The 143551-nt window shown below is 42.7% G+C and overlaps 4 protein-coding genes across 10 annotated transcripts in view; 2 read left to right on the top strand and 2 right to left on the bottom strand.

The window, feature by feature from the left end:
* CLEC17A (C-type lectin domain containing 17A) overlaps window positions 1–12416 on the top strand; it is a 13876-nt gene extending 1460 nt beyond the window's left edge. The window contains exons 3-12 of one of the 2 annotated variants that reach the window (XM_036302771.1): window positions 2695–2727; window positions 2810–2860; window positions 2943–2981; window positions 3150–3191; window positions 3817–3957; window positions 4043–4105; window positions 6075–6170; window positions 6275–6426; window positions 8637–8746; window positions 11115–12416. In XM_036302771.1, coding sequence (XP_036158664.1) covers window positions 2695–2727; window positions 2810–2860; window positions 2943–2981; window positions 3150–3191; window positions 3817–3957; window positions 4043–4105; window positions 6075–6170; window positions 6275–6426; window positions 8637–8746; window positions 11115–11247 — 860 coding nt within the window. In that variant the 3' untranslated portion in view covers window positions 11248–12416. Of the gene's footprint in view, window positions 1–2694; window positions 2728–2809; window positions 2861–2942; window positions 2982–3149; window positions 3192–3747; window positions 3958–4042; window positions 4106–6074; window positions 6171–6274; window positions 6427–8636; window positions 8747–11114 lie in introns of both variants that reach the window. The other variant, XM_036302770.1, reaches the window with a different exon arrangement.
* Window positions 12417–27638: 15222 nt separating this feature from the next.
* On the bottom strand, window positions 27639–78521 carry ADGRE3 (adhesion G protein-coupled receptor E3). 4 transcript variants are annotated; one of them, XM_036302757.1, is made up of 16 exons: window positions 78411–78521; window positions 75424–75474; window positions 70326–70448; window positions 63832–63987; window positions 60738–60775; window positions 56236–56419; window positions 53423–53542; window positions 45229–45413; window positions 42265–42432; window positions 37732–37929; window positions 37235–37470; window positions 36691–36757; window positions 36382–36473; window positions 34562–34730; window positions 29040–29135; window positions 27639–28400 (listed from the first exon to the last, which is right to left on the bottom strand). In XM_036302757.1, the coding sequence occupies exons 1-16, from the start codon at window positions 78433–78435 to the stop codon at window positions 28392–28394; spliced, it is 1917 nt and encodes a 638-aa protein (XP_036158650.1). In that variant the 5' UTR covers window positions 78436–78521; the 3' UTR covers window positions 27639–28391. The 4 variants fall into 4 exon arrangements, with proteins under 4 accessions (XP_036158650.1, XP_036158653.1, XP_036158651.1 ...); XM_036302760.1 differs by lacking the exon at window positions 53423–53542; XM_036302758.1 differs by lacking the exon at window positions 75424–75474 and having other exon boundaries at window positions 78411–78508.
* A 4197-nt stretch (window positions 78522–82718) lies between these two features.
* ZNF333 (zinc finger protein 333) lies at window positions 82719–99883 on the top strand. 3 transcript variants are annotated; one of them, XM_036302761.1, is made up of 10 exons: window positions 84035–84075; window positions 84311–84354; window positions 87368–87450; window positions 89783–89899; window positions 90947–91031; window positions 94578–94666; window positions 95296–95422; window positions 96033–96128; window positions 96667–96743; window positions 97236–99883. In XM_036302761.1, the coding sequence occupies exons 3-10, from the start codon at window positions 87406–87408 to the stop codon at window positions 98316–98318; spliced, it is 1719 nt and encodes a 572-aa protein (XP_036158654.1). In that variant the 5' UTR covers window positions 84035–84075; window positions 84311–84354; window positions 87368–87405; the 3' UTR covers window positions 98319–99883. The 3 variants fall into 3 exon arrangements, with proteins under 3 accessions (XP_036158655.1, XP_036158654.1, XP_036158656.1); XM_036302763.1 differs by lacking the exon at window positions 84311–84354 and adding an exon at window positions 87675–88216 and having other exon boundaries at window positions 84057–84075; XM_036302762.1 differs by lacking the exons at window positions 84035–84075; window positions 84311–84354 and adding an exon at window positions 82719–82822.
* Window positions 99884–105630: 5747 nt separating this feature from the next.
* LOC118652684 (adhesion G protein-coupled receptor E2-like) lies at window positions 105631–140129 on the bottom strand. Its single transcript, XM_036302737.1, has 20 exons — window positions 140053–140129; window positions 136597–136650; window positions 136164–136286; window positions 134499–134648; window positions 132452–132511; window positions 131955–132089; window positions 131104–131220; window positions 130568–130869; window positions 130362–130436; window positions 129789–129969; window positions 119635–119742; window positions 119227–119447; window positions 118864–119043; window positions 115880–116077; window positions 115372–115607; window positions 112933–112999; window positions 112448–112539; window positions 110499–110667; window positions 110305–110415; window positions 105631–106621 (listed from the first exon to the last, which is right to left on the bottom strand). The coding sequence occupies exons 1-20, from the start codon at window positions 140081–140083 to the stop codon at window positions 106601–106603; spliced, it is 2631 nt and encodes an 876-aa protein (XP_036158630.1). The 5' UTR covers window positions 140084–140129; the 3' UTR covers window positions 105631–106600.
* Between the last annotated feature and the right edge of the window lie 3422 nt (window positions 140130–143551).

The raw sequence follows: 143551 nt of genomic DNA, 5'->3' as shown, positions 1-143551 counted from the left end.
TTGACCGGAATCGAACCTGGGAACTTTCAGTCTGCAGGCTGACGCTCTATCCACTGAGCCAAACCGGTTTCAGCCAAATCAGCAAACTTTTGGTGCACAGGACAATGTCCAGTCAACTGAGTCACACCAGCCAGACTTCACTCTGCTGTTTGACTGCTTATCTCCAACTCCAACCAGGTCCCAACATGATTCTCAAACCCAATCCCAAGGCTAATCCCATCTCCATCTTCAGGGCCATCCCTCCCCCCAATTTAGCCCCCTCCCCATCTCCAAGTGCAGCTATATCTCCATCCCCATCTCCATTTCTTTTTCTTTTTTTAAAATATATTTTATTGATTTTTCACAGAGAGGAAGGGAGAGGGATAGAGAGTTAGAAACATCGATGAGAGAGAAACATCGATCAGCTGCCTCCTGCACATCTCCTACTGGGGATATGCCTGCAACCCAGGTACATGCCCTTGACCGGAATCGAACCTGGGACCTTTCAGTCCGCAGGCCGACGCTCTATCCACTGAGCCAAACCGGTTTCGGCCCATTCTTCATCTTAATCACATCCTGAATCACAGCCCTACTCCAATGCCCATCAGTATCCCTGACCCATCTTCAACCCAATCCTCATCTCAATCCAAATCCTCATGCCAACCCTAACCTTAACTTCATCCCCATCCCTAAACTTAACTGTGTCTTTAACTTAGGGTGACCAACTGTCCCAGTTTGCCCAGGGATGAAAGATTTCCTGGGATGTGGGACTTTCAGTTTTAAAACTTGGAAAATCCTGGGTAATCTAGGATGGTTGGTCATTGTATCTTAATCCTGTCCTTATCTCTAACCTCAATTTTTTTTTTTTAAAGATATGAGGTTTATACTTTTCACCACTTAGAGAAAGCCCACCTCCCAAGAGAAAAGCAGCTCTGGCCAGAGCTCTCTGGAGTAATAATCCCCAGAAATGGTACTAGAGGGAGCAGCTAAAGTGCCTGAGAGTCTGGCTTCTTGAGCCATGGTCTAGTAGACGGTGTTCGAGGACTTCCTGTTCCTAAAATCATCCTTGGGATATGTCCAGTGAGTGAGTCTTGAGGTCCTAGGCTGAAGCATCAGATCAGCTCCATTCCCAATGGAAACTTGCAGAAGACAGGCCTTAGTATTCCAGACAGGCATTCGCCGTCTCTACCTTGTGGCTCTTACTGACCCCAGCTCAGTGCCGGGGTCCGGCCCCAGCAGGTCCAGGGGTCCCCAAAGGTGTGGACGGAGTCGGCGAAGAAGGAATGACGCGGAGACAGCGTCCAGTTGATCAGCAGCCTAGCCAGGATCTCCAGCCAGGATCTCCAGCCAAGTTCTGTTCTGGATCTCCAGAGAGGTTCTGCTTAGGATCTCCAGCCAGGTTCTGTGTCCATGTTCTCTTGCTAGGTTCTCCAGCCAGGTTCTGTAGCCATGTTCCCTCGCTAGGTTCTCCAGCCAGGTTCAGTCATCAGGTTCTAGTTAGGTTCTCTTGCCAATTTCTGTAGTCAGGTTCAGTCCAGGATCTTTTGCCATGTTCTCTCGCTAGGTTCTGTCTCTAGGTTCTGAGGCCAGTTCCTGTCCAGGATCTTTTGCCATGTTTTCTCCAGCGAAGTTCTTCTGTCTCTAGAGAATGTTCTGTGTAGGTTCTGTGCCTCCTGGTTCTGTCTTCTTAGTTCTGTGTTCTAAGTTCTGTGTTCTTACATCTGTATTTATACCAGTTGATTCCAATCCTATCAATCTCTATTACAAAGGTTAGGGCATTTCTTATCTCCATTCCAGGGAGTAAAGATTATGTAGCTTAAGCATGATTGTTCATAGTTAAAGTGATTAATTACCCGCCTGGCACTTAGTTAAGAGGTTTTATTCCCTCCCTAACTTCAGGGGAAAATCCCTACCTGGGGAAACAACCTTTCTCAGAGACCTTGGTTAAAACACATAGTGCCAAGAAGGTGAGCAAACATATTAAGAACAGTATGCCATATATGCCAGGTCCCTTGAAACAGCAAGCATGGACCGGCTCCCGGCAGCTCAGCACTGCACTGAGGGCCGCTGCTGCCTTTCTCACACTCACTCAAGGCAGACGCAGCCACGCGGCTCTTCGAGGCCACATCCACGATGTGCATGAAGTCAGCAGGGTGCCACAACCGCAGAATGAAATGAGGGAAGTGGGACCAAGACGCAAACTTCCTGTCCTCACTACAGAAGTGGCTTCAGCTTGAGCATCAGGGTCACAGAGCTGATTATTTATGTGCGGCAGAGCTGCCCAATGACACAGAAACTCGTCTTCTTGTAGTTATTGCTGGCGAGAGAGCATTTTATCCTGAGTCCGTGGGTTTAAACGGTGCTAGTGTTTGGCTTATGTGGTCGGTGACAGGAGACAATGTATTTTACTGATTTTCCACAGACAGGAAGGGAGAGGGTTAGAGAGTTAGAAACATTGATCAGCTGCCTCCAGCACACCCTGCACTGGGGATGTGCCTGCAACCAAGGTACATGCCCTTGACCGGAATCGAACCTGGTACCCTTCAGTCTGCAGGCCGACACTCCATCCACTGAGCCAAATCGGCTAGGGCTCTAACCCCAATTTTATTCTCAAGCCCAACCCCATCCATTACAGTCTCAATCTTGTTTTCACCACTGCCTGTGATTTCATTTTCATCCACAGGTCAACTCTAACCCTGAGCTTCTCTTTTTCAGCTTCAGCGGCTCCACCAAGGCCTCCAAGGGCAGGTGAGCTGGGGCTTGGGGTACAGGAGACCCAGTGCTGTCTTTACACTGTTCTGGCCTTGAGCAACATTTCCTTCCTCCTCAGGAATACAAGCAGAAACTCCTCCACTTTCCAGAAAGCCCCTGAAAACCACAGGTGAGAATCTAGGGCTGCACCTTTGTGTTCACCTGGCTGACGTTCTGCTCTACATGATCATTATCTTTCTGATTCCCTCCAGGCCTGGACCTCACCCCTGTCACCCGCACATCTCAACTGGGTGAGCCATGGGAAGACCCTTCAAGAAGTCTGAGAGGGGACATGTGGAAGTCCTTCCTCCAGTCCCCCAATTCTGACAGGAAAGCAAATCAGAGGGAGTAAAGGCTTGTTGATCTTGGAAGACAGAGTCAGCAACTTCTGAATAAAACTCTCTTCCCCCTTTTCCCAGGAATTGCTCTCGAGGTTCCTCCATTCCAGCCATCCCAAGCCAGTAAGTCAGTTCTCCTATTTTTCCTCTCACATGGCCAAAGTATTTGAGTCAGACCTATAGTTCTGGAGTGAGACTGTAGGGCACAGAAATGTTTTCTCTCAGAGGATACTTCTCCTTGAGTCTATACTAGACCTCCAGGGGCTCAGGGTGTCTGCTGGGTACTCTTTGGGGTCCACCTCCTGCTTGCATACAAGGTACAGGAAACATTCTCTGCCCCAGATGCAAGGTCCACAGGCTTCCCTGAATGGAGAGCAGCTTGGGAAGGAGCTGCTGGAGAGCAGAAGACAATGCATTATAGGGGTTAAGGGCAGAGTGGGGCCCAAGTCATGCATGACCTCTCAGTCTACCATGTACAAAATGGGAATAATATATCTATGTCATACGGGTGAGGATCCAGTAAGGTAATAAGGCCGTAACAGGATGCTTGGCATACAATAAGTGTTCCATAAATGCTCTGCGTTTCCTCAGGGTTTGCTCTCCCTAACACTCTCTTGCTGGCCCCATCTGGTGATATAGTCATAACCATAGATCTCTGTCCCCTTGCTTTTGGAGAAAGGTTCAAGGATCCTTTCCTCACACTCTCAAGCACCAGTATTGGTCTCTCAGTCCTCATTCTCACCCCCAGCAACCCCAGTGCCCTGGATCAGTCAGAAATCTGGGGGTCCTGGGTGCTTCCAGGAGGAGAGATGGCTGGTTTTCCTGTGTCTTCTGGTGGTGGTGTCACTCTTCTTGGGCTGCACTGGTCTGGCTGTAACCCTGATTAAGTGTGAGTAGGGTGAGAAAGGGGCATGTGGAGAGATTGGGGATGGGGTACAGGTGGACTTGGGCTCAAGCTGGAGTTCTTCTCATAGACCAGGAGGTGGTGGAAGAACTGAAGATGTTAACCATTCAGCAGATGGCGTGGCAAGCAAATGGTGAGTGTTTTCAATCATCCCTTCATGCCATGCATATTGAACATCAACATGATCCTCAACTCCAGCTCCACAACCAATCCCCAGCCCCATCTTTGCCAGGGACTTCCCCAGGTACCAGGGTAGGGGTTGGGTGGGTAGGGTGGTGAACTCATTAGACATAGTCCCCATCCCTGTCCCGGTGGAGTGTGTGTGTGTGTGTCTAGACCTCTACTGCCCAACATGGTGGTCCTGGGTGGCTGTGACTGCTGAGCACTTGAAATGTGCTCATTCTGAACTACGATGTGCTGTAAGTCTAAAACACACACCAATTTCAAAGCCTTGCTACAAAAAAGTAACATATCTTAATAATAATAACCTTTAATATTGATTACACATTGAAATGATAATATTTTGGATAGATTGGGATAAATAAGAATAGCATTGAAAATAATTTTATCTGTTTCTTTTGAGTTTAAAAACGTGGCTCTTAGAAAATTTAAAATTACCCATGTGGCTCACATTTTGTTTCTGTTGTATAGTACAAGCATAAACAGCCATTTACCAAATTATCATCTACATGAGCATAACATTTCAAATTTTGATGCATAGTCTAAAGGAAGAGGAAGTTGATTCTATGAAAAAATCTAACAAGGAGTCTTGACCTTATCTTTGGGAGGATCATACAAAGCTTCCCTAGGGATTGGTATTGCAGCTGAGTGAAAGAGGAGAGGGAATTAACCAGGTGCGGGGTTGAGAGTCTCAGGCATGTGCAAAAGCTCTGTGGTAGAAGGTAACACTGTTTAAGTACAAGGGAGGAGGATGGTGTATTTGGAAGGTGAGAGTTGATAATGGCTCGGATGAAGGTTATGGCTGTGGGGATGGAGAGAACTGTGTGAAGTAGAAAGGTTTTGGAGATAAAATTCACCAAATCTGGGGACGGATTGATTTGGAATGATAATGAGAGAGAGGAAAGGGTGTCAAGGATAATATGTGTCATATATCTCTATCCCTATCTCTATCTCTTTATCTTTCTATAGCTATATATATCTTATATTTCTGGCTTGTCTAACTGAAGGACCATCTACTGATGAACCTGGGGAGTGTTGGAAGAGGGCAAGTTTGTGTGGGAGCAGTGGAAATACGCACACTAGTTGTAGAAGAATTTTCTGGGCTGGCATGGTCTTCGCTATGATTGCTGAAGTCTGCAAATTGCTGCATTCCACACTCCGTCATCCCACACCTCAGAGCAAGCCACTCTTCCGCTCAAAAACCATCAATGGCTTCTTTTTTTTTTTTAAATTTTTTAAAAAATATATTTTATTGATTTTTTACAGAGAGGAAGGGAGAGAGATAGAGAGTCAGAAACATCGATGGGAGAGAAACATCGATCAGCTGCCTCCTGCACACCCCCCACTGGGGATGTGCCCACAACCAAAGCACATGCCCTTGACCAGAATCGAACCTGGGACCCCTCAGTCCGCAGGCCGACGCTCTATCCACTGAGCCAAACCGGTTTCGGCAATCAATGGCTTCTTACTGCCCAGAATCCAATATGAAACCCTTGACTTGACATTCAGTGGACAGGACATTGGCCTTCATCCTACTGTGAGCTCAAGCTCCTATGAGTTTCCCTTGAGTCCTACTGCATCCGCCTTCCCCGACCTACTTGCCTCTCTATCTTTGCTTCCAAGGTGCCTGCTGTGCCCACCCCCTCACTGAATTAGTGTCTTCCTTCAAAACTCACCTCTTCCAGGAAACCCACCATCCCCATCTTCCCCGAGCTCCAGAAATTAACCCCTCCTCTGAGCCACTCTAGGGACTCCTCCTAGGCACTGAGCATGCTGGTTTTGAATCGTACAACCACCCACAAGAATGTGGGTGCAGTGGGGAGCACAGCTTGTGTGCTCTCTGCCGTGTCTGCAGTCAGGGGTGGGTGAGTGGGTAGATGGGGGTTTGGGTCTCTAACATTCCAGTCCCTCCCTGCTGACAGTGACTGGCGTGGCGGGGCTTGCTGGCCTGAAGAAGGACATTGACCGAGTAAGAGCTGACACCAACCAGTCTGTGATGGAACTTCGGGGCTTATTAGGTGAGTGGGACTTGGGGAACTGTTCTGAGATGGGGGCATGGAAGAGCCGGTGTATTGCACCAATCCATGGGAACGATTCTCATTGCAGTCTATCCTGTTTCCAGACTGTGCCAGGGTCACCTGCCCTGAGGGCTGGCTCCCTTTTAAAGGCAAGTGTTACTACTTCTCCCCCAACACCAAGTCATGGGATGAAGCCCGAAAGTTCTGCCAAGAGAATTACTCTCACTTGGTCATCATCAGTAGCATGGATGAGCAGGTGAGCTACCCCTCCAAGCCCCCGGGAACCAGCAGGGCCAGCCTGCTCCTCTCCCAGACTTACACATCCTTCCCTGGTCTGGATGGAAAGAAATTGGAATTGCTTTTGAGCCACTGAAACTTTTATTTATGTATTTTAAAAAAATCTTTATTGTTGAAAGTATCACATATGTCCCCCTTTTGAAACTTTTAATAGCAAGCTTTTACTGACATGATATCATGCAGCGGTTAAGAGGGTATGCTCTGCCTGAGTTCATATCCTGGCTGTGTTTACTTATTCTCGAAAGTCTCAGTTTCCTAGCTCTTAGGCAACAACACGTCCTATTCTCCAGACTGTATCCCAAACACAATTGATGCCAAAAGAAAAATCTATGGTGAAGGTATTTTATTTTATTTTTAAAAAGATTTTTAAATTGATTTTTAGAGAAAGAGGAAGGGAGAGGGAGAGAGAAACACTGATCGCTGCCTCCTGCACGGCCCCTCCTGGGAATCAAGTCCACAACCTGGGCTTGTGCTCTGACCAGCAATTGAACAAATGACCTCCTGTGCTTGGGGTGACGCTCAACCAACTGAGCCAGACTGGCCAGGGCGGCACTGTTCTAGTCTGATAGGCCAAGCAACCCTTTTGTCCTTCTGGTTTCCTGACACCTTTCTGGGGCTTTACCTAGGGAAAGGGGTCCAGGTGCCCTCCACTTTTTAGAGTCTCCAAACCCAAGTTTTGGCCATTACTGCAGACTCACTGGGGATGGATGTAGAGTCCCTCTCTCCGGCACCCACCATCTCTATATATTTACAACTATTTTCCCTTTGCATTCTCTCCTCTCCAACTTTTAGGGAACCTTAGCACTGTAATAAGATTGGGTGAGTGAGTATGGGTTGCATATAGTAAAACACACAGATCCTAAATGTACATTCTGTTTTGACATATGCATACACCCATGTAACTGTCCACCCAGTCAGGATTTAGAACATTTTCACCGCCTCAGTGAGTTCCCTCAGTGAGTTTCCACTCATTTCCCCACTCCCACCCAGACAACTACTGATCTGGTTTCTCTCACTATAGATCAGTTTGCCATGAGAGGAGGTTTTTGTTTTTTTTTTAAAAGCCTCACAAGAGGATATTTTCCCATTGATTTTTAAAGAGAGTGGAAGGGAGGGGGAGAGACAGAGAGAGAGAGAGAGAGAGAGAGAGAGAGAGAGAGAGAGAGAGAGAGAGAGAGAGATATTAATGTGAACAATGATTGGTTGCCTCAAGTATGCACCCCAATTGAGCCTGCAACCAAGGTACATGCCTTAGACCGGAATCGAACCCAGGACCCTTCCGTCCTCGGGCCAATGCTCTCTCCACTAAGTCAAACTGGCTAGGCTGAGAGAAGTTGTTTTTGATCATGATATTTTCTTCCTAATCTTTTGTCTTTGGCCCAAATCCTTTCTTTTCTCCCAGAGGCTTGGGCTTTTGAAATACAGTGGGGCCTTGACTTACGAGTTTAATTCGTTAACTCAAATTACTCTATCAACTCAATGCAAAAAATCGGGGTAGAGACAGCTGGTATCTCAAAAAACTCGTTAGTCGGGACACTTGTAAGTCAAAGCCCCACTGTACAAGAAGGCAGGAAACCCCATTCCTCTCCTTTCTTTCCCCCTTCAAGTTCTTTTTATTATTATTATTATCTATAATAATAAAGGCATAATGTGCTAATTAGACCGGACGTCCTTACGGATGACCTTCTGGACGAAAGCCGGGGCTGCGAGGGAAGTCCGGAGGGACTTCCGTGACAGAGGGAAGCCCGTGCTGGCAGCTGGGAGAAGGAAGGCCTACTCTTGCACGAATTTCGTGCATCGGGCCTCTAGTATGTTATAATACTAAATGTGAAGATGTCACAGTACTGACTGTGTGTCAGACACAGTTTTGAGCACTTTATGCTATTAACTCATTTAATTCCCACAATCCTATGAAGCAGTAGCTACTATTATTCCATTTTACAGATGAGGAAACAGACTCAGAGCGGCTCACTGGTCGTGTGAGAAAGTAACATAATTATTCCCACCCCTCATGCTCAAGTAGGAGGAAGGTGTTGATCCTGCTCTGGATCCACAGGGTCTGGGAGGGGCTTTGGGGTGGCATTTAAAAGCCCTAAAGGAGGGAGGGAAGACCCTTATCCTGAGGGTCATGTAGAAGAATTGATGGCTGAATGGAGTTTGTACTCGCAGAACTTTGTGGTCAAGGCTCACGGCTCTCCACGGGTGCACTGGCTGGGACTGAGTGACAGGGAACAAGAAGGGGACTGGAAGTGGCTGGATGGGTCGCCTGTCACTTTGAGGCAAGTATCTAGGGTTCTTGGGCTCTCTGCTCATTGTGGGCCCTTGTGCAGTCCAAGCCAGCAGATTCTCTAGAATCCCAGGCTGGACTAGACGGGGAGGCACAGGGTGCTTTTATTCTGATAGGCGCTCTGGTCCTTGTACCTCTTTAATATTCCTCCATTGCAATAATCTCCACCTTTTAACACAACTGCTCAAATATATCCAGTCCCCGGGCTGATGGGTGGGTGGGTGGGTGGTGGGGGAGGGGAAGAAAGATGGAGTGGCTATAGGACAAGAGGAAAAGGATTAGCAGGATCTCATTCTTTTTACACTCTGCAGAGACTAACCCATTTATTTAATCTTTGTAAGGAAAGTCGTATCACCATCTTCATTTTAAAGATGAGGAAACTGAGGCACAGAAAGGCTAAGCAACATGCCCAAGGTTAGACAGCGGGCAGGTGGCAGTGCCAACCAACCTGGCTCCAAAGCCTATACTCTTAGCCACTGGACTTTACTTTCTAAAGAGCGTATGTATTTGTATTTTAAATAAATATTAACAAATTGTCCCCCATACTGATTATACCAATTTATTCTCTCAGCAGTTTGACTATAGTTTTTTGACCCACATGTTCATCAAACTTTTGAAATTTTGTTGGTTTTATTACAGGTGAAATATGGAATCCTAATGTAGTATTAGTTTGCATTTCTCTTATAATGACAGAACACATATGTTCAATAGTCACATGTATTAACATTTCTGTGAATGATCCATTCATATCTTTTGTGCGTTTTTTTAATGTTGGGATTTTTTCCATTTTCCTATTGATTTCTAGGAGCTCTTTAAATATTATATATATTAGTGTTTTGTCTGTGGATTTCATTTTTTAAAATAAGTTTTTATTGACTTTTAGAGAGAGAGGAAGGGAGAGGGAGATAGAAACATCGACTGTTTGCCTCCTGCATGCCTCCTACTGGGGACTGAGTCTGAAACTTGGGCTTGTGCCCTGACCTATTGATGCATGGGTCGACGCTCAATCACTGAGCTATGCCGGCTGGGCTGGGAGTCTTATTTTTTATTAAAGATTCTTGGAAGGAGGCACAGCTCTGTAAACAGAGATGGCATGGCATGAGATGGCAATGTGGGTACCCAGCTTAGATTCCTGTATGCCATCAGGGGGCATTGGTAGCTAAAGCATCACAGTTATGCTTCCTCCGGATAGTTGTCCTCAGCTGAATGGAAGCCTGCTCACCTATTCCCACTGGGGTCAGTCCATAGCCAATGACTGGCTAAGAGAAGGCTGGACTCATTGTCTCAAGTTGGGTTAACTCTGTGATGCTATTCACTTTCCAGAGCTCCCTGTGGGACCAGACTGAGGCTAGATTTCCCTGAACTCACATCCTTGCTCACCTCTCTCCCCCACCCCATCCTGCTTCTCTCACTCCCTCTCTCCTGAGTGTCCTTTAACAAGTCATGTGCACCTGAATCACCAAATAAAGATCTGCTGTGACCTAAGACATTACAATACCTGGAAGGTTGGGAGAATTAGGGTGGAAAGGAAGTGTTCTTTGGAAAAGGAGGCAGATACTGACCAGATGCAGGAAACAGATTCAAGAGGGAAGAGATTGGCCTGGTGAACAGGGAGGTGGGGCTGAGCTAGGACAAGCAAGTTGGGGTGAAGGGGATGATGCAGCATCTTTAGGTAATTCTGAGAGGCTGAAGAAGTGATTTTCAGATAGAATAAAGAACCTTGTACCATGAAGGTCTTTCTCCCCAATATATTTTTAAAAATCAATAGATTTAATTATTTTTCCTTTTCTTTAAAAAAAAAAATGCTCACCGAGGATATTTCTTCCATTTATTTATAGAGAGAGAGAGTGGAAAGGAGGGAGGAGGGGGAGAGAGAAACATTGAAGTGAGAAAGACGCAGCAATTGGTTGCCTCCCACACGTGCCCCTACGGGGCTGGGGAACCTGCAACCGAGGTATGTGCCCTTGCCTGTGAATTGAATCTGGGTCCCTTTGGTCCGAGGGCTGACACTCTAATCATTGAGCAAAACTGGCCAGGGCTTAATTATTTTTTAATTTACAGAAAAATTGGGCTGACGGTACAGAAATTTGCTGTATATATTTACTCTCCCACACACACAGTTTCTACTATTATTAACACCTTGCTTTAGTGTTGTACATTTGTTAAAATTGATGAACCAATATGGACACATTATTATTAACTAAAATCCATACTTTACAATTGGGTTCACTTCAAGTGTTGTATGGGTTTTGACAAATGCATAATGTCAATATCATGTAGACTAGTAGTGCCACTGTCCTGAAAAATACCCTGTGCTCCACCTATTCATCCCTCCCACACCCAATTTTTCTTTTCTCCAGCTTCTGGGAGCCAGAGGAACCTAACAACCTGAATGATGAGGACTGTGTCAGCATGACCAAACAAGGCACTTGGAATGACCTCTCTTGCAACAAAGCTACGTATTGGATTTGTGAGCGGAAATGCTCCTGTTGAACCCCAGGGATGAGACTGGGTGGGGGTCCATATCCAAGCGCCCCTTGACTCTTGGAGATGAGACATTTCTGCCCTTCCTGCCTCTCTAGGAACTGATTTGGATGCGCCCAAGACAGAACCAGCAGCTTGGATATACAAGTTCCCTGGGGTCTAAGTCAGACAATTTCTAGGGTGAGGATTTGGGGGCTTGATCAATTGGATGGAGTCTGAGTGTGTTCAGGCTACTATAACAGAATACCATAGACTAGATGGCTTACAAACAACAGAAATTTATTTTTCAAAATGCTGGAAGCTTGGAAGCCCAAGATCAAGGTGCAGGGAGATTCAGTGTTTGGTGAAGGAAGGCCTGTTTCCTGGTTCATAGATGCCACCTTCTTGCTCTAGAATGGACAAGGGAATTCTCTGGGGTTTCTTTTATAAGAGCATTAATCACATTCAGGAGGGCTCTACCTTCATGACCTAAGCACCTCCCAAAGGCCCAACTCTGAATGCCATAAATTTGGGATTGGGTTTCAACATATGATTTTTTTTGGGTCACACACATTCAGTTCACAGCTGATGGTGAGCTGGAGTGATGGTCTCCCAGTTCTTGGGTCTGGAGGAAACTCACTAAGTCCTTGATCATGGCACTTAGGAAGTGATGCTTGCCCTTGGGGCTCTGGGCCTGACATTGATTGACTAGAGTTGAAAATACCTTTGGTCCTCTGAACCATGATGCACTGGGGTTGGGCTTCCATACTGCCTACAAGATGTGGATAAGCTACTGGCAAGCAGATGGGGCAAGATTCTTCTTGACAAGGAACTTTCTCAATGTCCCAGGTGAGGTTTGACCAAGTTAGGTGGTGGACTCAGACCTCTGCTAAGATTTGGCCCATGGAACTGCTGACTAGCTGAAAGGCAAGACTCCTCACTCAGTGTGGCCAAGCCAGGCCATGACTTGGTCAGATCCTCAGGACAGCAATGGAGATACCTACCCACATGTGCCTTTGAACTATTTGTAGTTTGTAAAGGTCTTTGATGAAATATTTCACTTTACTGCCAAGTGGACATTCTGGGTCTATTAGCTCTTGCAATGTTAGAGCTTCTCAAAATGCCAGTTCATTGTGTGGCATTTTGTGTTAATTGTCTATTGTGTTAATTTTCTGGGGCTGCCACAATAAAGTACCACAGGATTTAAACAACAAAAATATATTGTCTCATAGTTCTGGAGAATGGAAGTGCAAAATCAAGATGTTGGTGTGGTTGGTTTTTGGTAAGACTTGTTTCCTTGGCTTATAGATGGCTGTCTTCTCTCTGTGTGTTCACATAGTCTTCCCTTTGTGTATGTCTGTGTCCTAATCTCTTTTAATAAGGATACCAGTCATATCGGATTAGGGCTCACCTTAATGACTTCATTTTCCCTTAATCACCTCTTTAAAGACCATATCTCCAAATACAGTGACATTCTGAGGTACTGGGGGTTAGGACTTCAACATATGAACTTTTTTGGGTGCAGAATTAAGCCTTTAACACTAAATTCCAGAGTTAACTCCCCCAGTCATTGTGACAATCAAAAAAATCCCCTAGAAATCTGGTACTATCCCCAACTAAGCACAACTCAACATGGCAATTCATTTGGACAATCCCTGAATTGTATCCAGGGGTGAGTAGATATTCTCCAAATCAATTAATTTATTGATTTACAAATGCCCATGACTAATAGAATTGTTCCTATTTTGACTGAGATCCGGTGATTTTGGAAAGGAGGCTCTGAGCAGGGTGGGTGAGCAGTGGGGGAGGTTGGCATTCACTTCATTTTCTGTTCCTTCTATACTTGTTTTCCTTCCCCACCTTTACACCTGTCCCCACCTCACCAGTACTGAAACCAGCCCCCATACAGCCCAGAGATTGCAGAGTGGAACATCTTGGTCCAAGCCCTTCACCGAAGGGACCATTGGTCTAATCGACTGTTCATCTGGGGTCAGAGGAAATTCTCGAATCTCAGAAGAGGAAACTTCAGTTTCCCCCAATATGTGGGTTGAGAAATGGAGAAGCAGGGCTCTGTGGTTATGTCTCCAAGTCATGCTAGGGGGTTCAAGATGGAGTTGGCCAAAACCTATTTCACTTCCCCATCTCTCATGATGGTCTAATTTCAGACACAGAGATGAATCTGAAAGAAGTTCCCTTTATTACATGGGTTATCAAGCATGTATTGTTTGCTAGATAGATGCAGAGCTTTTATTTAATCTTTATGATGACTCTGTGAGGTTGCAATAATGACCAACCCCATTTTTTTAAATATATTTTTTATTGATTAAGATATTACATATGTGTCCTTGTCCCCACGTTACCCTCTACCCCCCCCCCCCACCCACCCCCGCTCATGCCCTCTCCCCCCCGTTGTCCATGTCCATTGATTAGGCCTATATGCTTGCATATAAGTCCTTTGGTTGATCTTTCCCCCTTACCCCCACCCTCCCCTACCTTCCCTCCAAGTCCCGACAGTCCAATCAATGCCTCTCCATCTCTGGATCAGTCCTTGTTCATCAGCTTATGTTGTTCATTATATTCCACAAATGAGTGAGATCATGTGGTATTTATCCGCTCTCCAGTTCCATCCATGCTGTGGCAAATGGTAAGAGTTCCTTTTTCTTCTTCCTCTTCTTAAAGAATACCTTTCAGCATTTCATATAATGCTGGTTTGGTGGTGATGAACTCCTTTAGCTTTTTCTTATCCGTGAAGCTCTTTATCTGACCTTCTATTCTGAATGATAGCTTTGCTGGATAAAGTAATCTTGGTTGCAGGTTCTTGCTATTCATCACTTTGAATATTTCTTGCCACTCTCTTCTGGCCTGCATGGTTTCTGTTGAGAAATCAGCTGACAGTCGTATGGGTACTCCCTTGTAGGTAACTGACTGTCTTTCTCTTGCTGCTTTTAAGATTCTCTCTTTATCTTTTGCTCTTGGCATTTTTTTTTTATTATTAGTTAAGGTATTACAAATGTGTCCTCATCCCCCCCATTAACCCCCAACCTCCCCCCCCCACACACTCATGCTCCCATCCCCCTGTTGTCCATGTCCATTGGTATGGCTTATATACATGTATACAAGTCCTTCGGTTGATCTCTTCCCCTTACCCCCGCCCTCCCCTACTTTCCTTCTGGGGATTGATAGCCTGATTGCTGTTTCTCAGTCTTTGAGTCTGTCCCTTTTCATCAGTCTATGTTGTTCTCTATAATCCACAAATGAGTGAGATCATGTGGTATTTATCTTTCTCTGACTGGCTTATTTCACTTAGCATAATGCTCTCCAGTTCCATCCATGCTGTTGCAAAAGGCAAGAGTTCCTTTTTTTTTTACCGCAGCATAGTATTCCATTGTGTATATGTACCACAGTTTTCTAATCCACTCATCTACTGATGGGCACTTAGGCTGTTTCCAAATCTTAGCTATGGTGAATTGTGCTGCTATGAACAGAGGGGTGCATATATCCTTTCTGATTGGCGTTTCTGGTTTCTTGGGATATATTCCTAGTAGTGGGATCACTGGGTCAAATGGGAGTTCCATTTTTAGTCTTCTGAGGTAGCTCCATACTGTTCTCCACAGTGGTTGCACCAGTCTGCATTCCCACCAGCAGTGCAGAAGGGTTCCTTTTTCTCCACATCCTCTCCAACACTTGTTGTTTGTTGATTTGTTGATGATAGCCATTCTGACAGGTGTGAGATGATAACGCATTGTCGTTTTGATTTGCATCTCTCGTATAATTAGTGACTTTGAGCAGGTTTTCATATGTCTTTCGGCCTTCTGTATGTCCTCTTTCGAAAAGTGTCTATCTAGGTCCGTTGCCCATTTTTTTTATTGGATTGTTTATCTTCCTTTTGTTAAGTTTCATGAGATCCCTGTAAATGTTGGAAATTAAACCCTTATCGGTGATATCATTGGCAAATATGTTCTCCCATGTAGTGGGTCTTCTTGTTGTTTTGTTGATGGTTTCCTTTGCTGTGCAAAAGCTTTTTATTTTGATGTAGTCCCATTTGTTTATTTTCTCTTTAGTTTCCATTGCCCTAGGAGCATTATCAGAGAAGAAATTTCTTCGGCATATGTTTGTGATTTCGCTGCCTGTGGATTCCTCTAGTATTTTTATGGTTTCCCGTCTTACGTTTAAGTCTTTTATCCATTTTGAGTTTATTTTTGTGTATGGTGTGAGTTGGTGATCTAGTTTCATCCTTTTGCATGTATCTGTCCAATTTTCCCAACACCATTTATTGAAAAGACTGTCTTGACTCCATTGTATGTTCTTGCCTCCTTTGTCGAATATTAATTGGGCATAGTGGTTTGGGTTGATTTCTGGGGTCTCTATTCTATTCCATTGATCTATATGTCTGTTCTTGTGCCAGTACCAAGCTGTTTTAAGAACAGTGGCTTTGTAATACAGTTTGATATCTGGTATTGAGATCCCACCTACTTTGTTCTTTCTGAGGATTGTTGCAGCTATTCGGGGTCTTTTTTTATTCCAGATGAATTTTTGGAACGTTCGTTCTAGATCTGTGAAATATGCTGTTGGTAATTTAATGGGGATTGCATTGAATCTATAAATTGCTTTGGGTAGTATGGACATTTTGATGATGTTGATTCTACCAATCCATGAACACGGTATATTCTTCCATCTGTTTATGTCTTCCTCTATCTCTTTTTTCAGTGTCCTGTAGTTTTCAGCATATAAGTCTTTTACCTCCTTAGTTAAGTTTATTCCTAGTATTTTAATTTTTTTGGTGCAATGGTAAATGGGATTGCTTCTGTAGTTTCACTTTCTGTAAGTTCACTATTGGTGTAAAGAAATGCCATGGATTTCTTAGCATTAATTTTGTATCCTGCTACATTGCCGAATTCATTTATTAAGTCTAATAATTTTTTGATGGAGTCTTTAGGGTTCTGTATGTACAGTATCATGTCATCTGCAAATAAGGACAGTTTTACTTCTTCTTTTCCAATCTGGATGCCTTTTATTTCTTCTTCGTGTCTGATCGCAATGGCTAGTACTTCCAGTACTATGTTGAACAGGAGTGGTGAGAGGGGGCATCCCTGTCTTGTTCCTGTATTTAGGGGGAATGGTTTTAGTTTTTGCCCATTGATTATGATGTTGGCTGTGGGTTTGTCATATATGGCTTTTATTATGTTGAGGTATGATCCCTCAATTCCTATCTTGCTGAGAGTTTTTATCAAGAAAGGGTGTTGGATTTTGTCAAATGCTTTTTCTGCATCAATTGATATGACTATGTGGTTTTTCTCTCTCAATTTGTTTATGTGATGTATCACATTTATTGATTTGCGGATATTGTACCATCCTTGCATCCCTGGGATAAATCCTACTTGGTCATGGTGTATGATCTTTTTGATGTACTGCTGGATCCGATTTGCTAAGATTTTGTTGAGGATTTTGGCATCTATGTTCATGAGGGATATTGGCCTGTAATTCTCTTTCATTGTATTGTCTTTATCTGGTTTTGGGATTAGGGTGATGTTGGCTTCATAGAATGAGCTGGGAAGTGCTCCTTCCTCTTGGATCTTTTGACATAGTCTGAGGAGGATAAGTTTTAGGTCTTCCTTGAATGTTTGGTAAAACTCCCCTGTGAAGCCATCTGGCCCCGGGCTTTTGTTTGCTGGAAGCTTTTTGATTACTGCTTCGATTTCCTCCATAGTTATTGGCCTATTGAGATTTTTAGATTCTTCCTGGTTAAGTTTTGGAAGGTTGTATTTATCTAGGAATATGTCCATTTCCTCCTGGTTGTCTAGTGTGTTGGAGTAGAGTTGTTCATAGTATTTTCTAACAATCCTTTGTATTTCTATGGGGTCTGTTGTTATTTCTCCTCTTTCATTTCTGATTTTGTTTATTTGGGTCCTCTCTCTTTGTTTCTTGGTGAGCCTGGCTAGAGGTGTATCAATCTTGTTTATCCTTTCAAAGAACCAGCTCTTGGTTTTGTTGATCTTTTGTATTGTTTTTTTGGTCTCTATGTCGTTTATCTCCGCTCTGATCTTTGTTATTTCCTTCCTTCTGCTTACAGTGGGCTTTTTTTGTTGCTCTCTTTCTAATTCTTCGAGTTGTAGAGTTAGGTCATTTATTCTCATTGTTTCTTGTTTCTTGCAGTAGGCTTGTAGAGCTATGAACTTCCCTCTCAAGACTGCTTTTGCTGTGTCCCATAGGTTTTGGATTGTTGTGTTTTCATTGTCATTTGTTGCCATGATGTTTTTTATTTCTTCTTTGATCTCACTGGTGACCCAGTCGTTGTTTAATAGCATGCTATTTAGTCTCCATGTGTTTGATTTTTTTGGATTTTTTTTGTTGTAGCGATTTCCAGTTTTATGCCTTTGTGATCTGAGAAGATACTTGATATGATTTCAATTTTCTTGAATTTGAAGAGACTTTGTCTGTGACCCAATATATGGTCTATCTTTGAAGATGACAAATGTGCACCCGAGGAGAATGTATATTCTGTGACTTTGGGGTGAAATGTTCTGAAGATGTCAATTAATTCCATCTGATCTAGTGAGTCATTTAGGATTGATGTTTCTTTGCTGAGTTTCTGTTTAGAGGATTTGTCCAGTGGAGATAATGGGGTGTTAAGATCCCCTACTATGATTGTATTGCTGTCAATCTCTCCCTTGATCTTCTCCAGAAGATTTCTTACGTATTTGGGTGCTCCTATATTGGGTGCATATATATTTACCAGAGTTATTTCTTCTTGTTGGACTGCTCCCTTTAGTATTATGAAGTGGCCTTCTTGATCTCTTTTTATGTCCTTCACTTTGAGATCTAATTTGTCAGATATAAGTATTGCTACCCCGGCTTTTTTTTCACTTCCATTGGCCTGAAAAACCTTTTTCCATCCCTTCACCATCAGTCTGTGTGCGTCTTTTTTTGTGAGGTGGGTTTCCTGTAGACAGCAGATATATGGGTCATGTTTTCTCATCCACTCATTTACCCTATGCCTTTTGACTGGGGAATTTAATCCATTTACATTTAAAGTTATTATTGATAGAAACTTGTTAGTCGCCATTTTTGTTCTTTACCGCTGCGTTCCTTCTTTGTTTCCTGTTTTTTCTATTTACAGCAGACCCTGTAGCATTTCTTGCATTGCTGGTTTGGTTGTAATAAACTCCCGTAGACCGTTTTTGTCTGTGAAGCTCCTGATTTGACCCTCAATTTTGATTGATAGCCTCGCTGGGTATAGTATTCTTGGATTCAGACCCTTCCTTTGCATGACTTTGTATATTTCATTCCATTCCCTTCTTGCCTGATGTGTTTCTGTTGAGAAATCGGTCGCTAGTCTGATGGGGGATCCTTTGTAGGTAACTTTCTGTCTCTCTCTGGCTGCTTTTAAGATTCTTGCTTTGTCGTTGGTGTTTGCCAATTTAATTATTATGTGCCTTGGTGTCGGTCTTTTCGGGTTCATTTTGTTTGGGACTCTGTGAGCTTCTTGGATTTGTGTGAGTTTTTTCCTCCCTATATCAGGGAAATTTTCTGTTACTATTTTTTCAAACAGGTTTTCTATTCCTTGCTCAGTTTCCTCTCCTTCTGGCACCCCTATTATTCGGATGTTGTTTCGTTTAGCATTGTCCCAGAGTTCTCTTAGGCTCTCCTCCTGCTTTTTAATTTTTTTTTCTAGAAGCTGTTCTGTTTGGGTATTTTTTTCTACCTTGTCTTCTAGCTCGCTGATGCGGTCCTCTGCTTCTTCTAGTCTACTGTTGATGCTTTCTATTGAGTTCTTTATGGCAGTGATGTCGTTTTTCATTTCTTCTTGGTTTCTCTTCATTTCCTCTTGGTTCTTCTTCATTTCCTCTTGGTTCCTACACATATTGTTGAATTGGTCTTCCATTTTTTTCATCCACCTTATGACCATTACTCTGAATTCTTTCTCTGACAGGTTGCTTGCCTCCATTGCCTCCATTTCGTTTACTTCCTTTTCTGATGATGCCTGTTTTTCTCTCATATTTGGGTTGGTTCTTTGTTTCACCATGATTTCTCTTCTCAAGGTGTTTGGTTATGTAGTTCTCTCTCTGCTGCGCTGATTCAAAGGCACAAAATACAACACAACAAGGCACAACGTACAAGGCAACAAACTAAATGCATTCACGATATTAATAACCCCAAATAAAGGTGACCCCCCGAGCAAAGAGACTTAGGGGATATAGAAGAAAAAAGAGAAAAAGATTAAAGAGAAAAATAAAAAACAAAAAGGAGTGCCGAAATGAGATTGGGAAAAGGGAGAGAAGAAAAAAAACAAAAATACAAAAAAAAAAGTAAGGGAATGAAATAGAGGTGGGGAAGAGGCTATTTGTATGGGGAGAGCGAGGGATTAGAAATTAGATATATAAGTAGGGTGAAATTTAGACAGTGGTTAGAAAGAAGGAATAGGTAAAATCCAAAGCAGGAATAGGGTAAGAGAAACAGGACAACAAAAGGGGAAAAGTGAGGAAGAGAGTTTTGGCTTAAGGGTAAATGTGAGCTAGAGAGAAATGATGCTAAAGGAACGATGAAAATAGTGTGTATAACACTAATCCCAAAATAAAATAAAGAAAAATTAAAAAAATAATAAAAAATAAAATGACACTTGAAAAAATGGTAAAAGGATAGCAATAATACTGGTTAAAACAATGTAGTAATTAAAAAGGTAAAATCAAGTGATGAAAAAAATAAAAATAAAATAAAATAAAATAAAATAAAATAGGTTCTTAATGAAATGGTGAAAAAATAATTAAAAAAAAAAAATATATATATATAAAATATTCGGAAGTGAAGGTGCTTCAGATCTTCCACTCTTCTTTTTGGCACGCCTCAGTCCTGCCAGGCATTCAGGGGAGTGTTGAACTTCCCTGCGATACACTGTCCCTCCGTGCGGTAAACCACAGACCTGATTTTAAGGCAGCTTGTATTTGTTTACCAGACTGCCTTTATTTGTGATCATAGAAGAGACAGTTCGTGGCTCTGCCTCTGGGTGGCAGTGTGTCTGGATTGACCTCCGAGGCTATAAGTCCTCTCTATCAGTAGGGTTTTTTTTTTTTTTTCCTCTATGGTATTGGGAACTGATTCAGGAAAGACCACTGCCCAGAGCTGGTTCCTTGCCACTGCCCGCTGTTTCCCAGGCTCCCCAAAAAGAACTTTCCCCTACAGGCTCTGTGAATGACCCCAACTGGGGAATCCCATGCACTGGGTTTAATAATCAAATGCATGGATCTAAGGGGAACTGTAACAAGAGCCTGATAGTTGTGCGAATTCACAAGCCTCCACCTTCCAGGTCTGCGCACAGTCTCCGCGCGCAGTCTCCGCGCGCTCACTCGCCCCTGGCACCAAGCAGCCAGCAGATTGGCAAAGTCCAAGGCTGCTCCCTTACATCCAGTCCAGCTATGGGCTCATTTTTCGCGTTCCCTTCTGCCAGCAGCCCTGTGGGGCCCCTTCCCCACTCGCGGGTCACGCTGGTCCCAACGGCTGCAGACCCTGTGGGGCGCAGATTCCGCCCCGCGTGCGTGCGCGCGCGAGCTCGGTCCTCCCTCCAACCCGAACTTCAAACCGCACCTTTAGGGGATGTCCAACCTTTCCGTGAGAAGAAGCAGTGCTCGTCTGAGTTCAGGCAGTGATGCTGCTTGAGATCCCTTGTTTCCAGGGTAGTAGCTGGTCTCTGGATGCCGGCAACAACCACCCAAGATGGCGCAGTCTCCACTGCTTAGCTGGCGCACCACGAGAGGCTTCAGCCGCAGTCTCCAACCGTCCTTTTTTTCCTGGGGGTTCTCGGTCTTTCCTAGCTGCAGACAGTCTCTCAGCTGAAAATCCTCTGCCTATTCGGGCTGCATGTTACCCGTTTCAGCTGCTCACCCTTATCTGCTCCAGGACAAGGCACAGGACACGTCCGTTTATACCGCCGCCATTTTTCCTCCTCCTGCTCTTGGCATTTTAATTATGATGTGTCTTGGTGTGGTCCTCTTTGGATTCCTTTTGTTTGGGGTTCTCTGCGCTTCCTGGACTTGTAAGTCCATTTCTTTCACCAGGTAGGGGAAGTTTTCTGTCATTATTTCTTCAAAAAGGTTTTCAATATCTTGCCCTCTCTCTCCTTCTGGTACCCCTATAATTCTGATGTTGGTACGCTTGAAGTTGTCCCAGAGGTTCCTTACACTATCTTCATATTTTTGGAATCTCTTTTCTTTTTTCTTTTTCGGTTGGGTATTTTTTGTTTCTTTGTATTTCAAATCTTTGACTTGATTCTTGGGATCCTCTTGTCTGCTGCTGGATCTCTGTAAATTATTCTTTATTTCAGTCAGTGTATGCTTAATTTCTAGTTGGTCCTTTTTCATGTCCTCCATGGTCTCCCTATACTTATTGAGGGATTCATTAAATTTATCGGCGGTTTCCATAAAATTCTTGAAAAACCTTATAAACGTGGCCTTGAACTCTATATCCAATCGTTTGCTTTCCTCCATTTCTGCCATTTGTGACCTGTTTCTTTGTCTCCGCATTTTGGCAGCTTCCCTGTGTTGATAGAGTGGCCCTGCGCGCCAGGTGTCCTGTAGGGCCCAGTAGCTCAGCCTCCCCAGTTACCTGGGGTGGACACTCTTGGTGCACTCTTGGTGCCTTGGTTGTTGTAGAATCACTGGGAGGAATTGACCTCCAGGCCAATTGGCTGTGAGAATCAGCTGTGCCTAAAGTGGGAGAACTTCTGTGCTGAAGACACCCTTCTGGGGCAAGACTTGCTTCAGTGGGGCTTTGGTGCTCACTGAGTCTGCTCCCTGAGTGTGTCCCTTATGGATCTGAGGAGTTGCAGTCTGGATGGACCCCCTCTGACCACTGGGTACAGTGGCTCCTGGATCTAAGGAGGTGCTAATTCAGCCTCTGCCTGAGGCCACACAGCAGGAGCCACGAAGAGGCTCAGCTGTGAAGCAATGCAAGCTGCTGCGGGGCCTTGGGCCTTCTCTTGGAAGTTCAGGGTCTGCCTGGCTGGGCTGCAGTTAGGTACATTCACATGCAAAAGCCTCTGCCGCAGCCTGGGTGGGGCGGGGTCTCAGGGAATCAAAGGGCGGATCAGGGAGCTATGGCTGATTCTCCGCCCGGAGTCGCCGGTCTCAGTGACCCGCTAATTGCTGCAAGCACCTCTGAGGGAAAGCCGCCTTCAAGTTCGCCCGCTGCCGGACAGACCAGCTTCTCCCCGTATGAGACCTGGGTCCCCAGAGACTTCCCGGAACCGGAGTTCAGAGCAGTCGGGAGTTTGTGATTCAAAAAGACAGCCGCGTCCTCAGGTGCCACCCTCTTTCTTCGCGCGTGCGAGCCGCCGTACCTCTGCACTTCACCTCCGCAGCTCCTCTGGCTCTCAGCGTGCTTTTCTTTCCTTCTAGTTGTAGAATTTACACTCAGCCAGCCTTTCTGTTGATCTGGATGATGTTTGCTCAGTCCTTTGCGGTAATTTTCAATTGTTGTGGGAGGCGACAATTTCCCGGTGTTTACCTATGCCGCCATCTTAGTTTCTCCTCCTGTTTTCATCCACCAACCCCATTTTATAGCTAGAAATACTGAGCACAGAGGGGTGTCATGGCTTGTCCATTGACGTTTAGTGGGTAAGTGGCAGACTGGTATTTAGACTCAGTCTTTGCCTCCAGTGGTTCATCTTTTTCTGTAGCACCTCTGATGCTTCCTGAGGGACTGTCTATAAACTTGAGTTATTTCTGAGGACCCTGACCTTGTAGCTCTTGTTTCAGCTGGCAGTTATGGGAAAGGAACATCCTGGTTTGGAGGAACAGACATCCTGGGCTAAGATAAGAGACCAAGAGCTGACTTCTAGGTCTGATGAAAATAACCTGTGGCTCTCCTGGGGCTATTACCAGAATGCAGGTGATAGATGATGGGGACCAAAGAGCTAATTTTGAAGGTAGGAAGGATTCTAGTTTTATTTTGAAGCTATAGCTAATTTGTTTGATGGATTGAATATGGGGTGTGAGAGAAAGAGAAGAGTAAAGGATGACCCTCAGGTTTTCAGTTTACGCAGTAGAAAAGATGGAGTTATCATTACTTAGAGATAGAGAAGGAAAAAAAAGCTTATGAACATAACACATTGAAATTTAGATGATTCATGAACTCTTGCTGAAATTCTTAGAGCTTCTCTTTTGTCAAGAAAGAAATCTTGCCCGATGGGTGTGGCTCAGTGGTTGAGCATAGACCCATGAACCAGGAAGTCATGGTTTGAGTCTGGGTCAGGCCATAGGCCAGGGTTGTGGGCTTGATCCCCAGTAGGGGGTGTGCAGGAGGCAGCTGATCAACGATTCTCTCTTATCATTGATGTTTCCATCTCTCTTTCCCTCTCCCTTCCTCTCTGAAGTTAATAAAAATATTCTTAAAAAGAAAAAAAGAATGAAATCTTGTGTGGAGCAGATGCTGTCATATCCCGCTTATAGCCTTGATTCTTTAAAAAAAAATATTTTATTGATTTTTTACAGAGAGGAAGGGAGAGGGATAGAGAGTTAGAAACATCGATAAGAGAGAAACATCAACCAGTTGCCTCCTGCACACCCCCTACTAGGGATGTGCCCAAAACCAAGTTACATGCCCTTGACCAGAATTAAACCTGGGACCGTTCAGTCCACAGGCCAACACTCTATCCACTGAGCCAAACCGGTTAGGGCTATAGCCTTGATTCTTATGCTTTCAGTGACTTCTAATGGCAGCAGCTGCCACCAGAGTCTACCTGGTTTGGCACATGGCAGGTGAGAAGTGCCAGGTGGAAAATACTTACCAGAACATACCTTACCAAAGCCTTAGTGGGCATATACCCAGCTCCCTCACCCCTCAGGTGAGATGTCTCTGAGATAAGCATTCCATGGACTGCCCAGCGGTCCCTGCTGGTATTAAGCTCCCATCTCCTACAGCAATAGTCCACTCAGTAACACATCCTTGAACTCATCTTGTACTGGCTGCCTTTTCCTTCCTGACTCACTTCTTTACACCCCTGCTGGTGTTTCCTGGGATCACCTCTGAAATAAACTACTTGCACTCAAATCCTTGTCTCAGAGTTTGCTCTTTGGGGAACCCAAATTGAGACACCACAGGACAGGGAAAGATGAGCTTGTGACATGGTTCTGGTTTGCCTGGGATGGAGGGGTTCCTAGAGTGCAGGACTCTCAGTATCAAAGCTGGGAAAGTCCTGGAAAAACTAGGATGAGCTGCCACACTTATAGGAAAAGAGTGTGGTATCAGGGAAGTAAAAAAAAAAAAAAAAAAAAAAAGTAAAAACCTCAAGGAGAAAAGTAGACGTAGATAAATCATCATGTTGTACATTTTATTTTTTATTTTATTTTTTTTAAAATACTTTTTATTGATTTCTTACAGAGAGGAAGGGAGAGGGATAGAGAGTTAGAAACATCAATGAGATAGAAACATCAATCAGCTGCCTCCTACACACCCCCTATTGGGGATGTGCCTGCAACCAAGGTACATGCCCTTGACTGGAATCGAACCTGGGACCTTTCAGTCCTCAGGCCGATGCTCTATCCACTGAGCCAAACCGGTTAGGGCATGTTGTACATTTTAAATAGACACAATTGTTAGTTAATTATACCTCAATAAAGCTAGACAAACCCAAAAACACTAGATAAAGCCAAAAAACCCCCAAAAAGAATAAAAGGGGACCGACAACATCAAGTTCAGTCAAGTTAGAAGAGAGGAAGCATTTGGGACATTGACCGACTCTTGGGCACGTTGGGCAGAAGTCAGACTGCAGCAAGTTGAGCAGTGAGGGGATGGGAGGGAGTCGGGGCAGCAGAATGCAAACTTTTCTAGAATTTTGGCTGTGAAGAGAAAGAGAAGGATAGTGTATTGCAACAGGGAGAATTTTGGGGTGGGGTGGGGGTGGGGTAGAAGGGATCTGAGCATGCTTTCCCTACTTTTCCAAAACCCCCTGTTATCCCACTTTAGATCTCTTGGGTCTCCCAGACTGATTCTTTCCTTCATGATTTTCGTCTTTTGGCATTTTGCTGTGCTCTGAGATATTTCTTCCATATGGTCTTCCAAGCCACTACTTTGGCCCTTGACAGTGATCATCCTCTTCTTTAATTCATCCGGAAAAACTCCTCTTTTTATTTATTCCCATTTTATTTACATCTTTTTGGTGCTGTACTTTAATCTTTTTACATTCGTATTTTTATTATGCTTGTTTGAAGTGATCTGTCTGTTCCAGAAGCTCTATTTTGCTGGGTGTCCATTATGTTGGACTATCCTCTTTTCAGGGACCTCAGGGGCCTCTCATGGTTCTCATTTGCCTTTGGTGCTCAGATCTGGGGGTTGAGAACTTTAAGCAGTGCCAGCTTCCCAAGTGATGGGAGGAAACTGATTCTCTACCCCACTGGGGCCATGTGTGCACCAGGCAGGTGCCTTTCTGTTCCCTGCTCTCCTTGCTTCCTACTTGGAGTTCTTGGGGGCCAGAGGGATCAGACACACACTCATGGGAGTGATGCTGACCTTATCCCAGGAGGCCTATGACCCCCTGGGCCAGACTCTTCCTAGGATGAGCTGTGTCCAATCTTTACCTTAGAGCACTCTTCAGCTTCTTTGGGACTCTGCACCTGGTGCATGGGGATACCTTTCAACTCCAGATTTTTCTTTGGGGATTTCTACCTGGTTTGGCACATGGTAGAGCCCCAGCAGACTTTTGGTTCAAATAAGCAGATACATTAGGGAATAGATTGGAGGAAATTGAAACATATATAGGTGGCCATTTTCCTAGAGTCTTCTATTTCTCTTTCTTTAGGACAGGGACAGCAAACTATAGCTTGGTGGTGGTGGTGGGGTGGGATGGCAAATTCTGCCTGCAGTCTTTTTTTTTTTGTATGGCAAGTAGGTTTTTGTATTTTTTTTTGAGTTTTTGTATTTCTAAAGGGATATACACATATATCCCTTTACACATATAGCACATACGGGATGTTTCAAAAAATGTATACACACTGTAACAGCTGATAGCTCAATTTTGAAAATGAAATGTATTTTAGTAAACACTGCCTTGATAATTTTAAAGTGTGTGTATACATTTTTGGAACACCCTCTATATTATGTGTGTATCTATTGATTTATATCCATATATATCTATCTATCTGTCTATCATCATCATCTCTATCACTATATATGGCCCCAAAAGTCTAAAATATTTATTATCTGGCTCTTTACGAGGAAAGTTTGCTGTGTAAGTTTTAGCATATTTAAATGCCACCGGGGAACTAAGAAAAAAATGTGAGAGAGGTGGGAAACTCAGGAGAGAATCAATGAAGAAAGGTCTGCTCAAGAGACAGGAGGGGCTGAGCTCTAAAGCACAGAGGGACGGGTTAGCTTTAAATAAGATGAGGGATCCCTTTGCTGTTGTGGAAGAATGGAGGGGAAAACAATGGGCATCGATGAGGCAAGGACGGGTATGGATGTGGGCATATTTGTAAGAGATGCCAGAACATTGAGAGACTTTCCATCAGCTGATGTTTATTATCTCTGTTAAGTAGAAGACAAGGTTTTATGCCTTATGTAGAGGAAAAAAGTGATGTGAATTGAGAAAGGAAGTGAAAACAGAAACTCCCCATGTGGGAAAGTTGGCTAGGGATAGGAAAAGCAAGTGTCAGGTAGCATGGAGGGTCTTGTTTAGATCAGAATGTACACATTTGTAATGGCTCCAAGCTGGGTGGTCCTGGGATCTCACTGCTTTGTTGGAGAGTGGAGAAGAAACATGGTTGGTTCATAAAGAAGGCTGATTTGGGCTGCAAGTCACAGATTCTCTGGCCCAAAGTGGCTTAACAAAAGGATTTTGTCTTATATAGGAAAAAGGGTTGGCTCAGCAACTCAACAATTTCGTAGCCCAGATTATTCCCATCTTTCCACTGTTTTCTGCAAGCATCATATTATTAAAGTAGCCAAAAAAATAGGAGGTGATGGTCAGGCTCTCCTTAAATTTGTCTTTTTAAAATTTTATTTTATCAAGGAGTAAAAGTATTTTCCAGTATGTGTTTTTTGTTTTTATTTTTGCTTTTTAAAAAAATGTATTTTTGTTGACTTCAGAGAGTAAAGGAGAGGGAGAGAGAGATAGAAACATCAATAATGAGAGAGAATCATTGATTGGCTGCCTCCTGCGTGCCCCCTATGGGGATGGAGACTGCAACCCAGGCATGTGCCCTTGATTGGAATCGAACTCAGGACCCTTCAGTTCGCAGGCTAATGCTCTATCCACTGAGCCAACCCAGAAAGTGTTCCAGTGGGCGTTTTTTATATCTCATTGGTCACAATTGGTACAAATGCACATCCTGAAACAGTCCTTAGCAAATAGGAATACCATCACTATGGTTAGTTAGGACCAGGGCTCCTCCACCTCAGCCCTACTGACATTTGGAGAGGAATAATTCTTTGCTGTGTGTGTGTGGTCTGTCTGTAGGGTGTTTTGCAGTACTTCTGGCCTCCCCTACTTTGCCTCAGTCATAAAAACAAAAAATCTTTTTCAGACATTGTCAAATGTTCATTAGGGAGGGAAGTAATCTCCCTTTAACTGATTATCATTCAGCTCAAACCAATCCCAACTGATCCCCTGTGTTCAGGCACATTGCTGTCTCAAATCTTAAAAACAGTCAAGTTTCTGTTAATAAGGAACATATGACATGGTGATGGCTGCTGAATAGACAATGCACAGTGCCTGCCATCTTTGGATCACTCCTGGATTGGGGTCTTCCCTGATAGGTGTGGAATGAGAAGGCAAAGGTGCTGAAAAGTATGAGAGAGAATCATTTGATCTGGTTGATCATGAAATCTAGCCTGGGTAAGAAAGAAGGCAAAGCTGATGGAGTGGATGAGTTTAAAGAACAAGTTTAACTTGAGACAAGGCCATGAAAGGGACCTCCTCATTTACAAAACGTATTTGCAACAGTCATGGTTTGGGTAACCAGGGACAAGCATTGGTTGAATAGGAGAAATCCAATTCAACACTCATTTATCGAGAGCCCATTATGCAGAACAAACACTTCGGGAAGTACAGGTTAAACATTTCTTCTCTAGGGATGTTGTATATAATGATTCCTTTTGTCCTCAGCTTCATTCTTCATAATGCCAACCAGATCCATGGATATGACTTTCCATGTGAAGTTGAAAGTTCTAGTTTTAATATTTTCTCTTCACTTGTCCTGAAAAGATATTCCCACCACAAAAGATGTTTAGAGTAAAGGTAGAGCTAAGGATAAAACAAAACAAAAAGACAAACAACAAGAAAGCAGAGAGGAAGAGTACGAGTGGGTTAAAGCCAGAGAGCTCCATCCAGTAGGCAAGGATGGCATGATCTCCTAGTATTTTAGAACCCTCGGACAGGTGCGGCCTTAGTTTATAGTTGGAGGACTTGTAAAAAATCTCAGATGAGCCCAGCGAGTGTGGCTCAGTGGTTGAGCATCAACATATGAACAAGGAGGCCACTGGTTTGATTCCAGATCAGGGCACATGCTCAGGTTTCAGGCGCCCTAGTGTGGGGCGTGCAGGAGGCAGACAATCTATGATTCTCTCTCATCATTGATGTTTCTCTCTCTCTTCTTTTCTCTCTGAAATCAATAAAAATATATTAAAAAAATAATAGATAGTAAATCCAGCTTAAGCACTGTTAGTGAGCAGGGTCACTAGAAACAATATAGTGAGAATAAGGAATGCTAACCAGGTCATCAGAAAAAGTACCTCTTCCCCATACCTTCCAGGAAGGGGAGCTCATATTAAAACAAGGAGAGGAAGTTTGGAGTGTCAAGGGGTGAAACATTAGAATAAGTCACAAGTCTTCTTACCGCACTGTGTTTTGAGTCAGGGCCAAACCTGCTGGAAAGTGTATAAGTCTCAGATTCAGATTTAGGTTTCATAATGTTTCCAAACCACTTTCGAACCTGGAACAAGAAGTACCAGGATGGTTTTGGTTAATATTGGAGAAGAGAAAAGGCAGAATAGGGAAGAGGAAAGTGACATTATGAAAAAAAATCTTTTCCTGCAAAGTGTGGTTTATCCACACAATAAAATGTTACTTAGCCTTAAAAACGAATAAAATTTGAACACATGCTACAACGTGGATGAACCCTGAAGACACTATGCTGGGTAAAATAAGCCAATCACAAAAGGGCCAATACACTATGATTCCACATATATAAGATTCTTATAACATTCAAACTAGTTGAGACAGAAAGTAGAATGGTGGTTGCCAGGGGCTAGGCAGGGGAGAATGAGTTGTTATTGTTAATGGGTATGGGGTTTCATTTTGGGATGATAAAGAAGTTCTAGAGAGGGATGGGTGGTAATGGTTGCACACAATGTGAATGTACTTAATGCCACTGACATGTACACTTAGACATGGTTAAAATGATACATTTTATGTTATATATATTTTACCATAATAATACTTTTCATTATGGAATACATCTTTGTTGTGGAAACATACAAAATATGCTATGCAGAGGAAGAAAATAGAAGCCATACATAACTCCTTAATCTAGTGAAAGACAACTAATGTTTTGGTGATATTCTTCCATGTGTCTTGTTTGGGGTCTCTTGAAGCAGACTCCAAGGCAGGGTTCAAGTGTAAAGAGTTCATTTGAGAGGTGTTCTCAGGAAAACACTAGTATATCAGTGAGGAAGTGAGATAGGGCTGGGAAGGCAGTCAGTAAAAAGTACACAATCCTGCCCTAGTTGGTTTGGCTCAGTGGACAGAGTGTCGGCCTGTGGACTGAAGGGTCCCAGGTTTGATTCCGGTCAAGGGCACATGCCTGGGTTGCGGGTTCAGTCCATCTTGCAGGAGGCAGCCAATCAATGATGTTTGTCCTCAGCTTTGATGTTTCTCATCATTGATGTTTCTATCTCTCTCTTCCTCTCCCTTACTCTCTGAAATCAATAAAAATATATTAAATAAAAGGTACCCAATCCTTTCCACTGTGGACAACTGGGGTTCAGTCCCATTGGGAGCTCTGGGAGTTAGCATAGGAAACACTTCAGTGTCATCCCACCTCAAGGACAAGGGATCTGGGACATTTATCCACCAGCTTGTCCTGTGCATGGGCCAGGCATGTCCTGTGGGCAGTAAGAAGCTCATAGGCATAGAGTCCCAGGTGTTTTCAATAAGCAACCCAAGGCACATAGAGATGAAGGCAAAGAGATATGAGGGGGCCATGAACAGTATGTGCTGCACCAAGGATTCCAGCCTTGGTACTATTGATATCTTGGGTTGGATCATCCTTTGTGGTGGAGATCATGCTATGCACTGTAGGATATTTAACAACATCTTTGGCCTCTACCCAATAGATGCCAGTAGCACCTTCCCTGGGTGTGACAATCAAAGATGTCCCTAGATATTGCTAAATATTCCCCCTGGGGAGTTGTTTGAGAACCATTGTACTTTGCCATGTACCCCTATACTCACACATAAAAAAAATGCATAACAACATCCTATCTAATAAAAGAGTAATATGCAAATTAACCATCACTTCACGATAAAGATGGCAGAGCCCACAGCCAATAAGGAGGGAATAGGAGAACCAAGATGGCGGCATAGGTTAACGCCGGAGTTTGCTGCTTTGAACAACTACTTCAAAAGTGAAACTAAAAGACGGAAGAGACATCACCCAGAACCACAGGAACGCTGGCTGACTGGAAGTCCTACAACTAGGAGGAAAGAGAAACGCATACGGACACTCAGAGGAGGCGTAGTGCTGAAGTCAAATTCTGAGGTGCGGAGTGCGCGAGCAGGCTGGCGGCGGAGGGCGCGGTTGGCATTTTCAATCGGGAGGGAGCCGCAGACTCTGAGCTCCAGATACAGGCGAGTCTTTGGGGACCCAGACTCAAATGGGAGAAGCGGGACTGTCTGGCTTCGGTCAGAGCGAGTGCAGCTTTCTCTCTGAGCTTTGCATCGGGTGCTGGGACTCAGAGAGGCAGAGCCCCTGGGGACAGGACTGAGAGCCGCCATAACTGCTCTCTCCGGCCCACCCTGTTGATCCTGTGGGACCCGCCCCGCCCAAGCCCTGCACAGAGGCTTTTGCCGGATAGCCTCAGGCAAAGGCTAGATTAGCACCTCCCTAGAGGACAGAAGTTCTCTCACTGCTGACACAGCTGATTCTCATAGCCACTTGGCCTGGAGGTCAAACCCTCCCTGGTATTAGCTACAACAATCAAGGTTTAATTATAAGACTGCGAACAAAGACCACTAGGGGGTGCACCAAGGAAGCATAACAAAATGCGGAGACAAAGAAACAGGACAAAATTGTCAATGGAAGATATAGAGTTCAGAACCACACTTTTAAGGTCTCTCAAGAACTGTTTAGAAGCCGCCGATAAACTTAATGAGATCTACAAGAAAACTAATGAGACCCTCGATGTTATATTGGGGAACCAACTAGAAATTAAGCATACATGGACTGAAATAACGAACATTATACAGACTCCCGACAGCAGACCAGAGGAGCGCAAGAATCAAGTCAATGATTTGAAATGCGAGGAAGCAAAAAACACCCAACCAGAAAAGCAAAATGAAAAAAGAATCCAAAAATGCGAGGATAATGTAAGGAGCCTCTGGGACAGCTTCAAGCGTACCAACATCAGAATTATAGGGGTGCCAGAAGATGAGAGAGAGCAAGATATTGAAAACCTATTTGAAGAAATAATGACAGAAAACTTCCCCCAACTGGTGAAAGAAATGGACTTACAGGTCCAAGAAGCGTGGAGAACCCCAAACAAAAGGAATCCAAAGAGGACCACACCAAGACACATCATAATTAAAATGCCAAGAGCAAAAGATAAAGAGAGAATCTTAAAAACAGCAAGAGAAAGAAACTCAGTTACCTACAAGGGAATACCCATACGACTGTCAGCTGATTTCTCAACAGAAACTTTGCAGGCCAGAAGAGAGTGGCAAGAAATATTCAAAGTGATGAATGCCAAGAACCTACAACCAAGATTACTTTATCCAGCAAAGCTATCATTCAGAATTGAAGGTCAGATAAAGAGCTTCACAGATAAGGAAAAGCTAAAGGAGTTCATCACCACCAAACCAGGATTATATGAAATGCTGAAAGGTATCCTTTAAGAAGAGGAAGAGGAAGAAAAAGGTAAAGATACTAATTATGAACAACAAACATGCATCTATCAACAAGTGAATCTAAGAATCAAGTGAATAAATAATCTGATGAACAGAATGAACTGTTGATTATAATAGAATCAGGGACATAGAAAGGGAATGGACTGACTATTCTTGGGGGGGAAAGGGGTGTGGGAGATGCGGGAAGAGACTGGACAAAAATCGTGCACCTATGGATGAGGACAGTGGGTGGGGAGTGAGGGCAGAGGGTGGGGCGGGAACTGGGAGGAGGGGAGTTATGGGGGGGAAAAAGAGGAACAAATGTAATAATCTGAACAATAAAGATTTAATTTAAAAAAAAATAAAAAAAAATAAAACACACACACAAAAAAAATCAATAAATGAAAAAAAAAAAAAGGAGGGAATATGCAAATTGACGTGACAAGGCGAGAGGCAGAAGGCAGCTCTGGGCTGGAGTGAAGGCAAAAAGGTGGCTCTGGGCCGGAGCGAAGGTGGTGCTGGCAGCCAGGGGAAGGAAGGCCTATTCTTGCACGAATCTTCGTGCATTAGGCCTCTAGTAAACAATAAGGGCTTATATATAAACAAAATGCAACATTTCTGGAGCAATGTTTTGAAATTTTCTTTTTTTCTCTCTAATATATTTTGAATATCCTTCCAGTCCTAAAATATTTTTGTGTCTGGACAAAGATTAACATTTGAATGTTTCAAGCCTATGGTGGTCCTTTGCTCTCCAGGAAGTGTTAGCTTGGTCAGCTCAGTTTCTTCCTCTTCTTCATCCACTGAGGAGATGTTCTTCCTTTCCAAGTTTGGTTTTTTGGGCACCTGAATGCAGAGTGAGGTAAAGAGGAGGGAGGGAGAGAAGGAGGGAAGGAGGGAAAGAAAGAAAGATGGATGGATGGAAGAAAGGGAGAGGGAGAGGGAGAGAGAAGAAGGAGGAGGAGAAGAAGAAGAAGAAGAAGACAAAGAAGAGGAAGAAGAAGAAGAAGAAGGAAGGGGAGGAGGAGGAGGAGGAAGGAGGAGGAAGAGGAAGTGCAGGAGGAAGATAGTACTAGTAACAGGAAAGAAATTGTGTCAGTCAGGACAAATTTGCTGCAGTAACAAACAATCTCAAAATCTGAGGGATACTTGGACCATGTGTCTTCTTCAAGGTATTTGAGAAGTACAAATAAAGACCTTGCATGATTTTGTATTTCTTCTGGTTGCTGGACTATGTTTATTTGGCCATTGTACCTCCTGACCTGAACTATGTGGAACCCAGCTTCATTGGGGTTTCAGTCTTCTACATTATATTTCATGGTTGCATAGTATCCTGTTCTATAGATGTAGTATAATTTAACTAAATCTAGGTCGAAGTATCTCAGCATAGTTTGATAGTATTCAGTAGGGTTTCATTATGTCTGGGGTTCAATTCTAGAGAAAACACACAGTCCAAATTATCCATGAGTGCCTCTTAGTTAGATAACATCTTAGAGGCTTATTTCAACAAGCCCAAAGCAGCCAGTATTTCCTGAGTGTTGTATACACACCCCTGTTTCTTTTGCTCAACTGTAGACACATGAATTGGCTTGTATTTAGTAGTCATACTGAATATAAAATATATATATGAATTTTATAGCCAAGCCAAGCTGAGGCCAGCCAAGATCATCTGAGCTCTCACCAACCTGCAGACTGAGAATGAGAATAGTACATATTCACGTTTAAGCCACTGAGATTTTTTTTAATATATATTTTATTGATTTTTTACAGAGAGGAAGGGAGAGAGATAGAGAGTTAGAAACATCGATGAGAGAGAAACATTGATCAGCTGCCTCCTGCACATCTCCTACTGGGGATGTGCCCGCAACCCAGGTACATGCCCTTGACCGGAATCGAACCTGGGACCTTTCAGTCTGCAGGCCGATGCTCTATCCACTGAGCCAAACCGGTTTTGGCTAAGCCACTGAGATTTTTGAGGTTGTTTGTTAACACAGAAATAGATGACAATTACAAATGGGAAAGCTGAAAACAAATATGATATTTCCTTGATATAGTAATTATTTACCTTGTAAAGCCATAAATAAATGGACATATCTCACAATCAATAGCATCTCAAAGTAGAGAAAATATAGGTAGCATTTACACACTGCTCACAAATTCATATGAAAATTTAGAGAACGTGTATCTAAATGTTCATTAAACTACATACCCGCAAATTTTTCTTCACTTTAAAACAATAAAGAAAGGGTAAATGTTTACCTGCTGGCTGAGGAGGCAGTAGACCAGGAAAATGAAGACACCCTGAAGGCTATTGATGATGGTGAAGAGGTAGCCCATGACCCGCTGAGCTGGGCCCACCTGCAAGATGCCCAGACACCACGTGCAGCCAAGGATGAGGACCAGGGCTGCTGCTTTCAGTGTCAGCATCCTGAGGGGAGTATAAACGAACATGTACACAAGCTAGCATTGGACATGGACACCCTTATAGAGTGGTTGTTAATGGTGAGGACTCTGGAGCTAGATTGCTTGGGTTTAAACCCAAGGCAGCACGGTGTGACATTGGGCAAATTACCTTTCTATAACTCAGATTCCCCCATCTTTCTAATAGTCCTGTTTCACAGGGCTGCTGAAAAGATTAAGTGAGACTTTAACATATATATTTAGGATAATATATAGAACAAAATCAGTACCACGTATACATAAAGCATTCTAAAACTAGGGGCTCTTTATTTCTTTCTCTTCTATAGATGGAGGGCCATATAATCTGTTATTCAAACAGGGAGACTTTTGAGATTAAAAAGGGCGTTATTAATAATTATAATGGATCAACAGGCATAAACTAGGACTGTCCCAGGCAAACTGAGATGTAAGGTCACTATATACCTACATATGCAGTATACATATTTATCCCTAATTTAAACCATAATGTTTTATGTGAGAAAAGCTGGTTGAGGAACGATTTGTGGAGTGTGTTGGCTATTGTATGTGTGCCTGTCTGTTCTATAGAAATCCACAGAAAAAGGTCTGGGGAAAATAACACGCATATTATATCATACCTGTCATAAAGTTTGTTAATTCCAGCTTTCTTGCGAAGTGGAAGTAGTAAGAAAAGAGGGAGTTAACCATTTCACTTTATATATTTTTGAAAAAAAAGGTATATGTTGTGTTATTTTTGTGATTAAAATGAAAACAACAAATGATGTGTTCCAAGTAAAATGGATGCTGCCAATTAAAAAAAGCTCATAGCCCCCAATTTTTTGAAATAGTATTATACAAAAAATATTTTAATCTAAATCCTCTCTAAACCCATTACACAAAACTCTTTAGATATATATTTAAGTTTGTTATAATTAGCCAAATCGGTCTCTACCAGTGGGGTGAACCCAGTTTTTCTGGGGCATCCTTCAGAAGCACAACTTTCAGAGTTTCTATAGAATCCAAGCCTTCAGTAACTGATGGATTCACAAACTTAAGTTGGTTGTTTTTGATAAAAAGAGTACTCCTGTGTGCATCTTGTGTTGTGTGGCAGAAACTGCTGTTTTTGTCCATTCTCCTCCTCTTCCTTTTAGGCTTAGATCCCTCCCCTCTTTGAGTTTTTTCAAGGACACATGGCTACCAAGTTAGAGACTATATATTCCCAGCCTCCCCTGAAGCTAGTTGTCACCATGTGACTAAGGTCTAGCTAATAAAATATGAGCAAATGTGGGCCATGCAACTTCCCATGGATGGGAAACTGACAAAGACAACATCTTAGGGAACGGTGGAGAAACAAAATAGGAAGACCTGAGTCTCTGCATCACTTTGTGGAGCAGAGCTTCCCCACCAACCCTGGACTGCTTGCCTCTGGACTGTGACATGAGAGTAACATAAACTTCTATTTCACTCTTTTTGATGGGGTGTCTTTTTGTCTCAGTAGCTTAGCCTGTACTCTATCTAATACGGATATTGGGAGATGACAGCAGCCTTGCTAGTCCCTGGAGCCTGGTTGTGGGGTGTATGTGTGTGTAGATATGTAGGAGGGAGAAGAAAGGGGTAAGGAGAGGAAGAGAGCATCAGAAGTACCATGTGCTCCATCTTACCTTGTATTCTGGATGGTTGACACTTCACTGTTGAGGGAGGAGAATTTCTTTTTCAGAAGCCAAAGGACCAAGAGAAAAAATACTAAATTCACCTGCAGGAATGACGCAGACCAGGAATGCAAGTTAAAATAATGCATGGCGCCCTTAATAAATTGCACACAACTCCTACTTTCCTTGCACACAGGACTGAATTGGTAGCAGGTGGAAAAGTGAAACCATACAATAGAGAAAATGCACGCCCCATGTACTGTCTTGCACCCAGTACTTCTGGTGCTTCCTTTATTAGGCCCCCTGGAGCCACATACTTACACAGATAATGACACAGACGGGGCCAAGGAAACCCCAGATGAATCCTTGTTTCAGGTGGAGCCAGCAGCTGGGAATAATGGGGAAAGGGACACAGAGAGATCAGAGAAAGCTCATGAAACGAACATGAAGTGACACTTTTCCTAACAGAGAATGTTTCCAATGTCTTCTGACAATGCCAGTTGATGGCAATGAAGGTTTTGATTGCTCACTACTGTGTGTTAATGCTACATTACACATTTTATAAGCACAGTTGTGTTGAATGTTCATACCAAGGTCATGACGGCGGGAAAATGGGGATAATACTAAAGAGGAATCTGACTTGAAAGCTCCAAATTATGGGAGGGATAAAGCTGGTACCTATCCACGAAACTGCCTCCTTCAAAACCTTCCAAGCTCCTATTGCCATCTTTCCCTGCTTCACTGGAGCAAGGCCAGAGCTCTTACACTCAAGGGAAAAGATATCCATTTGCTATGGACATCTCAATCACCGTCATTAATGCTGCCCCCCAAACTGTCCGTGGCCCAGGGTGTGAGTCAAGCTCACTGTTCACGTGTTCCATAAAGGTGAGGTCTGGATGCTGCGGAAATGGCCACGATTACAGCTGGGACTCCATAGCCGACCGGGAACATGAGCCACTTCATGAATCTGCTCACACTGGAGTAGTTGACCACCGTCAGGTTGCGCGCGGTGAGGAAGAGGTGCAGGCCCTCCAGCAGCATCCAGGTGAAGGAGGCGAGGTAGAGATAGTGTAAGGCACCCGCGATGATGGCGCACAGCACCTGGGGGAGGAGTGAGAGTCACCAGGTGGGATACTTAGGGTGGTGTGTGAACTGAGGGCCTCTCCTTTATACTGGTGTTAGTTCAGAGCACCTGACATTAGACCAAGTCCATCAATAATAAAGGTGCTTGGTGATCAATGTCAACACTGCCCACCTTGGCATCACCCCTCCAACCTCTCCCAGAAACCAAAGCGATTTTATTAAGGTGCCCAAGCAGCATCCCCTGGGGAAGAGAGGGGTCCTTTGGGACAGTGTCAGTACCTTGTTCTCAGTTCTGTCAATGGCTGTGAGGAAGAGCAGGTGGGCCAGGAAGAGGCAGAGCGAGAGATGCAGGTGGAGTGAGGTGCTGGTGTTCTGGATGGCTTTGCACAGCAGGAAGGTGAGGGCCGCCAGGAGGAGGCACAGCAGAGAGAGGCTCAGCCCCACGTAGGTGATCACAGCCAGGGCGGGATCCTTTTCCTGGGACCCAGCAAAGAGGAGAGAGTAGTCACACTATCCTGCTCTGGGATTGTGGTTTCCCCCCTTGGAACAGGGCAGTCTAAACACAGGCACATTATGAGTTTCCTCAAAAAACTAAAAATGGAACTCTCATTTGACCCAGTAATACCACTTCTAGGAATATATCCCAAGAAACGAGAAACACCAATCAGAAAGAATATATGCACCCCTATGTTCATAGCAGCACAATTTACCATAGCTAAGATTTGGAAACAGCCTAAGTGCCCATCAGCAGATGAGTGGATTAAAAAACTGTGGTATATCCACACAATGGGATACTACGCTGCTGTAAAAAAGAAGGAACTCTTACCATTTGCAACAGCATGGATGGAACTGGAGAGCATTATGCTAAGCGAAATAAGCCAATCAGAGAAAGATAAATATCACATGATCTCATTCATTGGTGGAATATAATGAACAACATAAACTGATGAACAAAAACAGATCCAGAGACAGAGAAGCACCTATCAGACCAGTGGTTGGCAAACTGCGGCTCGCGAGCCACATGCGGCTCTTTGGCCCCTTGAGTGTGGCTCTTCCACAAAATACCATGTGCGCCCGCACATGTAGAGTGCAATTGAAACTTCGTGGTCCATGTGCAGAAGTCGGTATTTTGTGGAAGAGCCACACTCAAGGGGCCAAAGAGCCACATGTGGCTCGCGAGCCGCAGTTTGCGACCACTGGATCAGACCATCAAACCTCAGAGGGAAGGTAGGGGAGGGTGGGGTAAGGGGGAGAGATCAACCAAAGGACTTGTATGCATGAATATAAGTATAACCAATGGACACAGACACCAGGGAGGTGAGGGCATGAATGGGAGTGGGTGGGGAGGCAATGAGGGGATAAGGACACATATGTAATACTTTAATCAATAAAGAAAAAAATTATAAAATAAAATAAACACAGGCACAAAGCTAATAACAGAGAGTGTGAGAGGTGTCTCTAAGACTGTCTCCCCCCGCCTCAGCTTTATTGAAGTATATCTAATATACAAAATAGCGCATATATTGAGTACATACCTTTTGATGAGTTTGAACATAGGCATATATCATGCTCTCATCCCCATGGTTAAGGTAATAAATATATCCATCATCTTAAAAAGATTTCTTGTGCCCCCTCGCTTTTTTAAATTTGTGGTAAAAACACAAGAGATCTATCCTCTTACCAAGTTATTAAGTGCACAGCCCTCTACTGTTAACTATCGGCTCCATGTTGTACAGCAGAATTCACACAGAAGTAAGTGAATGGGTTTGCCAGACTCAGTCTGCACCCAAAGAGACACAGGAAGTCCTGTGTAGCAGAGGCCACTGACCTCTTCATACTCACCTGTACCTGCCCTTTGTCTGCTTTCTGTGAACCCTGTGACTGCCTGATGGCATGTTCCCTGCTACAAGCGGCATGCTTGCACACGCCAGAGCAAGTCACACGTGCAAGGGTGTTAATGCCCCTGGAAGCTGCCCTCAAATAATAACAGTTGGGATATTGGTAGATAAATACCTCAGCTTGTTCCACCTCTTGTGGGAAGGCCCTGAGGTGCATGTCCTATGATATCTCCCAGAAGTACCCAATAGGACTGAGCCCCAGTTGTCCATGGGGGTAACTTTTCCTGGATGCATCCTTTCCTGGATGCCTTCTCTTCTCTGTCTCACTTCCCTACACACCTAACCTACTGATGTTTCCTGGGCTCACCTCCCAGAGAAACTACTTTCCCTCAAATTCTTTTCTCAGGATCTGCTATTGGGAGGTCTCAAACGAAGACACCCTATTGACTTATGCTCTTGGGGACTCATCTCATCGAAGACAGGGGCCAGGGATCTGACGAGCCATACAGACTTAGCCAGACTCACTTCGGGGAAATGATACTCACCATCCCTTATAATTATATGGGGATTTTTGCTTTTTTCAATGTCACTTTTATAGGACATTTCAATCATTTTTTTTTAACCTCAAACTTGTGAAATATAACACATATGGGGTGAGGGGTGGGGGCAGGCTGGAAAAAGTTAATGGGAAAAATAGGGGACATCTATAATACTTTCAATAATAAAGATAAAATTTTAAAAAAGCAAAGAGCAAAAAGCACAAAAGCCAATCTATCATATGATGAATAATTATTAAATAAACACTGATCATGAACTAGCTTGTTGACATTATCCCAGAAGTTCTTCCTAATTGCAAAACACCTTCTCCCCTAGAGGTAGCCATGATCCTTTTATGGTAAATCTTACCACTTAAGTATTCAACCCCTGAGAATATAGTTTAGTTGTATCTGTTTTCAGCTTTATATAGATGGAACAATACTCTGCTCCACAGAGTCACTCAGACACTCATAACAGAGGCTCCATAATCTGGAGTGTGTTGCACCCTCAGCACCATGGAGGGTCCCACATGGAACTGTCTGTGCTTCATCCTAGAAAGGTATAGCACTACTTTTATTAGCTCCTGACAGGAAACAACCTCGATACTCAATAACTGTAGAGTGAATAAGTACATTGTAGTATAGTCATGCAAGGGAATATTATACAGCAATGAAAATGAAAAACTAAGGCTATGCTCAACCCATAGATAAACTTGATAAATGTAACAATGAATGAAAGAAGTATTTTCATGTTTATATACATACTAGAGGCCCTGTGCATGACATTCACGCACTCGGGGGTGAGAAGGGGGGTGGTCCCTCAGCCAGGCCTGCGCCCTTTCGTCACAGTCCGGGAGCCCTCCTTTAGGGGATGTCCAACTAATGGATGTCGGACATCCTTAGCGCTGCCGCAGAGGCAGGCTGCTGTGCTTGCCAGCCATCAGCCCAGCTTGTGACTGAGCAGCGCTCCCCCTGTGGTTGAGCTCAATGGTTGAGAGTCAAAATTAGATTAATTTTCCAGCTTTACTGAGAGACAATTGACATATAACATGTGTACGCCATAGCGACCGGTCATTCCACCATTCGGTCAATTTGCACATTACCCTTTTATTATATAGGAGGATGTTAGCTTTCCCACTGCCCTGTGCAATAGGGGAGGTCAGAGATTTCCACTGAGTGTTGTTCTGGGGCACCACCTCCAACTCTGAAAAGAGAGGGATGCAGGACCTCCTGTGTGCTGTCACCCAGCCTATGTCATCAGTAAGTTCTCCAACCCCATCTCTAGGATATGTGTCCAGTCTGACCTTCTCCTACCATCTCTACCACCTGAACCCCAGCCACCATCATCTCTTTTCGAGTCTACTCTTGATCACTGCTCATTCTTGACCTGAGAGTCAGAGGGATCTTCTAATGACATAAATATGTAACATCCATGATGGAAAACCTCCATTGCCTTCCCATTGCAATTTGGAAGAAAACTGAATTTGGCATTCAAGATCTGGCACATTTCTCCAGCTTCCATCTCTCCAACCTTGCCCCTTCCCAACCCCTTTCATTCATTCTGCTCCAGCCACACTTCTCTCTGGAACACACAAAATTTGTTCTCTCTTCAGAGTCTTGACCATACTTGTATCTCTTCTTCAGATGCTCTTCCTGAGACCCTTTCCTACTGGCTTTTTAAAAATTGAGGTAAAATCCAAATAATATAAAAGTCACCATTGTACAGAGTACAGTTCAGTAGCATTTAGCACGTTCAGTGTTGTGCAACCACTACCTCTATGTAATTCCAAAATATTTTCATCACCTCCCAAATAAAACCCCATGCCCATAAACAGTTATTCTCATTCAGTCCTCCCCCCAGCCCCTGGCCACTACAAATCTGTTTTCTGTCACTATGAGTTTGCCTATTCTGGACATTTCATATATGTGGAATCCTACAATATATGATCCTTTGTGTCTGGCTTCTCTCAGTCAGCATCATGTTTTCAAGGTTTATCTACATCACAGTTCTACTAATTCTTCTTCTTTTTTTTAAAAAAATATATTTTATTGATTTTTTTTTTACAGAGAGGAAAGGAGAGAGATAGAGAGTTAGAAACATCGATGAGAGAGAAACATCGATCAGCTGCCTCCTGCACATCTCCTACTGGGGATATGCCTGCAACCCAGGTACATGCCCTTGACCGGAATCGAACCTGGGACCTTTCAGTCCGCAGACCGACGCTCTATCCACTGAGCCAAACCGGTTTTGGCTCTACTAATTCTTAATAATCAGATTTCGGCTCTCATATTTAATCCTCGGACCATTCTATCTAAAGTGGCACGCCTCTCCAGTCACTCCGGTCTCTCGCTTGTTTTCATTTTCTTTATAGCACTCATCGCCACCTAGCAGGAGCTCAACAAGGATCAGGTAGAGGAATTAAATGCTTGCATCATACCTGGCTGGTGAAGGCCATGAGGACAGCGAAACTGGACAAGTGAGTGCATCTGCATGTGGTATGACTCTTGTTCACCTGCACCAGGAAGCAGCCGTCCCTGGACCAGTGGCTGTCCTCCCCAGTGCTCTTCCAGAAGACACAGAAGGCCTTCTTGCTCAGGGGTTTCACCTGAAATAGAATGGGCTCGCTGTGTTCTTGCTCAGAAGGAGCAGCTCTTAGAGTGTCGTCTGCGCTGGGGTGGAGAATGAGAACGTGGCTGAGAGCGACTCAGGTGATTTCTATTTGAAGTGGAGAGAATGGCCACCAGGACAACAGCCCTCATGGTCCCACCTCCATCAGGATTTCACAAAACGTAAAACAGGGTCATCTCTCTCTGTGGGAGTTTGAATTTTACAAGATGTCATTGGTTCTATGACTTTGTCCCCTACCAGGGGAATCAGACAAAAAGAGAGTGTAAGGCTCACATGAAGTTTTCTCCCCAATACTTTCCAAGCCAAATTTCCCTGGTCTCCCCAACTCCTCCAACTCCTCCAAAACAATAACAAAAAAATTTCTCTGGTCCCTTGACACCAGTTCCTTTCCTGAGAACACAATGATTGCTTATACAATGAGAAGGGTAGTATAGGAAAAGAACATCACCAGGAGATAGAGGATAAAATTAGCCCTCAGCCTCTTCTCTTTGTCCCAAGGGCTTCTAGATCAACTGTTCATGGGGGCAAGGAGACCAGTGAGATACTCTTCTCTTTGGGGCCTGTATCTCCTTTGAGATACAAAAAAAATTAATTTTTTTTCTGACTGAGTTCTGTAGTCTTAACTGTTAATACCAGTATTCTATGCAAATGTTACATGTCAATTGAATATTATATCTCAGTTCAAATTTCACAGATATAGGAGGTACCTGCATTTAAAATAATTTCATGCACTAGTATCATGCTGCCCAAGAAAAACAGCACGGATGTAATCTGAAATTTCCTACTAGCCCTATTAAAAAAGGTGAAAAAAACAAGTCAGATTAATTTTAATGATATCTTTCATTTAACTCACTATATTCAAAATAGTTGTTTTTTTATTTATAGATTTAATTGATTACATAACAGATTTACATTTTAATTCAAATATAGGGTAAAATATTGTAAATATTTTATTGGTGTGCCTATCTAATGTGTTGCATCCCTACAGAGCATCTGGTTATGACATAATTCTGTAGGATGCTGTTCCAGTTGCCTTTGTTTTAATATGTCAATATAAGTCAACATGTGTAATCAATATCGAAATTATTAAGAAGATAGTTTGCATGTTTATTTCTAAGTTTTTGAAATCTAGAGATACTAAGTGTTCAGAATACTGTCTTTGAAATCTCAATCCAGACCCACCACATTTGATTTTAATTAATTAACTAAATAAATTAAATAAATATTTAATTAACTAATTAATTAATTAAATATTTTTGTGGAATGTGGGGCGAATGGTTAACATTGCAAAGCAAATTGCAAACTATTATCTTCCTTGGTTTTTATTTATTTTATTTTTTAAAATATATTTTTATTGATTTCATAGAGGAAGGGTGAGAGAGAGAGTGATAGAAACATCAATGATGAGAGAGAATCACCAATCAGCTGCCTCCTGCACCCTCCCCCCGCCCCCCCCCCGAGGATTGAGCCAACAACCTATATGCCCTGACTGGGAATCGAACTGTAATCTCCTGGTTCATAGATCGATGCTCAACCACTGAGCCATGCTGGCTGCACTTCCTTTGGTTTTTAAAAAAACTCTTCTAAGGTCTCTATTATTCCCCTAAAATTCCTCTTAATTTTTCACTCTATCCTAATCTCTTTTCTACTAGCTCTCTCAACTCTACTTCTCTTTTTTTATAGAGCAATTTTTCTTGCTCTTGGCACCTCTACTGTGTATACTGATCAGTAATTAGCAAGCTATGGTACTTTATGACCACGTGGCACTCACCATCCCTCACTTTCCTTTCCTCCTTATCCCATCCTTTCTCCTTACTTTTTGTTTCTGTATTCAATCATCAGGATCCATTTCTTTTATCTCCCTCTCATAGGATAATCTGTACCACTTGGACTAGAGGTATCATCGAGTTGATCATTGACCAGTGGTAGTGGCAAATGAAGGGAAAGTGAAAGAAGGTGACAGAATTCTCATCATTCCTTCCCCTTTCACCTACTACTCCTTTATCTCCCTTTCCTCCATCTAGACTCTGATAAATAGAAGCAGTTTCTGCTATAAACTAATTATTCATTAATGAGGTGTGGTGAGAGATTGGGGAAGCAAGGTTTAGGATAGTCTAGATCAGTGGTCGGCAAACTGTGGCTCGGCAAACTGCAGCTCGCAAGCCACATGAGGCTCTTTGGCCCTTTGAGTGTGGCTCTTCCACAAAATACCGACTTCTGCGCATGGGCCATGAGGTTTCAATCGCACTGTACGTGCGTGCCTGCACGTGGTATTTTGTGGAAGAGCCACACTCAAGGGGCCAAAGAGCCACATGTGGTTCATGAGCCGCGGTTTGCCGACCATGGGCTATCAGGGGTGGGCAAACTTTTTGACTTAAGGGCCACAATGGGTTCTTAAACTGGACGGAGGGCTGGAACAAAAGCATGGATGGAGTGTTTGTGTGAACTAATATAAATTCAAAGTAAACATCATTACATAAAAGGGTACGGTCTTTTTTTTCAATAGTTTTATTCATTTCAAAAGGGCTGGATCCGGCCTGTGGGCCGTAGTTTGCCCACGGCTGGAGATGATAAATGCCAACAACAAAGTTCCTGTCTTCAAGGATCACCCAGTATAGTGAAACCCACTACATTTTAAATGCTTAATAGCTACAGGTAGCTCCTGGCTACGAAATGGGGCAGCTCAGGTCCAGAATCACTGACTGGGAGGCTATGCATTTGTTCCATCTACATCTGTGAAACCAAGCAAGTCCAAATAGCAGGCTTGACCCACCTTCACGTGCTGAAAACTCAGAATCACAGGCCTGGAGAGCGATGTGTTCCTTTTGGGTCCAATAGCAGCGCTGACTACCTGGGAGTTCAGGTAAACTTGATCTTCCTCATTTATCCCGTCAAAAAAAGTTGCATTTATGATATTTCCAAGAGAAGAGTATGAAATAAAGACAACTGCACTGGGACCTGAGGAAACAGAAAAATAAAGTGCCACCACCATTCCTTCTGCCCCCTTTCCTGCCCCACATGTATCATGCTTCCACAATGGTCACACCTGTGCTTGGGTGTGCCTAGTAAGTTCACTCTTCCTCCCATGCTCCTCCTCCCCAAATGCAAGTATTAACAGGATCTGCAGAGGGAGAGGTTGTTCTGAATCCAAGAATTGATTTGTCCCCATCTGATACTGGCCTCCCATTTAAATTGATTCAAAGACAGTTTCCCGTGATGCCAGCATTTGTGATGACTATTAATAAATCACAAGGACAAACTCTAGACAGAGTAGGCATATTCCTAACTGAACCCATTTTCGCATATGGTCAGTTATGTGTTGCTTTCTTTCGACTTCGAAGAGCATGTAACATTCAAGTTAAAGTGGATTGAGCGTTGGCCTGCGGACTGAGGGGTCCCAGGTTCGATTCTGGTCAAGGGCATGTGCCTTGGTTGCAGGCACATCCCCAGTGCGGGGTGTGCAGGAGGCGGCTGATTGATGTTTCTCTCTCATCGATGTTTCTAACTCTTTGTCCTTCTCCCTTCCTCTCTGTAAAAAATCAGTAAAATATATATTTAAAAAAAGGAGAACTTTCCCACCAAATACAACATTCAAATTTCTCTTAGTAATCTGTCTATGGCGTTTATAGCATGACTGGATGCCATGGTGCATTCATCAATAATGAGAAGTTGGGCCTTTTTAATAGTTTTAGCAACTTCACTGTTTATATTGAGTCTAGAAATTGACATTTCATTTAGTGGAATGGGTAATTTATATTGGGAATGAAAGGTGCTTCCACTGAGAAGTAAATTTGCAGCAATTCCTTTAGATGCTGTTGGTAAAACAGTACTACCACGACGTCTAATATAATGTATTAAAACTTTATAAAGATATGCCTCCATGCAACAAGGGCCGGTTCCTGCCTCAAACCTCGCCCTTACTGGAAACAGCTAGGGGAGGGCGCAGCTGTTGCTAAGAGGACCCAGGACTCAGTGCAGCTACACTCCGAGGGCGGTTCCTGCCTCAAACCTCGCTGTCCTCGTGGGAAATAGCTTGGGGAGGGTGCAGCCGTTTCTAAGACGACCCCTGCAGGACTGACTTCCTTCTGATTGGTCGAGCCTTGGTCGTGATGTTACACCCAGTGTTTTTATATAGATATTTCCATGTCAATAAGTACTCATTATTCTTTGTGCTGCTGAGAAGTCCATGTGGCAAAGAGGCTGCATATAGCGAGTATTTAAGAGTTGAGAGGAAAGAACTGGGTTTCTGCATTCAAATCCCAGTTTTGCCAGTGACTAGCTGTGCAGTTTTTCTAATCAGATTTCTCTGGCCTCACTCAAGGGATCAGAGGTAGGAGAGCCACTTGTTTCTTAAAGTTAAAGTCAACTTCTGTTGTCAGAATGAAACACTAGTAGGTGGTTAGAAAACAGGCAGGTGATATACTCGCCTGTTTTTATGCTTAGAAATTGCTTATTTTTCATCTGAAATATCTTGGCATAAGAGCAAATCACAAGCAGGAAAGAGAAGAGTGGCTGTAGAGGTTCCCAAGATTGGTCTCCATGGCCTTGTGGGTTTATTCAGTGATATGTTTTATGGGAGGAAGGGTGTGTTACATCTATAATTACCTATAAAGTCCCAGTTCACACCTGGTGTCCTGGTGTAATTTAATAGTACCCACTTCCAATTTTAAAATTGTCACTGTTTGAAGATAAATTATAAGATTACTGTAGACCAGCAGTTCTCAATTGAGGGTGATTCTGCCCCCTTCAGAGAACATAGGGCACTGTCTGGAAGCATATTTGGTTGTCACAACTGGGGGGTTGCTATTGGCATCCAGTGGGCCAAGGCCAAGGATATAGTGCTCAAAACACTATGGGCCCCACCCCAGAGAATAACCTGGCCCCATATGTTAATAGTGCTGAGGCTGGGAATCCAAGCAGAACCTGAAGGACAGAGAAATGTCCCTTATGAGTTTGTCACACATCCATCAATGGGTTCTTTTCTCTCATTAGTAATGTTAAGGCTTCAGCCTAACAGTGGATTTAATTTGACGAGCTTTTGTTATTGTTTGCCAGATACAGTGCCTATAGAGAAAGAATTAATGGTTCCCGCCCTGAAAGGGATCCCAGTATGAAGGAGACAGGGCTGTGTCAATCAACAGATACAACACAACATGGTAGATGCCAAGATAAGGTAGGTTCATGCTGGGGAGGGATGGCCTGACTCTGGTGCTGTGATGGAAGTGGGCAGTCCTGGGAGGTGAAAGTTGAGCTGTATTAAAAGAAGAGTCAAAGTTCACCCAACAAAGTGATGGTTGTCATTCCTGGCAGGGAAACAGCCAATGCAAATGCTTGGAGATGAGACCACAGAGCCCATTAGGGGATGATAAATAGTCTCCTGCTGGGCACATCTGTGCCAGGTACTCCTCAAAGCACATGGAATCCCACTGTGATGCATATAATTTATTTAAGCCATCAGCATAGACAGCTGTTCTGGGCTGAGCTGTGTCCTCATGAATCTACATGTTGAAATCCTAAGCCCCAGTACCCCAGGGTGTGACCAAGGAGCAAACTGGGCTGAAGATGTGATTTTGGTAGCCTGTACTGTGTGAAGTCTTGCGCTCTCTACAAATTGTGAATTGCAGAGGAATCCCATGATAATGCAAGTGTGAAATTATGTGATTGGAGGTTGGCGCCCCTCCTCTGCCTGGTCCATTCACAAATGGAGGCAGATTCAAGTACTTATCTTCTTTTTTTTTTTTGACTTTTTTTTTTGACTTTTTTTTTTTATTGCTTAAAGTATTACAAAGGGTATTACATATGTGTCCATTTTATCCCCCCGCCCTAGACAGTCCCCTAGCCTCCCCTATCCCCCAATGTCTTATGTCCACTGGTTATGCTTATATGCATGCATACAAGTCCTTTAGTTGATCTCTTACCCCCCTACCTCCTGCCCCGCAACCCTCCCCGGCCTTCCTGCTGCAGTTTGACAATCTGTTTGAGGCAGCTCTGCCTCTGTATCTATTATTGTTCAAAAGTTTATAATGGTCTCTATTATCCATGAATGAGTGAGATCATGTGGTATTTTTCCTTCATTGACTGGCTTATTTCACTTAGCATAATGCTCTCCAGTTCCATCCATGACGTTGCAAATGGTAAGAGTTCCTTCCTTTTTAGAGCAGCATAGTATTCCATCGTGTAGATGTACCACAGTTTTCTGATCCATTCATCTACTGATGGGCACTTAGGCTGTTTCCAGATCTTAGCTATGGTGAATTGTGCTGCTATGAACATAGGGGTGCATATATCCTTTCTGATTGGTGTTTCTGGTTTCTTGGGATATATTCCTAGAAGTGGGATCACAGGGTCAAATGGGAGTTCCATTTTCAGTTTTTTAAGGAAACTCCATACTGTCTTCCATAGTGGCTGCACCAGTCTGCATTCCCACCAGCAGTGCACAAGTGTTCCTTTTTCTCCACATCCTCTCCAGCAACAAGTACTTATCTTCTTGAGGGAGGAAAGTGATAGGAACTGATTGTCTCATGAGATTGTCTCAGATCAGAATGCAGTTTGTTGTTCATGTTTTACTTTGGGAGTTTTGACGGACAGTACAGACAACTGTATCCATATTTACGTGATTGGATTTCAAGACCCCATTTATCTTGCTATAGCAGTTTTAGCTAAGTATTCTTGCAAAATGGAAAAATTAAAGGTTTTTGTTAGGTCGGAGAGAGCCCAGGATCGGATACATGCAGACATGACAAGATAATGGACTTCCCCTGGAATTTCTCACAGATCAAGGTGCCAGACACAGATACCAGCTTCTTCTCCCTGAATTCACATACCCCCACACAGATAAGAACTTCGTCCTGAATATTCCGCCCATTCCCTGCAGCAGAGAATTCCTCAGCTCATGTCCCCGCCCCTCACCCAACCGCAGTATAAAAAAAGCGCCCCCCTCCCTGTTGGCGTGAATCCACGTGCCCTGTCCTTGGGGTACGTGGGTCTCCCGGGGACGCAGAATAAACCTTTTCCTTTCCTTTCTTTTCTGATTCACTGGACTCTATTTCTTGCGCCGCCTCCTGAGCCACCTAACCTAACAGTTTTCATGCCAACAACTCAATTTTTGGTTTCTCTTGGAAAAAAAATCAGAGAGTCTTGGCAGTTACAAAATAGTCACGGGGATGCAAAGTCCAGCATAGGGAATGTAGTCAATAATGTTATAATAACTAGGTATGGTCAGGTGAATACTAGACTTATCAGGGGGATCACTTTGTAAGTTACGTAAAAGTCTAACCAGTATGCTGTACACCTAAAACTAATATAATCCTGAATGTTAACTGTAGTTGAAAAAAAAAAAAGTAAAAAAAAATGACTAGATAATGTGAATCAAATAAAGCTGAATTCATTTCTAACTGCCCTTCACCTCCCCTCCCCCAAAACAAAAGTCAGAGTTTGATAACACTGGGACAATTAATAGTAACAATCTACTCCTTTGTATGCAGATGCTGTAGGCACCCTGACTTTATTTCTTGGCACTCTTGGTTTCTTTATATGCTGATGGGTTTTACTCAGGCAGCTGAACTCTGCCTGGGAGCTTTCCGTGAGAGAATGTGTTTGGTCTGCACTCAGGGCAGAATGGAAGGGTCTGGAAATGAACTCCCCAGGTGGGTCCTCAACCAGTGATGAATCAGCGCAGTTAGATAAATGGCCCAACGCCTTCTCCTTTAGTGGAATAACTCAGTGGGATTGAGCTCCAGTTACCACCAGCAGTAACCTGTTCACTAACATAACAATCCCTGTATTGGCTGCCTTTTCTCCACTCACTTCCTCTCTCCACAACTTGAGTAGTTAATTTTATGTTAACGTGGCAAGTTCATGGTACACAGATATTTGGTCAAACATCAGTCTGGATGTTGCTGTGGAGGTATTTTTTAGATGAGATTAATATCTATCTATCTATCTATCTGCATCCTTTAAAAATTTTTGTTTTTGCTTGAATTCTTATAGTATTCTTATAGTTATTTTATTTTTAAAATTTTATATTTATTGGGGTGACATTGGTTAATAAGATTATATAGGTTTCAAGTGTACATTTCTTTTTTTTTTTTAAATTAAATCTTTATTGTTCAGATTATTACATTTGTTCCTCTTTTTTTCCCCCCCATAACTCCCCTCCTCCCAGTTCCCGCCCCACCCTCCGCCCTCACTCCCCACCCACTGTCCTCATCCATAGGTGCACGATTTTTGTCCAGTCTCTTCCCACATCTCCCACACCCCTTTCCCCCCAGGAATAGTCAGTCCATTCCCTTTCTATGTCCCTGATTCTATTATAATCACCAGTTCATTCTGTTCATCAGATTATTTATTCACTTGATTCTTAGATTCACTTGTTGATAGATGCATATTTGTTGTTCATAATTTGTATCTTTACCTTTTTCTTCCTCTTCCTCTTCTTAAAGGATACCTTTCAGCATTTCATATAATCCTGGTTTGGTGGTGATGAACTCCTTTAGCTTTTCCTTATCTGTGAAGCTCTTTATCTGACCTTCAATTCTGAATGATAGCTTTGCTGGATAAAGTAATCTTGGTTGTAGGTTCTTGGTATTCATCACTTTGAATATTTCTTGCCACTCCCTTCTGGCCTGCAAAGTTTCTGTTGAGAAATCAGCTGACAGTCGTATGGGTATTCCCTTGTAGGTAACTGAGTTTCTTTCTCTTGCTGTTTTTAAGATTCTCTCTTTATCTTTTGCTCTTGGCATTTTAATTATGATGTGTCTTGGTGTGGTCCTCTTTGGATTCCTTTTGTTTGGGGTTCTCCGCGCTTCTTGGACCTGTAAGTCCATTTCTTTCACCAGGTGGGGGAAGTTTTCTGTCATTATTTCTTCAAATAGGTTTTCAATATCTTGCTCTCTCTCATCTTCTGGCACCCCTATAATTCTGATGTTGGTACGCTTGAAGCTGTCCCAGAGGCTCCTTACACTATCCTCGCATTTTTGGATTCTTTTTTCATTTTGCTTTTCCGGTTGGGTGTTTTTTGCTTCCTCGCATTTCAAATCATTGACTTGATTCTTGCGCTCCTCTGGTCTGCTGTCGGGAGTCTGTATAATATTCGTTATTTCAGTCCGTGTATGCTTAATTTCTAGTTGGTTCCCCAATATAAGATCGAGGGTCTCATTAGTTTTCTTGTAGATCTCATTAAGTTTATCGGCGGCTTCTAAACAGTTCTTGAGAGACCTTAAAAGTGTGGTTCTGAACTCTATATCTTCCATTGACAATTTTGTCCTGTTTCTTTGTTTCCGCATTTTGTTATGCTTCCTTGGTGCACCCCCTAGTGGTCTTTGTTCGCAGTCTTATAGTTAAATCTTGATTGTTGTAGCTAATTCCAGGGAGGGTTTGACCTCCAGGCCAAGTGGCTATGAGAATCAGCTGTGTCAGCAGTGAGAGAACTTCTGTCCTCTAGGGAGGTGCTAATCTAGCCTTTGCCTGAGGCTATCCGGCAAAAGCCTCTGTGCAGGGCTTGGGCGGGGCGGGTCCCACAGGATCAACAGGGTGGGCCGGAGAGAGCAGTTATGGCGGCTCTCAGTCCTGTCCCCAGGGGCTCTGCCTCTCTGAGTCCCAGCACCCGCTGCAAAGCTCAGAGAGAAAGCTGCACTCGCTCTGACCGAAGCCAGACAGTCCCGCTTCTCCCGTTTGAGTGTGGGTCCCTAAAGACTCGCCCGGATCTGGAGCTCAGATTCTGCGACTCCCTCCCGATTGAAAACGCCAACCGCGCCCTCCGCCGCCAGCCCGCTCCGCGCACTGCGCACTCCGCACCTCAGAATTTGACTTCAGCACTGTGCCTCCTCTGAGTGTCCGTAAGCGTTTCTCTTTCCTCCTAGTTGTAGGACTTCCACTCAGCCAGCGTTCCTGTGGTTCTGGGTGATGTCCCTTCCGTTTTTTGGTTTCACTTTTGAAGTAGTTGTTCAAAGCAGCAAACTCCGGCGTTAACCTATGCCGCCATCTTGGTTCTCAATCTACTTCAAGTGTACATTTCTATGATACATGATCTGTATATTGCCTTATGTATCCACCATCCAAAGGCAAATCATCTTCTGTCACCAAATATTTGGCCCCCTTTACCTTTTACTGTCCCCCACCCCCTTTCCCTCTGGTAACCACGGTACTGTTGTCTGTATCTGTGAGTTTCAGTTTTATATCCCACATATGAGTGAAATTATATGGCTCTTACCTTTTCTGATTGACTTGTTTTGCTTAGCATAATATTCTTAAGGTCCATCCATAGATAAAGATGTGATACATGAGTACAATGGAATACTACTCAGCCATAAGAAGAGTTGAAATACTGCTATTTGTGACAGCATGAATGGATCTTGAGATTAAAGCTTAAATAGTTAGGCTTGAGTAAAGCAGATTATCCTCCATCTTATGGGTGGGCCTCATCCAATCAGTTGAAGGTCTTAAGGAAAAGACTGACCTCCCCTGAGGAAGAGGGAATTGTCTTCAGACTGTCTTTGGACTTGAGCTACAACATCAGCTCTTCCCTGGCTATAATTTAGACTTGCCAGCCTCCACAATAACATGAGGCAGTTCCTTGAAATCTGTCTCTGTCTCTCTTCACACACATTCTATTGGTTTCTCTGGAGAACTCTGATTAATACACTTACTGCTGCTTCCTTGGATCACCCCCTAAATGAACTTCTTATGCTGGAACCCCTTACAATTCTTCTAGAAACTGCTTCTGGGTGAACCCAAACTGAGATATGGATGGAGCAGCCCCCAAATTACAAAGAAGTCTATTCCATGCAGAAGAATAAAAAGCTTCCACTTTGGGAAGATGTCTTTCTTTTAGGATAAGACTCAACTGACACAATTTTAGGGTAACAAACCCATCAAGTCGGAACTTATTGGGGACTGTTTCCTTATGACTCACACAGAGATATTGCTGTGTGTGTCTTAGGGATTCTGAATGCAGTCACCACATGTACCTTGTAGGTTTCCCTGGATGATGTCATTGCAATGGATGTCCAGTGAGTTCATTTGGGCGTTCAAGTTGAAGATGTTTCTTTCCTTGGAGCAATTGTCTGTAACAACTCGAGTTTCAATAGCTGGTAAGAAAAGTGCCAGGCAAGCTTACTGTTATTATAAGTTTTAAAAAATGTGCACAGCAACAAAAACAGGCCACATTTACTGAATGTGTAGGGCAGTGATGGTGAACCTTTTGAGCGCAGCATGTCAGCATTTTGAAAAACGCTAACTTAACTCTGGTGCCATGTCACATATAGAAATTTTTTGATCTTTGCAACCATAGTAAAACAAAGACTTATATTTTTGATATTTATTTTATATATTTAAATGCCATTTAACAAAGAAAAATCAACCAAAAAAATGAGTTCACGTGTCATAGGTTTGCCATCACTGGTGTAGGGGATGCCAGGCACTGAGCTAAGAGCCTGATACATTGTCATCTTATGACAGCATCATATAACCCCACGAAGGACCATTATTTAGATGAGGAAACTGAGGTTCAGAATTAGGGGTCCTCTCCAAGGCTTAAGGTTATGATGGGGGTGTAGGTAAATGTGGTACTCGAATCCTCCCACAATCACATCAAAAGCACTACTAAACTACTGACAATTATCATTCAGAACCACCTGAAATGTAGCTAAACAGAACTCCTATAACTAAGGATTTAAGGAATAAGCCACATTGAGACTGGTAGGAGGGGTAGAGATGTGGAATGGGCTGGTCCCACACCCACGTGTGGTGGATAAAAATCAGGAGGGGTATCTCGGTTGCAGAGGTCACCCCTGAGAACCCCAAAACAGGCTTCTCATTTCAGGGATCCAGTGCTGTGAGGAGAAGTTTCCATAACTTCTGGTTGTAAAAATCAGCAGGGATTGTGACTGAGTGAGACCAAGAGCTTCTGGAGTCCCAGGCAGTTCCTCTTAAAGGACCTGTGCATGGACTTACTCAGACTCATTCTGAGCTCCAGAACTGGGGCAGCAGCTTGAAAGGCACCAGGAACATACAAAGAGGAACTGAAGTGTCTGGCATCCGGGTGAGCTGTAGGGGCAGAGTTCTCCCAGACAGAAGTGTTGGCAGAGGCCATGGCTCCTTTTCTGAGCCCTCTCCTCACAGAGCCAGCAGGCAGGCGCCATATCTGAGTCTTCATAAACCTGGCTATCACTGTTCACCCTGCCCTGGGATTCCCTGAGACCCTGCCTCACCACTGTGGGCCCACCCAAGCTATTTCCAGTGGCTTTTCCATACAAATAGCCTGTCTTGGCTCATGCTTTAGACTTTCCTGAAATCTCCCAAATAAGCAGCATCTGGTCTCAGCATTATATGCATTATTATAATCCCATTTTACAGTTGAAGAGACTGAAGCTCACTGAGATGAGGGCACTGGTTACCTGATTAAACAATTAGAACCTGGTCAAATCAGGACAGATGAGAATTATTTGTAATTTGGAAAATGGTTCAATTGATAATGAAAGTGTCCAGATTCCAGTTTCCCAAGATGGTTAGGTACTAGATTTTCTTTTACCATTTAAATGTATTTTCATTATTATTATTTTTATAGAGCATAAAGTATTTTATCAGCTAAGTTGGTAAACAAAAATGGTTCGTTAAGCATACACCAATCCTTTGATATCCCTGAGCTGAATAAAACACAACAAATATTTCTGGAGGCCCATATAGTGATATATATCAAAAGTCTAAAATGTTTTCTCCCCTTGACCTAACAACTCCTCCTTTATGAATTCATCCTAAGAAAATATCAAAAAATACAAACAGATAAATTTTTAGTGGTCTTTATCACAGGATTGTTTGGCAAAACCCCACATTTCCCAGAATAGGAAAATAAATTATGGCACACTCATACAATGCAACTCTATAAGTCACTGAAGACAATAATGTAGGTAATGATGCTGTCTGAAGTTTCACGGAAAGATGTTAGTGAGATAATGAGTGAAGAAAATAGGTTTTGTGGAACTGTATTGAAAAGATAACATACACAACAGATATGTGTCCTCCTCATCACACATGTACCTAACTAGGTATAGGATTGGAAGACTGGGATATGGGCAGATTTGGTTGGTCTAAATTAGTTTTGTTTATGTATTTTCCTAATTAAAAATTTAATACTTGGTTTTGCTGTGGTATTTTATTTTTAAAAAGAAAAATTGTATATATTTAAGGTTTACAGTATGATGATTTTACACAATATATACCTAGTGAAATGACAACCATAGTCAAGCTAATTAACATGTCATGTCACATGGTTGTGTAATATGTATGACAAGTGCAATAAAAGGATTTTCATTTAAAAAATATCTCATAAGATGTTTCTTCTACATGTGTTATTAGGTTATGCAGGCACTAGATTTAAAAAATACTTTTTAAGCCTAAATCCCAGACCCAGGATTGAAAACCACTGAGAATCTTTTTTTTTTTTTTTTTTTAGCAGTTCTATGGAGGTGTATTTGGATGTATGTTAGCGTGTACAATTTGATTAGTTTTATTGGTGTATACACCTGTAAAACCACCAACACAATCAAGGTAGTGAGCATTTCCATGAGCCCCAAGTTTCCCCAAATTTTCTCTTGCCTCCTTTTTATCCCTCCACTCTCCCCTCCCTGTCATAATAGATTAGTTTGCAAATTTACAGCATTTTATATAAATTGGCTCATGCAATGTATTTATTTATTTTCTAACTGCTTAATACAGACCCCAGCTAGTAGCCAGAAACCCCACCACCCCACTCCATGAGCATCAGGTCTTATTGTCTCCTTACCCACAGTATTGTTTTGAAGTTTCTGGATTTCTTGGTCTGGGGCATTCAAGGCAGTTTCTAGAACATTGGATTCCATAGTCTGGAGAATAGATGTGGCCTTGGATGCAACTTCTCTCTCCTCTCCTGATTCCCACAGAGTCGTGTTGGTGAGAAGTGACTCAAAATTTTCAACAACTCGTTGTAGCTTTAAATATATAAACAACAACAATAACAATAATAATCCACTCTGATAGGTCCCCACAACCCCAAGGGACAGTAGAAAACATGAGAAAGCAAGTTCTGGAACCAGAGGACCCAGTTAAAATCCTGACTCCACCATTCACTGGCTGTGTGACCTTGGGAAAGTCACTCAATTGCTCTGTGCCTCAGTTTCCCCACTTTAGGATGGGGACAGTAATAGGACCCTATGGAGTTTTTGGCAAAATTAAATGAGTTAGAAGATGCTACATGTCTGTGCCTGGTAAATACAGGACAAGGGTTAATTATCACTTCCCCAATAGGGAAGTGGTGTGTTTGCTCGAAATAGACCAGGTTCTCAACCCAGGCAATTTTGAGCCCCTGGGGCAAGCATGTCAAACTTGCGACCCACAATGAATATTTTTGTGGCCCAGCCAATATAACGGTTTGTTAGAAATGTTTTAATAAAAATTTTGTTACTTAATTTTTACAATATTCTGTCATACATAATTAGTAATAACAAACTACAACACTAATGACCAAGTACTATAATTGTGCTGCATTCATTACCCTTACGCGCCTTATGTGCAGGCACACCATTTCTCTACACTAATACCAGCGGCTAATATTTTAGCATCTGATTGCCATGTCATTAGTCTTATACTGACTTGTTTGGTGTGCGCAACAGTGTAGAGAGTGCCTGGGAAGGCACATTGAACATTTTTTAAATTATTGTCAGCTGAGTCCAGTGGTGTTGGCAGAGCCACATCCTGGAAACGCACCATGCCAGAGGCAGGTACGTTGTCAGCCTGACCCTTAGCTCAGGTGCCAGGGGGTGGGTTTCATTATCTAAGCTCAGCCAGGCCCAAGGAACGGACTCAATTATCCGGGCTTAGCCAGGAGTGACTATTACAAAGAAGCCACAAGAATGAAAAATTAGCCGAAACCGGTTTGGCTCAGTGGATAGAGCGTCAGCCTGCAGAGTGAAGGGTGCCAGGTTCGATTCTGGTCAAGGGCATGTACCTGGGTTGCGGGCACATCCCCAGTAGGAGATGTGCAGGAGGCAGCTGATCGATGTTTCTCTCACCATCAATGTTTCTAACTCTCTATCCCTCTCCCTTCCTCTCTGTAAAAAATCAATAAAATATATTTAAAAAAAAAAGAAAAAGAAAAAAAAAGAATGAAAAATTACAGCTTGATCTTTAACCATGACTATAGCTTGATCTTTAATCATGATTTCACATAATTTCCTTTGTTTTAAAATCTAGTAAAACTTCTTGGAATTATACTGTATATAATAAATGCCCTGCACTGGCTCTGGGTCACTGTCTCTCCATCAGAGGGCCAGCTGTCCCACCCGGTCCCAGCTTTCTCTACTGTCTCTGTGTCTGTCTCTTTCATTTTCTCAATCTCCTGTCGCCCCTACTCAGGACTCCTGTCCGCTCTCTAGCCACGCTGGATGCGGTAAAGAGAGAAATACATTATACAGCAGAAAATATTTTGCTTTTGGAGAGCAAGAAAAATAGGTTTATTTGCATTATGCTTATTAATTTATGCAGTTATTCAGTGTCTGGTAAGTTAATGTTCAAGAAAAAACATTAATTTTTATTAAATGTTTTATTATTTTATGTTAAAGATTACTCTTTTATTTCAGCCAATTGAAAGAAACCCACATTTCTATGAAAATTGAAGCTTTTGCTTTTATGTGGCCCACATAAACTTAAACCTTGTTTATTTGGCCCATGTTAGCCTTTGAGTTTCACATGCTTGCCCTGGGGCCATTTGGTAAAGTCTGGAGATATTTATGGATGTCACCACTAAGGGATGCTCCTGATATCCGGTGGGTGGAGGCCAGAGATACTGCTCCACATCCTCTAATGTATGGGAAAACCCCCACAACAAAGAATGTCCCAGTCTCAAATATTATCTACACTAATAAAAGACAAACATGCAAATTGACCATACCTTCGCTATGCCTTAAGCCACGCCCACCAGCCAATCAGAGCGACTATATGCAAATTAAACCAACCAAGATGGCGGCCAGCAGCCACGGAGCTGGAGCAAGCAGGAGGCTTGGTTGCCCCAATGATGGAGGAAGCCAAGCTTCCCGCTTGCCACGGCGGGCTCTGAGCTCTACTCAAAGCAACAAAGTTTCAATTATAGAAGATAAATAAACCCCAGATACCTGCTTTCAGCCGGCCATGGCCATGGAGCTGGAGCGAGCAGGAGGCTTCCCTCCCGCCCACCCTGGCTGGCTCTGAGCTCCTCTCAAGGCTACAAAGTTTCAATTATAGAATGTAAATAAATCTCAGAATAAAAAAAAAAAGAAAAAAAGGAACTGAGAGCTTCCGTCACCTGGGGGCTTGGCCAGCCTGAAAACGGCCTTCAGCCCCTCACCCAGACTGGCCAGGCACCCCATTGGGGACCCCCACCTTGAAAGGGGTGTGACCAGCCTGCAAACAACCATCAGCCCCTCACTCAGGCTGGCCAGGCACCCCAGTGGGGAAACCCACCCTGAAGGGGGTGTGACCAGCTGCAAACAGCCATCAACCCCTTACCCAGGCTGTCCAGGCACCCCAGCGGGACCCCCACCCTGATCTGGGACACCCTTCAGGGCAAACCAGCTGGCCCCCACCCATGCACTAGGCCTTTATCCTATATAATAAAAGGCTAATATGCAAACTGACCCTAACAGCAGAAAGACTGGGAATGACTGGTCACTATGACACACACTGACCACCAGGGGGCAGACGCTCAATGCAGGAGCTGCCCTCTGGTGGTCAAGGCACTCACATGGGAGGAGCTCTGCTCAGCCATAAGCCAGGCTGATGGCTGCCAGTACAGTGGTGGTGGTGGGAGCCTCTCCTGCCACAGCCTCCCACCATAAACACATGGGGAAGGGGATATTAACTCAGATGGAGGTTGTTTAGGGAGGCCCTCCAGAAGTATGTGATACCTGAATGGAGTCTCGGGCAAAGAAGAGTGACAAAAACCCAGCCAGGTTATGAACTGGGAAAAGAAATTTCAGGTAGAGAGGATAGCATGTACCTGGAGGCCTGGAGATTGGGAGGGCAAGGCATGAACACTCCCTCTGCAGTAGGGCAGGGTGAGGGCAGAAGAAGGAATGAGCCTATTCTACTCAACTGGACATTCTCAGAGACATGAATTATTTAACAAAAATATTAAAATTCAGAGTTGATTTACAGACACTAAATGATTACTACCTAATAGGTACTTTCTTGATATCTCTCTCTTTTTTAGCTATCTTAAAGTATCCATTTTCCCTTCTTCCTTTTAGTAACTGAATGAATCCCACAAATTTCACCTGGATCACTCTCTCCCTTCACTCTGCCCTCCAGACAATGTGCCCTAGACTTCCCCTCCCCTCTCCCTATGAATGCAACATTGCAGCAACCCATGTTTGACCATGCAGTTGAGGACAAGATGCCAGGGGTTGGAAAGAATGTGGGCACTCTTAATGGCCTCACAGAGCAGAATCCCATCGCCAGCCTAGACTGTTCACCTCTGGACTGTTAACTCAGAAAGTAATAAAAATCTATCTTTTAAAAGCCATTGAATAATTGGGCCTCTGTTGCCGCAGCTCAGCATACCCTAATACAGTCTTATTTAGTTTGTTTTTCTTGGTCTGGGATAAATCCTATCTTTACGGGGCAGTGCACACACACACACACACACACACACACACACACACACACTCTATCTATCGCTATAGTGAGATATATAGTGACATACGTATAGTGATAAACATGGTGGTATATAGTTGACTCTCAAACAACATGGTTTGAATTGAATGGGTCTACTTATATGTGAATTTTTTCAATAAATACCATAAATGTATTTTCTCTTCCTTATGATTTTCTTAATAACATTTTCTAGCTTATTTTATTGTAAGAATACAGTGTATGATACATGTAATATATAAAATATGTGTTAACCAACTATGTTATCAGTAAGACTTCTGGTCAACAGTAGGCTATTAGTAGCTAAGTTTCTGGGGGTTTTCAACTGCATGGGGGAGGTCAGTATCCATATTCAAAGGTCAACTATAATATATGTATATCTCATAATTATACATAATATAAATTGTCTAGCGATATTATATTATAATGAACTTACATTATAATTAGCTTACATTAAAATTAACATACATTACATATTAAAATATATATTGCATATGATGCATCAATATATGATCTATAATATGTAGTACACATGTAATATCTAGTACCCATCGTCATTTGCTAATTTTTGGCTTTGTAAGTATTTGTTACCAGGCTAGGTTCCAGGACTCAGCTTCCACTCACCTCTTTATTGCCTTTGGTTGTGCTTGAGGAGGTGATATCTGCAAAAGACATCATGGGAAGTTACTGTGGGGATGAGAGTGAAAGGATGGAGAGGTGGGCAGGTAAGGTGAATAACTTGAATGGAGAATGTCTGAAGTCAAACTAATTATGTTCATTGACAAGCTTCTTTGCTGTTTGGGGGATCAGAGTCCAAGTTCCTTGTTACAGTGTAGAGCAGTGTTTTTCCACTGGGGGTGATTTTGCCCTCAGGGGACACTGATAATGGCTGGAGACATTTTTGGTGGGTACAGTTTGGAACAGGGGATGCTCCTGGAATCTGATGATTTGGAGGCCTGGGATGCTGCTCAACACCCTACAATGCACAGGACAGCTCCTGATCACAAAAGGTATTGGATCTTAAATGCCAAAGTTGCTGTTAATAGAGCTACACTGGCACAGAGGAAGCAGAAAAATGTAAACTCCAAACTCTTTAAGTCAGTCTTGGCTGGACATTATAACTGAAATGGCTGAGGAAACAGAAAATTAAATACCTCAGGTTTTTAAAAAATTCTTTAGTATTTAAAGTATTACATATGTCTCCTTTTCTCCCCATTGACCTCTCCCTGGCTATTCACCTCCTCCCCACCCCCCCCACCAGCACATACCCTCACCCCCCTTCTGTCTGTGTCCATGGGTTCTGCTTACATGCATGGTTTTAAAATTCAGCCTGGCTGGGAATTAGAACGGACACAGGAGTGTCCATTTTTGATTAGCAGCTGTTAATGGGACCTTGTGTGTGATTAATTGCGCATTGTGAGGACACCCATATCTGCTTTAGAAAGATGAGGAAAGGCTATAAAATGTTTAATATCTGTTACCATCAAACTGAGGTTAAATCTATACCTAGTCCATATCTTGGTTTTCAGCTGAGTCTATTTGCTAAAAAGGGCAAAGAGCTTTCTTATAACATTGAAGGTTTTGACTTAGGAGTGCAAGAACTTAGAATCACTCAGTTATATAAAAGAATAAAATCTTGCCATTTGCAATAACATGGATGGACCTAGAAGATATTATGCTGATGAAATAAGTCAGATAAAAAGACAAATACCATATGTGGAATCTGAAAAACAACAACAACAAAATAAATAAACAGACAAAACAAACAAATTCATAGATATGGAGAACAAACTGATGCTTGCCAAATGGGAGGGGGATTGGAGGGTAGGGTGAAGAAGGTGAAGGCATTAAGAAATACAAATTGGCAGTTACAAAATAGTCACGGGGATGTACAGCATAGGGAATATAGTCAATAATGTAATAACTATGTATGGTATCAGATGGATACGAAGCTTATTGGGGAGATCACTTCATAAGTTACATAGACGTCTAACCACTATGGTGTACACCTGAGACTAATATAATATTGCATGTCAACTGTAATTAAAAAATAAATTTAAAAAAGCGTGCAAGAACTCTGACTTACAACCCTGAGTTCAGAATGTGTCTATTATTGAAAACTACATTCATTGTAAAAAAGTGCTTTTGTCTGAAAGTTGCATACTTTTCCATGGGTGCCTTCTTGGACCTACCAACCTTCATGATAACTAACCCCAGGTGGACTCAGTCCATATAAAAGGACTGTGAAGGCACTGTCCCTCCCAGGAGCATGCCCTCATCTTTCTCTCCCCCTCTTCTTCCCCAACAGGCTAAATAAATAAATAAATGAATGAATGAATAAATAAATATAAAAGGACTGTGAAGCCCTTAGAATTAGGAAAATAACCAAAGGCATTTCTCGTCCTTGTAAAATAGGGCAAGTTTAACAGATTAACGTCAGAACCCAGGGAGAATCTCAGCCTGCTTGGACTCATTCCCTTTGGTGCAATCCTATTCATTCATTCATTCATTCATTCATTCATTCATTCATTCATTCAACAAATATTTATTGATCATCTGAGCTAGCAGTGGACTTAGGGCACAGCAACTCTTTCCTATCCATCCCGTGTTCTTTCCTCTCACCTTCCCTCCTTGGACCCTAGTCTCACATTTGGAGCTCACGCAGCTCCAAGATCTTGGCGTGGACTCCAGCTTGGGACCTGGGGAAATATGGGAATTTGGGCTTGAATCTTGTAGGAGTGCTTCTCATTGGTAGAAAAGATACCCTTGTTATTAAAGAGCTACTTGAAATTTTCTATGACCTTTCTAGCCAGAGCAGGTGTTTAAACCTTTTTTTTTTTTTTTAAAGAATCAGATGAAATGCTAGCAATATTAGCAAACACTTCTAAGTGATTTCTATGGTACTATCTCACTTAGTGAAGCATAGCCCCTGTGAGGATGCAGATGGTTGGCCCCATTTTACACATAGGGTGGAGAAAAGTTAGTATGCACCCAAGGGCATTCTGTTGGAAATTGGCTCTAGACACCTTACAAAGGGTTCTTAACCACTCTGCTCTGTTGTCTCTTGAAGATGTGGATGTAGACGACAGATCTGAGGGTGGGAATATCACTCAAACTGGGCCAATTTGTCTATCTCCAAAGACTTTGCAATTGGGTCCAAGAGAGAGTTAATTGACCTCTCTTTGGGTGGTTGGAGCAATACACTGGTAAGATTTGCAGCTGTTGGCCATTGTTCCTGTCCTGTGGACGAGGAGGCAGAGAAATCCAATTTGCAAGGAAAGAGAGGACAGGTTCTGTCCCAAAGAGAATCAGAGACTGGGGTACCCTGAGAGTGTTGAGCCTCCAGTTTCTTTTCATTCCAGAAGTCCAGCTCTTTTCCTGTCCTTGAGTCCCAAGGTATATCCATGCATCCTTATCATAAACTCATCTTTTCTGTTTAAGTTAACCCAAGTGAGTTTCTCTTCTTTGAAATTCAAGGAATCTTGCCTCACTTACCACCTTTTCATCCCCATCTCCAAAGTCTACTTGCCTTCTGAACCCCATTATTCCTTTAACTTCATTCTTTCCTTTTTTCCTCTCCTCTTTTCATTATCCATTTTCTTCCAGGAAATAGAAACATGTCCTGTCCTCACCACAAAAAATATCTTTTAATATCTTTTCTGGTGTTAGACTCAGTGAAAAATGTGGAAGGATGACAAGAAGATAAAAATTTTCTTACTCTGACAAGTGTTCTCATTGGAATTCTTGAACTGTGTATTCCCAGAGAGGAGTTTATATCCAGGTTCACACTGACAGTAGAAACTTCCTGGAACATTCTGGCATTCAGCATTTAGTCCACAATATACACTAATGGGAGGCTTACATTCATCAGTATCTGGAACACAAAGGAGAAATTTGGTCATTCATTTGACAAAGATTTATTGTGCATCTAACATGTGCCAGAGGCTATGCTCTTTCCACCAGACTCTGTCCTGACTTTCCAAGACAATCAGTTAAGGTAATGGTTGTCCTTGCTCTTGCCTTTCCTCATTGACTTTGGTTGAGTTCTCCAAGAAGCAGACATTGAGACACGGATACAAGTGCAAGTACTTTATTTGGGAGGTGATCCCAGAAAACACTGGAGGGGAAGTGGTGAAATGAGACAGGGATGGCAGAAAAAAAAGAGTATCAAGCAAGTTTCCACTGGGGATAACAGAGTCCCAATTCCTCTAGGGACCTCTGGGAGGCAGTGTGGAGCACACACTTCAGAGTGATCCCAGGCAAAGAGTGAGGGCACCAGGCTATTTATCCACGAAATCTCATCATTTACCCATGGGGGAATGCTCCCAGGGAGTGTTAAGCCCCCTTTCCACCTGTCCCGAACGTGGGCTGAGTAGTCTTCAGTAGCCAGAGAAAGTCTCAGAATTGGTGTGTAAAGGAATGGCAAATGCCCGGGGCATTTAAGTGGGCCATTGACCATGTCTACTGTTAAGGACTGAGTGTTTGTATGCCCCTCTGTTCATATGTTGAAGCTCTAACCCCCATTGTGGCTGTAGATGGGGCCTCCAAGGAGGTAACTGAAATTAAATGCGGTCATAAGAATGGGGTCCTGATTTCACTCATATGTGGAATTTAATGAACAAACAACTATGAAGCAAAATAAAGACAGACTCAGATAAAGAGCAGGCAGACATGTGGAGTCAGGGTGGGAAGGTGAAAGGATTGAACAACAACAACAAAAAAAGAGAGAGAACTCATGGACATGGGCAGAGTGTGGCGATTGTAGGGGTGAAAGGGGATGGGTGGAGGTGGAAGAAGGCATAGAAGGGATAAAAGGTGACAAAAAAATGGGGTCCTGATGTGATAGAATTAGTGTCCTTATAATAAGTGCCCTCCACACCCCCATTCTACCACTTGCAATAATCAAGGAAATTCCATATGAAGCTATAACAAGAAGGCAGAAGATTACAAGTCAGGAAGATAAGCCTAACCAGGAATTGAATCTGCCAGAACCTTGATCATGGACTTCCCAACCTCCAGACTTGTGAGAAAATAAATTTCTGTTGTTTAAGCTGCCCAGCCTGTGGTATTTTGTTATTGCAGCTTTTTAAAATTGTCAAGTGGGTAGTGAAAATGTGTGATTTCCCTGTCTGGTTCAGAAAACTTGAAATTTGGGGTTTCAGAATGTGACATAGTGCCCACTCAATAGTAATTCTTTGCTTGGGAGCCCAGACATGGCAATATTGTTTCTATTTTGGTGTAAACCCTGCCTTTTTTAAAATGCAAAAACCTAACTTAAGCTTTGATTGCTGAGGCATCCATTTCAAAGAGGCATCTACTTCAAAGTGGATTTCCAATAAGCATACCGCCAGTCACAGGATGTATAAACCTGTATCTTTTCACAATTTTCTAATGGTTATTGCTGAAGGACATCTTGCAATCATAATAAGAACCACAAGGTCAGTCCAGTTGTAACATTAATTTAGAAAGGGTACATGTCTCACCTGGGTCCAGGTGAGACCCCCCCCCCCCCCCAAGCATTTTCAGTGCATTACTATCCATAGACCGAGACCAGCACAAAACATCATTTCTCAGGCCAGAAATGGCAGTCTTGTTCCCATTTCTCAGGTACTCTCTTTCTCAGCCTCCCTTTCACCTAGGGTGGTCATGTGACACACTTCTATCCAATGAAAAGTAAGAATGGGCTTTTGGGGGCTTCTGGGAAAAACCTTAAAAAGTGTGAGACAAGTTACAAGTTACCACAAAAGAATGAGACTCAGGGCAATATTAGAATTCCTATCTGCAACCCTGCAAGCTTGAAGACAGTTTCTGTGATTACTGCACCAATGAATAACTGAGATAAGAGGACTGATTCTCTACCAAGAACAGATAGAATCTACTTATTAGAGTGAAAGAAAATGAGATTATGCAATACTTGAGAGAGATATTACCCATGTACCCAATTTGAAGAAAACATTCGAGAAAGTGCTCTAAGCAAAAACAAATTAACAAGTGTGAAATTAGTAAATTCAGAAACCTTAACCTGGGGGAAGATGAAGGGAAGAGGAAGCAAGGGTGAGCAATGAACCTTGCTGTTTTCAGAAGACTGATAAAGAATGTTAAGCCCTAGCTGGTTTGGCTCAGTGGATAGAGCATTGGCCTATGGACTGAAAGGTCCTGGGTTCGATTCCAGTCAAAGGCACATGCCAAGTTGTGGGCTTGATCCTCAGTAGGAGGCGTGCAGGAGGCAGCCAGTCAATGATTCTCTCTCATCATTGATGTTTCTATCTCTCTCTCTCTTTTCCTTCCTCTCTAAAAATCAATAAAAATATACTTAAAAAAGAATGTTAGTAATAAAGGGGTATACAAAGAGATGCTAGGAAAATTAAAACAGAAATAAAACAGATCATGTAATATTAATATCAGATTCAGTGGAATTTAAGGTTCAAAGCTCTAAATCAGGTAAGTGGGACACTACGTATTCATGTTTAATAGAAAATTTTATTTCAGTCATAATTATGTATCCACCAAACAACATAGTGGATCAATACAAAAAGCAAAAACAAGTGAAAATGCAAGAAACAAGAACAAATCAAAATACAATTGCACTGGTATATTCAATTTAGTTCTCTCAGAACTAGTAGATAAAAAATAAATACAGAGTGAAAATGAATATCACAATCAATAAGCATACACAAACAGAGGAAAGATCTAGTGGATAAAAATAAATAAGGATGCCGAAGCCGGTTTGGCTCAGTGGATAGAGCATCTGCCTGCGGACTGAAAGGTCCCGGGTTCGATTCCGGTCAGGGGCATGTACCTGGGTTGCGGGCATATCCCCAGTAGGAGATGTGCAGGAGGCAGCTGATCGATGTTTCTCTCTCATCGATGTTTCTAACTCTCTATCTCTCTCCCTTCCTCTCTGTAAAAAATCAATAAAATATATTTTAAAAAAATAAATAAATAAGGATATGGAGAAACTGATGAATAAATAAAATTAATAAACACACACAGTCAGAGAGACAAAGAAAGACGGACAGACACACACACACAAAGGTAGAAAGAAACAGAAATAGAGAAAGACTGAAAGAGACAGAGACCTATGCACTGGGAGAATCTCACATTCCTTGAACAGAAAATATGCATTTTAATAAACTCAATCATATGCTCAAGCAAAGAAATTTCTAATAAAAAATTAAAAAGTAGAAAATCTTAGCCATTAGTTTAAAATCCTTAATAAATTTTTAAAAATTAAAAGTGATTTCTTCATTTTATAATACAACAAGGAACATATTCTACAAAAATGAATGATTGTGAGAAACAATTGTTTCTTAGATATGACATCAAAAGTGCAAGCTACAAAAGAGAAAATAGATACATTGGGCTTCATAAAAAAACTTTTGTGCTTCAAAGGGCACTATCAAGAAAGTGAGAAGAAAACCCATAGATGGGAGGAAATTTGCCAATCAGATATCTGGTAAGGGACTAGCATTTGGAATATATAAAGAACCACAGCTCAGCAACAAGAAAAAAATACAAATAACCCAATTAAAAATGGGTAAATGGGTGAATAATTTGATAGACATTTCTTTTTTTAAACATGGAAGGTTATTTGTTTGTTTTTTAATTGATTTTCAGAGAGAGAGAAAGGGAGAGGGAGAGAGAGAAACATCAATGTGAGAGCAAAACATCGATTTGATTGGCTGCCTCCTGCATGTCCCCCACTGGGGATTGAATGAGCAACCATTTGGTGTCTGGGAAGACACTCAACCAACTGAGTCTCATTGGCCAGGTCTGATAGACATTTCTTCAAAGAAGATAGAAAGCACATGAAAAGATGCTGAACATCATTAGTCACTAGGGAAATGCAAATCAAAACTACAGTGTAATATCACTTCATACCCACGATATAGACTACAATAAAAAAACAGACCATAAGTGTTGGGAAGGATGTGGGGAACTTGGAACTCTCAGACATTGTTGGTGGAAATGTGAAATGGCACAACCACTTTGGAAAAACAGTTCACAAGTTCTCAAAAAGTCAAGCACAGTTATCATATGACTCATTGATTCCACTCCTAAGTATATACCCCCCAAAGGATTGAAAACAGATGTTCAAACAAATACTTGTAAATGATGTTCACAGCAGCATTATTCATAAGAGTCCTAAACTGGAAACAACGCAAATGCCTATCAATTGATGAATAGATAAATAAAATGTGATATATTTATATAATGGCTATTATTCAGCCATAAAAAGGAATGAATTACTGATCCATACTGCAACAAGGATGAATTTGGAAAACATTATGCTGAGTGAAAGAAGCCAGACACAAATGCCCACATATTATGTGGTTCCATTTATATAAAATGTCCAGAATAGGCAAATCCATGGAGACAAAAGCAGATTAGTGTTTTTCCAAGGGCTGGGGGGAGGGGTAAATGAAAAGTCACTGCTAATGAGTTTGGTGTTTTTTTTTAGGTGGTGAAATGTTCTGGAATTAGTAGTAATGGTACACCATTTTGGAATATATTAAAACCAAATAAATTATATATTTTAAAAGTATGGATTTTATGGCATATGAATTAAATCCCAATTAAAAGATGATCATAGCTTTATAAGACTGGCCCCCAACTATGTCTCCAACTCAATGTCCCTATTGCTTACCAGGCTATGGATACAGTGACTTCATTTTCTTTTTATGGAATCAGTTAGACATATTTCAATCCAAAGATCTTTGTACTTGTGATTGCCTTTGCCAAGTTTTCTTTAATATCATTTCCATTCTCTACAATGCACATAGTGAGATAATACTTTGATGTTAACTTATTATCATCACAGTTATTAAAGCAGAAGTTTCAGCATTGTCACCAACTGGAGTAGACGCCATATTGCTAAGTGAGGAAATGGCCCAGATGCAACATGTACAAAGGAGAAGGTGTCTAGAATCTGGCCATATGATTTTTAAGGATCACATGGCCAGATTCTATTAAGTGTTTGAAGAATCAGGAGTTGATGAGTAAGAGAGGGAGGCTTTATTTGGAGAGAGCTGATGCTGTGCTGTGAGCGCCTCCACTCCTACCCAAGAAGAGAAATATGTGTGGGTTCTTTCCTCTTCATCTCACTGAGAGAGAGAGAGAGAGAGAGAGAGAGAGAGAGAGAGAGAGAGAGAGAGATTTTAAGGAGTTCACTCAGTTAATTACGTACATTGTCTGTATTTTGTGGGGACCCAGCTGATTTTTTCCTAATCGAAAGGGTGAGCCATTGCCTTGCATTGGGCAAAGAAGACATATCTACTTCACCTGCACATCCCAAGTTTTTTGGGCAAAGGTGGGTGACTATTTCCCAAGAACTAGAGCTGGGTCAGATGTAAGTGATTTCTGGTGTGGGGTTGCTTAGGTTCTGTTCAAGAGGGTCACCTGGAGTGGCAAATGGACTTCGGCAGGAAGAAGCTGGAGGAAGCACAAGATTCCTCCAGGATGAGGAAGGTGTAGAAAGAAACTTATTGTTATCAGGGGAATTTCAGGGCAATGACTGGGTAAGAGGGGCATTATCTTCATACAATCCACAAAGGCTATCATAGAGAAAGGCTCTAACTGGGGAACATAGAGGCTAAATGGCAACAATAGCATCAGTCAAGTAGAGACTTTCCTACTTCCTTTTCCTCTTCTGGGTTCCAACTATAGCAAGATGAGGCAAAGAAGAGTAGAAGTGTTAAGTGGGAAAGAGGACTGACCGCAGGCTTCCAACCAGGAGGGTGCTTGAACTAGGGAGGGAAACAAGCCACTATTAACTCAAGTCTGGAGTGTTCATTATCCCGTAGGATTGGTCCTTTTAATTACTGAGCTGAGACTGCATTTTGCATCTTAGGGGACCATAGGAACTTATATTAGAAAATTTTCTGCCCAAGCTTTTATTCTCTCTTTGCTATGACTTCATGCATATTCTATTTTTTGAACTTAAAGAGCACCATTTATATGATGTTTCATAATCCACAAAGTACTGTCAGATTCATTACCTTATTCCATCCCCTACCATCCTCATAAAGTCAGCATTATCACTCCCATGTTATAGAGGAGAATACTGAGACCTAGCTAGGTTCTGGAAGAGTGTTTCTTGGTGAAGGTTGAGCGGTAGTTTTCAGCCTTGTGCATTACTGTTACCTCCCCATAGCCCTTATGCTGCCTACCTTCCAGTTCCAACTCTGGGTAATTTGAAAATTACCCCTTTACCTTGACATATCTCCAAGGGGTATGTGAAGTATTTCTTCCCAGATTGGGAGGTGTATCCAGAGTTGCAGGTACAGTTCGTGCCATCGACACAAACAGCATTTTGGGGGCACGGAGGACAGGCACCTGCAGGGAGAAGAGAGGCAGGTCAGATCCACCTGGGTTAAAAACTCTTGAGTTATTATTTGGCTTTGCTTCTGAACAAGGCCCCTCAAGACTAAGAGGACTTGTACATTTTCCCTTTTGTGAGGTCTCAGTGCAGTAAAAAAAAAAAAAAATTAGAGATACTATTTATATACCTTACAAAGTCATCAATCTGATAAGTCTAGTACCCGCCTGACACCATACATAGTTCCTAAAATATTGTTGACTATATTCCTTATGCTGTACTTTACATCCCTGAGACTATCTTTTTGTTTAAAAAGTTATTATTATTTTAAAATTTATTTTGTATAGTTGATAGTATTACAGATGTCCCTCATTTCCAACCCCCACCCTTTGCGGGCTTCCACCCAGCCCCCACCGCATGCCAGGCCTTCACTGAACTATTGTCTGTGTCCATGGGCTATGCATATCCTAATATATAAAAAGCCAGGGGCCATTACGACTGAAACAACTGGACAGACGACCAAACAGCAGGCTGGGTGGGGCAACAAGGCCGGTAGGGGGTTAGTGAGGGATGACCAAACAACTGAACAGCAGGCTGCGTGGGGTGAACAGGCCTGCATGAGGGGCAGTTGGGGGCGACCAGGCTGGTGGGGGGGCACTTAGGGGCCCCATGATTGATTGCCCCAAAGAGGGAGACCCAGGCTACCTGACCAGAGGTGCTGCGGCAGGTAGGCAGAGCCTCTCTTGTGCAGTGATTGATTGTGGAGCCCCGGCTAAGTAGGTGGGGCCTCCCGCTGCTGGGCAATTGATCGCAGGGTTCCATGATCGATTGCCCAGCAGAGGCAGGCCCCAGCCACCCAGCCAGCAGCCACAGAGGGAGGCCCAGGCCACTGGCCAGTGACACTGTGGCGGGTGTGCAGGGCCGGCCAGCAATTGCCCCGCAGAGGCAATCATCGCAGCACCCCTGGTCAGGTAGCCTGGGCCTCCCTCTTTGGGTCAATCAATCATGGGGCTCTGCAATCGATCACTGCACAGAGGATGGCCTGGGCCTCCTTCTGTGGGGCTATCGTGGGGCGATGGTGGGGCCCTCCCCAACCAATCGCATTGCACCCACCTTGGCTGGTCTGGCGCCAGTGCATGTCATAGCATGGTCATCCAGGCAGTTGTTCTGCTGTTTGGTTGATTTGCATATTGTGCTTTTATTATTATAGATATCCCAAGAATCCAGAAACACCAACCATGTTCATAGCAGTGTTATTTACAATAGCCAAGCCAGCTAAACGATCACACCCCATGCCTGTTGCCTGTTGCCTGCAGAGGGAGGCAACTGGTGGTGTGGTGGGGGAGAGGGGGGGCACTGCCACACAGATGGCAAGCAGTAGCAGTGGTGGAGGTGGGGTCAGCTGCCGGCAGCCGGGGGAAGGAAAGCCCTGATAGGCCCTGATTGCTGGTCAGGCCTAGGGACCCTATCTGAGGGGTCCTGGATTGAGAGAGGACGCAGGCCAGGCTGAGGGACAACCCCCCACCCATGCACAAATTTTGTGCACCGGGCCTCTAGTGTTCTTAGAAGTGGGATTACTGGGTCAAATGGCAGTTCCATTTTTAATTTTTTGAGGAAACTCCACACTGTTTTCCATAGTAGCTGCATCAGTCAGCATTCCTACCAGCAGTGTTCTAGGGTTCTTTTTTCTCCACATCCTCACCAACACTTATCATTTGTTGATTTGTTGGTGGTAGTCATTCTGATAGGTGTGAGGTGATACCGCATTGCTGTTTTAATTTACATCTCTCTGATGATCAGTGACTTTGAGCATTTTTTTCATATGTCTTTTGGCCATCTGTATGTCCACTTTGGAGAAGTGTCTATTTAGATCCTGTGCCCATTTTTTTAAATTGGATTGTTTCTTTTTCTTTTGTTAAGTTGTATGAGTTCCTTATATATTTTGGATATTAACCCTTTATTAGATGTATCATTACCAAATATGTTCTCCCATACACTGGGCTACCTTTTCATTTTGTTGATGGTTTCTTTTGCTGTGAAGAAGCTTTTTATTTTGATGTAGTCCCATTTGTTTATTTTCTCCTTAGTTTCCTTTGCCCTAGGACCGTGGTCAGCAAACTGTGGCTCGCGAGCCACATGTGGCTCTTTGGCCCCTTCAGTGTGGCTTTCCCTAAGCCTTAGGAGTACCCTAATTAAGTTAATAACAATGTACCTACCTATATAGTTTAACTTTAAAAAATTTGGCTCTCAAAAGAAATTTCAATCATTGTACTGTTGATATTTGGCTCTGTTGACCAATGAGTTTGCCAACCACTGGCCTAGGAGATGTATCTGCAAACATATTACTACAAGAGATGTCTGAGATTTTGTTGCCTATGGTTTCTTCTAGGAACATTTGCCTTTTTAATTATAATGTGTCTTGGGTCTCTTTTTTTGTTGTTGTTAATCCTCAAACAAGAATATTTTTTTCCACTACTTTTTAGAAAGAGTGGAAGGGAGGGGGAGAGATGGAGAGAGAAACATTAATGTGAGAGACACATTGATTGGTTTCCTCCTGCACACACCCAGGAGGAATATTTGGGCCCAGATTCGAACCTGCAACCAAAGTATGTTGCTCTTGATGGGAATCGAACCTGGGACTTTTCAGTCCTAGGGCTGACTTTCTAATTGCTTAACTAAACTGGCCAGGGCTCTTTGAGTTCATCTTGACTGGGACTCTCTGTACTTCCTGAACTTTTTCTTCACCAGGTTAGGGAAGTTTTGTCATTATTTCTTCAAATGGGTTCTCTATCCCTTGCTCACTTCCTTCTCCCTTTGGTATCCCTATAATTCAGATGTTGTTCTGATTCATGTTGTCTCAAAGTCCCTTTAAACTATCCTCATGCTTTTCAAGTGTTTTTTCCTTTTAGTTGCTCTAATTGAGTGTTTTTTCCTACGTTGTCTCACAAATCACTGATTCGATTCTCTGCTTCATCCAGCCTACTTTTAATTCTTTCCAGTGTATTCTTGATGTCAGTATAGTATTCTTCATTTCAGACTAGTCCTTATTCATGGTTTCCATGCCCTTTTCATGCTGATGTAGTTTCCTCTAAGTTCCTTGTAGTTCCCATTAAGTTCTTTGTAGTTCCTTGAGCATCCTTATAAGCATTACTCTGAACTCTATGTCTGATAATTTGCTTACCTCCATTTCATTTATCTCTTTTTCTGAAGATTCGTCCCTTTTTTTCTTTGTCTCCCCATTTTAGGTGTCTCTTTGTGTTTGTTTCTATGTACTAGATAGAACTGTTTGACTCTCAGTTTTCATGGGGTGGCCTTTTGTAGTAAATGTCCTGTGGGACCCAGTGGTGTAGTCACCTTGAACTCCTGGGCTGGATGCTCTAGGAGTGTCCCTTTTGTGGGTTATTTGGGCTCTCCTGTTGTAATCGGGTCTTGATTGCTGTTGTTCTGTTCATGGATGGGATTTTCTCTCAGGCTGGCTGACTGTGAAGCTCAACCCTGAACATGTCATGAGCTGTTGTACAGTGTGACTGCCAGATGAAGAGACATAGGGCAACATCCTGAACAGAGGAATGTTTGTCTTCATGGAGTTTGGGGTCTGTTCCTGTATACAGTGTAGAAGATCTATAAGTTTGTGGCCAAATCCAAGAGAAATGTCCTTGGGTCAGTCACATCATTAGGTGCTGACTGCCATCGGTGCTGACCTTTGCCTTTGGAGCCATGGCTGAGGTTGAGGCCTCCATGTTTTCATGTTTTCAGTATGAGCAGAGGCAGTGGAATATCAACTAGATACCCTGGCTCCAGAGTCACGCTCCCTGTGACTTTTTATAACTGGCAATTTGTACTTCTTAACCCTGTTCCTTTTTCACCTATTCCTACCACTCCCCAGCCCTCTTCTATATGGCAACCATCAGTTTGTTCTCTATATCTAAGAATTTGTTTCTCTTTTGTTTGTTCACTATTTTGTTTTATAGATTCCACATATAAGTGAGATCATATGACATTTGCCTTTCTCCATCTGAATTATTTCACTTAGCATAATACCCTCTAGATCTATCCAGATTATCGCAAATGGCAAGATTTCATAAGTGTCTAATGATTAAGTTGTACACCTGTAACTAATATATTGTATGTCAACTATACCTCAAAAATAAATTTTAAAAAAATCTAAAAAATATTAGAAACACCGAACCCAAGTTGTAGAGACTGTGCATGATGTAGGACTGGGGTTGGCATTAAACAAATTAATGTTAACAGAAAAATTTCAATTAATCATAACTGTGTCATTCTCAAGATCATTGCAGAATTTATAAAAGAGAAAGAGTTAGTCAAGACTTGGGACCCTGGGTTCAATTCTGGCTTCACTAATTAATAGCTGTGTGTTTTTGCACAAGTATCTTAAACTCTCTGTGCCTCAATTTCCTCATTTGTAAAATGGGTTATTGTGAGGAATGAATTAATACATCGTACTGGGAATATGATGGGGTCCCACTATGTAGAACTTGGCTACTCAGAATGCATCCCCTGGATAAAAATGAAGAATCTCAGACCCCACCCTAGACCTTCTGAACCATAATCTAGTGAGATCTCCAAGGATTTAAAGCTAACCTGAAATGATCTTGTTCATTTTGTGTTGATGTGCTTATAATTAGAATGAAATGGTGACCATCATGCTGTTTCTCCCCACTTGAGTGTTTACTTCAAGAGACTTCTTTTTATTCATTGTTCTGTCTCCACATTAGATACATTGTGGGTACTAAAAGCAAACAAATAGACTAATAAAAGCAACATAAAAAGATAAATTAAAATATATCCAAATTTGTTAAAATGATCAATTAAAAAAGAAACAACACAGGAGCAAGCCTGCTCAAGCTCTGTTCCCCTTACAAGCCTCTTTTTTCTAGATTGTCAGAGGATGTGGGTACCCCCAGTTCATCTTTAGTCTACCCCCTCTCTGGTCTCTGACGATGGAAGGGGCAGGCTTTTTGCACTCACAGTTGGCCTTCTGAATCATGACTCCTGACAAACTCAGCAGAATGCAGAGTCCTAGAACAGGGAAAAGGGAGAGACGTGAAACTGTTGAGAAAAGATCTCAGGAAATTCTTCAAGGACTGTGTATCAGTTATCTATTACTGTAAAAAAAACAACCCATCACAAAATGTAGCAGCTTAAAATAACTGCTTTCATTTTATTATGACACCCGTGTGCCAGAGATTCGGGAAGAGCCTAACTGGGTGATTCTGACTCAGGGTTTCTTAAATTGTTGCAGTTACATAGTGGCTGGGGCTGGAGTGGCTGGAAACTATTTGGGCATTACTGTCCCTTCATGTGGTCTCAGGGCCTGGGGTAGTTTGGGCTTCCTCTCAACATGTCAACCTTGGTCAGGCTGCACAGGAATCAAAGTTTATCTCATGTCCACCAAGCTAGTCCACCCTCATCTACATCCATCACCCGCAAACCCTTCCATTACTGGGAACCACTTTTTAAATCCTTTATCAAAGTATAATTGATATAAAAAAATCACACACATTTAATGTCTTCATCTTCATGAGTATGGACATATGCATACACCATATACCTATAATAGCATCACTACAATCAAGGTATTAAAACATAACCATCATCTCCAAAAATTTCCTTGTGTTCTTTTGTATTTTTCTTTGATAAGAACACTCACCATGAAATCTACCCTTTTAACATATTTTGAAGTGCACAACACTGCATTGTTAACTCTAGGTACTATGTTTTACAGTGGATTTCTATACCTTATTCATCTTGTATAACAAAAACTTTATAACCATGGAAAAACAACTCCTCATTTAACCCATCCCTCTAGCGTCTGGAAACAACCATTTTATTTTCTGCTTCTATGAGTTTGACTAAATTAGATACTTCCTATAAGTAGAATCATGCAGTATTTTTTCTTCAGTGTCTGGCTTATTTCACTTGGCATAATGTCCTCAAGGTTCATTCATATTGTCACAAATGGCAGGACTTCCTTCTTTTTAAAGGCTGAATGTTATTTAATTGTATGAATATACTAAGTTTTCTTTATCTACTCATCAGCAGGACCCACTTTCTTAGGGGGTAATCAAAGTTGCAAATAAGGTTACTAGTCACCAGAGCTAAATTTCAGCCAGTGCACACTAAAAGAGTTACGCTGGTGGTTCATATTGAAACATTTACACCCTATTTGTCAATAATCATGGCCAGAGCCAACTAGTAAAACATATGACTGCAAAGTGTTTCCTAAAACTCAGGCAATCTGGGCCCTGTCACATTTCCTCAAGGCTAGTCTTTAGGGTTTTCTTTCTGCCCCACCAGCACCACCACTCTCTATAATATGTGCATGCATCTTAAATCAGAGTTTCTGGAAAGTCATCAGCATGCCGGAATGCCAGAGCTCTAAGAGACTTTTGAAATCATCCATTGATTGTTTGGTCCTCAGTTTCAATTTGCTCAGACACCAGCTGGGCAAACTTGGGTATTGCCATTTCCTGGCATTGGGACAATAACATAAATGAGGAAATACATAAAGTCTGGCAGAAATCCTCCATAAATGCTAGCTGCCTTAAGAAAAAAAAAAAAAAAGGGAAAAAATGCTGGCTGCCTCTATTATCATTTTATTTGCATGAGAATCCTTTTCTAATTCTTGACCTGATGCTCATTTTATTCCACTACCTGTTACATCCAGTGATGAGGGCAGAGAGTTCATGGATAACCAAAAGTCACAAATAATCCATCTCCGAAGTGTCTAGGACTCTGCCTCCAGTTGCCCCCAAAGCAGGAAATATCTTGCTTGGGCTTCTCGCATTTAAATAGCATACTCTCTCACTTAAACTTAATTCCACAGATATATAATGGACATCTCTTCTATGTGAGACTGGAGGCCCAATGCACGAAATTAATGCAAGAGTAGGCCTTCCTTCCCCCTGCTGCTGGCACCGGCTTCCCTCCGGCACTCAGCTTTGTACAGAAGGTCGTCTGGCCTAATTAGCATATTACACTTTTATTATTATAGATGTCATGGGAGGGAACATGGCATTTGCTTTCAAGTAGTCTATATTATTTTGATAGAATTTATGATGTGTCTCTCCCTCTGCAAATAAATAACTTCACATCTGTGATGTGAAGATGCTGTGTCATAATGAGTGGAAAACATTTTAGCTTGATGCCAGGCTAAAGCAGGTGCTTGATAAATGTAAACTATGATTGATTTTGTGGCGATTGACAGTTCTTTGACCTGGAGCCCGAAGGATGGACTGGATTTCAGAGTTGGGGAACTATCTACCAAGAAGTTGTGGTTGAAGCCACAGGATTGTGGAATTCCTTCAGGAAGAGGGAATAGACAAAGAGATGAAGACCCCAAGCAGAATCCTGTGGAAAGAGTATTATAGCAAAGATCTGGAGCCAGGTGGCTTGGGTAGAACCCTGGCTCTGCCATTTATAAAGTGTGTGACTTTTGACAAGCAACATAACCTCTTTGTACCCCTGTTTTCTCATCTGTATGATGGGGATAATAATACTATCTGCCTCATGGGCCTGTTGAGAGGATTAAATGGGTTAATACATATAAGGTGTAGGGTGAGTGTTCAAAAATATTGGTTGTTATTAATAACAGTCTTGGTACAGGAAAAGGAAAAGGGTTGGGGGAGAAAGAATAGCAAGAGAGGCAGAGAACGAGTTAGGGCAGTGCTAGGTCAAAGAAGTTGTCAGAAATGAGAGGATATCAATTAAAAACCAAAATCTGTATAGAGGAAGGTGAACAACTCACTGGATTAGACCATAAGAAAAATTTTAGGGATATTTGGGAGCATAGTTTAAATAGGGTGGTGAAGTAAGAAACCATAACTTAAGAGAAAAGGAGAGTGTTCAAAGCAAAACAGAGAAAAGAGAAGAAGGAAAGGACAGTTAATTGTTAAACTGAGTAGCTCCTGAAAGGGGGTAGGTTAAGATACAGTCATGGTCAAGGTTACACATACCTTGAAGAAGTGATGGCCCGCTCATTCCTGCATGCAGGTAATCCTCGCCAGCCAACTCTGAAAGCTCTGTACTGTGCTTTAAGCCAACCACTTCCCCTGTGTCAAGGTGAACTCATGAGAAATGACTAAGGAAATTGTTGTCAGAAAAGTAAACTTCTCATTTTCCACCATCAGACCATGGTTCTGTTTTTTATGTTTATTTTCTATGCACTGACTTGGGAAATTATTCTCAGAAAAGTGAACTTCTCTTCTTTCACCATCAGACCCACAGTTCTGCTTTTTATTTTTAAAATTTCCACCGAAGGATATGTTTTTATTGATTCTAGAGAGAGACAAAGGGAGAGGGAGAAAGGGAGAGAGAAACATTGATGTGAGAAACATCGATAGGTTGCTTCCCATATGCGCCCCTACCAGGGATCAAACACACAACCTAGGTATGTGCCCTGCCTGGGAATCTAACCCGTAGCCTTTTGGTGTATGGGACAATGCTCCAACCAACTGAGCCACACAGCCAGGTCACGTGGATCTGCTTTTTATTTGTTTATTTTCTATGTCTTTCTACACTTGTTTTCTTTTTTTAAAATTGAATTTATTGAGTGACATTGGTTCACAAAACCATAAGGTTTCAAGTGTACAATTCAATAGAACATCATCTGCACAGTGTCTCTTGCACCCATTGCCCCAAGCAAAGCTGCTCTCTATACCCATTTTCTCCCTTTGCCCACCTCCAACTACCTCTCACCCTCCCTATCACCATATTGTTGTTTGTGTCTCTGTGTTACGTATATATGTTTTTTTGCTTAATCCCTTCACATTCTTTCATCCAGTACCCCTCCCCCCAACTCTGCCCTCTAACAGCTGTCAGTCTGTTCCATGCTTCTGTTTCTATTTTTTTCACTAATTTATTTATTAGATTCCACATATAAGTGAGATTATGGTATTTGTCTTTTTCTGGCTTACTTACTTTACTTAACTTAATGTTCTCCAGACCCATCCATGCTGTGGCAAAAAGTAAGATTTCCATCTTTTTTATGGCCAAGTAGTACTCCATTGTGTAAATGTACCACTGCTTTTTTATCCACTCGTCTACTGATGGGCACTTGGGGTGTTTCTAGATCTTGGCTATTGTAAATAATGCTGCAATGAACATAAGAGTGCATATATTCTTTTGAATTAGTGTTTTGAATTTCTTAGGATATATTCCCAGAAGTGGGATTGCTGGGTCAAATGGACTTTGGTTCTTGTGTTCTTGAGGGAAATATTTCAATCAAGAGACAAAGTGTAGAAAAGCAAGGAGGAATTTATTGACTGCAGCAAAAACATTCTAGGACCGTGAAATAAGGAAGGTCATACAAGAGCAACAGGAGAACTGAGGCTGGGCTACTTTGGCTCATTGGGAAATCAAAGAAAAGGGGCCTTGAAGACAAGTTCAGGAGGTTAGCCTGGGATGAGATGCCGCTGCCCATTGCTTCCTCAGTTGCAAGTCTCATGAGGTCCCTTAGAGGTTAGGGGACATGTACCTGTGGGGGAAGGAGAGGAGCAGGGGGAAGGGAATGGCATGGGCACTGGGACTTTCATTTTCAGGGGTTTCAAAGGCTGGGTGTTTATGCAAGTTCTTAGGGGTGGATCAATAGAATAGTCATCAGTTTTATGCTGATATACCAAAAATGAGCTTTATTTTCTTAATTTGTCTGTACTTGGGTGTGGTTGGCAAATGGCACTTAATTGGATTTCTATTATTTGTCTCCCTGAATAGGGTGATTTAATCTATCAACCCTCTGGTTGGGGAGAAGTGCAAACCATTTACTCTTAAGTGTCCTTGGTTTAGGGAAGATAGAATTTACTAGGTGGCTGAAAACTGCTGTTTAACTATCTGTCTTAGTGTCCCTATTCCACTTCTCCTGGAATTTTCCTAGCTGCCTACTGTATCATTATCTAAACTACATAACAAATGCATATTTATTTATTCATTTTTTCTGAAATTTAATAAGAGTTTATTTGAGCCAAACTAACAAAATATGCCAGGGAGCAAGATCTCAAATGTTCTGGAGAATAACATTTTTTAAAATACATATTTTTAAAAAAATAATTTTTTTCAATTAGTTGACATACATTATATTAGTTTCAGATGTACAACATAGTGATTAGACATTTATATAATTTATGAAGTGATCACCCCCAAAAATGTACCCATATGACAACATATATAGTTATTACAATATTATTGACAATATTGCCATACTTCACATCCCCATGACTATTTTGTAATTACCAATTTGCACTTCTTATAATTCTTCCTCCTTAACAAATACATAATTTTAAGAAAGAAGAGACAGATTTCCTATCTATTGTCTTGAACAGATTTTCATATCTTATTTTAGAGAGAAAGGCAAGTTGTAGAAGAAATAAGATACAGTTATGGGCCTCTAAATGATGGGAATGCATTCTGAGAAATACATCATAAGTGACATCATAGAGTTCACTTTAACAACCTACATCAGTGATGGCGAACCTATGACACGCGTGTCACAGGTGACACGCGAACTCATTTTTTTGGTTGATTTTTCTTTGTTCAATGGCATTTAAATATATAAAATAAATATCAAAAATATAAGTCTTTGTTTTACTATGGTTGCAAATATCAAAAAATTTCTACATGTGACACGGCACCAGAGTTAAGTTAGGGTTTTTCAAAATGCTGACACGCCGAGCTCAAAAGGTTTGCCATCACTGCCCTACATGGTACAGCCTACTACACACGTAGGCTATATGATGTAGCCTATTGCTCTGTAGAGGAGAAAAACATAATTTCCTCTCTACCCTGCTGGGTTCTTGACAAGACATCTCTGTATTAGAAAATTAACAGGAGAAAAAGAAACAAAAGTTTAATAACATGTATACCTCCTATATACATGGGAGAGACTGTAAAACGGAATAACTCACCAAAATGGCTGAAGCCACCACCTTAAATACCACCGTTAGCTAAAGACAAAATAAGATATTGGGGGTGGAAGGAGTCAGTTGTGGGAGGTTACCAGGAAAAGCGTAATAAACAGAAAAGTAAGGTTGTTATGTAGACTTTATATCTTTGTCTTCTGCATTGATAAGAGTCTCTTGAGATAAGGAGGGAGACACCCTTACAAACAGAAGTTTCCCTTTCTAGTGTAAATGTCTCTTACAATGAGTAACTTCTACTTGGTTTTCAAAGACATTATTTTTGTATTACAAATTCTGTTCCCCTAAGCTACAAACCTGCACAGCATATTACTGTACTGAATATTGGAGGCAATCTATAATAATAAAAGGGTAATATGCTAATTAGACCGGTTGTCCTTCCAGGCATCATTCTGGATGTCCTTCTGGATGAAAATGGGGCCTGGGTCTCGGGTACCTGCCGGTGGTTGGAGGTAAGCAGCCTGGGTCCTGGGTGCCTGGGTCCTGGGTGCCGGAGGGAAGCCGGTGCTGTCAGAGGGGGAATGGGGGGGGAGAGGGGGAAGAAGGCCTACTCTTGCACAAATTTTCGTGCATCAGCCCTCTAGTTGTAACATAAAATAGTATTTGAGGATTGCATTGTGATAAAACATGAAGCCAGCTTGTAAGTCACAAGGGATAGGAATTTTTCAGCTCCATTAAAATCTTAAGGAACCACCATGGTATATGAAGTTATTAGTTGGCTGAAATATCTTTATGCAGCTCATGACTATATTTGATGCTATTTTTAAGAAAAATTTTTAAGACTGAAAAGTAAATTTTACCTAGGATATATTTTTTGTAGGGGGTTGGATTAAGCCAAAGGAGTAAGGTAGAGGCCAGAGAAGGGGACAGGAAAAGTTAAACATTGAGCATTCACCCCGCCAGCGAGGCCCCGCCCACCAAGCCCAGGTCCCGCCCCAACCCCCGCCCATTGGACGTAAACCCGTCCCCAGCCCTGTCCATTCCCCCAACTCCACTCGCCGGTCCTTCTGACCCAACCCCATAGCCTAACCTCACCCCCTCAGGCAATTAAACTAGAATTTCTCCTCTCCTCCGAGATTGGACATTTAAGTCAACCTCCCAGCACTATCTGAACCTTCTCTGGACCTGAGAACCAAAGCCCCGGCTACTTCCGTTCCCGGGGCCCCAAGACCGGAAGCGGAAGTGCGCTGGGGCAACGGCGGCGGCGGCGGTGGCGGCGTCTAGCTGCTCTGCAGGGACGCCGCGGCGTGCTGCGGTGGGGCGTGTGTCTTCCTTTTTGCTGGTGCTGTCCGGCGGCTCGGAAGGGCGGGGAGGGCCCCGAGGGGCCGGGCGGCCTGGGACAGCTGCCTTGGCTGAGGTGCTTCCTCCCGTGGTTGCCTCGGGGTCGGGATGGATTGAGTACAGTTCGGACTTGCAGCCGCGTCCCCAACTTCTCCGGCCGGGTACCTCGTCCCCAGGTAACCCCCTTCCGGCAGACGGGACTCATCCATCTCCCAAAAGGGAAATCGCGAAGTACAGTGCAGGTCCTGCAGCTCAGGAATGGTGACACCGGCCAGCCCCAGTTCACCGGGCTCCCCGGGTTTATAGGGCCCTACCCTGTCGCCCTTATGCAAGATAACTGTGCATAAGCAATTCCCATTTCATTTAATGTGACATTTCATATTACTATCCCGCTCGGCAATGGGAAAGTTCGGTCTAAGTCTACATGTACAAATTGGGTTGAATGACTTGTCAAGTAAATTTTTAAAAATGGAATGCATCTTCTATCAAGGGATGAGCTAGATGACGATTTTTTTTTTTGTGACTGACGATTTGCAGTTCCTAAATTTAGGACCTGTTAACGTAGCTTTTGTTGCCTTTTCCTTTCATATATCTTCCTTCTTTTCTTTCTTTTATTTTTAAAATGTATTTTTATTGATTTCAGAGAGGAAGGGAGAGAGGGAGAGAGAGATAGAAACATCAATGATGAGAGAGCATCGTGGATCGGCTGCCTCCTGCACGCCCCACACTGGGGATGGGGCCCGCAACCCGGGCACGTGCCCTGACCGGGAATGAACCCTGACCTCCTAGTTCATGAGTCCATGCTCAACCACTAGCCATGTCAACTGGGCTTTTAATTTGTGACTTTGTGAATATCAGTGTGTTTTTTTTTTTCACTGCGAGGTGAGGGTGTCTTCAGAAAAGCTATTTCTCAGTTATGTCACAAATCTTATCAAGGAAAAGTAAACAATTCGGTTCTCTTCACTTTGGCACAGTTACCCGAAGCCTGTAGCTACCACAAGCTTCAAAACATGGGACTCCAGGAAAAAGATGACATAGTTTTGTTAGTAATGGGAATTGAAATTGAGTTGGCCATAAATGGGATGTCTTCTTTTAAATTTTTATTTTAAATAATAGGGTTAAGGTTCACTCTACTCAGAAATGAGGAAAAAAATAATTCTGGAGGAAAACTAAACATCAGATTTCAATTTTATGAGTGAGATGTTTGTTTTCAGAAAGAATACATGTTTCACCTTGCCTTTTTAGAAAGAATCAACATTACTTAAAGACATCTGAAGTCTCTTGTGGATTGTATTATGTGAACAAGCATTTGAAAAAAACTTTATTGTTGAGAATATTACAGATGTCTCCCTATCTTTCCCCATAGCTCCCCTCCACCTGGTTTCCACCCCACCCCAGGCCTTCACCACCATACAGTCTGTGTCCATAGGTAAGATCTTTGGTTAATCTCTTCCTGTCCCTTTTATTAGGGGAGAGGCAATAGTAGAAATGGTCATCTGCCATGGTCTGAAAGGTGGCATGGGGCTCAATATGTTGCTTATTGGGTTTTTCACTTGGTCACCCCGATGGTGGCCCACAAAAATGGGATTACCTGAGTCAAACCCCTGTTTGGTGTTCTACTTCCAGCCTCACCTCTTCTTATACTCGGTCTCCTTGAATTGCAGGGAGGATGCCTACTGAGACCTTAAACCCTGGGGCTGGTGTCACGGTGAGGGGTTGGGGATTCGGGTTGGTGGGAGTAGATAATTAGGGGTCTTGAGCTCTGTCCCCTCTTTCCTCACCATCAGCTAAGGAAGAAAAGGGAGGGGAAGTGTGGAGCGTCTTCTGCCCTGCTCCAGGGGACCTGGTGACCTCCTTCAGTGCATGACCTCTGGTGGGAAGTGGCTTTGGAGGAGTGGCTCTGCCTAATTCTGGAGTCTGAGTGCAGAGTGGGGCTCATTTAGAGCTGGCCGCTGAGCTCCTCTAGGGCAGTGATTCTCAACTTTGGCTGCACATTAGAATCACCTGGGAATCTTTTTAAAATCCTTGAGTATATCCTTTGGAATGAAGTTGCTGGGCATATGGTAACCCTATGTTTAACTTTCTGAGGAACTACCAAACTGCTGTCTAAAAATCCTGATTTTAAAAAGATTCCCAGGTGATTCTAATGTGCAGCCAAGGTTGAGAATCACTGCTCTAGGGCCATCCCTGCTCTCCCTTGTGAGACCTACCATAAACACATGGCTGTAGTAATTTAAGTTTAAATGAATGAAAATCCAATAAAATTTAAAAAGTCCCTTTCTTAGTTGCCTGAGCCACATTTCTCAAGCACTCGGTAGCCACTTGGGCTGGTGGCTGCCCTTTTGGCAAGTGCAGACATTGAGCATTCCCATCATCCCAGAGAGCTCTCCTAGACAGTGCTGCCCTAGAGAATTCTGAACTTACAGGCTATAAAACTTTTCAGTTGCAACGGAAGTCCTATTTTAACGGGCATAAAAGATTACTAAATGCGTATATAAGTCTTGGGAGGGGACCTAGGGACTGAAGCAATCAAACCCAAACTTCTGATACCTTAAATAAGGAGTTTAGGAAAAACTCTTTAAGCTCAGAAGTACAGGCTCTGCTATCACTGGTCAGTGAATGACAAAGAGCCAAAACCTATACTTTTGGATTTGTCAAAATGTTAAAGTAAATATTTTTAGCTTGGTGGGCCATGTGATCTCTGTTGCAGCAACTGCTCAATTCTGTCTTTGTAGCAAAAAATAGCCATGGAGATAGGTAAATGAATGGCATGGCTGTGTGCCAATAAAACTTTATTTACAAAAACAAATGGCAGGTGGGCTTTGCTGAACACTGGAATGGAGACAGCTCCCTATCTGAATGTTCTTGCGCTGGGTTTCCCTCCCCCAGTGATAATCAGTTGTCCTGCAGAATGGTGAGGGTGGTCCTTGCTGAGCCATAATATCTGTGCTGTCTTACGAATCAGTCATCTTCCAGGACGTGGCAGTGGGTCTCATCTGGGAGTGGGCGTTGCTGGGCGGTGCTCGGAGGAACCTGTGCAGATTTGGAATACTGGACAACTGTAGGACACTGGCTCCTGGGAGTAAGGCTGGCATCAAATTGCATAAGTGCCTGCCACGTGACCACAAAGATGTGGTACGGACTTCGTGGTGTTTACCGTTCACTAGTTTCCACAGGATAACAGAGCATTGACTTAATTTTTTTCCATGGTCAGGACTTGTGCTAGTCTCATTGACTTTGACCTTGGGCTTGAGGGCTTAGAGAACCTCAGCCCCAGAGAGGAGTGTGTTTGTGGTTTGGGCCCTGGGTTCGGTGATCATTTTGCTACCTTTGTACTCATTCATTGTCTTGAACTGAAGTCCATGTGGAAGCTGGGAGGCTGGTAGGGAAGCATTTTTTTTTCCTCTGCAAGCCCTCCGTCAGCATGTGTGTCTTTCTCCTTGAGCAGGGGCACCACCATGCAAACCCAGGCTTGCCTCCCAGGTGGGGCCAAGGGAAGAGCTGAGGGCAGCAGACCGAGGCGTTCTCTGTGTCGTGGGTGTGGGTCAGTACCAGGGGACACAGAGATCTTGTGACCAACCCTGTTATGGGTTGGTACCTGGAAAGTATCAGTCTTAAAGCATTTTAAAGGCCCTCTATTTTTAGGGGAAATAGGCTATTTGGTATGAGGTTTCTCAAGTAAGTTGCGTGAGCTTTTTTCTGTTTTCACATTATAGCTCTTTGGTTTCAGAAAAAGATATGTTCCCCCCTTTTTTTTTTTTTTTTAAGAAAATTTGCGATATTCACAAACCACAAGATGCAACCTTTTAAACCGCATAATTCAGTGTTTTGTTTTAGCATATTTACAAAATTGTGTTATCACCACTACTGAACTCCAGAATATTTCCATCATCTCGAAATGAAACCTATGCCTGTTATCAGTCACTCCCCACTCACCTCCCTCCAGCCCTTGGCATCCATTGATCTGCTTTCTATTTATATTGATTTTCCTGTTCTGGACATTTCATATAAATAATCATATGACATGTGACCTTTGTTATGTCATCTTTCACTCAGTATAACATTTTTGAGATTCATCCATGTTGTAGCATGCATCATTCTTTCCATTGTATGGATGGACCACATTTTGTTTACCCAATCAGTTATTGATGGACATTATATTTTTTGGCAATGTGAATATGTTGTTGTGAACATTCATGTACAAGATTTCATGTGGACATGTTTTTAGTTTTCTTGAGTATATCCTTAGGAATGAAGTTGCTAGGCATATGGTAACCCTGTGTTTAACTTTTTGAGGAACTACCAAACTGTTGTCTAAAAACAGGTGCACCATTCTATGTTCCCACAGCGGTGGATGAAGGTTTTGATTTCTCTACATCTCTACCCACATTGATTGTCCAATTCCTCTTTAAGTTAAACATTTCTATGTGTGTTGTCTAATTGCTTCTTACTTGTTTGTCTGATAACATTCTTTCTGGCAACGTCATTCTCATTCTCCATGGAATCTTTTGCTTGGAAAAATAGCCTCTCATTTCCTCCTTGTTCCTGTCGCTTCCAAATTCCATACACAGCTCTACTCGCTTTGCTTTCCTTTCAGTATCTCCCCAAGTTTAGGATCAATATTAAAAAAAAACCACATTTTTTTCTGTGTTAATTTCATATCACCATTTCTTTCTGAACAAAGTGTCTTTTTTTTTTTTTTTGGTTACATTTCATTTTAGATTGGGAATTTCAACCTAAAGCCAAAGAGTCTACTCCTATGCAGGATATTTTGGAGGAAAATTCATCTCATGATTTGCAAATGGTAAGATTCACGGCAGGTGATCCTTTATTTCCTCTCATTGGAGAAGTTGATGATACGAGGACACTGTGACTATGACTGTTCACACAGTCCATGACTCATTAATGTGGGTGAACTCCACCTGTTTGTTGCTCAAGACTCTTTCTTCATATACGGTTCCTCCAAGTAAACATTCCCATTGGTGTGAGTCATTCCCATTGATTGTGTGAAATGTGATTTATCTGCAGCAATGATGAGAGACCTGATGTCTGTTAGGGCAGCCCCTGGACAGTTATGAATGTGAGAGAGCCTGGTGGTGGAGCCTGCAGTGTCTTCGAAGAACTCAACCTGTGTAAACAAGGTGCACCTCTTCAAAATGCTGAAAACGTACCTCTGTTGGGAGCATCCCTGGGTGCGGCACAGATGCCGGAGAGCTTTTCATCATCATCCACCCCTTGTCAGGAGCAAACTTTGCCTGGAGGAAGACATCTCCAGGATTTAACTGTGGTGCGAAAGGCTTCTGGAGGAACCATACCTGGACATGAACAAGAGAACCCACAGCAGAGAGGGCCACACTGATTATAAAGAGTGTGGGAAAGTTGTCAGGGATCCCTCCCTGCTTCGGAGACAAGTTGAGACCCCAGACTGCAAAGAAGCCCTTTTCAAAGTGGAGAAGAACCTTCAGAACCAGCTTGTACATTACAGTGTATGAGAAGATACACATGGAGCCCCTCCATCCCCACTTTGGCTCTGAGTTCCTGCTTTCTCAAACTGCAGGAGCTTCTGAAACGTGGGTTCCCATTGTTGGGAATTTTGAGGATTAGGGTTTAGGTGGAGGGACACACAAAGCCCAGCTTCAACCCTGGACTGGGCCTCCTTGTCCCAGAGTCAGTGAGACCTCTGGGTTCCCTCAGTCTGCACACCTTTCCCTCTGTTATGGATGCTGTTGACCTCTGTGCATCATAGATGCTGGCCCAGGGGAAGGGGTGGCGTGGCCTGGCTTGTAGAGACCTCTGTCCTGTTCCTGTGCCCTAGGCATGGGGAGCCTCACCCTGTATAACCTGGTATGGGCTGCGGGGCAGCCAAAACCCTTACCCTGCACAGCTTGCAACAGACCCCAGGGCAGCTGAGACTCCCTCCTCCCCAGGTCCTCGATGTCCTTGTCTTACATTCTTGTTTAGGTAGAGGATGTCTCCCAATAGCTGCTTGGAAAAGGGCATGTGCTTTTTGAGAACTTGAGATCTGCAGATGTGTTATTGGAGCGGCTGGATTGCAGGGGCCTCCTCTGCCAGGATCGGTGCAGTAACCCCTTATCGAGCATTCCGTGTGTCCCAGAGCTCTCGATGTTTGCTGAATGTAGGAATGAACAGAGAGGTGCTGCTGAAGGCATCTCCAGGCCCTCACCGTCTCCATGTTTTGACTGGCAGGTGGACTGTGGGAGGGGGAAGGATGCCACAATGGGCAGGTCCTCTCTGGTTTCTGTGGCTCTTTCCTCTCAGCATGGGGCTCCAGCACCTTCCACAGAACTACAGTCCCGTGCAGTAGTGAGCACCGAGTGTGGGAGAGGAGGGGTCTCCTGCTGCGTCTGAGCCCCAGGAAATAGGCAGTCACAGAATGTCCTGAGTGGGCAGAGGAGATCCACTTCCAGACACATGTGGAGAAGTTGAGCATTTCATCTCTAAGCCACATCAGCCACAGGTGGTCGAGTTGGATTTGGAGCTGGGAGTTGAATGCAGGCCTAACTCCTTAGGCCACCATCTCAAGAGGCAGAAGGGAGAGAGGGAAGAGTATAGGTCAGAGCCTTTATTGGGGTTTCCACAGGGCAGGATAAACAGGATTGGTGAGTTTGAATAATTCTGGGGGACCTGGTTGTCTGGCACCTGGTCTGGGTGCTTTAGGATGGGGGAGTATTGGTTGTATGAGAAGTGGCCAGGGAGGTGGTTCTCGGTGGCATGGGAGACGTAAACAACTGGCCAGTAATTTGGCCCTATGATTGGTGGATGCCAAATATACAAACACAGTATCTAAGAAAACACAGACCATGGTTCATACTCAGAACCGAGGGCTTCCAACCTTTCTGTGATCAAACATCCTGTAGTGCCTCTGAGGGCTTGTGGCCTCACCTCCAGCCAGGGCCCCTCGAAACCAGAAGGGGTCAGGTCTGTCGTGATCTGCCCTTGGAGACCCTTGGTGGTGGCTGGTGCCTTCAGTGGAGTAAAAGAGTCATCAGGTCTGAAACTGCCAGACCCATGTGCCCCAATTTCTGACTTCACTATTTCTAAACCAAGGGTCTCTGAGGCCAAGAAAAACCTCAGTTACCTTTGTCCTGATCAGCATTCTCCACTTCTTTTCTTAGGGGCCAGGGCTTGATTTGAGGATGCAGATCCGGCCCAGGATGGGAGAGAGGGAGAAACTTTCACCTCCAAAGGACCGGCCACCTCTCTGGGAGTCCCCTTGGCCTTCTGGATACACAGTAAGTTTGGGAAGGGGTTTGCTGGGGGGGGCTCAGCCCGTAAGGCCAGGGTTTAGGGTTTCTGTAAATGAGGAGGCCAGAGGGGAAGAAGCATCTAGGGCCCACTGTTGGAAACTTGAACATGCTGGAGGCCTTGGCTTAATTCCTAGTAAGAACTGAACAGGCCCTAGCATTTCTTCATAGAAGGCAAACCTCGAAGGTGGCAGATGGCAGGGATTAGCACTCTGACCTTGCCTTTTTTGGTCCAGCCTTTCTTCCTTCCAGTCTTTCCATCCTCACAAACATCAGGAAACCTATAGGAATGAGCAGGTCCGGTGATCTAAGGGCTGGGTTAGGAGTGTCCAGGCTGATGACTGAGAGTATCAGAAAGGGACACTTCCCCGAGGAGAAGGGGCCTCTCGCCAGCCCCTGCCCATCACCTGCCCTCAGAGATCTGTGCATTTACTTCCCATCCACCACCAAGTTCTGTGAGCTTTTCTGCCAAGCCGTAACCTACTTTTGACTGCTCTCCTGCCCCCCCTGCGACCACCCTTCCTGGAGTCACCAGGAACTGCTTTTAACAGACTCCCGCTTCCACTGGTCCCACTCGGCGTAGAGGCCAGCAGCATCCCTTAGAAGTGCAGGTCAGGTTAGATACCTTTCCAGAGAGAGCAGCTACCAGTAGAGAACCATTCCAATCCTTTCTTCCACCACAGGGCTTCCTTCCTAACTCCCCTCATTTCCATGGGTCCATGCCTTCTACTCCTACCCCTCAACCTGCTGGCACCCACTGCTAGCTTTGCTCCAGTGTTTCCCCCACAGCTGGAGGCTGCTCAGAGGAGGCCTCCTCCACGGGGGCCCCTGTTCTCTATCCTTGGAGTTGCAGTTCTAACACAGTGGTTAGCCTTGTCCTGAAGGATGGGGTAACTCTGGGCAGGTAATCAGGGCATGTCCTCGTATCACATGTTCTCCAAATCAGGACCAGTCATGAGTTCAGTCAGTGAGCAGGTGTGAATGGATCCCTTCCATCACCATGTGGCTCTAATCTGTCCCTGTCACTCCATCCAGGGACTGAAGGCGGCTGTGCAGATTCAGGGGGTTGCCACGCCGGAGCCTGCACTGGGCCTTCCCGACCCCTGGGCCAAGGGTTCTGGTGAGTGATTCCTGGTGGAGTCAGTCAGAGGGCCTGGCTGTCCTGTGGGAACTTGCATCTCCAGCCTTCATTTCCTCTGATGGCAGTAAGAATACTTAAAGGCCTCTCTCATTATCTGTGTGTTCAAGGGGAAAGACATTTCACAGTTCTCAGGTTTTTGTTTTTTTGGGTTTCAGATCTTTCTGTTTTGAAAAAGTAGGTCCTAGTGTCAACAACAAACATGCTCTTTAACCAAAGGAGCTATTGTCATAAAACAATTGCTATAGCCCTGGCCAAGTGGCTCAGTTGATTGGAGCAATGTCCTGTATGTCAAAAGGTTGCAGGCTCCATCCCCAGTCTGGTCATCTATGGGAGGCAACCAATTGATGTTTCTGTCTCTCTCTTTCCCCCTCTCTCTTTCTTTTTTTTTCTCTCTCTCTCTCAAATATATCCTCAGGTGAGGATTAAGATAATTGATATTAAAAAATTGACATATTAAAAAAAAAAAGCAGGCCCCACTCAGCTGTGGCAAAAGGCCAGACCTCTCTTTAGGAGAGATTACATTGTTTACTACACAATTATGTAAAAGGCACATTTCCTGAGAAGTAGGGGAAAAATTCTGGAGGACAGACAGCATCTTAACTTTAATTGCAGGCACTGGATTACATCATAATTACTGTATCAAGTAGTTTGGCCAGATATTGTGCTGTTTGGAGAGAGTTTGGAGAGAGGATTTCAGGCCTAGGAACAGCTTCTGTAAAACCTCTCAGGGCCGGATATGCCCAGGGGCAGGCCCATGGGAGGCTGTGGAAGGGGCAGAGGGAGGTGGAGAGTGGTATGAGCTGACGAGAGTGAATGGGCTCCAGATTATTTAGGGCCTGGAAGCGTGGGAATAGAACCTGGCTCATGCCCTAAGGCTACTGAGAGTAGGGGCGCATTTAAGTGAGTGCTACCGTGCACCTAACAGAACTCACAGCACCTGGGAGGATGATGGGCTTCAGGGAAGATGTGAGTGGTGGATGAAGGCAGTTAGGAATGGAATGGTGGCGACCTAGAGTTGGGGCGAGTGACCCAAAGACCACTCCCAAGTTTGGTGACTTACTAGAAGGTCTCATAGGGCACAGAATATAGTTGTATGCATGGCTATGGTTTATCACAGTGAAAGGATACCAAGCAAAATCAGCCAAGGGAAAAGGTGCATGGGGGTGAAGTCTGGAGGGAACCAGGCACAGCTTCCAGACTCCTCTCCCAGCAGAATTACATGGGAAGCACTTAATTCCCCTCAGTGATCTGGGACAACACATGCAAAGTGTTGTCTGCCAGGGAGGCTCATTAGAGACTCAGCACCCAGGGTTTTCACTAGTGGCTGGGCATGTGGGCACCCTCTGCCCAGAACATACCTATGTTCCAGACTCCTAGAAGGGAAGCAGGCATTCAGCACAAACTACACTGTAGAAACTGTTTAAGCAGAGTGAACTCCTCTTATCAGGTAGGGTGGTAGGATCCCTCTTGAAATCCAAGTTTCCAGACCCCAGCCAAGGTCCAACTTTGCCATCAGGCCTTGCTAAGGAGCACTGTCAAGCCTTCTGTGTTAACTTTTATCTGCACAGTAGGTAAGCATGGAACATTCATTCTAAGACATGTAGGAGGTCAAATTGAGACAATTTGATGAGTAGTATGTACATTTCATTTACCAGATGATCCAGAGCATTTATGTGCCAAATGCCATGCGGGGAACAGGGTTGTGACATCTAAGTCATGAGGGAGTGACATTTAAGTGGATCCAGGAGGGAGAAAGGTATGATGTGGCATTAGCCATGGTGAGGACAGGGTTAGGGGGAAAGGAAGTGGGTGGGTGGAGTTGGGGAGAGGTGGGTGCTTCAAGTAGAGATGTCACTACTGATTTATTTTTTCGGGGATTAATTTTTGGGGTCTGTAGAGTGTCAGAGAGGGGAGAGATTTCACATCTGAGGCAGGGATGTCACTTCCTCAGATTGGGAACACTGGAAGAGGAATAGCCTTTGAGAAGAAGGTGGTGAGCGCATTTTGTGTGTGTGTGTGTGTGTGTGTGTGGCGGGGGTGGGGGGGTGGGGGGAGGGGAGGAGGGATGGGGGGGGGCGGGAATGAAACAAATTTATATCTTATAGTTCTAAAGGCACAGAAGTGTGAAATCAAGATGTCTGCAGGGTGATACTTCCTATGAAATTTGGAGGGGAGGGTTCTTCTTTGCCTCTCTCCTGGCTTCTGGTGGTTGTTGGCATCCTTGGTGTTCCTTGGCTTGTAGATGCATCGATCCAATCTCTGCCTGCATTGTCACATGGTCTTCTCCCCTCATCTGTCGCTGTTTCTGTGTCTCTTTTCCTCTTATAAGGACACCAGTCATTGGATTAAGGGCCCACTCTGCTCCACTGTAACTTCATTTAACTAATTACATCTGCAAACACCCTATTTTCAAATAAGATCACATTCTGAGGTACCATGAGTTAGAACAGTGATGGCAAACCTATGACACGCGTGGTGTCAGAGGTGACACACGAACTCATTTTTTTTGGTTGATTTTTCTTTGTTAAATGGCATTTAAATATATAAAATAAATATAAAAAATATAAATCTTTGTTTTACTATGGTTGCAAATATCAAAAAATTTCTATATGTGACATGGCACCAGAGTTAAGTTAGGGTTTTTCAAAATGCTGACACACCGAGCTCAAAAGGTTCGTCATCACTGAGTTAGAACTTCCTCTTTTATTTGGGAACACAATCCAACCCATAACAGTCTGCCCTCTGGCTCCTACAAATTGGTGCCGTCCCCACATGCAACTGTGGTCCCAACGTTCCTCCAATTTTTACCCATTCCAGCAGTCTTAAAATTTCATCTAAATCTCATCAGCTGAAAAAAGGCCCAAATTTTATCATGTATATCATCCAAATCAGATATGGGTGAGGCTTAGGGTGTGATCCAGCCTGGGGCAAACTTCTCTTCATCTGTGAACCTGTGAAATCAGAAAGGAGATCTCTGCTTCCAGAATACAATGGTGGGGCCTGCTTAGGACAGGCATTTCCATTCCCAACAAGAGAGAAAAAAGGGGTCACGGGTCCCAAGCAAGTTCACAGCCCAGCAGGGCAAGATCAAGGCCTGAGAATAATCCTTGTTCCTTAGAGCTGCCTGCTGGGGCGACAGCCTTGCTTTTTAGCTCATTCTGGATATTCCATTCTTGTTCCCCCAGATAGGTAAGTGTAGAGATTGGAGCCGATGGCTGGGTGTCTGGTCTGGAATTCAGATCTGAGTCAGCATTGTCAAGTAGAGTTGGCCAAGTAGAGGGGCAGGTTGCCAGCTGAGGCAGAAAGTACTGAGGGAGATGAGAAGAGGAAGGTCTGCATCATGGGGAGATGGAGGAGGAGCTTATACAAAAAACTGAGAAGGAGGCTGGGAGTGTGGGCACTGCATGTCCCTATGAGTGTGTGCATGGGTGTGTGTACACATGTGATCACCAGCAATCAGGGTGGGCAGCCCTTGGTCTTGTGAGCATGTTCACTGGGCGCCACAGCTCTCCCCTCCTCCTCTAGCTCTGCTTGCTCAAGAGCCTGTGTGGCTACAGGAGGAAAGTGTAGAGAAAGAAGCTGTGGTTCCTGGCGTGCTGTCTACCTGTGTACAGGTAAGTAAGAAGTGCTCCTTGCTCTTCTTTCTTGCTTTCCCCCTGTACCCTTCTCATTACCTGGAGCTTTTAGACCCCACAGGGCTGGCCTCCAGGCATCTAGGCATGGGGCTTCTCTCAGTGGGGGGAGGACAGCTCTGGCAACAAATATGCCCCCTTAGTCAGACCTTCCCCAGGTTGTTAAGTGCCATGTTCTGCTGAGCATCAGGAGGGAAAATAAAGCAAGGATGTGAGTTGTCCTTGTCTCCTAACCATCACGGTCTCCTGGAGCAAATATTTCTCTCTTGCCTTTTTCTTGCTTGCCACATGCTTAGGTCTGCTGGACCCTGGGACTGAAGGGGAATAAAACTGAAAGTGCTTCCTAGCTAATTGTCAGTAGCTAAGTCCTGTCATGAAGTTGAGGTCCTTTGGCACTACGCCTCTGGGTGCTGTCCCTCAGGAAGGGAAGAGTAGAGCGAGAATTCTAGTTTTGAGGCCTAAGCCCAAGGGCAGATTCTGAGGTACCTCAGAGCCCCATCTGAAAATCCTCCACACAGTGTCTCTGTTCCCAGGCTTGCCAGCTCCCCACCATCCTCTTAAGTGTTGGCAGAAGTGGCCCTTGACTGAGCCTGAATGGGTGTGCATTTTAGGAACCAGTCACCTTTGCAGATGTGACTGTGCTCTTCACCCCAGAAGAATGGATGTTTCTAGACTCTGCCCAGAGAAGCCTGTATAGAGACGTGATGCTAGAGAACTACAGGAACCTGGCCTCTGTGGGTAAGACTGCTCTCATCACTTCATCCATACGCTCATGCAGCAAGTATGGGGGTTCCTGGAACTGTGCTGGTTTGGAAACTGAGAGATGAAAAGGCAGACAAAGCCAGGCTGAGGGACCCCCACCGGTGCACAAATCCGTGCTTTGGGCCTCTAATATGCATATAAGATCTTTGGTACATCTCTTCCCCCCTGCCCCCCTGCCCTCTGAGATTTATCAGTCTGTACCATGTTTCCATGCCTGTGGTTTCTGCTCCTGTGTTGAGTGTCTGCCCCCTGGTGGTCAGTGCGCATCATAGCTACTGGACGGTTGGACGGTTGCTTAGGCTTTTATATATATATAGATAGTCTAGTGGCCTCCCCATGGAAATGAATATCTATCTGCGGTTTCTGGGCTTCTCAAATACGTACATCCCTGAGCTAGGCCCTAGGTTTTGGGGACCCAGCGAAGGAGCTTGTTCCTTAGTGAAGAGAGCTCTGCTGTGCCCATCCACATTTAGGCATGTGCATTTCACTGCTCCCATCTCCAGCGCTCCTAATGACTTCAGAAAATCAGCCCTGGCTTCATGGCAGGCGTAGTCTGCCCACACCATGTGTCTTTCCCCACGAGCAGGAGATCAACTATGCAAACTCAGCACCCCTTCCTATTTGGAGCAAAGAGAAGAGCTGTGGATCACTGATAGAGGGATGTTCCCAGGAGTCCGAACAGGTGAGTGCCAGGCATATCAGGGGAGCGCTAGTTCTGATGGTAAGATGAATGCTCAGTTTGGAAAGTGTCAGTAAGGGGCATACTTTCAACGCCTTTGACAGAGAAGGCTATTGGTTGAGCTCCCTTAGTGAGTTTCACCCTTTTTCCTTTCTCTTTTTATCTCAGATACCTTACTCTGGTTTCATAGAACAATTTATCCCTCCTTCCCTGCACATTTAGCATTTTCATGTGTGTATTTCATCCAGTTCCTCCCTCCTGTAGACTAATACTTTCTCTCAATATCATAGAATACTTCCTTAGTAAATTATCTACTATTTCTATCCTTTGTCTCTGTGATTTCTTGACTCCTCACATAGCCAAATGCCTTAAAATTTTCCTTTGCTCTCTGGTACATTCTCCTTTTCACCCTTTCGTCCCATATTTAAGATCAGTATTTAAAAAATAATCTACTTGTCCTAGCTTACTTTTTTGGTCATCTTGATCCTAGTTTCCTTCTCTGAACATTTAATTTCTCCCCCTCACCTTTAATTCATTTCAGAACCTCAACCTCAATCCCAAGAGTCAATTCTTAACCAAGATACTTTTGCGAAGATTGCATCCATTGGCATAGAAAGGGTAAGGTACACAACAGTTATTCTTGGTCCTCTATAATAGGAAGTCTGGAGTTGCTGCTGGTTAGAAAAACAGCACATGTGGCTAGAGAAAGATTTAAGGCAAGGGATGCTCATGCAAGAGAAAGCATTTTCTTGGTAGAGAGTCTGTGAATGTCATGATGAAGTGGGAGAAAACTTGAAATGTAGATTAAGACGCATCTTCATAGAATTCCCACAACTCACCATGTTCCTAAATGGGACACAGACATAGTGTAGTCTTAAACAATTCAGAAAAAGTCTACATCTAAGAAGCCCCATGCAAGTAATGAAAATGATAGCTCTTTGTGGAATTGCATCCACTTGATAGAACTTAGAGTAAGAAATAGTACAGACACATGAAAATGGTAAAAGCTTCAGCTATAGAAATGTCTTGATTCTACACACAATTTGCTTGGGGGAGAAGGTTGATGATTATAATGAAATATTTGGTCTTCACATTTTCCTCAATTGACAGGAGCAACCCCTGCCTGGAGAAAAACTCTATAAGTATAATGAATTTGGGGAACCCTTTAACAGTATCAAACAACTTTTTCAGTGTGAGAGAATTTATGCTGGAGGCAACCCCTATGAATGCCCAGAGAGTGGGAAATCCTTCTTCCAGACCACTCACCAAATAGTGCACGAGAAGACCCATAGTGGGCATAGTGGAGATAAAACCTATGCATGTAACAAATGTGAAAAGTCCTTCAGATACAGCTCTGACCTTATCAGGCACGAGAAGACCCATACCTCAGAGAAGTACTTTGAATGTCAGGAATGTAGGCACGCCTTCAAGTACTCCTCGAATCTGCGACGCCACATGAGGACACACACGGGAGAGAAACCTTTTGAATGTAGTCAGTGTGGGAAAACCTTCACAAGGAACTTCAACCTGATTTTGCACCAGAGAAACCACACGGGTGAGAAGCCCTATGAATGTAAGGACTGTGGGAAAGCTTTTAATCAGCCATCTTCTCTGAGGAGCCACATGAGAACTCACACTGGAGAGAAGCCCTTTGAATGCAGTCAGTGTGGGAAAGCTTTCAGGGAACATTCGTCACTGAAGACTCATCTGCGAACTCACACCAGAGAGAAACCGTATGTGTGTAACCAGTGTGGAAAGCCCTTCCGAACGAGTACCCATCTGAACGTTCACAAGAGGATCCACACGGGGGAGAAACTTTATGAGTGTACTACTTGTGGTCAGGTGTTGAGTCGTCTCTCAACCCTCAAGAGTCACATGCGAACCCACACTGGAGAGAGGCCCTACGCATGCCAGGAATGTGGGCGAGCCTTTAGTGAGCCCTCATCCCTCAGGAAACATGCAAGGACCCACACCGGCAAGAAGCCCTATGCCTGTCAGGAATGCGGGCGAGCTTTTGGTCAGTCCTCACACCTTATTGTGCACGTGAGAACACACACTACAGGAAAACCCTATGAATGTAATCAGTGTGAGAAAGCGTTCAGGCACAGCTCTTCACTTACTGTGCATAAAAGGATTCATACCAGCCTGCCTTTATCAGTGTCTCATTCATTTGGTAGGCCCCTTGCTAATTAACTTCCAATTTGTAAAAATATAAACATTTGGGCCTATAATAATCTCTTATAGTACTTGTTTAGCTTCATAACATGTTTTGATGTCTAATTTAATTTTTGGTTGATTTTAAATATTGTTTTAGTTTCCATTATTAAATCTTTGACACATTACTTATTTGTAATTAGATTTTTAAATAACTGCATGGTTATATTTTTGTAGAGGTATAATTATTTATAGTGGAATGCATAAATATTATGAGTTAGATGAGTTGGACAGATGTATATATACATGTAACCAACAACCCATTCAAGATATAGAACATTTCTGTCATTCTGGAAAGTTCCTGCATATATCTGGGTGTTTCTTAGTTGCCTTTCTGTTGTTGGTTTCTAATTTAATTACATTGAGCAGAGTGTGTGGTCTTTGGGTTTTTGTTGAGATTTCTTTTTGGTCTAGTATGGCACATCCTACTAGTTGCCTACCAAAACTGCCCTTTCTTCTTTACAACAGAACCTACGTTTTTTTGTTCACATTGGTAATGTGCACTATTAAAAAACCTCCATCTCCCAGTCCTTGTAGTTAGAGGCCACATCGCCCAGTTCTGGTCAGTATGAGAAGTCGCTGGGTGTGACTCTTGGGAAAGAGATTGGAAAGGAGTGGTTTCATTTAGCTTGGTCCCTCTAGTTGCCTTTTGCACAAGCAGACATGGCGTCCAGTGCTAGAGGAGCCATCTGTGACCATGAGGATTAAAGGCACGGGCTAAAGAGAGTGTGGCCAGAGGTTATAAACATTCTGATTCCCCAATTGGTATCTTTATGTGTCTGCACCAGCCCCGAACTATTTATTTCTGAATATCTTGTTAGATGCACTTCTTACTGTACATGACATTGCTTTTTTGAGGAGGGAATTGGGGAAGGGAAGGCAGGGATGGGCTTGTTACAGTCGAATACAATTTCTAACAGATGCACTTCTTACATGGTCAGTTTTTGTAAGTGCTTCATGGGTGGTTGAAATCAATATATTCTACATATGTCTACTAGATTCAGCCTATTATTTGTGTCTCAAAATCTGCATGTTTATAATAAATATTGGTCTCTGTCATAATCAGTTCAGGCTGCTATAACAAAAATACTATAGGCTGGGTGGCTTATAAACAACAGAAATTTATTTCTCACAGTTCTGGAGCCTGGAAATCTAAGATCGAGGCACTAGCAAATTTGACGTCTGCTTCCTGGTTCACAGATGGCCAGCTTCTCCCTCTGTACTCACATGACAGAAGGATTGAGGGAGCTTTCTGGTGTCCCTTTTATAAGGGCACTAATCCCATCCAAGAGGGGTCTACTCCCATAATCTAATCACCTCCCAAAGGCCCCATCTCCAGCTACCATCGCACCGGGGAAGGCATTAACATATGAATGTTGGTGGACACAAACATTTGGTCCATAGCAGTTTCTGATCTATAATGTACTAAAAGAGCTACATTTAACTCTTCCACCATGGTTTTGGATTGCTGAATAAATCTTGTAATTCTATCAATTTTTAATTTATATATTTTGAAGCAATTAAATAAACTTTTTTGATATTTTTTTTCTGGTATCTGCAAAGTGTTTCATTTTTTTAATTAAAAAAATTGTTATTGTTGGACATATTACATACTGTATTTTTCCGTGTAGAAGACACACCCATATATAAGATGCCCCCCACTTTTCCAACCCCAAATTAAGAAATCAATATTTTAAACATTTTGCTGGTTTTCCTCTTAAGGCCTTTTTTTTTGGCATCTAAAGGAGTTGTTCTTCCTGTTTTCTCCATTGTCTGACCATACACTCAGTGGGAGGAGGTCCAAATTGTCTCTCTGCAGCTCTGTTTCCAGGCTCTTTTGCATAACATTCAGTTTGAATTTTGCAGAGTAAGACAATCGCTTACTGGTATTTATCTTTTTATTTTTTGACATCTTTATGGGCTCAGAACACTCTGGTCCCCATTGCACCTCGCACTCTCCACCTCCTCCTCTAATTACAGCATCAGCTGACATCAGTAACAATAACGCTTGTGATTGGAGGAAGCCTGTTGAACAAGTGGGCAACTATACACCTCGAGGCTCCCTCTTCGGCTGACTTCCATGTTAAGACCCTTGTTTTTAGTCTAATGATTTTATTTTATTTTATTTATTTATTTATTTTTTTAGTCTAATGATTTTAGAAAAAAATAGTGCCTTATACACGGGAAAATAAAATATGGTATGTCCCCTGTTTCCCCCCATTGACCCCTTCTAGCCCTCCCCCACCACCCACCCCAGGCCTTCACCACCCTATTGTCTGCGTCCAGGGGTTATGCATATATGCATACAAGTTCTTTGGTTGATCTCTTCCCACCTACCCACCCCTGCCTTCCCTCTGAGATTCAACAGTCTGTTCCATGCTTCTATGTCTCTGGATCTATTTTGTTTGTCAGTTTATTTTGTTAATTAGATTCCACATATGAGTGAGATCATGTGTTGCTTGTCTTTCTCTGACTGGCTTATTTCACTTAGCATAATACTCTCCAGGTTACTCCATGCTGCATAGTATTCCATGTTGTAAATGTACTACAGCTTTTTAGTCCACTTGTCTACTGATGGGCACTTGGGCTGTTTCCAGATCTTAGCTATTGTAAATTGTGCTGCTATGAACATAGGGGTGCATACATTCTTTCTGATTGGTGTTTCATGTTTCTTAGGATATCCAGTGGAAACTTGGTTCTCAAACCCAAGGCTGTTTGAGAAGTGATTTGTTCGAAAACCGAATTGAATTACTATGTTCCAGACCCCCAAATGATTTCCTGTTTTAAACTTTCTTACATATAGTACATGTTTAATGTACTGCTTAATCTATAAACTCTTCTTTTCTTAAATTTATCAACCCATACCCTACTAGCCTCAAACAAATTTTTCATATATCACTGCTTCTGAAATCTATCCCTGGCTAGTTACTTTTCCTTTATCCAGTAAACAACAGTTTTTCTACCTATTCAATTGTCTGTGATTGTTGTTTTGTGAGTACTTTCACACCCTTACCAACATTAGCACTCTTGTTTTTTTTTTAACAGCACTCTTGATAGCCTCTTTAGTTTTTTTTTTTTAAATGTTTTATGTATTTTGTTGATTTTTTACAGAGAGGGAGGGAGAGAGATAGAGAGTTAGAAACATTGATGAGAGAGAAACATCGATCAGCTGCCTCCTGCACATCTCCTACTGGGGATGTGCCCGCAACCCAGGTACATGCCCTTGACCGGAACCGAACCTGGGACCTTTCAGTCCTTAGGCCGACGCTCTATCCACTGAGCCAAACCGGTTTCGGCACCTCTTTAGGTTTTTAAAGTTGTGCTAAGCTTTCATTTCTCCAGCAGCAAATGCATTCTCTTTTTTGTTTGTTGCTTGAGAGACACTTTTGTTATGCTGAGGTGGAAAACTGAAGTTTTGGTCGATGACTGAGACTTTTTTTTCTGTGAACAACTTGGTCAAGAACTGAATTGTTTGAGATGGGAGACTTTCAAGAAACAGGTTTAACTGTGTTCCTAGAAGTGGGATCACTAGGTCATATGGCAGTTCCATTTTGAGGAAATTTCACACTATTTTCCATAGTGGTTATATCAGTCTGCATAGCCACCAGCAGTGTACCAGGGTTCCTTTTTCTCCACACCCTCTCCAGCACTTGTTGATTTATTGAAGGTAGCCATTCTGGAAGGTGTGAGGTGGTATCTTATTGTCATTTTAATCTGCATCTCTCTGATGATTAGTGACATTGAGCATTTTTTCATATGTCACTTGGCCATTTGTATGTCCTCTTTGGAGAAGTTTCTGTTCAGGCCCTCTGCCCATTTTCTAATAAGATTACTTATTTTCCTTTTGTTGAGTTGCATGAGTACTTTATAAATTTTGGAAATTAACCCCTCTATTTAAAAAAAAACTGCCGAAACCGGTTTGGCTCAGTGGATAGAGCATTGGCCTGCGGACTGAGGGGTCCCAGGTTCGATTCCGGTCAAGGGCATATACCTGGGTTGCGGGCACATCCCCAGTGGGAGATGTGCAGGAGGCGGCTGATCGATGTTTCTCTCCCATTGATGTTTCTAACTCTCTATCTCTCTCCCTTCCTCTCTGTAAAAAATCAATAAAATATATATTAAAAAAAAATAAAAAAACATAATTTTTTTAGAGAAGTTTTAGGTTTACAGCAATGTAAGACGAAGGTTTACCAATTTTCCTGTTTACCCTTGCCCCCACACATGTATAGCCTCCCTCATTATCAACATCACTCACTGGTATGGTGCATTTGTTACAATTGATGAACCTACATTTATACTCACCAAAAGTCCATAGTTTGCATTAGGGTTCACTCTTGGTGTTGTACATTCTATTGCTTGCATACTTTTCAATTGATCATTCTTGTAAAATTTACTTAAAACACCTTCTAATAAATACCTTCCTATGAATATGAGAGCATTTCTCTAAGGTAGACGAAAAGAAGTGGGATTTGTGGGCCCTAGGATATGTGCATCTTAAACTTTCATAGCTAGTAACAAATTGCTGAATAAAGTAAGTGTGCATATTAATTTATCCTGGTACTTAATGACAATATCCATTTCACTCTGGTCTAACCAATGTTGAATGTTATCCAACTCTATATTTTTCTAATTTCTGCAATATTAGCTTCTTATATTAATTTCAGTATTCTTGATTACTATGTCTTAGCATTTTTCTTTTTCTGTTAATGACCTATAATTTTCTAATATATTTATAGCATTTTATCATTGCAATTTAAAAATTACTTTAGATTATGGATTAATCTCTTATTAACATTAAAATATTTTATATAGTCTTCAGGCTTTATTAATGGTGATCTTTATCATCCAGAAACTTTAAGTAGTAAAGCTTGTTAGTTTTTTCTATGCCTTTGGATTTTGATTAAAGGTATGTTGTTAATGAAATATTAAATTGTGGCCTCTATTTTCTTTTGAAATGTCCCATATGTTCATACATATTGCCCCTTTTCCAGGAGAATGGGGTTTCTCAACTTTGGGGTAACAGAAGAGAACATGACATTTCCTGTTAAAAGTTATTCTCTTTACACCTTATATGTTTTTGTAGACATTTTCTAGTTTTTAATAGTGAAAAGGTAGACATCTGTTTTTAGCATCTGTATAATATAAGGGAGTTTAGAACAGAACTCAACCTCAGCATTATTGACATTTGGGGGGCTGGATACATTTTTGTGGCTGGGGCTGTCCTGTACATTGTACAATGCTGAGCAGAATCTCTTGCCTGCACTTACTATAGTAGGTACCCCTCCAGCTGTGAAACTAAAGATGTCTCCAGAAATTGCCAAATGTTCCCTAGGACAAAATGCCCCCCAGGTGATAACTACTACTTTAGAGCCTTTCACATATTATTCATAATTATTAAAATTCTGTGTCTGTTAGTTTACCCCTCAGTCTGATTGTGTTGAACTCTTCATGGACTGTTTTTGCTGATGTATTTCATAATTTTTGGTTGAATGCTGGGCAATGTGTGTAGAACAGTGGACACTGAGGTTTATATTATTAGTTTTTGGCAATAGGCACACCTATATTTTTACTAGAATATTTTTGAGAGAGCTATCTAGTGGTAGTCATTGCATCTGGGCTTCATTATATTCTAGTGCTACCTTGTTATCTTGTGCTTATGGTGGGGCTGTTTTGACAGAGGGTTTTCATCATTTGCTTCACTGTCAGCTGTAGACCTTTCCTGTGAAGCTGCATCTCAGAGAGGGTCTCTCCACATTCCTGCCACTCAGTGCCTCAGAGATTCTTTACTATCATGATTACTCACACTTGGCTCTTAGCAATTCATTAAATATTTAGGTCAAGTATTTTTAACTATTCGTTTTGCATCCAAATCACTTCCTTTGTGCTCTGCCATAAATGAACCAGTTCTCCTGATGGTCTCTCCTTGGATGATCTTGTCTTTCCTTAGATTTTAGGTTACTTTGTTGCCCTTTACCTCAATTGTCTTATGGGTTCAAGAAAATTAATGACTTTGTAGTTTATATGGATTTGTTTTATTGTTAGGTTGGGAACAATACTCATTTCCATTTTTTGTTTGCTAGGCAGAGAAGTTCAGATTCTCTCAATTTTCTCCTAATATTTTAATAATATTGTTTTATCATTTTTGGATTTTAAATCCATTACCATATAGCCATGCAAATTTATAGTTTTATAAGATATCTATTTACAAAATTACTTTTGTGCTGAGGAAAAGACATTTTCTGCACACCTAGGAATTTATATTAATAATAACTAATATGTTTACTTTTATGATACTTTTATTTACAATTTTTAAATTGAATTTGGAATGGTACAAGAAACACTCATATACCCTTTAGAGTCAACAATTATATAGTGTAACATTAGAAGTCTTAATGTATATACATACATATACATTTTCTTGCTAAAACCTTTGATAGTGGCAGATATCATGACACTTCATTCTTCAATATTTACCAATATCTGGTAAATATTAAAGAATCTAAAGAATATTCTCCTCATAACTAGAATACTATTATTACAAACACCAAAGAATATTAGCAATTTAATAACTTTAATTTTAATAATTGATACATATTTAAATTATTTCAATTGCTTCCAAAATATTTTTATAGCTGTATATTTGAATCAGAATAGACTTACTGGTAGACTGACATTGAATTTGATTGTTATGTTGCTTTTATCTGTTTTCTAGAATAGACTTAGTCACTTTTTAAAATGATATTATCTTTTTAAATGATACTGACTTTAGAAGAGTCCAGATCACCTGGCTTGTTGAATGCTCTATGTTCTTGATTTGCCTGATTGTTTCCTCATGATGCTATTTAACTTGTTATTCTGTTCCATGTATTTTATGTATACTAATACCCAGGTCTGAAAGAACAGGTCCCAGCAAGCTCTTTCTGTCATTGGCTAGTGAGTAAATATTTTGGCTTTGGGATTTTGCAGTGTCTTTCACAACAACTTAACTCTGACATTGTAGTATGAAAGGAGGCATAGAAAATCCATCAACACATGACTGTGGATGTGTTCCAATAAAAGTTTATTTATAAAAGCAGGCAGATGCCTGGATTTAGCCTGCATGTTATAGTTTCCCAACCCTTGATTGATACACTGGATTAGATTTTGGTTAGACTGATTTGTTAATAATTCTTTATTTACACACATAGGATGTTGTAAAGTCATGTCTTATCAGGAGTTAATGTTAGGTTGCCCACTATTGACAATGTTAAGCTGATCATTAAGGTCATATGGTGACTGTCAGATTTCCCTATTGTAAATTTGGCCCTTGTAATTAATCAGTAATCTGTGAGGTGTTCTTTTTTTTTTTTTGGCAGTGTGGGAGTAGCCTGTCCTCCAACAGCCTTTTACATTTTGGTTTAGTGGCCATTTACTTGATATTGAAAATTGATGATTTTCTAATTTTATCTCATCTTTTACAATTATTAACTGATATTTTTAGGTATCACTATGGACTCATGGATGTTTTTAATGTTATACCCATTTACAGGCATTTCCCGTATGTTCAAATTATACAAATGTGGTCCATGGAAACCCATAGGGAAATTCTTCCAGGTGAAATTGCTTTGGATTGGGTTTTGCCTAGATGAAATAATACATATATATTGCACACAACTCAAATTTATAAAATGTAAGGATGTAGAAACTCTATTGATTTTACTCTAACATTTTTTTTACATATAAGCTTTGTGAAATCAGGAACTGGATCTGTCTTGATCTGTGTACAGCACTTGGTGAGTAAGAGAAATATTTTTAAATTAAAAATTAGTAAGTCTTTAGAAATGAAGAGTGAAGAAGTCAAGGCATGTAGGTAGGGAGGCCAAATACAGGTATTTAACTGAACATTACTTTACTCTTTTATGTTGTTATAAGGTAGACCTTTGATGATGGTTTTCCTTGTTATATATATTTAACTTGAGGAACACTTTTGAAGAAAAACAGGTTGGAGTGGAGAGCTTAACAGTTAAGCCTTAACCCAAGACAATTGAGGAATTGGGTCATAGCTCCTTGACTGTGCTGGGATTGAGCTAAGCATGCTGTGTGGACCAGAAGGCCCCAATTCTCTAGCAACTGAATGTCAAACATTTCCTATATACTTTTCTCCTACAGTGGTGCCAAGAAGAGTTACTTATAGCAGATACAAAAAGTATTTTCTATATTCTTTGCCCAAAGGATGACAGTTCAGTGTTTTCTTCATTTTCCAGTAGACAGGATCATCTGGTTTAGTTGTTAATTTCATCCTCCTGAGATGAAAGGGATAAAAAATGACACTGTATTAAAAAGTGTTAAGACGTGTACTCTGAAAACTATGAAAGATTGTCAAAAGAAGTCAAACAACCTAAAGAAATGGAAAAGTATTGAATGTTCATGGATCAGAAGACTTACTAGTTAAGACTGCAGGACCTCCACATTGATCTATAGATTCAACACAATGCTTACCAATATCTCAGTTAATTTTTTCTCAGAAATTGACAAGCACATCTTAAAATTTATATGGGACTTAGAAAGGTCCAGAACAGCTGAAACAATCTTGATAAAAAAGAAAAAATTTGTGGAGTCAATTCCCCAATTTCAAACTTGCTACAAATTATAGTAATCAAGATAGATGATGGAAGAGAGTTAAGTGTCCAAAAATAAAACCTTATATTTATCATGAATTGCTTTTGACAAGGATGTCAGGATAATTCACCGATGGAAAGAACAATCTTTTCAATAAATGATGTTGGGAAAACTGGATAGCCACATGTAAAAGAACGTGTACGTCACACTGTAAAAACCTCAAACCATTAAAAATTCTAAATAAATCATATACCTAAATGTAATAACTAAAGCTATAAATATTTTGAAAGAAAACATATATAAATCTTATGGGCGTTAGTCAATTCTTCTTTAAATATGATATCTAAAGCACAAGTAAACAAAAAAATAGATAATTTTCACTCTTACAAAGTAAAAAAAAAATTATGCACCAATTGGATCAAGAGTGTGAAAAACCAATGAAAAGAATGGGAGAAAAAAATTGAAAATCATCTCTGCCAAGGGACTTGTGTCCAGAACCTATGTGGAATTTTTACAACTTATCAATAAAAGATAAATGACTGAATTAAAAATGGCAAGAGGATTTGAATAGCTATTTCTTCAAAGAAGATATGCAAAAGGCTAATAACCACGTGAAAAGATGTTTAATATCATTAGACATTAGGGAAACAAACCAAAAGCCTAATGCACTGTACACCAACTAAGGTATAAAAAACTAGCCCTAGACAGTGTGGTTCAGTTGCTTGGCTCATCGCCCTGTGCACTGAAGGGTCTTGAGTTTGATTCCCAGTCAGGGCTCATACCCAGGTTGCAGGTTCCATCCCTGGTCGGGGCACATATGGTAGACAACAGCTTGATGTTTCTCTCTCACATTGATGTTTTTCTCTCTTTCTCTCTCTCTCTAAAATCAATTTTAGGATGAGGATTTAAAAAAGCAAAAGCAAAAAACTAAACCACCACAAGTTTTTGTGAGGATGTGGAGGAAATTGGAACCCTTGTATATTTGGTCTTGATCCTCGTGGAATTGGGGAACCATTTTGGGGATTTTTATGCAACGTGGTAGAATATCAAATTTTTGTTTTGAGAACGTAACACCGAGTTTTATGTGAACAACTGTTGCAGGAGAGAATAGATAAGAAAAGCCAGATAGGAGGATTTTGCAATACAGCCAAGGAAAGATGACAGCTGCATTTAGGGAGGAGGTGATGGAGCCAGTATTAACAAGACAGATTTATGAGTACTGAGGAGGAAATATTAACATGATTTAGCAATGGACTGGTTTGGGGTGGAACAGGGTAGGAAAGAGGATAAAATTAATGATTTTTCCAGGTCCTGACTAGTGCAATGAGATGAATGGAAATGCCACTGAACGAGATGAGAAACCCTGAAGAGGATTAAATTGGTGAAAAAATGATAAATTCTTTTATGGCCATGTTGGATTGCTTCTGAGATATTTAAGTAAAGGTATTAAGTAAGCAATTGGAAATTGTGGTCTGGGCTCAAAGGTAATTCAGGACTAGAGAAACTATTTGGCTATTATTTCCTTCTGCATAACTCATTGAGTCCCTGTAGACAGGATTGTCTATCAGGAGAGTATAGTATAACTAGAGGCCCGGTGCATGAAATTCATGCATAGGTAGGGTCCCTAGGCCTGGCCAGCAATCAGGGCCAATTGGGGCCTTCTGACCGGGCCCTTCCTTTGTTCTGTGCTGCCCCCTAATGCCTAATGGTCAGCACACGTCATAGCGAGTGATCGAACTCCCAGTCTCCCTGTCGAACTTGTGAGGGGACACTGCATATTAGCCATATATATATGTATAAAAAATGGGAGTGTTTCTAGGACAAAGCTGGGTAGAGTAAATGAAATCTAAAGAAGATGAAGACAGTTCAGCCAGAAAGTTAGGAAGAATGCCAGGGATGTTGAGATCTAGGAACCAGGAACAAAAGAGAAGTTTCATGATGGAGGCAGTAACCACAACACCCGATAGTACTAAGAGGACCAACAAATATTTATTTCATCCAGTGATATGAAGGTCATTAGAGGCTTAAGAGAGAGCTGTTTGGTGGAATGACGGAGGCACATACCAGTTTTTGAGTGTTTGAGGAAGAAGAGGGAGGGATTAAATGTATAACTTTAATAATTTTTAGTAAGACAGAGATTTAGCATGTTGCAATGAAGGTGGTTGCAATGATGCTGTTGAGTAGGTGAGACAGTGCAAGGTTCAGAGAGAGAATGCATGAACAGTAATGTAAAGTTATGGAGCAGTCAAGAGTGTTGGGAACCAAAATGCAATAGAAGGACTAGCCTTAAAAAAGTCAGAAGCACATTTGATGGGATGAGGAGAAAATGAACCAGATGTCCAATGCCTTGTGTTTTTGAGAGCACAAAGTTGACCTTATTTCATCCTGCTTACTTGATTTGCTATGAAAGAAACTGGTAGAAACACCTGCTGGAAAGGAAAGAATTAGAAGAATGATATTCTTGATGAATGGAGAATTTGGAAGGCTTAGTTGTAGAGGGTTGGACAAACAAGTGGATGATAAATATGCATAATGCTTAGCAAGCAGCATGGTGGGTCCATGGAAGTTGGGAGAAAAAGTGAATTGTCTGAAAACCTTGCACAATTCATATAGAACCTATGAGTCTCATTTTCTTTACCTACCAAATGGGAACATAATAATACTTACCTTCAAGAGCTGATGTGAAGAACATGTGAACAAAACTCACGAGACAAGATTTTATAAACCAGAATATACATATGTTCATTGCTATTGTTGGGATCCCGCCTCAGCCCTTTGTGAATCTCCTTCCTGGCTTTGCATTATTTGTATGTGTTGAAAATTCCAGGAACAATCGTAAATTCTTAAGTAAAGTCTCAAACCCAACCTAACGCTTATTTTACTAACTTTTATGACTATATATGCCATGTATTTATTGTCCTTTATATACAGGGTAGCATGGAATGAGTTGGGATAAAGGATGGTGCTGTGACTATGCGGTTTGAGCATCACAGCTTCAGATCATTAGTTTCTGCTTGTTGAGCTGACCAACCGTAGCCTCTCTCTCTGCTTATGAGGAAATGTTTTCTATCTTCTCACTAAGTAAAATTAAAAACCACATGCACCATGTCTCACAAAGTGAGTGCTCTACACATGTGAGAAGGTAATCATGGGCAAGGGTCAAGGTGAGTACATCAACACAGCGAGTGGAATGGAGGAAGACCTCCATTGTTGACATGGAAATGCCTTGGGGTGGGTCCACAAGTAAACTCAGTGGGAGCCATCCTAGGGCATCACTGGCTATATGTCAGGTTGTCCAGTGTGATGGGCATGAGCTACTAAAGTGGATCAGCTAGTGAAGTGCTCTGGGAGCAATATGTGATCTTACCACATTGTGTTTGGAGACTTCAGACGTAGCCCTGCTGGAGAGTGTGTACTTCTCAGAGATGGCTTTGGTTTCCTTGATCCCTTTCAACCATTTCCTGTATTGCTCCTGGACCTACAGAAGCAAAGCATGCTCTGAGTCAGCTCACTGAGAGGGGTGAGAGTGGAAAATCCTGGGTGGAAGCCGGACAGTAGTACCTGCTGGCTGAGGAGACAGTACACCAGGAAGATGAAGACGCCCTGCAGGCTGTTGATGATGGTGAAGAGATAGGCCATGGCGTGAGCAGCTGGACCCACCTGCAAGATTCCCAGACACCATGTGCAACCCAAGATGAAGAGCTGAGCTGTCGCTTTAAATGTCAACATCCTGGGTAGAAGGAAAAGAGAGGTCCGTGGTGCATCCAGAACAACAGAATCAAGGTCACCCTCATCTCTACCCCAGGGATGCATGACTGAGTTGTGACCAACTTTGATAACTACTCTCAATGATCCTCTGAACAGAAATGCTATCAGAGTTTATCATGTCATTTTGACTTTGAGTGAAGTACAAACTTCAGTTCTTGAACATCTCCCATCTCGAACAATTTGGTCCTCAACCAAGTTGTTAATGGAAAAAATGTCTTGGCTAACTTCAGTTCTTGACCTAATAACCATTTTCATGCTGATACATGATTATGACAAAAAGTGTCTCTCAGGCCACAAACAAAGGAGAAAACGTGCCAATACGAGTCGGTTTACAGCTAAACCTTGCCTTGTTAACATCTCAGGAAATTGTGCTGTGAATATTTTTTTATTTATTTATTTATTTATTTATTTATTTATTTATTTATTTACTTTTGTTGTTGGTGAAATGGATGACTTAAACACTTTTAAAACATGAAGAGGCCATCAAGAGTGGTGATGTTGGTAAGGGTGTGAAAGTGCTCATGAAACAATAAAGGCAATTGAAGAGGCAGAAAAATTGTTATTGAGTTGGATAAATGAAAAGCAGTTAGCCAGTGACAGCATTTCAGAGGCAATGAAATGTGAAAAAGTGAAGATGCTGCATACTGACCTCTGGAAAGATACCCTTGAACAAGTGCTGAAAGTGATTAGTTTAAGGCTAGCAGGGAGTGGTTCGATAAATTTAAGAAAAGAAGTGTTTGTAGATTAAACAGTACATTAGACATGTACTGTATACAGGAAAGGTTAAAACGGAACAATTTGGGGGGGTCTGGAACAAATTTACATTATTTACATTAGTTTACATTATTTCTAATGGGAAAAAACGACTTTGTTTTCCAACACCGCTTCTCGAACAGCCTTTCAGAATGAATTAAGTTCAAGAACCGAGGTTCCGCTGTAGTGATAATTCATAATGTGGGTTTCAAAAAGACCATGATGTTTCATGAATGTCCCTAATTTCCTTCAGCTGGCATTACTGGGGACGTTCTGTGTACCTGATTCTCCGTGCTGGGTCTTGGGTATTAAAAATAACAAAGATAATTTCTGTTTTCACAAACCTTATAGTCTCATGGAAAGATGAGAACAAACAGTCACATAATATTTATTATGTGTGAGGTACTTCGGCCCAGGTCCCATCCAACACTATTCCTGTTTTTTCACTCTCCATGAACTGAGAGTGAGCATGATTTGCCTAGAATAGAGGCCATTCATTCTGTGCTAAGTTCAGGAAAGCAAAGGATGCCCCTAGCCTTTCACAAGATGTGATATGTGGAGAAAGAACCTGATTTTCTCCAGGTGTAGGAGTGGAGAGGGCAAAGGGAAGAGCATCCATGACGGTGTGGGCATGAATGGGCCTGCTGGGTTCTGGGAACAGTTATGTGACTTCCTAAGTGTTCTATAAAGATAAAAATGTTCTGAGACCTTTTTCATAGGACCATGGAAGTAATTCATGTTTAAGAGAACAAAGTCAATTTTCTCTGTAGCTGAGATAAATTCATGCTGGAGTTAGGAGAAACAAAATATTTTTGACTTGGGTTTCAGCAGCAAACCACACTACCTGAGCTGGTTTCCAGAGAGGGTGGCTGCACCTCTCTCCTGACCCTTCAGAATCCCTGTGAAAGGACACCAGGAGCTTGGTACCATAGGGTATTGCTCCTGGACCATGCTTTGTATGAGGCGGTGTGCACCTCTACCCCTCTCACCTCGTGTTCTGGAGGGTGGACACATCCCTGTTGAGTGAGGAGAGCTTGGTTTTCAGAATCCAGAAGGTCATCAGAAAGAAAGCCAAGTTAATCTGCAGAAACCCCATAAGGCATATTGAATATATTCCATCTGTACACCTTCCTCCTGGCTCATCCAACACCTAACTCAGCAGGTAAGACACGTTTATATTTCATAGTAGTCATAGAAAAAGGGACCATCTAGTAACACAGGCTTATGCTTGTCCTGTAACTGGGGTGATCAACTTGTCCCAGTTTTCACGGCAATCTCCACATTTAAGCACTGAAAGTGAGAGGAAATCCCTTTATCCTGGTTTTAAAAGAGAAATTTTGCCTCTTGTAAGCCTCCTCAGTCCTGGGCAAACTTTAAGGATTTCTCATCCTGCCTGTAACCCTCCTTATACACCTGCTCTTCGATAGACCCTCAGCTGAGCAGGAAGCATGCTCTCATGTCATCCTTTACTCACAGAGAAGATGATGCAGACGGGGCCAAGGAAGGTCCATATAAATCCCTTTTGTGTGCTGAGCCAGCATCTAAAAGAGAGATGGAAAGAGACTGAAGAATCTATTTGCCTTTGTGGATAAAGACTTGGTAGACAGATCCTTCACCACTCATAGTTTCTTCTTCCTCCTATTGCTAATATTGTTTCTTTTTGATAAGAACCTTTAAGCTTAGATCTATCCTCTTACTAAGTTTTAAGTATACAATACAATATTGTTAATTATTCCCTATACTCTAATAGATCTTATCTTATTATTCTTTCACAACTGAAACTTTGTGTATGCCCTTGATGGTGGTGCTGGACCTGGTTCTATACTTAAATTCAAACTCATCAGGTTACATAGCTTCACTATGTAGAGCATTGTATAAATCAATCATGCCATAATAATGTTTTTGAAAAGATAAATTTATTTTAAAATGTCTGTCAGGTATGCTGGCAGAAGAAAATATACATTTTTAAATGAAAAGATAAATATCAATAAGTAAATGAAGTTATGGTTTATTGGACAAATATTGTGTTGCCTCTGTGTCAGGACCTCTGCTTGACCTGAGACCCAACTGCAATGGAGGCAGTCTGGTCTCAGTCCTCAGGGAAGGTTACTAATTAGACCAGGGGTCCTCAAACTTTTTAAACAGGGGGCCAGTTCACTGTCCCTCAGACCGTTGGAGGGCCGGACTATAGTTTAAAAAAAAAACTGTGAACAAATTCCTATGCACACTGCACATATCTTATTTTGAAGTAAAAAAACAAAACGGGAACAAATACAATATTTGTAGTTGCATGTGGCCCGCGGGCCGTAGTTTGAGGACCCCTGAGTTAGACAATAGAAACAATCAAGATGATGAGTTTTATGGTCAAGTGTGAGGAGCTATGAGAACACATAGTAGACAGCTTGCCTAATCGGTGGTATAGGAGATTCAGGTAGTTGGGAAGGGTCCCCTGAGGGACCTGATTGTGTTTATTCCGAGATATGAATGGATGAGCAGGTGTATAGAAGGTGAAAAAATTGGGGACATGCAAGATGATAGTAAAAAAAGATGATGACAGTAACCTGATAATAATACTAAGGTAGGGCTCATGTGCATTACATAATTTATTCCTCATGACAACACTGAGACTCCAGTGACCACAGGTTGGCATCTAATGCTTAAGGAAACATAGCACATCAAGGCCACACTCATAGAAATGATAGAACTGGAAATGACCCCATGTGAGATACTTGTGAATGAGTTGGGAGGTGTGAGTACCATGAAATTAGCTGGACCCACCAGAAGACTCAAAGCCAACACTACTAAGACAATGCTGGTAAACTACACCCTGTGGGTCAAATGGGGTCGCCACTTGATTTTGTGAATGTGCTTTACGGGAACAAAATTGCACTCATTCTCTTGCATATTGTCTATGGCAGCTCTTGTGCTACAAGGACAGAGGTGAGTCGTTGAAACAGAGAGTACATGGTCAGCAAAGTTGCAGCCCTTTACAGTTTGCTGACTTTTATGCAAGCTATATAGGAAGGCCATCTGACCAGGGCTACTCCGATGTTGGTGAACATTAATTATTTCAACATAGGAGTATGTTGTAAATGCCAGATGGTCTCTATTTGATCCCAGTTCTGCCACCAACCATCTGTGTGATTTGGACCATGTCAGAAATCTCTGTACCTCAATTTCCTCACCTGCAAAACTCATATAATACCATTCTACCTCAGCGGGTTGTTGGGAGGATGACTTGAGCTGATACATGAAAAATATTTGGAATATAGATTTCATGTCCAAAATGACTTCTAAATCTTAGCTCTAGTCATCACAATTTCATCATCTAAATAATCTTCCCTCCCCATTTTTTTCTCTCCCTCTTTTTTTTTTAATTAAGGAGAGAAGTAGGTTACACCAACCAATGCCATCCCTTCATTTTCATTTTGCTTCCTAGAATATTTAAAACAGTCTCCTCAATTAATGCAATGAGTATTATATTAATATACATTTACTGATTAAATTTATGTACAATAGTTTTAAATGTAACATAGTCTTTAATATAATTATAATTAATATTTAAAATAATTAAATTGAAAAATAAAAATCAGCTTATTTATTTTAACCATGTATTAATTTATGATTGTTAATGTTTCTTTATTATAAAAGTATAGGTAATGAATGTAATGCACAAGTAATATTATATAAACATATAATTATTAACATACTATATAATTAACATTTGAAACAATGAAATTTTAAGTTCCTAATAACAGTTGCTTCAAGGAATATAATCATGGAACCAGGAATATGTCTTTGGGTCATTATTACTGTTTTCCTATACCTATCATATTCTAGTGAAATTGAAGTGCTACATTGGCTCTCTGCTGACCATGTGGAGAAGATGAGGACAGTGGGAACTTTAATTTACCGGGTAGGTGTTCCATAAAGGTGAGGCCTGGAAGCTGCAGAAATGGCCACAATCACAGCTGGGGCTCCATAGCCCACAGGGAGCATGAACTTCTTAATGAACCTGCTCACACTGGAGTAGTTGACCACCGTCAGGTTGCGCGCGGTGAGGAAGAGGTGCAGGCCCTCCAGCAGCATCCAGGTGAAGGAGGCCAGGTAGAGATAGTGTAAGGCACCCGCGATGATGGAGCACAGCACCTGGGGAGGAGTGAGTTACCAGGTGGGATTGTCAGGGTAGAGCATGGACCCGGGACCTCTCCTATACTTTTTGGGGGAACTCTGATGTATATGAAGGAAATGTCAAAAAAGGGGGTGTCTTCTAGTTGGGTCAGTCATTGTGAAATTGGCTACTCACCCCTGTGACATTCCTAAAACACAAGGCCATTATATTAAGATGTTCAATGCAGCATGGCGCCATGAACTCCACATCCCACAGGGAGGACAGATGTCCTTTGAGACAGTGTCAGTACCTTGTTTTCAGTTCTGTCGATGGCCGTGAGGAAGAGCAGGTGGGCCAGGAAGAGGCAGAGCGAGAGATGCAGGTGGAGTGAGGTGCTGGTGTTCTGGATGGCTTTGCACAGCCGGAAGGTGAGGGCCGCCAGAAGGAGGCACAGCAGAGAGAGGCTCAGCCCCAGGTAGGTGATCACAGCCAGGGCGGGATCATCATCCTGGAACCCAGCAAAGAGGAGATATCAGTTATACTTTCCTGGGCTGAGTTAATGACTCTTCCACCATATTTAGTTTTATTTTTCAGTGTAACAAAATCAGGAATGGAGGAGCCACCTAAATTTGTGATTTTGGTGGGTAATCTAGAGTTAATGGGTTCTAAATGGATTAATTCAGACCCTGGAAGAATTGAGGGATAGAAGAGACCTTACTCAAGATCAAGTCCTGGAATTCAAAGAGTTGATTTATTTTAAAATATTTTTGCCCTAGTCAGTTTGGCTCAGTGGAAAGAGCATTGGCCTATGGACTGAAGGGTCCCAGGTTTGATTCTGGTCAAGGGCACATACCTCAGTTGCAGGCTCGATTCCTACCCCTGGTCGGGTGTGCAAAGGCAGCCAGTCAATGTGTCTCTCTCACATAGATGTTTCTTTCTCTCTCTCTGTCTCTCTCTCCCTTCCACCCTCTCTTAAAATGGAAAAATAGCTTCAGGTGAGGATTAACAACAACAAAAAAAGAATGTCATTGAAGAAAAATTTCCTAGCTGGTGTGGCTCAGTGGTTGAGTGTTGACCCATGAACCAGGAGGTCACAGTTCGATTCCCGGTCAGGGCACATGTCTGGGTTGTGGGCTCAATCCCCAGTAGGGAGGTGTGCAGGAGGCAGGTGACTGATGATTCTCTCTCATCATTGATGTTTCTATCTCCCTCTTCTTTCCTCTCTGAAATCAATAAAAACATAAAAATAAAGTATATTTATTGATTTTTAGAGAGAGAGGAAGGGAGTGGGTGATAAAGAGAGAAACATTGATATGAGAGGAAACATCAGTTGCCTCTTGCACAACCCCATGGAAATAGAGCCTGCATCCCAGGCATGTGCCCTGATTGGGAATTCAACCAGCAACCTTTTGGTGCACTGGACAACGCCCAAACAACTGAGCCACACGGGCCAGGCATAGGGTTTATTTTCCTTTAGACTTTTGGGCATGACTAAGCTTATAGATGATCATGTGAGAAGAAGGAAGTGTGTGTAAACAATTGCAACATTATTTATTAGCAAATGATCAAAAGGAAACCCCAAGAGGGGGTCTTGATGTGTAATTTACAAAGCATTCACAAAATGAAATGCTTTGTGGCAATAAAAATAATGAAGTGTCTCTTTGTAGGCTGGAATAGAAAATTCTCTTAGATGCAATAAATAAAACACAATTTGCACAACAGTGAAAAACACACACACACTCCACCAAGTCTTTGAGAAGAGAAAAACCAAAGAATCAATACATGCATTATTTTAATACAGGGTGAGGCAAAATTAGGTTTACAGTTGTGAGTATGTGAAAAACAGAGTTTATTCTTGTACTGTTCTTTGCTAACTATTGTATTATTTTCCATACAAACAACTGTAGACCTACTTTTGCCTGACCCTATATGTATAAAACATTCAAAGAAAAATGCAGGAGAAACTAACAACTTTAACTGGTTGCGGCAAGAGGAACTAAGTGTCTGGGTTCTCTCTCATTCTGTTTGAATTTGAAATGTAAATATTTTAAGTCTTCAATAAATGTAGAACAGTATGTAAATAAAAGTATGAATATCGTGAGACCTAGCAACGTGGCCGGAGGAAACATGGTCTTGGAGTGTTGTTCACACTTCTGGAGGCTTCTATGAGACCTGGCCACTTGGCTATTATCCTTTTCATGTGGGTGCCACATTTATTTCAGTCAATGCCCCATTACCTGAAGTTACCTGAGCAAGTTTCTGGTTTTGGTGAACCAGAGCAGTAACCAGGTCAACGGGACAGGAGAGGAGGCACACATGGCTACTGACTCACCTGTACTCACTGGATCCCCCGGTACCTCTGAACTTTGTCATCACCAAATCTTCCTTTCTGAAGCCCCTGATAACCCCTGTCCTGAAAAATCCCCATGGTGGCAGAATTTTAATTTGGCAATCATAACCCCACCAGCATGTGTACATATAAATGCCTCCAGGTTTTCAGTCAAATGCCATCTAGGTGCTCCTGTGAAGGCATTTTGCAGGTCCACAATCAATCAACTTAAAAGAGAGGGATTTATCATGTGTGGGCCAGACCTAATCAAATGAGCCCTTACTTGATTAAAGTTTGAGGGTGCTTTAATGTGAGGGCAATTCTCCTGCTGGCTTCCAGTGAGCAATACCGATACCCTGTGAGTGGTCTTGGGAGGGGTACACAAGAGAGAATGCAGGGAGCCCCTAGGACAGTGATGGCGAACCTATGACACGCGTGTCAGAGGTGACATGTGAACTCATTTTTTTGGTTGATATTTCTTTGTTAAATGGCATTTAAATATATAAGATAAATATCAAAAATATAAATCTTTGTTTTACTATGGTTGCAAATAACAAAAAATTTCTATATGTGACATGGCACCAGAGTTAAGTTAGGGTTTTTCAAAATGCTGACACGCTGAGCTCAAAAGGTTCCCCATCACGGCCCAAGAGCTGAGTGTGCTCCTCTACTGCTAGCAGGTAAGAAAGTGAGAAATCAGTCCTACACTGCAAGGAACTGAATTCTGCCAGCAACCAGGGAGCTTAGAGAACTGCACAACTCTGATGAGATTACAGGCGTGGCTGACCTGATCATTTTAGTCTTGTGAGACTCTGAGTAGACAACCCGGGTATGCTGTGCCAGATTGTTGACCTGAGGATTCTGCAGGATAATGAACCCATGTGTGTCTTTTTAAAGACACTACATTTGTGGGAATTTATTACATAGCAATGGATATTAAATTCATCCCCTTTTAGGGCTCTCACCTGCACATCATAGTGGGCCATGAGGACGGCAAAGCTGCTGAGGTGGCTGCATTGGCAGGTGGTGCTGGTGTCTATAGTACCCACCCTCCAGCAGCCTTTGGTGGACCAATGACCACTTCCATTCTGGCCAGGCTCCCAGAAGACACAGAACACCTTCTGCTTTGGCCTCGGGGTCACTGACTGTAGGAACAGGGCAAGGTGTGAGCTGGTGTTTCTGGTGCTCAGAAATGCTGACCCAAATCCTGCTTGTGATGGGCTCTCCTGGGGAGATGATGCACCCATGGGAAAGCCCCCAGAACCTGAAGTCTATTCCCAGAAATCAGGCTCATTTTATATCTATAGCCCCCCCCCCCCAGGACTCACATGCTTGAAGATGAAGGTGACTGGGGAGCTTAGGTTCTGGGTGTTATTATTGCTCACAAAGACGGAGATGACATCTGAGAGCAGGACAGGGGAGACTTCCTGCAACATGCCCTTGTGTGTCTCATTCAGAACTGACTGCTCCTCAGTTTCTAGAACTAGGGGGGCTTTTGCCATAAACTTGCCCATTCCTGGTGTGGAGAAAAGGCCCACTGTAGACGGACCTGTAGGAAAAGACCATGGTTGACATCTTGTGGTGCCCACAGGACCCCTTCTTTTGGTAGACTCTTTTCTTGTGGCCCCCACAATAGCCCACACTTTCCTTTAAACTTTAATTCTCCATTTGTCCCACCCTTGGGTATCTTGTCCCGCTGTGAAACCTCAGTGAACTTCTCCCCATCTCAGCCTTACCTGAGTCACCAGATTCCTGTACTGTATCCCAGTCCAGCACCATCTTTGCCTGATTAACACTCAAGGTGGCCTTCCTGTCTCCTTGCTTCTTTATCTTCAGAGACAGTTCTATGAATTGTGGGAGTTACATTGTGGGGTTGTTAGATTAGTAATTGAACCTGCAATGATTGCTATAATACCCTGTTATATATAATTAATATATTATATAAATGTATTATATATTTATATATTACATAATATATATTATCTATATATATGAAAGTCTAAACTACCAGACAACCAGATGACCGAATGACTGGTTGATTGGTCACTATGACGTGCACTGACAACCAGGGGGCAGACACTCAATGCAGGTCAGTGTGCTCCCACAACGGGAGTGGCAGCTCAGCTGACTGATGGGCACCAGACACAGGGCTCACCGCTGTGGTGGCACAAGCCTCTCCTGATTGGGACTGCCTGATTGGAACTGACTGGGCCGAAGCCCGCAGCTGGTGCAGTGGGGCTGGGATGAGCAGGAGCCACAGGCAGGAGCTGCAGGCCACACTGAGGGACCCCACCTGTGCACAAATCTGTGCACCAGACCTCTAGTTTATGTATAATGTTATTATTTAGTAAACATGATAATACTATAACACATAATATTTAGTGTACATAATAATGGCATATATATCATGTGGATTTACAAAGGATTATAAGAGAAGATCATGAACAATTATTCAACAAGTTAGATAACCTGGATGAAATGAAAAAATTCCTAGAGACATACAAACTATCCAAATGGAATTAATAAGATATAGAAAATTGGGACATACCTATAACAGTTAAATAGGTTGAACCATTAATTAAAGCTTCCCCAAGTAAAAAGCCTATAACTTATGGCTTCATTGGTAAAGTCTACCAGCCATTTATAGAAAAATTCACCTTAATTCTTTGTAAAATTCTCCATAAAATAGAATAGGAAGGAAGATTATGTAAATAATTCTATGAGGCCACCATCATCCTGAAAACAAAATAAGATAAAGACATCACAAGAAAATAAAACTGCAGACCAATATCTAATTTACATAAATGCAAAATTATTCAACAAGGTATTAGGAATAATCCTATATAATAAAAGGCTAATATGCAAATCGACTGAACAGCAGAACAACTGGTCGCTATGATGTGTACTGACCACCATGGGGCAGACGCTCAATGCAGAAGCTGGGCTCAAGCTGGAGAGTGCAGTGGCAGTGGCGGGAGAGGCCAACGCAGTAGTGCTAAGGATGTCGGACACCCCCAGAGGGCTCCTGGACTGTGAGAAGGCACAGGCTGGGCTGAGGGACACCCCCCACCAAGTGCACAAATTTCATGCACTAGGCCTCTAGTTTTATATAAGGAAGTTCAAAATATGTACACAGAAAAGTACAAATAATTTTGAAAAAAATTAAAAAACCTAAACAAATGGAAAGACATTCCATATTAATGGATTGGAAGACTTAATATTGTTAAGATAGCAATGGTCCCCAAAATGATCTACAGATTCAATGCAATCCATATCAATAGTGTAACATCATTTTACTTACTTATTTTTACAGATATTCAAAAGCTCATTAAAAATTCATAGGGCATTGCCTCAAATACTCAAAACTATCTACACTAATAAAAGAGAAACATGGTAATTGGCGTACGACCGCTACCCTTCCCACTGGCTAATCAGGGCAATATGCAAATTAACTGTCAGCCAAGATGGCGGCCAGCAGCCAGGCAGCTTGAAACTAACATGAGGCTTGCTTGCTTCAGTGACAGAGGACTCCAACGTTCCCCACCTGCCGCTGCAGGCCTCTGAGCTGGCAGTTTGAAACATAGTTACAAAAATAGAAGCTAAACAAAACCCCAGAAACCAGCTTTCAGCTAGCCGGGATCTCAGACCTGGAGTTGATACAGAGTTTCGATTGTAGAACCTAAACAAACCAGATACCTGCTTTCAGGAGCGGAGGCCTAAGAGCTGGAGCCTCAGAGCTAAAGCTGGCCCAGAATAAAAAGAAAAAAAGAAAAAAAGGAGCAGTTGGGAGCTTCAGTTGCAGCCTGAAAACAGCCCTCAGCTCCTCACCCAGACTGGCCAGGCACCCCAGTGGGGACCCCCACCCTGATCCAGGACACCCTTCAGGGCAAACCAGCCGGCCCCCACCTGTGCACCAGGCCTCTATTCTATATAGTAAAAGGGTAATATGCCTCCCAGCACCAGGATCAGCGGACCTGAGAGGCCTCCTGGCACCGGGATCAGCGTGACAGGGGGCAGCGCCCAAACCCCCTGATCACCCTGCGGCTCTGTGTGTGACAGGGGGCGGGGCCACAACCTCCCTATCCGCCCTGCTCTGTTCGTGACAGGGGAAGGCGCCCCAACCCCCTGATTGGCCCTGCTCTGTGGGTGATAGAGGGTGGCGCCCGAACCCCCCCCCCCTCCACAGGCCCTGCTCTGTGTGTGACGGGGTAGAGTCATAACCTCCCCATCGGCCCTGCCCTGAGTGTGACAGTGGCGGCGCCCCAACCCCCTGATCGGCCCTGCTCTGTGGGTGATAGAGGGCGGCGCCCCAACCCCCTGATCCGCCCTGCTCTGTGTGTGACAGGGGGCGGTGTGCCAACTCCCCTATCGGCCCTACTCTGTGCGTGACAGGGGCGAGCTCCCCAACCCCCTGATGGGCCCTGCTCTGTGCATGACAGGGGGGAGCTCCCCAACCCCCTGATGGGCCCTGCTCTGTGCGTGACAGGGGGTGGCGCCACAACCTCCCCATCAACTCTGCCTTGAGTGTGATGGGGGCGGTGCCCCAATCCCCCAATCGGCCCTACCCTTAGCGTGACTGAGGGTGGCATCGCAACCTCCCAATCTGCCCTGCTCTGTGCATGACAGGGGGGGCGCCCCAACTCCCCAATTGGCCCTGCTCTGAGCCCAACCAGGGGCTGCACCTAGGGATTGGGCCTGCCCTCTGCCACCTGGGAGCAGGCCTACGCCAGCAGGTCGTTATCTCCCGAGGGGTCCCAGACTGTGAGAGGGCACAGGCCGGGCTGAGGGACCCCCGTCGAGTGCACAAATTTTTGTGCACCGGGCCTCTAGTCTTAAAAATAAAAAACAAATCTGGAGAACTCACACTTCCTGCTTTCAAACTTACTGTTAACCTACAGTAATCAAAACAGTATGCCCTAGCCGGTTTGGCTCAGTGGATAGATAGAGCACTGGCCTGCAGACAGAAGGGTCCCAGGCTTGATTCCGGTCAAGAGCACATGCCTGGTTTGCAGGCTTGATCTCTAGTGGGGGTGTGCAGGAGGCAGCCGATCAATGATTCTCTCTCATCATTGATGTTTCTATCTCTCTGTCCCTCTCCCTTCCTCCCTGAAATCAATACAAATATATTCTAACAACAACAAAAAAACCAACACCGCACAAACAGACAAAAACACACACAACAGTATGGTACTGAGTTCTGGTCAAAATGACAAGGTTGGTAACACTGTGCTCATCTACTCCCATGACCACATCAAAACATTTTCTAAATTATAGAACAATCAACTTGGAGAACCATTGGAAGACTAGCTGTAGAGAGGTCCTATAACTAAGGATATAAAGAAGAAGCTACATAGAGACTAGTAAGGGGGCAGAGACGAGCTGGCTCAGTTGTCAAGTGCACCAGTTGAGCATTGAGAGAGATATCTTAGCTGCAGAGGTTCCTTCTTAAAAGTGAGGAGTCCCAGCCCCACACTGGGCTCCCAAGCCCAGAGTACCAGTGCTGGGAAAGGAGCCCTCACAACTCGTAGATGTGAAAATCAGTAGGGATTCTGTCCATCCAGGTGAGATGAAAGGCTGTTGGAAACCCAGGTGTCCTCTTTAAAGGGTCTGCACACATGTTTGCAGGCACTCACGCTGGGCTCTGGGCAGAGGGAGAGCGGTGCAGGGGGCACACATCTAGGGAGAAACTGAGTTGTGTGGCTTCAGGGTGAGGGGTGGAGGGGCAGCTGCCATTGTCCTAGTGCTGAATCCTTCCATACAGCTGCCAAGGAGGCACAGTCTTTTCTGTGTTGAGCCCTTCCCCCACATGGCTAAATCTGAATCTGCATTGGCCTGGTGAATATCACTGGCCCCACCTGGATGAGTCCTGGAGACTCCACCCCACCCTGCTGGAGGCTCCTCTGAGTCAGGCAGCCAGTCTTGACCCCATGCTGCAGTCCTTAAAAACTCTCTTACCGTTTTTCTTGAAATTTTAATTGCATATAAATGGATAATTACCTTGTATGTACAATCTGGTAATAGATTTATTTTGTATATTGTAAAAATAAAAAATAAAATGTATTTAAAAGAATTTTTAAAAAAGGTAGAGAGGCACACTGTGCTCATGGATTGTAATATTCAACATAATAAAGATGTCAATTCTCTCCCCCCCAAAACAAACAAACAAACAAACAAACAAACTAACTAACAAACAAAAACAAATACCTTAGGCCTCAGAAGGTGGGGGCAGGGTGTTGGGATAGGATAGCTGCCGTGATCAAATAGTAACAACAACAATTAGAGCAATAAAGGTACAACAATTAGAGCAATAAAGGTACAATAAAGGAATCATGTGATTGATTCATGAGGGACTTTAAATGATGAAACACCAGAGAAATAATACTAACAAAGGAATTTAGGAATGATCAAGGCTTTGATATTCAGAAGGAAGAGAATGAATGAAAGAAAATCCCTCTCCCAGCCGCTTATGTGCTGGGATCTGGTTTACTGGTAACTCCCCGGTGCAGGTTCATCCCTGTTCTGGTCAGGGCATATTTGGGAGACAACCAATCGATGCGTGTCTCTCACATTGATGTTTCTCTCTCTTCCCCCTCCTCCCTCCCTCCTTTCACTCTCTTTAAAAAGCAGTGGGTGGGGGTTAATGGGAAATGAAGACACATTTGTAATACTTTAACCAATAAAGAAATTAAAAAAAAAGCAATGGGAAAAATATCCTTTGGTGAGGATTAACAAAAGAACAACAACTCTCCTACCCCTCCCACAAAAACACAATGACACAAAATCTATAAGAAAAATCTCAAATATACAATTTAACCTTACACCTAAAGGAAATAGTAAAAAAAATTAAACAAAGCCCAAAGTAAATAGAAGGAAGAAAATAATAAAAGTTAGAGTAGAAGTAAGTGAAATAGAATCTAAAAAACAAACAAAAAACAAAAATTAATACAAAGGTCAATGAAGCCAAGGGCTGTGTTTTTTTTTTTCAAAGAGAAACAAAATTGAAAAACTTTAACCAGACTCATCAAGAAAAAAAGAGAGAGAACCCAAATAAATAAAATCAGAAATGAAAGAGAAGTAGTAACAACTAACACCACAGAAATATAAGACATTATAAGAAAATAGTACAAAGAATTACATGCCAACAAATTGGACAATCTACAAGAATGGATAAATTCCTAGAAACATATAATTTTCCAAGACTAACTCAAGAATAAACAGAAAATCTGAACACATTGATGACTACTAATGAAATTGAAGCAGTAATAAAAAAAAAACTTCCAACAAACAAAAGTCCTAGATTGGATGACTTTACAGGTTAATTTTTCCACACTCAAATAAGAATTAACACCTATCATTCTCAAACTATTCTAGAAAATTTAATAAGAGGGAAGTCTCTCAGGCTCATTTTATGAGGCCACCATTACCCTAATTAAAAAGATACTCTAAAAATAATTATAGGCTAATATTTCTCATGAACATAGATGCAAACATCCCCCCCAAAACATGAACAAACTGAATTAAACAATGCATTAAAAAGATTATACACCATGCTTAACTGTGGTTTATTCCTGGTATGCAAGGTTGGTTCAATATCTGCAAATCAATTCATGTGATACACCACAAACAAAACGAAGGCTAAAAACCATATGATCATATCCATAGATTAAAAAAAAAAGCAACACAGCCACTTGGCCTGGAGGTCAAACCCTCCCTGGAATTAGCTACAACAATCAAGGCTTAACTACAAGACTGCGCACAAAGACCACTAGGGGGTGCACCAAGAAAGCATAACAAAATGCGGAGACAAAGAAACAGGACAAAATTGTCAATGGAAGATATAGAGTTCAGAACCACACTTTTAAGGTCTCTCAAGAACTGTTTAAAGCCGCCGATAAACTTAATGAGATCTACAAGAAAACTAATGAGACCCTCGATGTTATGTTGGGGAACCAACTAGAAATTAAGCATACACGGACTGAAATAACGAATATTATACAGACTCCCGACAGCAGACCAGAGGAGCACAAGAATCAAGTCAATGATTTGAAATGCGAGGAAGCAAAAAACACCCAACCGGAGGGGCGGAATGAAAAAAGAATCCAAAAATGCGAGGATAGTGTAAGGAGCCTCTGGGACAGCCTCAAGCGTACCAACATCAGAATTATAGGGGTGCCAGAAGAGGAGAGAGAGCAAGATATTGAAAACCTATTTGAAGATATAATGACAGAAAACTTCCCCCACCTGGTGAAAGAAGTGGACTTACAGGTCCAAGAAGCGCGGAGAACCCCAAACAAAAGGAATCCAAAGAGGACCACACCAAGACACATCATAATTAAAATGCCAAGAGCAAAAGACAAAGAGAGAATCTTAAAAACAGCAAGAGAAAGAAACTCAGTTACCTACAAGGGAATACCCATACGACTGTCAGCTGATTTCTCAACAGAAACTTTGCAGGCCAGAAGGGAGTGGCAAGAAATATTCAAAGTGATGAATACCAAGAACCTACAACCAAGATTACTTTACCCAGCAAAGCTATCATTCAGAATTGAAGGTCAGATAAAGAGCTTCACAGATAAGGAAAAGCTAAAGGAGTTCATCACCACCAAACCAGGATTATATGAAATGCTGAAAGGTATCCTTTAAGAAGAGAAAGAGGAAGAAAAAGGTAAAGATACAAATTATGAACAACAAATATGCATCTATCAACAAGTGAATCTAAGAATCAAGTGAATAAATAATCTGATGAACAACAACAACAACAAAAAGCATTTGACAAAATCCAGCATCCATATATGATTAAAATTCTCAGCAAAGTGAGAATAGAGGGAACATACCTCTACTTAATAAAGGCCACATATGACAAGCTCACAGTTATCATTATACTCAATGGGAAAAGGCTAAAAGTACTTTAGCCTCCTGATCCTCAGGAACCAGACAAGGATGCACACTTTGACCACATTTTACCCAACGTAGTATTGGAAGTCTTAGCCACAGCAAATCAGGGAATAAAAAGAAATAAAAAGCACCCAAACTGCAAAAAAGTAAAACTGTTATTATTTGTAGATGGCATTATACTATGTAGAAAGAACCCTAAAAATCCGATCAAAACCCTACTAGAACTAATAAATAAATTCAGTAAAATAGCAGGATGCAAAATTAATAATGAGAATTCAGTTGCATTTTTACATACCAGTAATGAACTGCTAGAAAGGGAAACCAAGAAATCAATTCCATTTAAATCGCATAAAAATATGAGTAGGAATAAATTTAACTAAGGAGGTAAAACACCTGTACTCAGAAAATTACAAAGGCGGTTCCCCTCAGAGATCTGAAAAACCAGAGCAATTCAGGAGAACGAACAAACTTGTGATTCAGCACCACCTATTGGAAAACGATTGAGAGAATTAAGCAAACAGAACACCTAATTATCTCAATTCAAAAAGGCCTTTTCCAAAGCACATTGTATTAAAACTGTCAAAAATTAGTGACAGGAGATTAGATGCATTTAAAAAAAGAGAAAAGACTGCTGTATATATGAGCATTTCTTTTATGTAAACTTAATGGCAACTACATATAAAAACCCCAAACCGAGACACATAACTTAGAAGAAAGAGGAAACAGAGGGAAAAATTATGAAATACCACCAAACAAAAACAACAGACAGAAACACAAGGAAAAAACAAACAGTGGAGGCACAGAGCTACCAGAAAACAAAAGATAAAATGGCTATGGAAAGTCCTCATAGACCAAGAATCACCCTAAATGTACATGAAGTGAATTCACCAATAAAAAGGCACAGAGTGGCAGATTGGATCAAAAACAAAATCCGAGTTACCTCAAAAAATTAAAAGTGGAACTGCTTTATGACCCAGCAATTCCACTTCTGGAAATTTATCTGAAGAAACCTGAAATGCTAATTTGAAAGAATATATGCACCCCCATATTCATTGCAGCATTATTTACAATACCCAAGATTTTGAAGCAGTTCCATCAGTAGATGACTGAGGAAAAAAGTTGTGGTACATTTACAGAATGAAGTACTACTCTGTCATAAAAAGGAAGAAAATTTTACCCTTTGCAACAGCATGGATGGACCTGGAGAACATTATGCTAAGTGAAACAAACCAGTCAGAGGAAAAAAAGTACCATATGATTTCACTCAGATGTAGAATTTAATAATCAAACTGAACTATTAAGCAAAACAGAGACTAATAGAGGGCAGGCAGATAGCTCTGGTGGTGGAGGTTTTAGGAGGGTTGGAGGGATTGAGCAAAAAAGAAAAAAAAAGAGAACTCATGAGCATGGCTGACAGTGTGATGACTGTGGGGGGTGGGGTGGGTAGAAGTGGAAGAGGATATTGAGGGGATAAATGATGGAAAAAATAAAATAATATTTTAAAAAACCAACCATAGCCCCAGCTGGTTTGGCTCAGTGGATAGAGTGTCAGCCTGAGGACTGTCAGTCTCAGGTTCAATTTTGGTCAAGGGCACATGCCTGTGTTGCCAGCTGGATCCCCAGTAGGGGGCGTGCAGGAGGCAGCCAATCAATGATTGTCATCATTGATGTTTCTATCTCTCTCTCCCCCTCCCTTTTTCTCTGAAAGCAATAAAAATATATTAAAAAATCCAATCATATGCTGCCTTCAGGAGACACATCTAATTTGCAAAGACAAAAATAAACTCAAAGTGAAAGGATGGAAAATGATTCTCTAAGCAAATGGCATCCACAGAAAAGCAGACGTAGCCAATGCTTATATCAGACAAAATAGATTCCAGGATAAAAAAGTAATAAGGGTCCAGCTGCAGTGGCTCAGTGGTTGAATGTTGACCTATGAACCAGGAGTTCACGGTTCGATTCCCGGTCAGGGCATATACCCGGGTTGGGGCAGTGTGGGGTGTGCAGGAGGCAGTTGAGCAATGATTCTCTCTCACCATTGATGTTTCTCTCTCTCTTCCTCTCCTTTCCTTCTGAAATCAATCAATATACTATATATATATATATATATATATATATATATACATATATATATATATATATATATATATATATAAAGTGATAGATACAAAATAATCATGGGAATGTAGAGTACAGCATAGAGAATATAGTCAATAATATTTTATAATTATATATATGGTTCCCGGTGTGTACTAGACTTCTTAGGGGATCACTTCATAAATTATATGTATCTAACCGCTATGCTGTACACCTAAACTAATAAAAATATTAAATGTCCACTGTAATTGAAAAGTTAAAAAGTAATAAATAAATGAATAAAATTTATGTTTACACTAAAAAGAAAGAACCAGTATGGTTCTTATTATGACCGGCCAGATTATTATGACCACCCCATCAGTAATTCATTGACACTTCCAAAAATACTGAATACTGAAAACTTCCTAAGCAAATACTCTCAAGGTCTTATTATTATTTGCATAACTAATTCACTACTTTGTACTAATGGGATGGTCATAATTATCTGGCCGGTCATAATAATCTGGCCACTCAGTGTATGTCCCCATGACTTATTTATATTATAAGTAGAAGTTTGTACCTTTTGACTCCCTTCACCCATTTCAACCACCCTTAACCCCCTGCCTTTGGCAACTACCAATCTCTTCTCTGTATCTATGAGTTTGTTTTTTAGATTCTACAGATAAGTGATAGCATTCAGTATTTGTTTGTCTGTCTGATTTATTAAAATTTATTCATTTCTTTTTAAGCTTTTACATTAATTTTCTATTTTTAAATTTCTTTATTGATTAAGATATTACATATGTGTCCTTATCCCCCCATTTAATTTATGAGTGGTCACTCAGCTCCAGTGAGGTTGGGAGAGGAATGAGGTGCAGAATGGACAGAGCTGAGCCTGGGGGCAGACCCAGGTACTTACCTGTGCCTCCAGGTGCATTAAATGTCAGTGACCCATTGGGTGGGGCCTTGCTCAGCTTTTTGAAGACGACATGTTCCATTTTGTCGAGCAGGGTAGTGGCCACATAGTTCTGCTCTGAGTGGGACAAGGTCTCCAGGTCCCCAGGGTTCTCCAGCAGGTCATCCACCCCCTGTATGAGGTCCTGGGGGTGTGGACACAGAGCCATTGGCCCATGCACTAGAGGGGCTACAGGAAGACTTTGCCCACTCAGCTCCAGTAAACGGATTCTAGATACTGTGTATTTGGGGATAAAGGTGGTACCGGATTGCCCCTGCAATCCAGCCATTTAGAGGTCAGTCCTGTTCTTGAATGCCAATGGTGACATAAACTGACTGGGCAGGAACAGCAAGAAAGGTGTTAGTTGGTGTGTGAGGATCTAACAGTGAGTACAAGTACCTGCATGTCTGCTTTCCCCACCCGCCCTGGGAGAAGTGAGGACTCAGAGCAGGGCAGCTCTGTGTCTCTTCCAAAACCAAGGCTTCCCCAGTCCTCTATGGGATGCCTCCATGTGCCTCTCCCAGGTTCTGTCCTTACCTGGATCTTGTCCGGATCTGAGGCTGACTTGAAGTCTCTGTCGAAATCATCAAATTTTTGTAACAAACTGGAGACCTTTGAGGAGAAAGGAGATGTGACGGTCAGAGAGCCTCACAGGTAGATGGGGAAACTTGGGGAAAATAGGTGGGTGCTGCAGGTGGCACGGAGGTATTTCCTGCCTCTTTGTCCCTGTGGGAGTCACTCACCTTGCTGTTGTTGATTCCAGGGTATGCAGTCCCGGTGCCGGTGCCAGTGCTTGTGCCGGTGCCAGTGCTTGTGCCGGTGCCGGTGCCGGTGCCAGTGCCTGTGCCGGTGCCGGTGCCGGTGCTTGTGCCGGTGCCGGTGCTTGTGTTGGTGCCGGTGCTTGTGCCGGTGCCGGTGCTTGTGCCGGTGCCGGTGCCTGTGCCGGTGCCAGTGCCAGTGCTTGTGCCGGTGCCTGTGCCGGTGCCGGTGCCAGTGCTTGTGCCGGTGCTGGTGCCAGTGCCGGAGCTGGTGCCGGAGGGGATCCCTGGTGCAGACAGAAGGGTAGTTCATTAGGTGTATGCGAGTGTGTGTGTGTGTCTGTATGTGTTGGGATATTCTGAGTTGACTGAACTGAAATTTTTGGGGAGGGTTAGGGAGGTCCCTTGTGTAGGAAAATTGATGGAGGCTGAGTAGCTGAGAATTGGGGTCAGGGTGCCAGGGTTGTTGGTCAGGGACCGGGCTGGCTAGGGAAGGTGGACCCACCCTTGAATCTTCTCACCCCCATGTTTCTGGACAGGACCCCTGAATCCATCATTGTCTGGGAGGTCCGAGAGTCTATCTGGAATGTTTGTGATCCCAGGGGGTCTGGTGGGAGAAGTACTCATTCTGGAAGTCACTGGTGATGACAAAGAAGACAGATATTGCATTGGAACACAAAACACTGTGAGTTCCTGAAGCAACTTAAATGTCATCACTTTCTCAAAAATAAGATATCAGGTGGGTGGGGGTGAGGGTTCCAAACTCCCAGAAGTGACACTCTGAAGAGGGTTCTCAGCCTTGAGGTTTGGAGAGGGTGGGTGTCCAGGACAGCTTTTTAATGTTTTTGTTGTTGTTTTTTATGCCTGAGAAAGTGGGCCAAATGACCTCAAATCTCATGGGCAAGAACAGATCATATATATATATATATATATATATATATATATATATATATATATATATACACACATATATATATAATGTCTATAGACTATTACATTTTGAAAATGAAATGTATTTTAATAAACACTGCCTTTATAATTATAAAAAAATTAAAAGGCAACCTTCAATTTGAAGAAAATGTTTGCAAATCATATATCTTACAAACAGTTAACATACAAAATACTATATAAAGAACTCTTTTAATTCAATAGACAAAACACACAAAACTACACCATCGAATTTAAAAATGGGTAGTGGATCTGATAGACTAATCACGGAAACCTGATTGCCCACCTCCCTCTTAGCGCCCTGCCCTAGCTCCTCTCTCTCATCCTTGACAAAATGCTTCTGTGCTGCTCTTAGCGGTGAGGGTTCTGGATGCCCTATAAGCTCCCCCAACAATCTCTGTATGCCCACTCCAAGCCCCTGTACCATCACATCTCTTGAAGCGGCTAGTAAGGATCTCTCCAGATGAAGAATTGAATCCGTGAGCACAGCGACAGGCAGTGGCATTGACACATTTGGAGTTCCGAGGACACCACCAAGCACAGTCTTCCGGGGTAGAGGCTGTGGGTATGGAGAGCATGGTCAGAAGGCCCATGAAATGGAAGAAGTCAGCTACCAGCTGGGGATCCAAGGGCTTGTAGGAAGGGGTGAGGAGAATGAAGATGATGCCAGACAAGCAAGAGCCACCCAGATAGTGGATGCCAGAGTGGGGGAGAGAGGGAGTTATGGCTGATACTGGACTTAGCAGAGCTCAGAAAATTCTGGACATTTAGGGAGGAAGAAATAGCTTCTCTTATTTTCAGAAGACCCTCTCTGGGCCTCTTCAGAGTAAGCCTCCTTCTCTCCTTGTTAATGAGAGGACCCAGACCCCAGCAAGCACTACCCAGCTTATGCCACTAATTGCCCTGGCTGGGAAGACTCACCTTTAACGGTTTCTTCTGCAGCATCCAATGTGGAAAAGAGCTGCAAATAGAGTCCTGATACTGAAAGACAGAGAGATGATCAAGATAGGAAAGTGGAGCTCTAATTTCAACCCCTGTCCACAGGGCCACTCCACCTGGGAGGTGGCTCTGGCCCTGCAGCCCACAGCTTTCTGGCAGCTTCTTTGAGGTTTCTATACTTGAAATCAAGGACTCTGTCTTTCCCCTCCATTTCCTGGGACTCCCCAAGGAGTCAGTCACTGAGAGTCAGGGAACCTCAGGTGCTACAGGTAAGGGGACAGAACATACAACAGCTGATGACAGGGACACATCTTAGAAACTCCAACCTTTTCCAATGGAGAGTATATCTTAAAGGAGAAAGTACTCAGGCTGGCTTGCCTTTTCCCATGTCCACATTCTTTGTTCTTTGGCAATGGCAGAAATCTGCTTTGAAAAGGCCCCACTCTCTCCTCCTAGTGAGTAGCTGCCAGTTCTTATTCACATGGAGGCATCCTATAGGTGAATGTTGTGGCTTCAATGCTCTGTTGTCCAGTTGTGGATGTACTAGTAAGTGTCCTGAGTTCTCCCTGTCTTTTAGCCCCTGCGCACTCGCTTCCCTGGCAGCTCCCAGGTGGGGCAGCTCCCAGGTGGGGACATCATGATTACCTGTGTCCCAGCCTGAGGATTTGGACAAAGGCCAGGGTGGGCCTTCCTGGGAGCCAAATGCAGGAGAAATGTGTTCCCTGAGCAGTACCCAGCTTGGCTCCCATTGATGGCCTTTGTCCTGCTTCCTCCAGGACAGCTGCTCTCTGCCTTAATTCTCCTTGCTGGCAGGACAGATTTCTCCCTTCCATGCTAACTCTGAGACTCAAGCTGGCTCAAGACCCATCCATGAACCTGACTCCTCAAGGGGCTTGGAGGAAGGGGTGAGGAGAATGAAGATGATGCCAGACAAGCAAGAGCCACCCAGACAGTGGATGCCAGACCATGGTAGACAATGGGGGTTGATGTCCAGCCATGCAGGCTTGGGGTGGTGAAGGTGCCTCTTATGATCCCCACAAAGGCATCCCCTGAACTGACAGGAAGTAGTGAGAATTCACTTCTGAGTAAGGCCAGCAGTAGGTAAGGGCTGGGTGGCTGAAGAAGGGAGCAGATGCTGATGGATGAGGAGTGGCAGCTATTTCTGTTATCTGGTTTCTTGGTCTCCACCAGGGACACAGACCTATAGGTCCTATTGAGGGGGGACTCACCCTCTATCATCTGTGCCCCAGTGGTTTGGGCCCCCACGTGGCTTGAGTTGACCTCTACCAGAGAGGGTCAGGCCTGAGGCAATGGTGTCCAATTACATCCTCTCTTTCAATCTTATCCAGATAGGAGCCTCTTCCATTTATCCAACTTTCTGAGTATGTGTGGGGTGGTCTATGTCACCCTGCCCACATCCAACACAACATCCTCCTGGGTGCTATTCATCTGAGTTGCCCACAGGCCCATGAACTGAACTTATTGGATTGGATCAGGGTGGAGCCTTGCTTGGGAAAATAGATTGGCTGAGAGGCTGAGAAGTGGGGTCAGGGTGCAAGTAGGGGTTTCACCAGGTGTGGTTGTTGGCCAGGGAAGGACCAGCTGGGCCACATGGACCAACCCTTGACTCTTCTCACATGTCTGAGCAGGGTTCTTCAAGGCCTGAGGGATATGAAATTGCTCCTAGGTGACCAAACCTATGTGGACTCTAGTGAGGGAAGATCTCATCCTGGCAATTACTGATGAAGAAGAAAAGGATGGATATTGCACTGGAATGCAGTACTCTGTGAGCTCTTGAAGTATCTTGAATTCCACCCCTTTCTTTGTTTTATGAAATTAAGATGCCAAGTAGTAAGAGGATGTTCCAAAATTGCATAAGTGGCACTTGGTGGGGGCATTCAGAGCCTTGGGGTTCTGAGAGGGTGGGAGACCTGGTTAGTGCCCAAGCTACCATCTGATGAGCTAGAGAAAGGATTGAGAATTCCAAACCTAAAGAATGAGAAGGTGGAAGACATGGGATTTTTCTTACAATCACAGGGTTTATCAGGATCAATGCCGAACATTGCCTCAGAAGCAGGCCTGTAGCCTTGGCCGCAATGGCAGTAGGACTCCATGAAGTCTTGGCAGTCTAAATATACTCCACAGGACACTATTGAGTTTGGTCCACAGTCCTTGATGTCTGGAACACAATAGGACAAAATGTCACCTCTCAAAGGCACAAAAGTTCTCATTGGGCAGAGACCCTGCCCTCCAGTCTGACCCTGTCATGGGGGCTGTACAGAACACAGGTCTAGGGTTGCACTCCAGGATGGAGCTGGGCAGAATCGGCTGCTCCAGTGCCTACTGACTCCTCTGCCCATCTTTACTTTCTGAGGCACCTGCAATCAGACACTCTGCTGTGTCATGATGGGGTTGAAAGGAAGTCTGCATCCCTCTCTTCAGGCCTTGACGGGTAGATGGAGACACTGATTCAGGCTCCAAACCCTCCTTTGTGGTGCTATTTGCATCATTGCGACTTGGGGGTGGCCTCCAGTTAGGGTGACAGTGGATTTGATGGCCATCCTCAATGCTGAGGTTGTGGAGGGAGTCATGGATGGGGGCTGTACAGGGTGACGTGGCACTCATCACACACCTGGAGATAGAACCAGGTGTCAGCCCCTGCCATTGACAGCTTCCACTTCTCTTTAATCACAGTGGGCCAAGTACACCTCACCCTCCTTGATAAGTCTTCTTATCTCCATCCTGGGTAAGATCCCCTGTCATCAGAGGCAGTAGGGGAAGAAGCAGCACGAAGGTGCTCACAGCTGTCATGGGGGTGTTCTCTGGCATCTTAACCCTCCATGTTCTCTAAACCTGAGAGAAAGATGCCCATGAGCCAGGTCTCATTTGAGTAGCTCAGGGATTCATTGAGCAGTGGCTAGACACCACTGGGTAAGAACAGCAACTTAATAAAAACGAAATGAATAAAAATGTAGGGTCAGAAAGTTTGACCCTGTACATTCCAATCAAGGGACCAAAGACTTTAGGGCCTGAAAGGACTCATTGGGATCATGATGAGTCAATTAGTCTCCTCCCAGGTCAGAGTTTCTTTTCTAAATTCATGAATTTCCCTTTTAAGGCCTAGGCTGTGGAGTCAGACCAGGACAGGAGAGGAACTGGGAGGGACCCACATCTGTGGGATTCATGTTTAGCCCCCAGACCTGTAGGGGAGGGAGTTGGGGGCAATCAGGGGAACAGTTAGGCATTGATCAGGCTGGCAGGGGAGTGGTTAGGTGGCAACAGGCAGGCAGGCAGGTGAGCAGTTGGGAGCCAGCAGTCCCGGATTGTGAGAGGGATGTCCACAGGGATCGGGCCTAAACTGGCAGTTGGACATCCCCAGAGGGGTCCCAGATTGGAGAGGGTGCAGGCTGGGCTGAGGGACATCCCCCCCGAGTGCACGAATTTTGTGTACCAGGCCTCTAATGAAAATAATAATTACAGTAACAGCAGTAACAATGGTAATAGCTCCATTGTGTAAGCTCTAAACACCCTTCCTACTAATTACAAAAACCTAACTGCCCACTTCCTTCGTACTACCCTGCCCTGTCTCCTCTCTCTAATCCTTGACAAAATGCTTGTGCTGCTCTGGATGCACCACAATCTACCCCAATAATCTCTTTATGTCCCTCCACCCCTTTCCCCCAAACCTCTGTACCATTGCAACTCTTCAAGTGTCCACTGGTGAAGACACTACTTGATGCAGCACTGAATCCCGGTGCACAGTGACAGGAGGGGGCATTGACACATGGAGGGTTCGGAGGGCACCATCGAATACAGGCTGTGGGGTGGAACAGTGAGGATGGAGGCCATGGTCAGAAGGCTCAGCAATGGATAAAGCCATGGACAACTGTGAGTTCAAGACTAGAGGAGGGGAGATAAGGGAGGGATGGCTGCTATTGGAAGAGGAATAGACAAAAAAATCTGGGCATTTAGAGAGGTAAAACAGCTTTTCTTATCTCCAGAAGACCATCTCTGAGCCTCACTTGCAGAATAAGCCTTCTTCCCTCCCAACTGGTGAGAGGACCCAGACCATAGCCTGCACCCCCCAGCTTAATATCACTAATGGGCATCTGTGTGGACAGACTTACCCCTATCCTCCTGGGCTGCAGAAACTAATGGCAACAACAGCAGCACTGACAGTTCTGGGACAGAAAAACATGAAGAGAAGACAAAGAAAAGAGAGTCAATCTCCAATTTCAAAACCTGGCTGCATGGCCATTGCTTCCTTTGGAGGTGGTTCTTACCCTGCAGCCCATGGCCTTCCAGCAGGTTCTTCGTGTACTTGACTGGGAATTGAGGACTCAATCTTTCCCCTCCACCTCCCAGAAAAACCTGAGAAATCAGTCACCAACAGATACAGTCCTCATGGATCCTCAGGTGCCACAGGTTAGGGGACAGAACATACATGACGGATGCTGATAGGGACACGTCTTAGAAACCCCAACCTGTCCCAAAGGAGGGGATAGATCTTCAAGATCCCTTTGCCCAGATCTAGTTTCTTGTTCTCTGGCAATGGTAGAAATCTGAGGATTTCTCTTCCAGGATCATTTCCCTTGTTAAAAGTACATTTTCTGGGTATACAAAAGGAGCTGGGTATTAGAATTAGACTCCAAAGTGTGAGCCCTAGCTCACAGTGTCAGCAAGGATAAGAACCCTGGAATGGAGAGATGGGGGCTAATGAGAGGTGAGGAGTGAGAACGAAGGCAGCTGCAGGTAGAGTCACTATCTCCTGGTTAAGTGGCCTCTCCAGGTATAGCACCCATGGCTTCTTTGGCTCCTTCCACATGAGCTCCTGGCCCTCAGACAGAGCACTGAGGGCACAGCCTTTGCCCTTTTTCTTCCAGTTCAGCCCTAAGGAATAAGTCACTGAACAGGCTTTGTGGTCTGAAAACCACTATAGGTGCACAGGGATGAAACCTACCCTCCAGGCGATAACTGGATCACATATGTAGAGTCCATCCTTTCATGCATATGAGTCAGTGAACCCTATGCAAATTCAGCTCTGTGTGCCTTTACAAGAAGTTTCTAAAATGTGTCCATTCTTAAAAAAGTCATGTACCACAAATCAGATAATGATAAAATGTGGCTATGTTTCATAAAAACCAGGAAGCAAATTACAACCAATGGGGAAAACCTAATGGAAACACCGAACGTACTAGGTAACAGTTGCTATCCTAAGCATTGAAGGAAATAAAGACTAACCAGGCTTTGGCTGACCTCATTAATACTGATTTTACTAATTCACTATCCTTTAAATCATGCCATGATACACACACAAAGATGATGTATTTCTTAGCATAATAGAGTTTTCAGATAGCTTGATTATTTAACCTTCTGAAAAAAATGATATGTGCTAGTTAATCTTATGTATCAATTTGGTTAGACTACAGTACCCAGACATCTAGTCAACATTAGTTTACTAGAGGCCCGGTGCACGGAATTTGTGCACAGGTGGGGTCCATAGGCCTGGCCAGCGAACAGGGCCAATCGGGGCCAAGCCAGAGAGGAGGCAATGGTTGCCAGGCTGGGCACGGAAAGAACGGACACCAGATGCTGATTTGGCCATCATCGGCGTCCCGCCACCGTGTGGTTCCCTGCCTCCCTCCCTCCCTCCTTCCTCACTGCTGCTACTGTGGCAGTTGGGTGGCAGGTCGATTGGGGCCTGCCAGCTTGGGGGGAGGGACAGGGCATGGGAGGTTGGCCACTGGCCCTGAGGAGGGAGCTGGCCCTCAGCCCCCCTGGGAAAGGGGCAGTGTCTACTGCCACCCACCCCTGGTTCCCAGTCCCAGCCTGGAGGCTGGCCCCAATCAGGTGATCAGGGCCTACTGGCCAGGAGGAGGGATAGGTGGAAGTTGGTCAGCCTTCGGAGGTTGGCTGTGGGAGCACACTGACTACCAGGGGACAGCTCCTGCATTGAGTGTCTGCCTCCTGGTGGCCAGTGCGTGTCATAGTGACCAGTCATTCTGGTCGTTCTGGTAGCTTAAGCTTTTATATACAGTATATAAAGACTAGAGGCTCAGTGCACAAAATTTGTGCTGGGCGGGGGGGGGGGAAGGGGGGAGAGTCCCCTCAGCTCAGCCTGCATCCTCTCCAATCCTGGACCCCTTGGGGGATGTCCATCTACTGGGAATCAGGCCTAAACCAGCAGTCGGACATCCCTCTCACAATCCCGGGCTGCTGGCTCCTAATTGCTCACCTGCCAGCCTCCTTGGTTGCCCCTAACTGCTGGCCTCCTTGGTCATCCCTCATGGCCCCACCACTGGCCTGGTCATCCCACGCAGACTGCTTGTTCAGTCGTTTGGTAGTCCCTCACTAACCACCCTGCCGACCTGGTTGTAGGCAGCCATCCTGTGAGGGTGTGAAGGTTAATTTGCATATTTCCTCTTTATTACATAGGGTGTTGCTGTGAATGTGGGTTTTTAAAAAATCTTTATTGTTGAAAGTATTACATATGTCCCTCTTTTACCCCATTGACCTCTCCCAGCCTACCCCTACTCCCCACCCCAAACCTTTACCACCCTATTGTCTGTGTTCCTGAGTCATGCATATATGCATACAAGATCATAAGTTGATCTTTTCCCACTCACCCACACTCCCTTGCTTTCCCTCTTAGGGTTGACAGTCTGTTCTGTGCTTCTATAACTTTGAATCTATTTTAGATAAGATTAACATTTAAGTCAGTAGACTGTGAGTAAATCAGATTGCCCTCCATAATCTGGGTGGGCCACATCCATTCAGTTAAAGACCTTAAGAGAAAAAAGACTGACTTCTTCTTCTGTGGAAGAGGGAATTCTGCTTCCAAACTGCCTTTTTAAATTTTATTTTATTTTTAGCGAGAGCGGAAGAGAGAGGGAAAGACAGAGAGAAACACATTGATTGGTTCCCTCCTGTATGCTCCCTGACCATGGCCCAGGCCGGGGAGGAGCCTGTAACCAAGATACGTGCCCTTGACCGAAATCAAACCGGGACCCTTTGGTCCGAAGGCTGATGCTCTATCCACTGAACCAAACTGGCTAGTGCCTAAACTGCCTTTAGACTTGGACTTCAGATGCAACATCAATTCTTCCCTGGGTTTTCAGCCCACTGGCCTGCTTGGTGGATTTTGAACTTTCCAGCCTCCACTAATCTCATGAGCTCATGCCTTATAATAATGAGTTTCTCTCCCCCCTTTCTGCCTTTCTCTCTCTCTCCCTCTTGCCCTCTCTCCTTCTCTCCTTCCCTCTCTCCCTCCTTTTCTCCCTCTCTGCTTTCCTCCCTCCCTCCTATTGATTCTGCTTCTCTGAAGAAACTGGACTAAAACTAGTGGTTAATGGGAAATGTCTGTTAAGTCCTTGAGTATGCCCTAGGAATAAGTTTCACTAACTTTCTCCTCTGAGATTTAATATAAATCAGTTAATGTCCTTAAATTTTCTTCCAGTGTACCTTATAGAGATACTGGGAAAACAAGTCAGGTATCAAGCAAAAAACAAATAATATTTTCAAACTGGGTAGAGAGTTCCCAGATAGCTTTGATTGTCTATGGTCATTGCTATAATTTTACCTACCTGGCAGCACTCTTAGACATCTGTTTCTCATGGTGCAGATGCAAGTCCAGCCACTAAGGATTTCTGATCTCAGTCTGTGTGTGTTAGAAAAACCCTTTCTATTTGAAGTATATATTGTGTCCTAGAGGAAGTGACTTAAGAAACTGTTGATTTGCATTTTTTCTTTCCCATAATCTGCCCAATAATTAACTTCTCAGGAACTCCAGTTCTTCTTTTTAAAAATTTACACAGTATTTTAAGTCTGTACAGGAGGCCTCTTTGAGGGTGATTTTTAAGTGTTTTTACAGAGGAAAATGTGATACTGTGCATTCAAAGACCTCCCCAAATGAAGAATCACTCTACTGGTCTTTTTGCCCCTATAGGACCTTAGGTCAGAGTGAACAGAATTATCTCTTTATTATCTGTTAATAGATATTTTATTGAGGTATAATTGACCTACATTATATACTTTCAGATGTACAACATCATAATTCAATAACTGTATACACTGGGAAATGATCACCAGAATGTCTAGTTAGCATTCATCACCATGTATAATTATAATTTTTTTTGTGATAAGAACTTTTAAGTTCTACTTTTTTAGCAACTTTTAAATATGCAATACTTTATTATTGACTACAGTCACAATGCTGTACATTACATGCCCTGGCTTATTTATTTTGTAACTGGAAGTTTATATCTTTTTACTCCATTTAACCATTCCCCCCATTCACCCCCCAACTCTGGCAGTAACTAATCTGTGCTCTGTATCTATGAACTATTTTTTTATTTTTATTTCACATATAAGTGAGATCACATGATATTTGACTTTCTCTGTCTGATTTATTTTTCTAGGCATGGTGACCCCCCATCTCCATCCATGTTGTCATCAATAGCAACACTTCATTCTTTTTTTAAATGGCGAAATCAGACAGTCAAACCTCAGAGGGAAGGTAGGGGAGGGTGGGGGTAAGGGGGAGAGATCAACGAAAGGACTTATATGCCAGCATATAGGCCTAACCAATGGACACAGACAACAGGCAGGTGAGGGCATGAGTGGGGTGGATGGGGGGTAACATGGGGATAAGGACACATATGTAATTACTTAATCAATAAAAAAATAAAAAAAATATTCTCATTCATGAATAGGCAATTAGACTGTTTCCATATCTTGGCTGTTGTAAATAATGTTGCAATTAACATGCGGATATATATTTCTTTTTGAGTTCGTATTTTCTTCAGAAAAATACCCAGAGATTAAATTGCTAGATCATATGGTAATTTTATTGTAATTTTTTAAGGGACCTTCAAAAGTTACTGTCTTGTTGCTATTTTAAAATACATATAGATTCACAGGAAGTTGGAGAAACAATGCTGAGGTTCTGTGTACCCTTCACCCAGGTTCTTGGAAAGATGACACTTTTATGTAATGATAGTCACATACTTAAGCCAAGAAGTTGGGATTGGTACAATGTGTGTGAATAGTTCTGTGACTTTTTTTTTTAAGTTTATTTTATTTTATTTTATTTTTTTTTTATTGCTTAAAGTATTACAAAGGGTATTACATATATGTCCTTCCCCGCCCCCCGTGCCCTTGACAATCCCCTTGCCTCCCCTACCCCCCGTGTTTTATGTCCATTGGTTATGCTTATATGCATGCATACAAGTCCTTCGGTTGATCTCTTACCCCCATCCCTACTGCCCCCCAACCCTCCACGGCCTTCCCGCTGCAGTTTGACAATCTCTTTGAGGCAGCTCTGCCTCTGTATCTATTATTGTTCAAAAGTTTATAATGGTCTTTATTATCCATGAATGAGTCAGATCATGTGGTATTTTTCCTTCATTGACTGGCTTATTTCACTTAGCATAATGCTCTGCAGTTCCATCCATGCCTTTGCAAATGGTAAGAGTTCCTTCTTTTTTACAGCAGCATAGTATTCCATCGTGTAGATGTACCATTGTTTTCTAATCCATTCATCTACTGATGGGCACTTAGGCTGTTTCCAGATCTTAGCTATGGTGAATTGTGCTGCTATGAACATAGAGGTGCATATATCCTTTCTGATCGGTGTTTCTGGTTTCTTGGGATATATTCCTAGAAGTGGGATCACGAGGTCAAATGGGAGTTCCATTTTCAGTTTTTTGAGGAAACTCCATACTGTCTTCCATAGTGGCTGCACCAGTCTGCATTCCCACCAGCAGTGCACGAGTGTTCCTTTTTCTCCACATCCTCTCCAGCACTTGTCGTTTGTTGATTTGTTGATGATAGCCATTCTGACAGGTGTGAGATGGTACCTCATTGTTGTTTTGATTTGCATCTCTCGGATGATTAGTGACTTTGAGCATGTTTTCATATGTCTCTTGGCTTTCTGAATGTCCTCTTTTGAAAGGTGTCTATTTAGATCCTTTGCCCATTTTTTGATTGGATTGTTTATCTTCCTTTTGTTAAGTTGTATGAGTTCCCTATAAATTTTGGAGATTAGGCCCTTATCAGATATGACATTGGCAAATATGTTTTCCCACACAGTGGGTTTTCTCGTTGTTTTGTTGATGGTTTCTTTTGCTCTGCAGAAGCTTTTTATTTTGATGTAGTCCCATTTGTTCATTTTCTCTTTAGTTTCAAGTGTCCTCGGAGCTGTATCAGTGAAGAAATTGCTTCAGCATATGTCTGAGATTTTATTGCCTTTGGATTCTTCTAGAATTTTTATGGTTTCCTGTCGTACATTTAAGTCCTTTATCCATTTTGAGTTTATTTTTGTGTATGGTGTAAGTTGGTGGTCTAGTTTCATTTTCTTGCATGTATCTGTCCAATTTTCCCAACACCATTTATTGAAGAGACTATCTTGACTCCATTGTATGTTCTTGCCTCCTTGGTCAAATATTAATTGAGCATATTGGTTCGGGCTGATTTCTGGGCTCTCTATTCTATTCCATTGATCTATATGTCTGTTCTTGTGCCAGTACCAGGCAGTTTTGAGAATAGTGGCTTTGTAATACAGCTTGATATCTGGTTTTGAGATCCCACCTACTTTTTTCTTTCTCAGGATCGCTGCAGCTATTCGGGGTCGTTTTTTATTCCAGATGAATTTTTGGAGAGTTGGTTCTAGATCTGTGAAGTATGCTGTTGGTATTTTAATGGAAAGTGTGTTGAATTTATAGATTGCTTTGGGTAGTATGGACATTTTAATGATGTTGATTCTACCAATCCATGAACACAGTATGTTCTTCCATCTGTTTATGTCTTCCTCTATCTCTTTTTTCGACGTCCTGTTGTTTTCTGAGTAGAGGTCTTTTACCTCTGTAGTTAAGTTTATTCCTAGGTAGCTTAATTTTTTTGGTGCAATGGTAAATGGGATTGCTTTTTTAGTCTTTCTTTCTGTAAGTTTACTATTGATGTATAGAAATGCCTCAGATTTCTTGGGGATAATTTTGTATTCTGCTACATTGCCAAATTTGTTGATTAAGTCTAGTAGTTTTTTGATAGAGTCTCTAGGGTTTTGTATGTATAATATAATGTCAT

Source organism: Myotis myotis, unplaced genomic scaffold, assembly GCF_014108235.1.
Source record: "Myotis myotis isolate mMyoMyo1 unplaced genomic scaffold, mMyoMyo1.p scaffold_m19_p_33, whole genome shotgun sequence".
NCBI lineage: Eukaryota > Metazoa > Chordata > Mammalia > Chiroptera > Vespertilionidae > Myotis > Myotis myotis.
This window is presented reverse-complemented; position numbering and strand designations above follow the sequence as displayed.

What these genes read in the sequence shown, in the direction of transcription:
- LOC118652684 (XM_036302737.1), bottom strand. Translation starts at nt 140,083, where the DNA reads ATGAGAAACAGATGTCTAAGAGTGCTGCCAG. An exon ending in ATGTCTAAGAGTGCTGCCAG is followed by an intron (nt 136,651 to 140,052) that starts GTAGGTAAAATT and finishes TTTCTGTCCCAG; the next exon opens with AACTGTCAGTGCTGCTGTTG. An exon ending in TCCTGTCCAGAAACATGGGG is followed by an intron (nt 130,870 to 131,103) that starts GTGAGAAGATTC and finishes TGTCTGCACCAG; the next exon opens with GGATCCCCTCCGGCACCAGC.
- ZNF333 (XM_036302762.1), top strand. Translation starts at nt 87,406, where the DNA reads ATGCAGGATATTTTGGAGGAAAATTCATCTCATGATTTGCAAATG. An exon ending in TGCTGTCTACCTGTGTACAG is followed by an intron (nt 94,667 to 95,295) that starts GTAAGTAAGAAG and finishes TGTGCATTTTAG; the next exon opens with GAACCAGTCACCTTTGCAGA. An exon ending in GTTCCCAGGAGTCCGAACAG is followed by an intron (nt 96,129 to 96,666) that starts GTGAGTGCCAGG and finishes AATTCATTTCAG; the next exon opens with AACCTCAACCTCAATCCCAA.
- ADGRE3 (XM_036302757.1), bottom strand. Translation starts at nt 78,435, where the DNA reads ATGAGCGGGCCATCACTTCTTCAAG. An exon ending in CGGGCCATCACTTCTTCAAG is followed by an intron (nt 75,475 to 78,410) that starts GTATGTGTAACC and finishes TCCCTGTTCTAG; the next exon opens with GACTCTGCATTCTGCTGAGT. An exon ending in CCGTCTGTGTCATTATCTGT is followed by an intron (nt 36,474 to 36,690) that starts GTAAGTATGTGG and finishes TCATTCCTGCAG; the next exon opens with GTGAATTTAGTATTTTTTCT.